Below are 123014 nucleotides of genomic sequence, written 5' to 3'. Positions count from 1 at the left end.
AGACGAGCTCAGGGGAAAGGGTGGGGCAGTACCAGCTAGACAATGTTTTATAGTGCTGAGGCGATGCCACGGAAGTTTGGTCCAAACTCAATGAAAACAGCTAGAAGGTGAATGGACCCCACAAACCATGACGTCACGGGACCACTTACGCTGTCCTTTCATCTCTGTGATGGTCCCTTGCAAATTCAGGAGGCTATATCACAGTAAATCTTTGTCAATGTGCGTTTAACCTGGACACAAGTGGTACAGCAGTCTCCTTGAACTATTAACTATACAAATAATGTGTAATTAATCAACATGCCATAGCGATCTACTGTTTCAGGTTAAGCTGAATGTACTGTAATGGAGCCCTGGTGTCTGTAAAAGGTGAACACAAGACTTAAATCATCTCAGCTATTGTAGCGGAGCACCTGCAGATTTCATCTGATTTCATGTGAGGCCTGAGCGATTGTCGCCCGTCAGTTGAAAACGGCTCTCAGCGCCGCAGCCATTTTGGCGAAGAAGAGCGTCAATGTTTTTCCGTTTTGATAGACGTGCGTTATGTAAGACGCGCTCGCCTAGACAGGACAGTTTGGTGCCTGTGTAGTTGGATCAGTTTAACTGAAGCAGTGAACAGCGGGCCAGCAGAGAGGCCATCAGGCGTGACTCACTCACAGCGATGAACATGTCGATGGTCGGGGATTCCTGGGCACTCTCTGCTCAAATACAGCCAAGTTGCTGAAGATCAAGAACATTACATCACTGCCCAAGGCCCTACAGATCCATTATTCACCAGCAGGTCTTTCCCAGTTCTTGCAATGATGAAACGTTTTAAGGTGAACGGCAACAGCGTAATAATTTGCCTGACGAGCAAAATCTACACGTATGTGCTGTTTATATACTATTTATCACTAGTGTGATGCTTTAAACTTCATACTGAACATTGGCTGCTGAATATCTGGTTACACACTTTGCTGAAGAAAACCAAGTTTAAAGCAAAGTAGCCACGTTTTATTGAATTACTTTTTAAAAACTATGAAAAATTAGGGAGATACGTAACAAATGATATCACACAATGTTAAACGGTTCTGATGAGGCATGTTATAGACTTATTATAAATACACACACACACACACACACACACACATATATATATATATATATATATATATATTGTTATATATTACCGCTTAATATGCAATTAGGTGTTTATGATATTTAGTAATAGACATTATTTTATGGTGATGTAAAAACCGTTCCTATTTTTAAAGGGCATTTCCCCAGAAACTGAAATCTTATGCTGCTGTTCATGTTTACAAGATGTGTAATGTGAGATTTTATACCTCGCAAAATGAGCTGTTTTGTATATCGCTCTCAGGCACGCAGATCTCAGGTGACAGTTTTATTGCCGTTGCCATCTTCCTGTCCTCCAGGCTTCACTTTGCCTCCACAGAGCGACGAGCTCTTACGGGAAACTGCGGATCAGAAATCCTGAATGGGGACGATGGCCTTTATTTTTTCTCGAATGACATATCACAGAATGCTGCTGTGATTGACGGGAGATGCCTGGGAATGTGCTGCCACATCTTAAACGGCATGATTTACGCAGATTGTACTTTGCACTTGCAAAACACAGAAAGTGACTATTTCAGGCTTTATCAATCCATCCATCCATCCATCCATCCATCCATCCATCTTCTAACTGCCTATCTTGCATAGGGCCGCAGATAACGTGGAGCTTATCCCAGGGAACACAAAACAGAGTTTATAACAGAGTCAAATCTGTTCAAACAACTATGTCCAGCTTTGTTTATTTTATTTGTTATCTCGATAAGAATGGGCACATTCTGCATTCATGGAAAACACTCTTGGAGAGTGTTGCCACGGACACATATGGGGTTTGGGAACCATCCATAGACACCCGGAGTGTCCCTGAGGATCTACAGCAGGGGGGTCAAACTCAGTGCCAAGAGGAGCTGATGCACTTGGATTCTCAATCTATCCCATTTGCGTACATGAATGTGTCCAGCAAACAGTTAATTATCTGTGACATTGCACACGTTCAGTAAAGTACGGTACCTAAATACAGTATTGTTAATTACCGGGTGTGTAAAAATATCTGAAGATTATTCATTGAGAAAAATGTAAAAAATAAAAAAAACCGGGGTTGCAGCTAATTGAGTGATTAACTTGGGTGGATGATACCTAAGAATCACTGCAATGGGCTACAGCCTTTAACAGGTGGCAAATATTTGACTGTTCTTTATGTTTGTGATTAATTATGAGAATACACTTATTCTTCTGGTCTACAATATTCATCACGACTCATTAAATAAATAAGCTTCTGCCAACTTAATGGCCGTAAGCTGCTCAATAAATAGATAAAAAAAAATATTCTATTGAGCTCAGGCGCCATGAGATCTCTGATTTACTATGCATGAATATATTACACGACAGTGGAAGGATATTCATGGATTTGTAAGTCATACCGAAGGTGAAACCAATTTTTAGGTTTCCAAAAAAGGGACTGGCTTATCTGATGCTAATGTAGCCCGTGAGCTCCGTTGAATTGCTCATTATCATTCTGTAATGTGCCAAGGCCGGCTGGGCTGTGCGTTGTCGCGCGCAGGAAATAGCAAGGCCAGACAAAAGCTTTTATTTATAACCAAAGGCAAGCGAAAAAAGCCAAACAAAAAAGCTTTCAGTGTTGCCAACTAAACAATAACCCAGAGCCTCCCAGACCAGGTGCATGGAAGCCAATCCTTCCGATGTTTAAAATCTACATTTAATTCCTGGTTAACAAGAGAAACATCAGGCCAGTTGACTTGGTGGCCAAAAAAATCACTTCAGTTAATCCATTAATAGATGTAGCTGAGATTAAATAAGCAAACAAACAAACAAACAAACGAATGAATAAAATGTATGTATAAACTTTTCAAAACACATTCCAGTGTTCACTGCGTCTATAGTATGCTGTCGTGCCAAAGTGGTAGTGAAAAACATGGACATAAATCCTATGTAGACCTCAGGCCTACAAGCAGACACAAAAATACCTGCATAACATAGGTGGCATCAAAAGCTGCAGGTATGAAAATACACCTCTGTGGGAAGGAGCAGTGAAGACAGGATGCAGTCAGGAATTCAGAGCCGTGGTGCACCCCATCGAGACCAGCACTTCTTCTCAAGCATGAAGGATCCCTCACTCTGAAGGCTATGGGGAACCTTGTCCTACCACACAAAAGCATGACGTCTTTATCTCTCACTGAACAGGCCAGCTGGATGAGTCAATTAGATGAGCATAGTGACCTTAAGAGAGTAAGTAGGGTTTTAATTGTGGGACAGTGATTCAGGTATATATCATGCTCTAATTAAAATACCATCTGAAACCCACAGAGCCCCCCAGCCTGACACCATAACAGTCCACAGCTACTCGCTGTCTTATAGCTGTCCTTCTCCATAGCATTGTAATTTTCCATTTAAGTGTTGACTAATTCTTCTCACCTGCGGTACATTAGCCTAACAAGCCCACACTTGGTTATGTCAGCTATGAGGCACCAGATGGGTGTGACATAACTAGTGTCTTGTTTTTCATAGCTCAAATTCTTTCAGCACAATGTCAACATGGCTGCCACGTTCCTGTAACACTTTAACTGCCAGGCTAGCATAGGAAAGTGGGAACCGATGAATGTTTTACTTCAGTACACCAACAATGGATTTAGTCCGCTTATTTGGTGATTACAGATCATTTAGCTAGATGTTTTGGATTCAGTAGGTCTTGTTTGCCAAATGTGTCAAAAGCATTTACATACGTGACAGAAACAGTTTGAAAATTTAACAGAAAGAGCCTCACACTCGGCGGGGCATTTCGCTGGGGCTGCCTGACGTTCCCTATTTTTAGCCATCGTGTTAAGATGTGTGTCATGCGGTCACAGTGGTACACTGGAACTTATAAAATGCTACAGACCTTCTAAAAACAAAATCAGTCACATTTGGCCGGATTTTTTCCACAATGCTGTTTTCTTGGCCTCAGGAGGCTGCTTGGTGAGTGTTAACTCACAGACAGCCTGTAACTCTTCATGACCAATGGCGTTCTTCCTCATAGTCATCTCCAGCATGGAGAGAGGCACTGCATTCTGTCCTCTACTGGTGCGGAGTCTTCCTGTAGTCAGGTGATGAAACAGCAGCTTCCATCCAGGGATGTCGGAGAGGCATGGATGCCCTGGCAAATTCAGGGGACCCAGCACTTGACAGAGGCCTAGAATATGAAAATAAAATCAGACGGAACCCAAGGTGACATTTTGTCAGGGGGTGTCTCGATGCACTCCTGCTCCTACGTTGTCATATATGCATACTTCTCTCTGCACCCTCTTTCCCCTTCTCCATCCTTTCTCCATCATGTGTACTATCTCAAGAAGCACAGGGCACTGGGAAGGGTTCCCCGAGACGGGATGTCAGCCCACTGCGGAGCACACGTGCAACTTAAAGATGCCATCCCAAATAAAGCACATGAACTGAGTTGTGGGAGAAAACCGTGATGAAACTTCTGTGACTTTTCTGAGTTTTGATGGAACAACAGTATCAACTACAGAGTGATAGTGATTGAGGAGCATCCAGATGTAGATGTTCTTTCTTTCAAGATGTTCCAGAGCTGAGTGCTTTGCAAAGGAGATGGGATCGTATGCAGATCTGTTAACCTGGTACAAAAACTGAAATGGATCCAGGATGAGAGGGATGTTAAGTGGTGTAGGACGTCACCAGTCTTTTCCAGAATATTCCAAAATGTGCAGTTTTTCCCTGAAGATTTGCACTTCGCACTAATGAACCTGCTAAATGCTTTCATACCAGCCACAGTGCTATCCTGGTCCTTTAATAATGGATTTCGGTTTTACTCACATGATTTCAAGCAGACGATGCTGTTTTATTCATATGATTCCAAACAAATATTTAAAATGCTTTAAGTCTGTCTTTAATATTTTAAAGGCTCTAAATATTGCACAAGACTTTCATTCATAATTGTAATAGAGCACAAAGATGCTGGAGGCTGACATGGTTGAGGGCACGGATGGTTAAGGGGTCAGGAAAGGCTTTGCTTCACACAAAGAGGGCAAATCCAGCCAGTCTTGAAGCCAGTCCTGTTCACTCGGCTCGGAAGCAGCTATGATCCCGGCCAGATTCGGATTAAAAATCAGGCCGGGACATTTGGGGTCCCCCGTGATAAATTTGGCTGAGCAGGAGGTGGGCCTTCTACGGGGTTGGGGGGGGGGGGGGTTCACACAATGAATTTTGCTGGCCCAGAAACCCGTCAGCCCACCGGAAAAATTCCAATTGGCCATTCCAGGCCAGTTCCCAGTTCTCATACAAGATAAATGATCAGGAAAAGCCTGGGCAAGCCTCATGCCCATGATCACAAGATGAGCTGAAATTTGCTCGTGTGTAAGATTTTTAATTCTGTGCCTGTAGGTGTAGACCTGCACATTTTATTCATAAAAATATGAATTTTTAAGTCACAATTAAACATGTAAACTCTCATCAGAAACTTCCTCTTCCAACCAGCTTTATTAGTTGGATGTATACAAGACATTTAGTACAATCATAAGGATATTACTTGTTAGATATGAGGTTCTATGCTGGGTTATCATATTTCTTTCTTCAGGGCATACAAAACCCACAGTATAATTGTATGTATCATGGACTGTCTGGGAGATGGTACTGGCTTCCTGTAGTTCACACCAGGCCCTGTTTGAGATTCTAGCTCTGCAGAGTTGTACAGGTCTTGCACATACGATACCTGGATCCCATAAGACATGTTCATATTAGCACCCCCACTCACCCCCACCAGTCACACCCCCCTGCCGTCCTTATCACTCCCCCCAGCCAGAACAGCTGTCCTCGTCACACCCCAATCAGCTTGCGACTCTGCTACATGACAGTAACCCCCAACGATGGCATTTATGAAACATACAGGTGTTAAAGGCACCAAGCTCAAACGGACATGCAGAGCGGCGATCCTGCGAAGGTTAGGATTCGGGCGAGATTCAGCGTGCTTCCTGACTCTCCCATGCGGCAGCAACAATGCAGCTTTCGGTCACAGTGCACAAACTAGAAATAAAATTCAGGAGGAGATGCTATTTAACAGGAAAACAAGCAACATTAATGCACGTCTCATTTAACACATATGGTGAAGAGCATTTTTAAAAGGCGGTTGCCGAAATGCATCACTGGAGAGCTAATGCTAACGGTAGCCATCAACTGTGAAGATGCTGTGCGCTGTTTTACTCATTTGGCCCTGAGTGACGGAATTTTTCCTGAGAGAGGGCCATTTGTATCATTTAATTAACATTTTGGTTAAACTGGGATACGAAAAGACAGAATGTTCACTTGTGGATCTGAGAGAGTCTGCAGCTGAACTAATAATGAATTTCATTCATTCATTCATTCATTCATTCATTCATTCATTCTTGTGTTTGTTTATTAAAAACAATAACGAAAATAATGATTGCCTTAGATGGAAGCTGTTACTAGTTATGCCGTGATGTTGTGCTGTCCTTCACGTGTGTGAAGTTTGAAACTAAGCTGACCCGGATATAAATGAGCTTTTCTACAATTTCTTACATCAAATGCAGTTTTCAAATAGGCTTTTTTTTTTTAAATAATAAACATCAACAACAGGTATTTTCCAGGGGTGATGAAAATAATGTGTGAGGCCCCTTCTGATCAGTGTGTTGTGGTAAATGGACTGCATTTATATAGCATTTACAGGATGCAGAGTTTTAATTTCAGTATGAAAGTAAGGAAACTGATTTTGACTGAAATGGTCACATTTTACAGACAGTAGTTATCTTTATATCAGAGGCATATTTGTTACAAATGCTGTTTCAAGTGTAATTAAAATATTCCACTGTCCCACAATTACAACAATTTAATGAGCGGGATTAATTCTGAGCAGAAAGGAAACATTAACTGAATGACTGGACATTAAACCAGCACGACGTTTCCATAAGAGGAACTGACTCGGGAGTGTTGTTACCTGGGATTGCCTGGCTGTATGGTCAATCAGCCGGTACCTGAGTCAGCGTCCATCCTGACCAATGCTCCTCCTCACTCTTCTCTAACAAACAGGTTAGGAAGAGCTTACTGTCTGCTTTACTGCCTCAAAATATTTCATGATTGCTAAAATAAAACGCTAAAATTATGAAAGTAGAAAGCATTAACATCATCATAAACGCTCAGAGAAAAAAACTCAGGGTCTGTGGGGAAACATTCAAGAAGGAAATTAATGTCCTTGGCTTGGGGGGGGGCTGGCATGGTGCTGGTCAGATCCCTGTTCTAAATGATGTGGGGGAAAGTGTGCCTCTTAGTGGGAAACCAAATTAACTAGTTGGGGCCTATTTACCAAAGTGCAATGGCATCAGAAGCATGGCTCTGTGGTATTTAGGGTTCCTTTTCTTTGTAGTAGGAATCGTAGGAGCTGCAGGCAATTGCTGTTAAGTGAAGAGAGGTGTCATGGTGTTAAATATTTAATGCCCCCCCCGTGAGTGCTATCCCTGCACCAAACAACTGTAGTGCTACAATCAAACGCCGAGTCCAACAAACTGAAACAGAACCGCGACCACGGCGGGGCAGTGATCACAGAACCGCAGCGAGCCGGGCAATATCTGCATAAGACAAACCGTGATTTTTTTTTTTGACGAAAAGCCAGAGTATTTTCCTTGATTAAAGTGCCATTCCAAAGAATTTTCAAGGAATATTCTTCAGCATGCATGATCTACAGGGCAAATGTTGCATTTTAAATCCTTTTAGTCATATTTAAAAGCCTAATTAAAAGTCAGTGAACAATCTGTTTGTTTTTACATCTGCTAATGCACAGCATATTTCTGTGGAATGATTGCCTATGAGATAGGAAAACATGTGACATGGGGAAGAAAATCTCATAGGCTCTAGCTATCCTGTAAGCACTCACTGACTGTTCTCCATGGAGAAAGGCTCCAGGACTTGGACCTATAGCTAATACTTACCATGACCAGCTAGACCCACACATGACACAGTCCATAAGGGGCATTGTGGCCCTGCCCAGGGCAAAATCAGATAGCTAATTCTTCTAGCTAGCTAATGATAATTGCTTTTATAACTAGATTTCATGCTAGAAGAAGGTGACTATAAGTCATCTTTAACTTCACGAAAAAAATCACGTATGTATAAATAACTTCTGCGTGCTGTAGATTACACGCAAATCCATTTTGTAGAACCTGGAGATTAGGCGAGGGGAACGAGGGTAACAGTTTCCACTCAAACTACTCACCAAACAACTATGCCTCACTCACAGTAATGTAATCAACAAAAAAACTACCTACTAAATACTATAGTTATGAATAAAAAAAAATGCCGTACATCTGTCATAAAGTTCAAATGTTTCATTCTCAGACTAGAACCTCTGGACTTTCTGTACAAGTGAGCAGATACCCTCATTTTTATAATGACATCAAGAGCTATATTAATACATTACTGGGTCTTGCACTAAAAGTCATTCACTGAACTGACAGGACACCATCTAAATTAGCAGATGTAAATGCAGACTTTAATTGGTTCAGCATGGAGTTATGGGGTGCTGGAGAGGAGGAAGAAGGTACATGAGAGATTAATTGCTAGGCGGTCCAGCAGATAGCATAATCAGGCCACAGTTCCTGGGTTCCCTATTCGAATTTTAAGGACAGGATTATTTACCAGCCTATGTCTTTGACTAAATATCTGTTGATGCAGAAACAGACTGATGCCTTTTGATCAATTCCATCACATATCTGCACAATAATTCCCTGAGCAACTCAAAGAAGCATAAACTCAGAAGATAACCACTTATGGATCCTCGATAACACTATTACATCCGTTTCGATTAAGACCGTAATTTAATAATTTGCGGGGTGAAATGTAATTGGATGCAAAAACTGAAGTGTTGTAAAGTGTAAACAAAATGTTAGGCAGGGTATTTAGCCGGGAACTGAATATGTGTGTCACTGCTGAAGAGACTGGGACTGAATAGAGCTTTACAATAGAATAACAGGATGACAGGTAAAACTGGGAAAAGACTGGAAAAACTGGGAATCAGATGGGGAAACAGAGAGAAAGGACTGGGAAAAGATGGGAGAATTGGGAAGCAGATGGGGTGACAGAGGGAGGACTGGGAAAAGATGGGAGAATTGGGAAGCAGATGGGGTGACAGAGGGAGGACTGGGAAAACATGGGAGAATTGGGAAGCAGATGGGGTGACAGAGGGAGGACTGGGAAAAGATTGGATATTTGGGAATCAGATGTAGTAACACAAAGGAAAGACTGGGAAAAGATGGGAGAAATGGGAAGCAGATGGGGAAACTCAGAGGAAGGATTGGGAAAAGATAGAAGAAATGGGAAGAATATGAGGTAACAGAGGGAGGATTGGGAAACGATGGGAGAAATGGGAAGCATATAGAGTTACACAGAGGAAGGACTGGGAAAAGATGGGACAAGTAGGAAGCAGATGGGGTAACACAGAGGAAAAATTGGGAAAAGATGGGAGAACTGGAAAGTGCACATGCAAAACAGACAGGGTAACAGATAGATATGACTGGTGAAAAACTGTGCCTGTCATGAAAGGTTGGGAAGGCAGTTTCCTCAGGGATGGGGGGTCACGCTTCCTTTTTTATGTGAGTCTCTGGTCAGTTGCCTGCATTAGGTGACCTCTTCTGCTGAAGTCAGCTGCAAAAATCTCCTTTTCTGCTCCATCGTCTATAATTTGCCCTCACTTTCAGCACTACACTGAGCAGACTGGCTCTTGGAAAAAAATCTTTTCTTGGCCTCTCCTTCAACGTCTTTCCTAAGCTGCTCTATCAGCTGTGTGTCTAACAGGGCAACAGTTTCATGGTGTGTATGAGTGTGTGTATGACTAGGGTGTTCTCTAGATATGAGACCATATGAAGACACACACACGCAGATTTGCATATTTTGTAATAATATCTTTGTCGAGACTCTCCATCCATTTATATGGGCAAAACTCTAATCCCAACATGACGACCTTAACCCCTACCCGGCCATAACCTTAACCATACTGTAAGTAACCAGACAAAATACAATATTTTTTTGCCATTTTTAGTTTTTATATTGCAGTCACAGATTTTTATAAAATTGAGTTTCCCCTTGTGGGGGGCAGAAAATGGTCCCCACAACACCAAAATTACAGTATTTATCACATTGTGGGGACATTTGGTCTTGACAATGCAATATATAACTAAACCTCCCCCCCCAAACACACACACACACACACACAAGTTGGTCTACCTATCTAAATGGGAACCATCCATTAATTTCTATGGGAAAAACTCTAATCCAATCACGATAACCTTAACCATAAGCAAGCAACCAAAATATAAAACATTTCTCACTTTTACTTTTTTGATTGCATTCACAGATTTTTTTAAATAAAATTTAGGTTATCTAAATGGGGACCTGAATAAGTGTCCCCAAAAGTAAGGAAGGTTTAGGTTTTACCGCACTTTGGAGACATTTTGGTGCCCAAATGTGATCTATGCAAACCCACAAACCCACGGGTCTGGTTTCAGTCAAGATCTCCACAGCCTTGGTCTCAGTCAGGGTCTCCACAGGCTTGGTCTCAGTCAGGATCTCCAAAGGCTTGGTCTCAGCCAAGGTTTCAACAGACTGAGACCAGGCCTCTGGTGATCCTGACTGACACCAGGCCTTTGGAGAACCTGGGAAACACCAAACAGACTTGTGGAGATCCATACTCAGACCAGGCCTGTGGAGATTCGGACTGAGACCAGACCTGTTGAAATTATGACTGAAACCAGGCTTGTGGAGATTCTGACTGAGACTAAGCCTGAGGGGTTCTTGACTCAGATCATTCTCCACTAGCTGACAACTTTAACCAATAGTAGGAGTATCTAAATCTGTGGATGACATGAACGTGACTCAGAAAATGTTTATCCTGCTAGTTAGAAAATACACTCTGGATACTTTGAAGATGATGAATAACTCCTGACAATCATCTAATCCAGCTACATGTGTTGCACAAAATATATGACAATCGCTCACTGAGAAGCATGCTTGGATCCAAAAGCCTCACTGTAGCATTTTTACATTGTTATATTCTGTTAAAAGTTCAGTTGGTTATACATATATTCATCACAAATGCTGTATCAGAGAAAAACAGTTTCTTCTGATCGATTTTATGCATTTATCCTCTAAGTGCTTATCCAGTAGAAGTGTGTGGAAGTGGGAGTCTATCCCATGCAGAAAATGATGTGAGAGAGGGGACACCAGTCCATTGCAAGCCATACATCATAGACAGCCTGTGGTAGCCATGCTGGGGAACCTGAGTTTCCCTGAAAGAGAGGTGTATAGCCCCCTCAAGCACAAACAAGCAAAACAGGCATGATTTTCCTGCCCATCTCCTGAGGGAAGCCGTACTTAAGGACACCCGGGCAGCCCAAGGCTTGAGGCTGGGTCCACTTCCAGGTGACATGTGACTCCTCTCCGGGGGCGTGGCCTGTCCTCAGCATTCCTACACAGAGAGCAGACTGTTGCCCTTCGCAAAGCCAAATAAAGAGTGCTCTGTGCCTTCTCACTTTCCTTCGCCGTGTCCGTAAGCGAAACTCAGAAGTGCCGTGGTGTGTGACGCACGCTCCCGCTATTAACACCGATGGCAAAAGGAGCAGAAGGACCCCAGGGGCGGTCAGGGCCATCGAGAAACGATCAGACCCGGCAGTGTAGGCTGCTGCTGTGGTTTTATTGCTAATGAGGCAGCTTTCCAATGTATGGGCCCTGAGGTTTTCAAGGTCCTGCAGGGTTAGTGCACCATTGGTGCAGGAATAAAACTTGCATGCCTTCTTAAGTTAACATGATTTGCGAAAATTGGGGTTATGACTTTACAACTAAAATGCTGAAGAACGTTTCCCATCGACTTCACCGTCTTCTCAAAGAAATGTATAGTATCTTTTGCAGCAAATGAAAGAAAAAATACGGCTCCAAAATAAAGCACCAGTTCTTGTGATGCTTATGACCAAGCCTGCTATAACTAAACCAAAAATATTCCTCTGTTCAGCAATTAGCTGAAAATTAGAACAAGTCCTGAAATGGAAATGTTTATTATACCGTCGGCCCAAGTTCCTGCCAAGCTTTGCATTACTCGGTGTTGAAGCACAAAGACAATAATTATTTTCTTCACTAAATCCACTATTACAGCATATCTTACGTTTACACACTTGCTTGTAATTAAACACCTCAATGAACAGATTAAGTGTTCCCCTTTGAAAATTGCATTACTGTTCGCATAATTGAATGCCAAATTTAATTACCCTTCCCGACTAAATGCTGGGTGATTCCAGCCTGCTTGCAAGACTACAAGGTCAGTCAGTTGGAGACAACAGACTTACATGACTTCTGAACTCTGAACAATCACCTTTGTTGGTGCAGACTGCTGTTGCTCTGCTCATAACTTCTTCCCTTCTTTTGCACAATGTAAAGTCCTTCATTACTCTGTATTGTGTGAAACTTTTGAAATAGTTTGTTCTGTCATAGTAAAACACCAAATATTGCATAGTGTATAAAGACTGAGTGCGCGGGACGAGGAAGAAGCAGAGTACTGGGCAGTACAGGAAACACTCAGCACCACAGACACACTGAGCTTATTGTAATATGAAAACATCAGAGGTTCTTTAGTACAGAAACACTGAATATACTGCAGTATAGAAACAGAAATCATTCTATATATAGTACAATGTAGATAGGAAACACTAAGCATTGAGTAATACAGAAACATTGACCCAGCAGTGATATGGAACCACTGAGCTTTATGTAGTATAGAGACACACCTGGCGTGTGACGAATTTCCGTAATATGCTGCGGCTTTAAAGCATATCTCATTGTAGAGAAATATTGACTACATTAAAAAATACTAAACACTAAGTTTTGTTTTATACAGATAAAGTGAGTACACTGTAGTTAAAAAGCATTAAGTAAAATAGAAAGATTCAGTCTTCCTTGATATGGAACCACTAAACTCGATGTAGTACAGAGACATTCTGGGGACACATCATGTCTCTGCCTCACTGGCCAAATGGATAAGGAATGGCCCTCTTAAACCAAGGATTGTGGGTTCAAGTCCCATCTGGGGTGTTTCGTCTCATGGAAGTACTGCCCACCTTCTGCTCATAGAATTTTGTCATTATATAGTGCAGAAATATTGATTACCTTAAAAAAAATAAGGTAGTAGTTCAAATCAACTGAGTCTCCCGCAGTCTGAAAGAACTAAGTATTGTTTTGTACAGATAAACTGAGTATACTCTAGTTAGGAAGCGTTAAGTAATAGAGAAACATTGAGTCTTCCTTGATATGGAACCACTACACTCTATGTAGTACAGGGACATTCCGGAGACCCCATGTGTCTCTGCCCCAGTGGCCTAATGGATAAGGCATTGGCCTCCTAAGCCAAGGATTGTGGGTTCTAGTCCCATCTGGGGTGTTTAGTCTCATGGAAGTACTGCCCGCCTTCTGCTCATAGAATTTTGTCATTATATAGTGCAGAAATATTGATTACCTTAAAAAAAATAAGGTAGTAGTTCAAATCAACTCAGTGTCCTGCAGTCTGAAAGAACTAAGTATTGTTTTGTACAGATAAACTGAGTATACTGTATTTAGGAAGCATTATGTAGTAGAGAAACATTGAGTCTTCCTTGATATGGAACCACTAAACTCTATCTAGTACAGAGACATTCCGGAGATCCGTTGTGTCTCTTCCTCAGTGGCCTAATGGATAAGGCATTGGCCTCCTAAGCCAAGGGTTGTGGGTTCAAGTCCCATCTGGGGTGCTTCGTGGCCTAATGGATAAGGCATTGGCCTCCTAAGCCAAGGATTGTGGGTTCAAGTCCCATCTGGGGTGTTTCGTCTCATGGAAGTATTGCCTGCCTTGTGCTTATAGAATATTGTCATTATATAGTGCAGAAATATTGATTACCTTATAAAAAATAAGGTAGTAGATCAAATCAACTGATTCTCCTGCAGTCTGAAAGCAATAAGTATTGTTTTGTACAGATAAACTGAGTATACTCTAGTTAAGAAGCGTTAAGTAATAGAGAAACATTGAGTCTTCCTTGATATGGAACCACTACACTCTATGTAGTACAGGGACATTCCGGAAACTCGTTGTGTCTCTGCCCCAGTGGCCTAATGGATAAGGCATTGGCCTCCTAAGCCAAGGATTGTGGGTTCAAGTCCCATCTGGGGTGTTTCGTCTCATGGAAGTACTGCCAGCCTTCTGCTCATAGAATTTTGTCATTATATAGTGCAGAAATATTGATTACCTTAAAAAAAATAAGGTAGTAGTTCAAATCAACTCAGTGTCCTGCAGTCTGAAAGAACTAAGTATTGTTTTGTACAGATAAACTGAGTATACTGTAGTTAGGAAGCATTATGTAGTAGAGAAACATTGAGTCTTCCTTGATATGGAACCACTAAACTCTATCTAGTACAGAGACATTCCGGAGGTCCGTTGTGTCTCTTCCTCAGTGGCCTAATGGATAAGGCATTGGCCTCCTAAGCCAAGGGTTGTGGGTTCAAGTCCCATCTGGGGTGTTTTGTGTAATACATGTCCTAGTTGCCTTGTCGTCAAAGAAATTCTCCTGATTAGTCCAGAAATATTGATTACCATATAAAAAATACAGTGGTAGATCAAATCTACTGAGTCTCCTGCAGTCTTAAAGCAATAAGTATTGTTTTGTACAGATAAACAGAGTATACTCTAGTTAGGAAGCGTTAAGTAATAGAGAAACATTGAGTCTTCCTTGATATGGAACCATTACACTCTATGTAGTACAGGGACATTCCGGACGCTCCTTGTGTCTCTGCCCCAGTGGCCTAATGGATAAGGCATTGGCCTCCTAAGCCAAGGGTTGTGGGTTCAAGTCCCATCTGGGGTGTTTCGTCTCATGGAAGTAGTGCCCGCCTTCTGCTCATAGAATTTTGTCATTATATAGTGCAGAAATACTGATTACCTTATAAAAAATAAGGTAGTAGATCAAATCAACTGAGTCTCCTGCAGTCTGAAAGCAATAAGTATTGTTTTGTACAGATAAACTGAGTATACTCTAGTTAGGAAGCGTTAAGTAATAGAGAAACATTGAGTCTTCCTTGATATAGAACCACTACACTCTATGTAGTACAGGGACATTCCGGAAGCTCCTTGTGTCTCTGCCCCAGTGGCCTAATGGATAAGGCATTGGCCTCCTAAGCCAAGGGTTGTGGGTTCAAGTCCCATCTGGGGTGTTTCATCTCATGGAAGTAGTGCCCGCCTTCTGCTCATAGAATTTTGTCATTATATAGTGCAGAAATACTGATTACCTTATTAACAATAAGGTAGTAGATCAAATCAACTGAGTCTCCTGCAGTCTGAAAGCAATAAGTATTGTTTTGTACAGATAAACAGAGTATACTCTAGTTAGGAAGCGTTAAGTAATAGAGAAACATTGAGTCTTCCTTGATATGGAACCACTACACTCTATGTAGTACAGGGACATTCCGGAAACTCCTTGTGTCTCTGCCCCCGTGGCCTAATGGATAAGGCATTGGCCTCCCAAGCCAAGGATTGTGGGTTCTAGTCCCATCTGGGGTGTTTCGTCTCATGGAAGTACTGCCCGCCTTCTGCTCATAGAATTTTGTCATTATATAGTGCAGAAATATTGATTACCTTAAAAAAAATAAGGTAGTAGTTCAAATCAACTCAGTGTCCTGCAGTCTGAAAGAACTAAGTATTGTTTTGTACAGATAAACTGAGTATACTGTATTTAGGAAGCATTATGTAGTAGAGAAACATTGAGTCTTCCTTGATATGGAACCACTAAACTCTATCTAGTACAGAGACATTCCGGAGATCCGTTGTGTCTCTTCCTCAGTGGCCTAATGGATAAGGCATTGGCCTCCTAAGCCAAGGGTTGTGGGTTCAAGTCCCATCTGGGGTGTTTCGTGTAATACATATCCTGCTTCCCTTGTCGTCAAAGAAATTCTCCCGATTAGTTCAGAAATATTGATTACCATATAAAAAATAAAGTAGTAGATCAAATCAACTGAGTCTCCTGCAGTCTGAAAGCAATAAGTATTGTTTTGTACAGATAAACAGAGTATACTCTAGTTAGGAAGCGTTAAGTAATAGAGAAACATTGAGTCTTCCTTGATATGGAACCACTACACTCTATGTAGTACAGGGACATTCCGGAGACCCCATGTGTCTCTGCCCCAGTGGCCTAATGGATAAGGCATTGGCCTCCTAAGCCAAGGATTGTGGGTTCAAGTCCCATCTGGGGTGTTTCGTCTCATGGAAGTACTGCCCGCCTTCTGCTCATAGAATTTTGTCATTATATAGTGCAGAAATATTGATTACCTTAAAAAAAATAAGGTAGTAGTTCAAATCAACTCAGTGTCCTGCAGTCTGAAAGAACGAAGTATTGTTTTGTACAGATAAACTGAGTATACTGTATTTAGGAAGCATTATGTAGTAGAGAAACATTGAGTCTTCCTTGATAGGGAACCACTAAACTCTATCTAGTACAGAGACATTCCGGAGATCCGTTGTGTCTCTTCCTCAGTGGCCTAATGGATAAGGCATTGGCCTCCTAAGCCAAGGGTTGTGGGTTCAAGTCCCATCTGGAGTGTTTTGTGTAATACATGTCCTGCATGCCTTGTCGTCAAAGAAATTCTCCAGATTAGTCCAAAAATATTGATTGCCATATAAAAAATAAAGTAGTAGATCAAATCAACTGAGTCTCCTGCAGTCTGAAAGCAATAAGTATTGTTTTGTACAGATAAACAGAGTATACTCTAGTTAGGAAGCGTTAAGTAATAGAGAAACATTGAGTCTTCCTTGATATGGAACCACTACACTCTATGTAGTACAGGGACATTCCAGAAGCTCCTTGTGTCTCTGCCCCAGTGGCCTAATGGATAAGGCATTGGCCTCTTAAGCCAAGGATTGTGGGTTCAAGTCCCATCTGGGGTGTTTCGTCTCATGGAAGTACTGCCCGCCTTCTGCTCATAGAATTTTGTCATTATATAGTGCAGAAATATTGATTACCTTAAAAAAAATAAGGTAGTAGTTCAAATCAACTCAGTGTCCTGCAGTCTGAAAGAACGAAGTATTGTTTTGTACAGAGAAACTGAGTATACTGTATTTAGGAAGCATTATGTAGTAGAGAAACATTGAGTCTTCCTTGATATGGAACCACTAAACTCTATCTAGTACAGAGACATTCCGGAGATCCGTTGTGTCTCTTCCTCAGTGGCCTAATGGATAAGGCATTGGCCTCCTAAGCCAAGGGTTGTGGGTTCAAGTCCCATCTGGAGTGTTTTGTGTAATACATGTCCTGCATGCCTTGTCGTCAAAGAAATTCTCCAGATTAGTCCAAAAATATTGATTGCCATATAAAAAATAAAGTAGTAGATCAAATCAACTGAGTCTCCTGCAGTCTGAAAGCAATAAGTATTGTTTTGTACAGATAAACAGAGTATACTCTAGTTAGGAAGCGTTAAGTAATAGAGAAACATTGAGTCTTCCTTGATATGGAACCACTACACTCTATGTAGTACAGGGACATTCCGGAAGCTCCGTGTGTCTCTGCCCCAGTGGCCTAATGGATAAGGCATTGGCCTCTTAAGCCAAGGATTGTGGGTTCAAGTCCCATCTGGGGTGTTTCGTCTCATGGAAGTACTGCCCGCCTTCTGCTCATAGAATTTTGTCATTATATAGTGCAGAAATATTGATTACCTTAAAAAAAATAAGGTAGTAGTTCAAATCAACTCAGTGTCCTGCAGTCTGAAAGAACGAAGTATTGTTTTGTACAGATAAACTGAGTATACTGTATTTAGGAAGCATTATGTAGTAGAGAAACATTGAGTCTTCCTTGATATGGAACCACTAAACTCTATCTAGTACAGAGACATTCCGGAGATCCGTTGTGTCTCTTCCTCAGTGGCCTAATGGATAAGGCATTGGCCTCCTAAGCCAAGGGTTGTGGGTTCAAGTCCCATCTGGAGTGTTTTGTGTAATACATGTCCTGCATGCCTTGTCGTCAAAGAAATTCTCCAGATTAGTCCAAAAATATTGATTGCCATATAAAAAATAAAGTAGTAGATCAAATCAACTGAGTCTCCTGCAGTCTGAAAGCAATAAGTATTGTTTTGTACAGATAAACAGAGTATACTCTAGTTAGGAAGCGTTAAGTAATAGAGAAACATTGAGTCTTCCTTGATATGGAACCACTACACTCTATGTAGTACAGGGACATTCCGGAAGCTCCTTGTGTCTCTGCCCCAGTGGCCTAATGGATAAGGCATTGGCCTCTTAAGCCAAGGGTTGTGGGTTCAAGTCCCATCTGGGGTGTTTCGTCTCATGGAAGTAGTGCCCGCCTTCTGCTCATAGAATTTTGTCATTATATAGTGTAGAAATACTGATTACCTTATAAAAAATAAGGTAGTAGATCAAATCAACTGAGTCTCCTGCAGTCTGAAAGCAATAAGTATTGTTTTGTACAGATAAACTGAGTATACTCTAGTTAGGAAGCGTTAAGTAATAGAGAAACATTGAGTCTTCCTTGATATGGAACCACTACACTCTATGTAGTACAGGGACATTCCGGAAACTCCTTGTGTCTCTGCCCCAGTGGCCTAATGGATAAGGCATTGGCCTCCTAAGCCAAGGATTGTGGGTTCAAGTCCCATCTGGGGTGTTTCGTCTCATGGAAGTGCTGCCCGCCTTCTGCTCATAGAATTTTGTCATTATATAGTGCAGAAATATTGATTACCTTAAAAAAAATAAGGTAGTAGTTCAAATCAACTGAGTCTCCTGCAGTCTGAAAGAACTAAGTATTGTTTTGTACAGATAAACTGAGTATACTCTAGTTAGGAAGCGTTAAGTAATAGAGAAACATTGAGTCTTCCTTGATATGGAACCACTACACTCTATGTAGTACAGGGACATTCCGGAGACCCCATGTGTCTCTGCCCCAGTGGCCTAATGGATAAGGCATTGGCCTCCTAAGCCAAGGATTGTGGGTTCTAGTCCCATCTTGGGTGTTTAGTCTCATGGAAGTACTGCCCGCCTTCTGCTCATAGAATTTTGTCATTATATAGTGCAGAAATATTGATTACCTTAAAAAAAATAAGGTAGTAGTTCAAATCAACTCAGTGTCCTGCAGTCTGAAAGAACTAAGTATTGTTTTGTACAGATAAACTGAGTATACTGTATTTAGGAAGCATTATGTAGTAGAGAAACATTGAGTCTTCCTTGATATGGAACCACTAAACTCTATCTAGTACAGAGACATTCCGGAGATCCATTGTGTCTCTTCCTCAGTGGCCTAATGGATAAGGCATTGGCCTCCTAAGCCAAGGGTTGTGGGTTCAAGTCCCATCTGGGGTGTTTCGTGTAATACATATCCTGCTTCCCTTGTCGTCAAAGAAATTCTCCCGATTAGTTCAGAAATATTGATTACCATATAAAAAATAAAGTAGTAGATCAAATCAACTGAGTCTCCTGCAGTCTGAAAGCAATAAGTATTGTTTTGTACAGATAAACAGAGTATACTCTAGTTAGGAAGCGTTAAGTAATAGAGAAACATTGAGTCTTCCTTGATATGGAACCACTACACTCTATGTAGTACAGGGACATTCCGGAGACCCCATGTGTCTCTGCCCCAGTGGCCTAATGGATAAGGCATTGGCCTCCTAAGCCAAGGATTGTGGGTTCAAGTCCCATCTGGGGTGTTTCGTCTCATGGAAGTACTGCCCGCCTTCTGCTCATAGAATTTTGTCATTATATAGTGCAGAAATATTGATTACCTTAAAAAAAATAAGGTAGTAGTTCAAATCAACTCAGTGTCCTGCAGTCTGAAAGAACGAAGTATTGTTTTGTACAGATAAACTGAGTATACTGTATTTAGGAAGCATTATGTAGTAGAGAAACATTGAGTCTTCCTTGATAGGGAACCACTAAACTCTATCTAGTACAGAGACATTCCGGAGATCCGTTGTGTCTCTTCCTCAGTGGCCTAATGGATAAGGCATTGGCCTCCTAAGCCAAGGGTTGTGGGTTCAAGTCCCATCTGGAGTGTTTTGTGTAATACATGTCCTGCATGCCTTGTCGTCAAAGAAATTCTCCAGATTAGTCCAAAAATATTGATTGCCATATAAAAAATAAAGTAGTAGATCAAATCAACTGAGTCTCCTGCAGTCTGAAAGCAATAAGTATTGTTTTGTACAGATAAACAGAGTATACTCTAGTTAGGAAGCGTTAAGTAATAGAGAAACATTGAGTCTTCCTTGATATGGAACCACTACACTCTATGTAGTACAGGGACATTCCAGAAGCTCCTTGTGTCTCTGCCCCAGTGGCCTAATGGATAAGGCATTGGCCTCTTAAGCCAAGGATTGTGGGTTCAAGTCCCATCTGGGGTGTTTCGTCTCATGGAAGTACTGCCCGCCTTCTGCTCATAGAATTTTGTCATTATATAGTGCAGAAATATTGATTACCTTAAAAAAAATAAGGTAGTAGTTCAAATCAACTCAGTGTCCTGCAGTCTGAAAGAACGAAGTATTGTTTTGTACAGATAAACTGAGTATACTGTATTTAGGAAGCATTATGTAGTAGAGAAACATTGAGTCTTCCTTGATATGGAACCACTAAACTCTATCTAGTACAGAGACATTCCGGAGATCCGTTGTGTCTCTTCCTCAGTGGCCTAATGGATAAGGCATTGGCCTCCTAAGCCAAGGGTTGTGGGTTCAAGTCCCATCTGGAGTGTTTTGTGTAATACATGTCCTGCATGCCTTGTCGTCAAAGAAATTCTCCAGATTAGTCCAAAAATATTGATTGCCATATAAAAAATAAAGTAGTAGATCAAATCAACTGAGTCTCCTGCAGTCTGAAAGCAATAAGTATTGTTTTGTACAGATAAACAGAGTATACTCTAGTTAGGAAGCGTTAAGTAATAGAGAAACATTGAGTCTTCCTTGATATGGAACCACTACACTCTATGTAGTACAGGGACATTCCGGAAGCTCCTTGTGTCTCTGCCCCAGTGGCCTAATGGATAAGGCATTGGCCTCTTAAGCCAAGGGTTGTGGGTTCAAGTCCCATCTGGGGTGTTTCGTCTCATGGAAGTAGTGCCCGCCTTCTGCTCATAGAATTTTGTCATTATATAGTGTAGAAATACTGATTACCTTATAAAAAATAAGGTAGTAGATCAAATCAACTGAGTCTCCTGCAGTCTGAAAGCAATAAGTATTGTTTTGTACAGATAAACTGAGTATACTCTAGTTAGGAAGCGTTAAGTAATAGAGAAACATTGAGTCTTCCTTGATATGGAACCACTACACTCTATGTAGTACAGGGACATTCCGGAAACTCCTTGTGTCTCTGCCCCAGTGGCCTAATGGATAAGGCATTGGCCTCCTAAGCCAAGGATTGTGGGTTCAAGTCCCATCTGGGGTGTTTCGTCTCATGGAAGTGCTGCCCGCCTTCTGCTCATAGAATTTTGTCATTATATAGTGCAGAAATATTGATTACCTTAAAAAAAATAAGGTAGTAGTTCAAATCAACTGAGTCTCCTGCAGTCTGAAAGAACTAAGTATTGTTTTGTACAGATAAACAGAGTATACTCTAGTTAGGAAGCGTTAAGTAATAGAGAAACATTGAGTCTTCCTTGATATGGAACCACTACACTCTATGTAGTACAGGGACATTCCGGAGACCCCATGTGTCTCTGCCCCAGTGGCCTAATGGATAAGGCATTGGCCTCCTAAGCCAAGGATTGTGGGTTCTAGTCCCATCTTGGGTGTTTAGTCTCATGGAAGTACTGCCCGCCTTCTGCTCATAGAATTTTGTCATTATATAGTGCAGAAATATTGATTACCTTAAAAAAAATAAGGTAGTAGTTCAAATCAACTCAGTGTCCTGCAGTCTGAAAGAACGAAGTATTGTTTTGTACAGATAAACTGAGTATACTGTATTTAGGAAGCATTATGTAGTAGAGAAACATTGAGTCTTCCTTGATATGGAACCACTAAACTCTATCTAGTACAGAGACATTCCGGAGATCCGTTGTGTCTCTTCCTCAGTGGCCTAATGGATAAGGCATTGGCCTCCTAAGCCAAGGGTTGTGGGTTCAAGTCCCATCTGGAGTGTTTTGTGTAATACATGTCCTGCTTGCCTTGTCGTCAAAGAAATTCTCCAGATTAGTCCAAAAATATTGATTGCCATATAAAAAATAAAGTAGTAGATCAAATCAACTGAGTCTCCTGCAGTCTGAAAGCAATAAGTATTGTTTTGTACAGATAAACAGAGTATACTCTAGTTAGGAAGCGTTAAGTAATAGAGAAACATTGAGTCTTCCTTGATATGGAACCACTACACTCTATGTAGTACAGGGACATTCCGGAAGCTCCTTGTGTCTCTGCCCCAGTGGCCTAATGGATAAGGCATTGGCCTCCTAAGCCAAGGGTTGTGGGTTCAAGTCCCATCTGGGGTGTTTCGTCTCATGGAAGTAGTGCCCGCCTTCTGCTCATTGAATTTTGTCATTATATAGTGCAGAAATACTGATTACCTTATAAAAAATGAGGTAGTAGATCAAATCAACTGAGTCTCCTGCAGTCTGAAAGCAATAAGTATTGTTTTGTACAGATAAACTGAGTATACTCTAGTTAGGAAGCGTTAAGTAATAGAGAAACATTGAGTCTTCCTTGATATGGAACCACTACACTCTATGTAGTACAGGGACATTCCGGAAACTCCTTGTGTCTCTGCCCCAGTGGTCTAATGGATAAGGCATTGGCCTCCTAAGCCAAGGATTGTGGGTTCAAGTCCCATCTGGGGTGTTTCGTCTCATGGAAGTACTGCCCGCCTTCTGCTCATAGAATTTTGTCATTATATAGTGCAGAAATATTGATTACCTTAAAAAAAATAAGGTAGTAGATCAAATCAACTGAGTCTCCTGCAGTCTGAAAGCAATAAGTATTGTTTTGTACAGATAAACTGAGTATACTCTAGTTAGGAAGCGTTAAGTAATAGAGAAACATTGAGTCTTCCTTGATATGGAAGCACTACACTCTATGTAGTACAGGGACATTCCGGAGACCCCATGTGTTTCTGCCCCAGTGGCCTAATGGATAAGGCATTGGCCTCCCAAGCCAAGGATTGTGGGTTCTAGTCCCATCTGGGGTGTTTCGTCTCATGGAAGTACTGCCTGCCTTCTGCTCATAGAATTTTGTCATTATATAGTGCAGAAATATTGATTACCTTAAAAAAAATAAGGTAGTAGTTCAAATCAACTCAGTGTCCTGCAGTCTGAAAGAACGAAGTATTGTTTTGTACAGATAAACTGAGTATACTGTATTTAGGAAGCATTATGTAGTAGAGAAACATTGAGTCTTCCTTGATATGGAACCACTAAACTCTATCTAGTACAGAGACATTCCGGAGATCCGTTGTGTCTCTTCCTCAGTGGCCTAATGGATAAGGCATTGGCCTCCTAAGCCAAGGGTTGTGGGTTCAAGTCCCATCTGGAGTGTTTTGTGTAATACATGTCCTGCTTGCCTTGTCGTCAAAGAAATTCTCCAGATTAGTCCAAAAATATTGATTGCCATATAAAAAATAAAGTAGTAGATCAAATCAACTGAGTCTCCTGCAGTCTGAAAGCAATAAGTATTGTTTTGTACAGATAAACAGAGTATACTCTAGTTAGGAAGCGTTAAGTAATAGAGAAACATTGAGTCTTCCTTGATATGGAACCACTACACTCTATGTAGTACAGGGACATTCCGGAAGCTCCTTATGTCTCTGCCCCAGTGGCCTAATGGATAAGGCATTGGCCTCCTAAGCCAAGGGTTGTGGGTTCAAGTCCCATCTGGGGTGTTTCGTCTCATGGAAGTAGTGCCCGCCTTCTGCTCATAGAATTTTGTCATTATATAGTGCAGAAATACTGATTACCTTATTAAAAATAAGGTAGTAGATCAAATCAACTGAGTCTCCTGCAGTCTGAAAGCAATAAGTATTGTTTTGTACAGAAAAACTGAGTATACTGTAGTTAGGAAGCATTATGTAGTAGAGAAACATTGAGTCTTCCTTGATATGGAACCACTAAACTCTATCTAGTACAGAGACATTCCGGAGATCCATTGTGTCTCTTCCTCAGTGGCCTAATGGATAAGGCATTGGCCTCCTAAGCCAAGGGTTGTGGGTTCAAGTCCCATCTGGAGTGTTTTGTGTAATACATGTCCTGCTTGCCTTGTCGTCAAAGAAATTCTCCAGATTAGTCCAAAAATATTGATTGCCATATAAAAAATAAAGTAGTAGATCAAATCAACTGAGTCTCCTGCAGTCTGAAAGCAATAAGTATTGTTTTGTACAGATAAACTGAGTATACTCTAGTTAGGAAGCGTTAAGTAATAGAGAAACATTGAATCTTCCTTGATATGGAACCACTACACTCTATGTAGTACAGGGACATTCCGGAGACCCCTTGAGTTTCTGCCCCAGTGGCCTAATGGATAAGGCATTGGCCTCCTAAGCCAAGGGTTGTGGGTTCAAGTCCTATCTGGGGTGTTTCTTCTCATGGAAGTAGTGTACAGAACTTAGTGTACAGAACCCCATGTGTCTCTGCCCGCCTTCTGCTCATAGAATTTTGTCATTATATAGTGCAGAAATATTGATTACCTTAAAAAAAATAAGGTAGTAGATCAAATCAACTGAGTCTCCTGCAGTTTGAAAGCAATAAGTATTGTTTTGTACAGATAAACTGAGTATACTCTAGTTAGGAAGCTTTAAGTAATAGAGAAACATTGAGTCTTCCTTGATATGGAAGCACTACACTCTATGTAGTACAGGGACATTCCGGAGACCCCATGTGTCTCTGCCCCAGTGGCCTAATGGATAAGGCATTGGCCTCCTAAGCCAAGGGTTGTGGGTTCAAGTCCCATCTGGGGTGTTTCGTCTCATGGAAGTAGTGCCCGCCTTCTGCTCATAGAATTTTGTCATTATATAGTGCAGAAATACTGATTACCTTATAAAAAATAAGGTAGTAGATCAAATCAACTGAGTCTCCTGCAGTCTGAAAGCAATAAGTATTGTTTTGTACAGATAAACTGAGTATACTCTAGTTAGGAAGCGTTAAGTAATAGAGAAACATTGAGTCTTCCTTGATATGGAACCACTACACTCTATGTAGTACAGGGACATTCCGGAAACTCGTTGTGTCTCTGCCCCAGTGGCCTAATGGATAAGGCATTGGCCTCCTAAGCCAAGGATTGTGGGTTCAAGTCCCATCTTGGGTGTTTCGTATCATGGAAGTACTGCCCGCCTTCAACTCATAGAATTTTGTCATTATATAGTGCAGAAATACTGATTACCTTATAAAAAATAAGGTAGTAGTTCAAATCAACTGAGTCTCCTGCAGTCTGAAAGCAATAAGTATTGTTTTGTACAGATAAACAGAGTATACTCTAGTTAGGAAGCGTTAAGTAATAGAGAAACATTGAGTCTTCCTTGATATGGAACCACTACACTCTATGTAGTACAGGGACATTCCGGAGACCCCATGTGTCTCTGCCCCAGTGGCCTAATGGATAAGGCATTGGCCTCCTAAGCCAAGGATTGTGGGTTCTAGTCCCATCTTGGGTGTTTAGTCTCATGGAAGTACTGCCCGCCTTCTGCTCATAGAATTTTGTCATTATATAGTGCAGAAATATTGATTACCTTAAAAAAAATAAGGTAGTAGTTCAAATCAACTCAGTGTCCTGCAGTCTGAAAGAACGAAGTATTGTTTTGTACAGATAAACTGAGTATACTGTATTTAGGAAGCATTATGTAGTAGAGAAACATTGAGTCTTCCTTGATATGGAACCACTAAACTCTATCTAGTACAGAGACATTCCGGAGATCCGTTGTGTCTCTTCCTCAGTGGCCTAATGGATAAGGCATTGGCCTCCTAAGCCAAGGGTTGTGGGTTCAAGTCCCATCTGGAGTGTTTTGTGTAATACATGTCCTGCTTGCCTTGTCGTCAAAGAAATTCTCCAGATTAGTCCAAAAATATTGATTGCCATATAAAAAATAAAGTAGTAGATCAAATCAACTGAGTCTCCTGCAGTCTGAAAGCAATAAGTATTGTTTTGTACAGATAAACAGAGTATACTCTAGTTAGGAAGCGTTAAGTAATAGAGAAACATTGAGTCTTCCTTGATATGGAACCACTACACTCTATGTAGTACAGGGACATTCCGGAAGCTCCTTGTGTCTCTGCCCCAGTGGCCTAATGGATAAGGCATTGGCCTCCTAAGCCAAGGGTTGTGGGTTCAAGTCCCATCTGGGGTGTTTCGTCTCATGGAAGTAGTGCCCGCCTTCTGCTCATTGAATTTTGTCATTATATAGTGCAGAAATACTGATTACCTTATAAAAAATGAGGTAGTAGATCAAATCAACTGAGTCTCCTGCAGTCTGAAAGCAATAAGTATTGTTTTGTACAGATAAACTGAGTATACTCTAGTTAGGAAGCGTTAAGTAATAGAGAAACATTGAGTCTTCCTTGATATGGAACCACTACACTCTATGTAGTACAGGGACATTCCGGAAACTCCTTGTGTCTCTGCCCCAGTGGTCTAATGGATAAGGCATTGGCCTCCTAAGCCAAGGATTGTGGGTTCAAGTCCCATCTGGGGTGTTTCGTCTCATGGAAGTACTGCCCGCCTTCTGCTCATAGAATTTTGTCATTATATAGTGCAGAAATATTGATTACCTTAAAAAAAATAAGGTAGTAGATCAAATCAACTGAGTCTCCTGCAGTCTGAAAGCAATAAGTATTGTTTTGTACAGATAAACTGAGTATACTCTAGTTAGGAAGCGTTAAGTAATAGAGAAACATTGAGTCTTCCTTGATATGGAAGCACTACACTCTATGTAGTACAGGGACATTCCGGAGACCCCATGTGTTTCTGCCCCAGTGGCCTAATGGATAAGGCATTGGCCTCCCAAGCCAAGGATTGTGGGTTCTAGTCCCATCTGGGGTGTTTCGTCTCATGGAAGTACTGCCTGCCTTCTGCTCATAGAATTTTGTCATTATATAGTGCAGAAATATTGATTACCTTAAAAAAAATAAGGTAGTAGTTCAAATCAACTCAGTGTCCTGCAGTCTGAAAGAACGAAGTATTGTTTTGTACAGATAAACTGAGTATACTGTATTTAGGAAGCATTATGTAGTAGAGAAACATTGAGTCTTCCTTGATATGGAACCACTAAACTCTATCTAGTACAGAGACATTCCGGAGATCCGTTGTGTCTCTTCCTCAGTGGCCTAATGGATAAGGCATTGGCCTCCTAAGCCAAGGGTTGTGGGTTCAAGTCCCATCTGGAGTGTTTTGTGTAATACATGTCCTGCTTGCCTTGTCGTCAAAGAAATTCTCCAGATTAGTCCAAAAATATTGATTGCCATATAAAAAATAAAGTAGTAGATCAAATCAACTGAGTCTCCTGCAGTCTGAAAGCAATAAGTATTGTTTTGTACAGATAAACAGAGTATACTCTAGTTAGGAAGCGTTAAGTAATAGAGAAACATTGAGTCTTCCTTGATATGGAACCACTACACTCTATGTAGTACAGGGACATTCCGGAAGCTCCTTATGTCTCTGCCCCAGTGGCCTAATGGATAAGGCATTGGCCTCCTAAGCCAAGGGTTGTGGGTTCAAGTCCCATCTGGGGTGTTTCGTCTCATGGAAGTAGTGCCCGCCTTCTGCTCATAGAATTTTGTCATTATATAGTGCAGAAATACTGATTACCTTATTAAAAATAAGGTAGTAGATCAAATCAACTGAGTCTCCTGCAGTCTGAAAGCAATAAGTATTGTTTTGTACAGAAAAACTGAGTATACTGTAGTTAGGAAGCATTATGTAGTAGAGAAACATTGAGTCTTCCTTGATATGGAACCACTAAACTCTATCTAGTACAGAGACATTCCGGAGATCCATTGTGTCTCTTCCTCAGTGGCCTAATGGATAAGGCATTGGCCTCCTAAGCCAAGGGTTGTGGGTTCAAGTCCCATCTGGAGTGTTTTGTGTAATACATGTCCTGCTTGCCTTGTCGTCAAAGAAATTCTCCAGATTAGTCCAAAAATATTGATTGCCATATAAAAAATAAAGTAGTAGATCAAATCAACTGAGTCTCCTGCAGTCTGAAAGCAATAAGTATTGTTTTGTACAGATAAACTGAGTATACTCTAGTTAGGAAGCGTTAAGTAATAGAGAAACATTGAATCTTCCTTGATATGGAACCACTACACTCTATGTAGTACAGGGACATTCCGGAGACCCCTTGAGTTTCTGCCCCAGTGGCCTAATGGATAAGGCATTGGCCTCCTAAGCCAAGGGTTGTGGGTTCAAGTCCTATCTGGGGTGTTTCTTCTCATGGAAGTAGTGTACAGAACTTAGTGTACAGAACCCCATGTGTCTCTGCCCGCCTTCTGCTCATAGAATTTTGTCATTATATAGTGCAGAAATATTGATTACCTTAAAAAAAATAAGGTAGTAGATCAAATCAACTGAGTCTCCTGCAGTTTGAAAGCAATAAGTATTGTTTTGTACAGATAAACTGAGTATACTCTAGTTAGGAAGCTTTAAGTAATAGAGAAACATTGAGTCTTCCTTGATATGGAAGCACTACACTCTATGTAGTACAGGGACATTCCGGAGACCCCATGTGTCTCTGCCCCAGTGGCCTAATGGATAAGGCATTGGCCTCCTAAGCCAAGGGTTGTGGGTTCAAGTCCCATCTGGGGTGTTTCGTCTCATGGAAGTAGTGCCCGCCTTCTGCTCATAGAATTTTGTCATTATATAGTGCAGAAATACTGATTACCTTATAAAAAATAAGGTAGTAGATCAAATCAACTGAGTCTCCTGCAGTCTGAAAGCAATAAGTATTGTTTTGTACAGATAAACTGAGTATACTCTAGTTAGGAAGCGTTAAGTAATAGAGAAACATTGAGTCTTCCTTGATATGGAACCACTACACTCTATGTAGTACAGGGACATTCCGGAAACTCGTTGTGTCTCTGCCCCAGTGGCCTAATGGATAAGGCATTGGCCTCCTAAGCCAAGGATTGTGGGTTCAAGTCCCATCTTGGGTGTTTCGTATCATGGAAGTACTGCCCGCCTTCAACTCATAGAATTTTGTCATTATATAGTGCAGAAATACTGATTACCTTATAAAAAATAAGGTAGTAGTTCAAATCAACTGAGTCTCCTGCAGTCTGAAAGCAATAAGTATTGTTTTGTACAGATAAACAGAGTATACTCTAGTTAGGAAGCGTTAAGTAATAGAGAAACATTGAGTCTTCCTTGATATGGAACCACTACACTCTATGTAGTACAGGGACATTCCGGAAGCTCCTTGTGTCTCTGCCCCAGTGGCCTAATGGATAAGGCATTGGCCTCCTAAGCCAAGGGTTGTGGGTTCAAGTCCCATCTGGGGTGTTTAGTCTCATGGAAGTAGTGCCCGCCTTCTGCTCATAGAATTTTGTCATTATATAGTGTAGAAATACTGATTACCTTATAAAAAATAAGGTAGTAGATCAAATCAACTGAGTCTCCTGCAGTCTGAAAGCAATAAGTATTGTTTTGTACAGATAAACTGAGTATACTCTAGTTAGGAAGCGTTAAGTAATAGAGAAACATTGAGTCTTCCTTGATATGGAACCACTACACTCTATGTAGTACAGGGACATTCCGGAGACCCCATGTGTCTCTGCCCCAGTGGCCTAATGGATAAGGCATTGGCCTCCTAAGCCAAGGATTGTGGGTTCTAGTCCCATCTGGGGTGTTTAGTCTCATGGAAGTACTGCCCGCCTTCTGCTCATAGAATTTTGTCATTATATAGTGCAGAAATATTGATTACCTTAAAAAAAATAAGGTAGTAGTTCAAATCAACTCAGTGTCCTGCAGTCTGAAAGAACGAAGTATTGTTTTGTACAGATAAACTGAGTATACTGTATTTAGGAAGCATTATGTAGTAGAGAAACATTGAGTCTTCCTTGATATGGAACCACTAAACTCTATCTAGTACAGAGACATTCCGGAGATCCGTTGTGTCTCTTCCTCAGTGGCCTAATGGATAAGGCATTGGCCTCCTAAGCCAAGGGTTGTGGATTCAAGTCCCATCTGGAGTGTTTCCTGCAGTCTGAAAGCAATAAGTATTGTTTTGTACAGATAAACAGAGTATACTCTAGTTAGGAAGCGTTAAGTAATAGAGAAACATTGAGTCTTCCTTGATATGGAACCACTACACTCTATGTAGTACAGGGACATTCCGGAAACTCCTTGTGTCTCTGCCCCAGTGGCCTAATGGATAAGGCATTGGCCTCCTAAGCCAAGGATTGTGGGTTCAAGTCCCATCTTGGGTGTTTCGTATCATGGAAGTACTGCCCGCCTTCAGCTTATAGAATTTTGTCATTATATAGTGCAGAAATACTGATTACCTTATAAAAAATAAGGTAGTAGTTCAAATCAACTGAGTCTCCTGCAGTCTGAAAGCAATAAGTATTGTTTTGTACAGATAAACAGAGTATACTCTAGTTAGGAAGCGTTAAGTAATAGAGAAACATTGAGTCTTCCTTGATATGGAACCACTACACTCTATGTAGTACAGGGACATTCCGGAAGCTCCTTGTGTCTCTGCCCCAGTGGCCTAATGGATAAGGCATTGGCCTCCTAAGCCAAGGGTTGTGGGTTCAAGTCCCATCTGGGGTGTTTAGTCTCATGGAAGTAGTGCCCGCCTTCTGCTCATAGAATTTTGTCATTATATAGTGTAGAAATACTGATTACCTTATAAAAAATAAGGTAGTAGATCAAATCAACTGAGTCTCCTGCAGTCTGAAAGCAATAAGTATTGTTTTGTACAGATAAACTGAGTATACTCTAGTTAGGAAGCTTTAAGTAATAGAGAAACATTGAGTCTTCCTTGATATGGAAGCACTACACTCTATGTAGTACAGGGACATTCCGGAGACCCCATGTGTTTCTGCCCCAGTGGCCTAATGGATAAGGCATTGGCCTCCCAAGCCAAGGATTGTGGGTTCTAGTCCCATCTGGGGTGTTTCGTCTCATGGAAGTACTGCCCGCCTTCTGCTCATAGAATTTTGTCATTATATAGTGCAGAAATATTGATTACCTTAAAAAAAATAAGGTAGTAGTTCAAATCAACTCAGTGTCCTGCAGTCTGAAAGAACGAAGTATTGTTTTGTACAGATAAACTGAGTATACTGTATTTAGGAAGCATTATGTAGTAGAGAAACATTGAGTCTTCCTTGATATGGAACCACTAAACTCTATCTAGTACAGAGACATTCCGGAGATCCGTTGTGTCTCTTCCTCAGTGGCCTAATGGATAAGGCATTGGCCTCCTAAGCCAAGGGTTGTGGGTTCAAGTCCCATCTGGAGTGTTTTGTGTAATACATGTCCTGCTTGCCTTGTCGTCAAAGAAATTCTCCAGATTAGTCCAAAAATATTGATTGCCATATAAAAAATAAAGTAGTAGATCAAATCAACTGAGTCTCCTGCAGTCTGAAAGCAATAAGTATTGTTTTGTACAGATAAACAGAGTATACTCTAGTTAGGAAGCGTTAAGTAATAGAGAAACATTGAGTCTTCCTTGATATGGAACCACTACACTCTATGTAGTACAGGGACATTCCGGAAGCTCCTTATGTCTCTGCCCCAGTGGCCTAATGGATAAGGCATTGGCCTCCTAAGCCAAGGGTTGTGGGTTCAAGTCCCATCTGGGGTGTTTCGTCTCATGGAAGTAGTGCCCGCCTTCTGCTCATAGAATTTTGTCATTATATAGTGCAGAAATACTGATTACCTTATTAAAAATAAGGTAGTAGATCAAATCAACTGAGTCTCCTGCAGTCTGAAAGCAATAAGTATTGTTTTGTACAGAAAAACTGAGTATACTGTAGTTAGGAAGCATTATGTAGTAGAGAAACATTGAGTCTTCCTTGATATGGAACCACTAAACTCTATCTAGTACAGAGACATTCCGGAGATCCATTGTGTCTCTTCCTCAGTGGCCTAATGGATAAGGCATTGGCCTCCTAAGCCAAGGGTTGTGGGTTCAAGTCCCATCTGGGGTGTTTCGTCTCATGGAAGTAGTGCCCGCCTTCTGCTCATAGACTTTTGTCATTATATAGTGCAGAAATACTGATTACCTTATAAAAAATAAGGTAGTAGATCAAATCAACTGAGTCTCCTGCAGTCTGAAAGCAATAAGTATTGTTTTGTACAGATAAACTGAGTATACTCTAGTTAGGAAGCGTTAAGTAATAGAGAAACATTGAGTCTTCCTTGATATGGAACCACTACACTCTATGTAGTACAGGGACATTCCGGAAACTCCTTGTGTCTCTGCCCCAGTGGCCTAATGGATAAGGCATTGGCCTCCTAAGCCAAGGATTGTGGGTTCAAGTCCCATCTTGGGTGTTTCGTATCATGGAAGTACTGCCCGCCTTCAGCTTATAGAATTTTGTCATTATATAGTGCAGAAATACTGATTACCTTATAAAAAATAAGGTAGTAGTTCAAATCAACTGAGTCTCCTGCAGTCTGAAAGCAATAAGTATTGTTTTGTACAGATAAACAGAGTATACTCTAGTTAGGAAGCGTTAAGTAATAGAGAAACATTGAGTCTTCCTTGATATGGAACCACTACACTCTATGTAGTACAGGGACATTCCGGAAGCTCCTTGTGTCTCTGCCCCAGTGGCCTAATGGATAAGGCATTGGCCTCCTAAGCCAAGGGTTGTGGGTTCAAGTCCCATCTGGGGTGTTTAGTCTCATGGAAGTAGTGCCCGCCTTCTGCTCATAGAATTTTGTCATTATATAGTGTAGAAATACTGATTACCTTATAAAAAATAAGGTAGTAGATCAAATCAACTGAGTCTCCTGCAGTCTGAAAGCAATAAGTATTGTTTTGTACAGATAAACTGAGTATACTCTAGTTAGGAAGCTTTAAGTAATAGAGAAACATTGAGTCTTCCTTGATATGGAAGCACTACACTCTATGTAGTACAGGGACATTCCGGAGACCCCATGTGTTTCTGCCCCAGTGGCCTAATGGATAAGGCATTGGCCTCCCAAGCCAAGGATTGTGGGTTCTAGTCCCATCTGGGGTGTTTCGTCTCATGGAAGTACTGCCCGCCTTCTGCTCATAGAATTTTGTCATTATATAGTGCAGAAATATTGATTACCTTAAAAAAAATAAGGTAGTAGTTCAAATCAACTCAGTGTCCTGCAGTCTGAAAGAACGAAGTATTGTTTTGTACAGATAAACTGAGTATACTGTATTTAGGAAGCATTATGTAGTAGAGAAACATTGAGTCTTCCTTGATATGGAACCACTAAACTCTATCTAGTACAGAGACATTCCGGAGATCCGTTGTGTCTCTTCCTCAGTGGCCTAATGGATAAGGCATTGGCCTCCTAAGCCAAGGGTTGTGGGTTCAAGTCCCATCTGGAGTGTTTTGTGTAATACATGTCCTGCTTGCCTTGTCGTCAAAGAAATTCTCCAGATTAGTCCAAAAATATTGATTGCCATATAAAAAATAAAGTAGTAGATCAAATCAACTGAGTCTCCTGCAGTCTGAAAGCAATAAGTATTGTTTTGTACAGATAAACAGAGTATACTCTAGTTAGGAAGCGTTAAGTAATAGAGAAACATTGAGTCTTCCTTGATATGGAACCACTACACTCTATGTAGTACAGGGACATTCCGGAAGCTCCTTATGTCTCTGCCCCAGTGGCCTAATGGATAAGGCATTGGCCTCCTAAGCCAAGGGTTGTGGGTTCAAGTCCCATCTGGGGTGTTTCGTCTCATGGAAGTAGTGCCCGCCTTCTGCTCATAGAATTTTGTCATTATATAGTGCAGAAATACTGATTACCTTATTAAAAATAAGGTAGTAGATCAAATCAACTGAGTCTCCTGCAGTCTGAAAGCAATAAGTATTGTTTTGTACAGAAAAACTGAGTATACTGTAGTTAGGAAGCATTATGTAGTAGAGAAACATTGAGTCTTCCTTGATATGGAACCACTAAACTCTATCTAGTACAGAGACATTCCGGAGATCCATTGTGTCTCTTCCTCAGTGGCCTAATGGATAAGGCATTGGCCTCCTAAGCCAAGGGTTGTGGGTTCAAGTCCCATCTGGAGTGTTTTGTGTAATACATGTCCTGCTTGCCTTGTCGTCAAAGAAATTCTCCAGATTAGTCCAAAAATATTGATTGCCATATAAAAAATAAAGTAGTAGATCAAATCAACTGAGTCTCCTGCAGTCTGAAAGCAATAAGTATTGTTTTGTACAGATAAACTGAGTATACTCTAGTTAGGAAGCGTTAAGTAATAGAGAAACATTGAATCTTCCTTGATATGGAACCACTACACTCTATGTAGTACAGGGACATTCCGGAGACCCCTTGAGTTTCTGCCCCAGTGGCCTAATGGATAAGGCATTGGCCTCCTAAGCCAAGGGTTGTGGGTTCAAGTCCTATCTGGGGTGTTTCTTCTCATGGAAGTAGTGTACAGAACTTAGTGTACAGAACCCCATGTGTCTCTGCCCGCCTTCTGCTCATAGAATTTTGTCATTATATAGTGCAGAAATATTGATTACCTTAAAAAAAATAAGGTAGTAGATCAAATCAACTGAGTCTCCTGCAGTTTGAAAGCAATAAGTATTGTTTTGTACAGATAAACTGAGTATACTCTAGTTAGGAAGCTTTAAGTAATAGAGAAACATTGAGTCTTCCTTGATATGGAAGCACTACACTCTATGTAGTACAGGGACATTCCGGAGACCCCATGTGTCTCTGCCCCAGTGGCCTAATGGATAAGGCATTGGCCTCCTAAGCCAAGGGTTGTGGGTTCAAGTCCCATCTGGGGTGTTTCGTCTCATGGAAGTAGTGCCCGCCTTCTGCTCATAGAATTTTGTCATTATATAGTGCAGAAATACTGATTACCTTATAAAAAATAAGGTAGTAGATCAAATCAACTGAGTCTCCTGCAGTCTGAAAGCAATAAGTATTGTTTTGTACAGATAAACTGAGTATACTCTAGTTAGGAAGCGTTAAGTAATAGAGAAACATTGAGTCTTCCTTGATATGGAACCACTACACTCTATGTAGTACAGGGACATTCCGGAAACTCCTTGTGTCTCTGCCCCAGTGGCCTAATGGATAAGGCATTGGCCTCCTAAGCCAAGGATTGTGGGTTCAAGTCCCATCTTGGGTGTTTCGTATCATGGAAGTACTGCCCGCCTTCAGCTCATAGAATTTTGTCATTATATAGTGCAGAAATACTGATTACCTTATAAAAAATAAGGTAGTAGTTCAAATCAACTGAGTCTCCTGCAGTCTGAAAGCAATAAGTATTGTTTTGTACAGATAAACAGAGTATACTCTAGTTAGGAAGCGTTAAGTAATAGAGAAACATTGAGTCTTCCTTGATATGGAACCACTACACTCTATGTAGTACAGGGACATTCCGGAAGCTCCTTGTGTCTCTGCCCCAGTGGCCTAATGGATAAGGCATTGGCCTCCTAAGCCAAGGGTTGTGGGTTCAAGTCCCATCTGGGGTGTTTAGTCTCATGGAAGTAGTGCCCGCCTTCTGCTCATAGAATTTTGTCATTATATAGTGTAGAAATACTGATTACCTTATAAAAAATAAGGTAGTAGATCAAATCAACTGAGTCTCCTGCAGTCTGAAAGCAATAAGTATTGTTTTGTACAGATAAACTGAGTATACTCTAGTTAGGAAGCGTTAAGTAATAGAGAAACATTGAGTCTTCCTTGATATGGAACCACTACACTCTATGTAGTACAGGGACATTCCGGAGACCCCATGTGTCTCTGCCCCAGTGGCCTAATGGCTAAGGCATTGGCCTCCTAAGCCAAGGATTGTGGGTTCTAGTCCCATCTGGGGTGTTTAGTCTCATGGAAGTACTGCCCGCCTTCTGCTCATAGAATTTTGTCATTATATAGTGCAGAAATATTGATTACCTTAAAAAAAATAAGGTAGTAGTTCAAATCAACTCAGTGTCCTGCAGTCTGAAAGAACGAAGTATTGTTTTGTACAGATAAACTGAGTATACTGTATTTAGGAAGCATTATGTAGTAGAGAAACATTGAGTCTTCCTTGATATGGAACCACTAAACTCTATCTAGTACAGAGACATTCCGGAGATCCGTTGTGTCTCTTCCTCAGTGGCCTAATGGATAAGGCATTGGCCTCCTAAGCCAAGGGTTGTGGATTCAAGTCCCATCTGGAGTGTTTTGTGTAATACATGTCCTGCTTGCCTTGTCGTCAAAGAAATTCTCCAGATTAGTCCAAAAATATTGATTGCCATATAAAAAATAAAGTAGTAGATCAAATCAACTGAGTCTCCTGCAGTCTGAAAGCAATAAGTATTGTTTTGTACAGATAAACAGAGTATACTCTAGTTAGGAAGCGTTAAGTAATAGAGAAACATTGAGTCTTCCTTGATATGGAACCACTACACTCTATGTAGTACAGGGACATTCCTTAAGCTCCTTGTGTCTCTGCCCCAGTGGCCTAATGGATAAGGCATTGGCCTCCTAAGCCAAGGGTTGTGGGTTCAAGTCCCATCTGGGGTGTTTCGTCTCATGGAAGTAGTGCCCGCCTTCTGCTCATTGAATTTTGTCATTATATAGTGCAGAAATACTGATTACCTTATAAAAAATAAGGTAGTAGATCAAATCAACTGAGTCTCCTGCAGTCTGAAAGCAATAAGTATTGTTTTGTACAGATAAACTGAGTATACTCTAGTTAGGAAGCGTTAAGTAATAGAGAAACATTGAGTCTTCCTTGATATGGAACCACTACACTCTATGTAGTACAGGGACATTCCGGAAACTCCTTGTGTCTCTGCCCCAGTGGCCTAATGGATAAGGCATTGGCCTCCTAAGCCAAGGATTGTGGGTTCAAGTCCCATCTGGGGTGTTTCGTCTCATGGAAGTACTGCCCGCCTTCTGCTCATAGAATTTTGTCATTATATAGTGCAGAAATATTGATTACCTTAAAAAAAATAAGGTAGTAGATCAAATCAACTGAGTCTCCTGCAGTCTGAAAGCAATAAGTATTGTTTTGTACAGATAAACTGAGTATACTCTAGTTAGGAAGCTTTAAGTAATAGAGAAACATTGAGTCTTCCTTGATATGGAAGCACTACACTCTATGTAGTACAGGGACATTCCGGAGACCCCATGTGTTTCTGCCCCAGTGGCCTAATGGATAAGGCATTGGCCTCCCAAGCCAAGGATTGTGGGTTCTAGTCCCATCTGGGGTGTTTCGTCTCATGGAAGTACTGCCCGCCTTCTGCTCATAGAATTTTGTCATTATATAGTGCAGAAATATTGATTACCTTAAAAAAAATAAGGTAGTAGTTCAAATCAACTCAGTGTCCTGCAGTCTGAAAGAACGAAGTATTGTTTTGTACAGATAAACTGAGTATACTGTATTTAGGAAGCATTATGTAGTAGAGAAACATTGAGTCTTCCTTGATATGGAACCACTAAACTCTATCTAGTACAGAGACATTCCGGAGATCCGTTGTGTCTCTTCCTCAGTGGCCTAATGGATAAGGCATTGGCCTCCTAAGCCAAGGGTTGTGGGTTCAAGTCCCATCTGGAGTGTTTTGTGTAATACATGTACTACTTGCCTTGTCGTCAAAGAAATTCTCCAGATTAGTCCAAAAATATTGATTGCCCTATAAAAAATAAAGTAGTAGATCAAATCAATGAGTCTCCTGCAGTCTGAAAGCAATAAGTATTGTTTTGTACAGATAAACAGAGTATACTCTAGTTAGGAAGCGTTAAGTAATAGAGAAACATTGAGTCTTCCTTGATATGGAACCACTACACTCTATGTAGTACAGGGACATTCCTGAAGCTCCTTATGTCTCTGCCCCAGTGGCCTAATGGATAAGGCATTGGCCTCCTAAGCCAAGGGTTGTGGGTTCAAGTCCCATCTGGGGTGTTTCGTCTCATGGAAGTAGTGCCCGCCTTCTGCTCATAGAATTTTGTCATTATATAGTGCAGAAATACTGATTACCTTATTAAAAATAAGGTAGTAGATCAAATCAACTGAGTCTCCTGCAGTCTGAAAGCAATAAGTATTGTTTTGTACAGAAAAACTGAGTATACTGTAGTTAGGAAGCATTATGTAGTAGAGAAACATTGAGTCTTCCTTGATATGGAACCACTAAACTCTATCTAGTACAGAGACATTCCGGAGATCCATTGTGTCTCTTCCTCAGTGGCCTAATGGATAAGGCATTGGCCTCCTAAGCCAAGGGTTGTGGGTTCAAGTCCCATCTGGAGTGTTTTGTGTAATACATGTCCTGCTTGCCTTGTCGTCAAAGAAATTCTCCAGATTAGTCCAAAAATATTGATTGCCATATAAAAAATAAAGTAGTAGATCAAATCAACTGAGTCTCCTGCAGTCTGAAAGCAATAAGTATTGTTTTGTACAGATAAACTGAGAATACTCTAGTTAGGAAGCGTTAAGTAATAGAGAAACATTGAATCTTCCTTGATATGGAACCACTACACTCTATGTAGTACAGGGACATTCCGGAGACCCCTTGAGTTTCTGCCCCAGTGGCCTAATGGATAAGGCATTGGCCTCCTAAGCCAAGGGTTGTGGGTTCAAGTCCTATCTGGGGTGTTTCTTCTCATGGAAGTAGTGTACAGAACTTAGTGTACAGAACCCCATGTGTCTCTGCCCGCCTTCTGCTCATAGAATTTTGTCATTATATAGTGCAGAAATATTGATTACCTTAAAAAAAAATAAGGTAGTAGATCAAATCAACTGAGTCTCCTGCAGTCTGAAAGCAATAAGTATTGTTTTGTACAGATAAACTGAGTATACTCTAGTTAGGAAGCTTTAAGTAATAGAGAAACATTGAGTCTTCCTTGATATGGAAGCACTACACTCTATGTAGTACAGGGACATTCCGGAGACCCCATGTGTCTCTGCCCCAGTGGCCTAATGGATAAGGCATTGGCCTCCTAAGCCAAGGGTTGTGGGTTCAAGTCCCATCTGGGGTGTTTCGTCTCATGGAAGTAGTGCCCGCCTTCTGCTCATAGACTTTTGTCATTATATAGTGCAGAAATACTGATTACCTTATAAAAAATAAGGTAGTAGATCAAATCAACTGAGTCTCCTGCAGTCTGAAAGCAATAAGTATTGTTTTGTACAGATAAACTGAGTATACTCTAGTTAGGAAGCGTTAAGTAATAGAGAAACATTGAGTCTTCCTTGATATGGAACCACTACACTCTATGTAGTACAGGGACATTCCGGAAACTCCTTGTGTCTCTGCCCCAGTGGCCTAATGGATAAGGCATTGGCCTCCTAAGCCAAGGATTGTGGGTTCAAGTCCCATCTTGGGTGTTTCGTATCATGGAAGTACTGCCCGCCTTCAGCTTATAGAATTTTGTCATTATATAGTGCAGAAATACTGATTACCTTATAAAAAATAAGGTAGTAGTTCAAATCAACTGAGTCTCCTGCAGTCTGAAAGCAATAAGTATTGTTTTGTACAGATAAACTGAGTATACTCTAGTTAGGAAGCGTTAAGTAATAGAGAAACATTGAGTCTTCCTTGATATGGAACCACTACACTCTATGTAGTACAGGGACATTCCGGAAGCTCCTTGTGTCTCTGCCCCAGTGGCCTAATGGATAAGGCATTGGCCTCCTAAGCCAAGGGTTGTGGGTTCAAGTCCCATCTGGGGTGTTTAGTCTCATGGAAGTAGTGCCCGCCTTCTGCTCATAGAATTTTGTCATTATATAGTGTAGAAATACTGATTACCTTATAAAAAATAAGGTAGTAGATCAAATCAACTGAGTCTCCTGCAGTCTGAAAGCAATAAGTATTGTTTTGTACAGATAAACTGAGTATACTCTAGTTAGGAAGCTTTAAGTAATAGAGAAACATTGAGTCTTCCTTGATATGGAAGCACTACACTCTATGTAGTACAGGGACATTCCGGAGACCCCATGTGTTTCTGCCCCAGTGGCCTAATGGATAAGGCATTGGCCTCCTAAGCCAAGGGTTGTGGGTTCAAGTCCCATCTGGAGTGTTTTGTGTAATACATGTCCTGCTTGCCTTGTCGTCAAAGAAATTCTCCAGATTAGTCCAAAAATATTGATTGCCATATAAAAAATAAAGTAGTAGATCAAATCAACTGAGTCTCCTGCAGTCTGAAAGCAATAAGTATTGTTTTGTACAGATAAACTGAGAATACTCTAGTTAGGAAGCGTTAAGTAATAGAGAAACATTGAATCTTCCTTGATATGGAACCACTACACTCTATGTAGTACAGGGACATTCCGGAGACCCCTTGAGTTTCTGCCCCAGTGGCCTAATGGATAAGGCATTGGCCTCCTAAGCCAAGGGTTGTGGGTTCAAGTCCTATCTGGGGTGTTTCTTCTCATGGAAGTAGTGTACAGAACTTAGTGTACAGAACCCCATGTGTCTCTGCCCGCCTTCTGCTCATAGAATTTTGTCATTATATAGTGCAGAAATATTGATTACCTTAAAAAAAAATAAGGTAGTAGATCAAATCAACTGAGTCTCCTGCAGTCTGAAAGCAATAAGTATTGTTTTGTACAGATAAACTGAGTATACTCTAGTTAGGAAGCTTTAAGTAATAGAGAAACATTGAGTCTTCCTTGATATGGAAGCACTACACTCTATGTAGTACAGGGACATTCCGGAGACCCCATGTGTCTCTGCCCCAGTGGCCTAATGGATAAGGCATTGGCCTCCTAAGCCAAGGGTTGTGGGTTCAAGTCCCATCTGGGGTGTTTCGTCTCATGGAAGTAGTGCCCGCCTTCTGCTCATAGACTTTTGTCATTATATAGTGCAGAAATACTGATTACCTTATAAAAAATAAGGTAGTAGATCAAATCAACTGAGTCTCCTGCAGTCTGAAAGCAATAAGTATTGTTTTGTACAGATAAACTGAGTATACTCTAGTTAGGAAGCGTTAAGTAATAGAGAAACATTGAGTCTTCCTTGATATGGAACCACTACACTCTATGTAGTACAGGGACATTCCGGAAACTCCTTGTGTCTCTGCCCCAGTGGCCTAATGGATAAGGCATTGGCCTCCTAAGCCAAGGATTGTGGGTTCAAGTCCCATCTTGGGTGTTTCGTATCATGGAAGTACTGCCCGCCTTCAGCTTATAGAATTTTGTCATTATATAGTGCAGAAATACTGATTACCTTATAAAAAATAAGGTAGTAGTTCAAATCAACTGAGTCTCCTGCAGTCTGAAAGCAATAAGTATTGTTTTGTACAGATAAACAGAGTATACTCTAGTTAGGAAGCGTTAAGTAATAGAGAAACATTGAGTCTTCCTTGATATGGAACCACTACACTCTATGTAGTACAGGGACATTCCGGAAGCTCCTTGTGTCTCTGCCCCAGTGGCCTAATGGATAAGGCATTGGCCTCCTAAGCCAAGGGTTGTGGGTTCAAGTCCCATCTGGGGTGTTTAGTCTCATGGAAGTAGTGCCCGCCTTCTGCTCATAGAATTTTGTCATTATATAGTGTAGAAATACTGATTACCTTATAAAAAATAAGGTAGTAGATCAAATCAACTGAGTCTCCTGCAGTCTGAAAGCAATAAGTATTGTTTTGTACAGATAAACTGAGTATACTCTAGTTAGGAAGCTTTAAGTAATAGAGAAACATTGAGTCTTCCTTGATATGGAAGCACTACACTCTATGTAGTACAGGGACATTCCGGAGACCCCATGTGTTTCTGCCCCAGTGGCCTAATGGATAAGGCATTGGCCTCCCAAGCCAAGGATTGTGGGTTCTAGTCCCATCTGGGGTGTTTCGTCTCATGGAAGTACTGCCCGCCTTCTGCTCATAGAATTTTGTCATTATATAGTGCAGAAATATTGATTACCTTAAAAAAAATAAGGTAGTAGTTCAAATCAACTCAGTGTCCTGCAGTCTGAAAGAACGAAGTATTGTTTTGTACAGATAAACTGAGTATACTGTATTTAGGAAGCATTATGTAGTAGAGAAACATTGAGTCTTCCTTGATATGGAACCACTAAACTCTATCTAGTACAGAGACATTCCGGAGATCCGTTGTGTCTCTTCCTCAGTGGCCTAATGGATAAGGCATTGGCCTCCTAAGCCAAGGGTTGTGGGTTCAAGTCCCATCTGGAGTGTTTTGTGTAATACATGTCCTGCTTGCCTTGTCGTCAAAGAAATTCTCCAGATTAGTCCAAAAATATTGATTGCCATATAAAAAATAAAGTAGTAGATCAAATCAACTGAGTCTCCTGCAGTCTGAAAGCAATAAGTATTGTTTTGTACAGATAAACAGAGTATACTCTAGTTAGGAAGCGTTAAGTAATAGAGAAACATTGAGTCTTCCTTGATATGGAACCACTACACTCTATGTAGTACAGGGACATTCCGGAAGCTCCTTATGTCTCTGCCCCAGTGGCCTAATGGATAAGGCATTGGCCTCCTAAGCCAAGGGTTGTGGGTTCAAGTCCCATCTGGGGTGTTTCGTCTCATGGAAGTAGTGCCCGCCTTCTGCTCATAGAATTTTGTCATTATATAGTGCAGAAATACTGATTACCTTATTAAAAATAAGGTAGTAGATCAAATCAACTGAGTCTCCTGCAGTCTGAAAGCAATAAGTATTGTTTTGTACAGAAAAACTGAGTATACTGTAGTTAGGAAGCATTATGTAGTAGAGAAACATTGAGTCTTCCTTGATATGGAACCACTAAACTCTATCTAGTACAGAGACATTCCGGAGATCCATTGTGTCTCTTCCTCAGTGGCCTAATGGATAAGGCATTGGCCTCCTAAGCCAAGGGTTGTGGGTTCAAGTCCCATCTGGAGTGTTTTGTGTAATACATGTCCTGCTTGCCTTGTCGTCAAAGAAATTCTCCAGATTAGTCCAAAAATATTGATTGCCATATAAAAAATAAAGTAGTAGATCAAATCAACTGAGTCTCCTGCAGTCTGAAAGCAATAAGTATTGTTTTGTACAGATAAACTGAGTATACTCTAGTTAGGAAGCGTTAAGTAATAGAGAAACATTGAATCTTCCTTGATATGGAACCACTACACTCTATGTAGTACAGGGACATTCCGGAGACCCCTTGAGTTTCTGCCCCAGTGGCCTAATGGATAAGGCATTGGCCTCCTAAGCCAAGGGTTGTGGGTTCAAGTCCTATCTGGGGTGTTTCTTCTCATGGAAGTAGTGTACAGAACTTAGTGTACAGAACCCCATGTGTCTCTGCCCGCCTTCTGCTCATAGAATTTTGTCATTATATAGTGCAGAAATATTGATTACCTTAAAAAAAATAAGGTAGTAGATCAAATCAACTGAGTCTCCTGCAGTTTGAAAGCAATAAGTATTGTTTTGTACAGATAAACTGAGTATACTCTAGTTAGGAAGCTTTAAGTAATAGAGAAACATTGAGTCTTCCTTGATATGGAAGCACTACACTCTATGTAGTACAGGGACATTCCGGAGACCCCATGTGTCTCTGCCCCAGTGGCCTAATGGATAAGGCATTGGCCTCCTAAGCCAAGGGTTGTGGGTTCAAGTCCCATCTGGGGTGTTTCGTCTCATGGAAGTAGTGCCCGCCTTCTGCTCATAGAATTTTGTCATTATATAGTGCAGAAATACTGATTACCTTATAAAAAATAAGGTAGTAGATCAAATCAACTGAGTCTCCTGCAGTCTGAAAGCAATAAGTATTGTTTTGTACAGATAAACTGAGTATACTCTAGTTAGGAAGCGTTAAGTAATAGAGAAACATTGAGTCTTCCTTGATATGGAACCACTACACTCTATGTAGTACAGGGACATTCCGGAAACTCCTTGTGTCTCTGCCCCAGTGGCCTAATGGATAAGGCATTGGCCTCCTAAGCCAAGGATTGTGGGTTCAAGTCCCATCTTGGGTGTTTCGTATCATGGAAGTACTGCCCGCCTTCAGCTCATAGAATTTTGTCATTATATAGTGCAGAAATACTGATTACCTTATAAAAAATAAGGTAGTAGTTCAAATCAACTGAGTCTCCTGCAGTCTGAAAGCAATAAGTATTGTTTTGTACAGATAAACAGAGTATACTCTAGTTAGGAAGCGTTAAGTAATAGAGAAACATTGAGTCTTCCTTGATATGGAACCACTACACTCTATGTAGTACAGGGACATTCCGGAAGCTCCTTGTGTCTCTGCCCCAGTGGCCTAATGGATAAGGCATTGGCCTCCTAAGCCAAGGGTTGTGGGTTCAAGTCCCATCTGGGGTGTTTAGTCTCATGGAAGTAGTGCCCGCCTTCTGCTCATAGAATTTTGTCATTATATAGTGTAGAAATACTGATTACCTTATAAAAAATAAGGTAGTAGATCAAATCAACTGAGTCTCCTGCAGTCTGAAAGCAATAAGTATTGTTTTGTACAGATAAACTGAGTATACTCTAGTTAGGAAGCGTTAAGTAATAGAGAAACATTGAGTCTTCCTTGATATGGAACCACTACACTCTATGTAGTACAGGGACATTCCGGAGACCCCATGTGTCTCTGCCCCAGTGGCCTAATGGCTAAGGCATTGGCCTCCTAAGCCAAGGATTGTGGGTTCTAGTCCCATCTGGGGTGTTTAGTCTCATGGAAGTACTGCCCGCCTTCTGCTCATAGAATTTTGTCATTATATAGTGCAGAAATATTGATTACCTTAAAAAAAATAAGGTAGTAGTTCAAATCAACTCAGTGTCCTGCAGTCTGAAAGAACGAAGTATTGTTTTGTACAGATAAACTGAGTATACTGTATTTAGGAAGCATTATGTAGTAGAGAAACATTGAGTCTTCCTTGATATGGAACCACTAAACTCTATCTAGTACAGAGACATTCCGGAGATCCGTTGTGTCTCTTCCTCAGTGGCCTAATGGATAAGGCATTGGCCTCCTAAGCCAAGGGTTGTGGATTCAAGTCCCATCTGGAGTGTTTTGTGTAATACATGTCCTGCTTGCCTTGTCGTCAAAGAAATTCTCCAGATTAGTCCAAAAATATTGATTGCCATATAAAAAATAAAGTAGTAGATCAAATCAACTGAGTCTCCTCCAGTCTGAAAGCAATAAGTATTGTTTTGTACAGATAAACAGAGTATACTCTAGTTAGGAAGCGTTAAGTAATAGAGAAACATTGAGTCTTCCTTGATATGGAACCACTACACTCTATGTAGTACAGGGACATTCCGGAAGCTCCTTGTGTCTCTGCCCCAGTGGCCTAATGGATAAGGCATTGGCCTCCTAAGCCAAGGGTTGTGGGTTCAAGTCCCATCTGGGGTGTTTCGTCTCATGGAAGTAGTGCCCGCCTTCTGCTCATTGAATTTTGTCATTATATAGTGCAGAAATACTGATTACCTTATAAAAAATAAGGTAGTAGATCAAATCAACTGAGTCTCCTGCAGTCTGAAAGCAATAAGTATTGTTTTGTACAGATAAACTGAGTATACTCTTGTTAGGAAGCGTTAAGTAATAGAGAAACATTGAGTCTTCCTTGATATGGAACCACTACACTCTATGTAGTACAGGGACATTCCGGAAACTCCTTGTGTCTCTGCCCCAGTGGCCTAATGGATAAGGCATTGGCCTCCTAAGCCAAGGATTGTGGGTTCAAGTCCCATCTTGGGTGTTTCGTATCATGGAAGTACTGCCCGCCTTCAGCTCATAGAATTTTGTCATTATATAGTGCAGAAATACTGATTACCTTATAAAAAATAAGGTAGTAGTTCAAATCAACTGAGTCTCCTGCAGTCTGAAAGCAATAAGTATTGTTTTGTACAGATAAACAGAGTATACTCTAGTTAGGAAGCGTTAAGTAATAGAGAAACATTGAGTCTTCCTTGATATGGAACCACTACACTCTATGTAGTACAGGGACATTCCGGAAGCTCCTTGTGTCTCTGCCCCAGTGGCCTAATGGATAAGGCATTGGCCTCCTAAGCCAAGGGTTGTGGGTTCAAGTCCCATCTGGGGTGTTTAGTCTCATGGAAGTAGTGCCCGCCTTCTGCTCATAGAATTTTGTCATTATATAGTGTAGAAATACTGATTACCTTATAAAAAATAAGGTAGTAGATCAAATCAACTGAGTCTCCTGCAGTCTGAAAGCAATAAGTATTGTTTTGTACAGATAAACTGAGTATACTCTAGTTAGGAAGCGTTAAGTAATAGAGAAACATTGAGTCTTCCTTGATATGGAACCACTACACTCTATGTAGTACAGGGACATTCCGGAGACCCCATGTGTCTCTGCCCCAGTGGCCTAATGGATAAGGCATTGGCCTCCTAAGCCAAGGATTGTGGGTTCTAGTCCCATCTGGGGTGTTTAGTCTCATGGAAGTACTGCCCGCCTTCTGCTCATAGAATTTTGTCATTATATAGTGCAGAAATATTGATTACCTTAAAAAAAATAAGGTAGTAGTTCAAATCAACTCAGTGTCCTGCAGTCTGAAAGAACGAAGTATTGTTTTGTACAGATAAACTGAGTATACTGTATTTAGGAAGCATTATGTAGTAGAGAAACATTGAGTCTTCCTTGATATGGAACCACTAAACTCTATCTAGTACAGAGACATTCCGGAGATCCGTTGTGTCTCTTCCTCAGTGGCCTAATGGATAAGGCATTGGCCTCCTAAGCCAAGGGTTGTGGATTCAAGTCCCATCTGGGGTGTTTTGTGTAATACATGTCCTGCTTGCCTTGTCGTCAAAGAAATTCTCCAGATTAGTCCAAAAATATTGATTGCCATATAAAAAATAAAGTAGTAGATCAAATCAACTGAGTCTCCTGCAGTCTGAAAGCAATAAGTATTGTTTTGTACAGATAAACAGAGTATACTCTAGTTAGGAAGCGTTAAGTAATAGAGAAACATTGAGTCTTCCTTGATATGGAACCACTACACTCTATGTAGTACAGGGACATTCCGGAAGCTCCTTGTGTCTCTGCCCCAGTGGCCTAATGGATAAGGCATTGGCCTCCTAAGCCAAGGGTTGTGGGTTCAAGTCCCATCTGGGGTGTTTCGTCTCATGGAAGTAGTGCCCGCCTTCTGCTCATTGAATTTTGTCATTATATAGTGCAGAAATACTGATTACCTTATAAAAAATAAGGTAGTAGATCAAATCAACTGAGTCTCCTGCAGTCTGAAAGCAATAAGTATTGTTTTGTACAGATAAACTGAGTATACTCTAGTTAGGAAGCGTTAAGTAATAGAGAAACATTGAGTCTTCCTTGATATGGAACCACTACACTCTATGTAGTACAGGGACATTCCGGAAACTCCTTGTGTCTCTGCCCCAGTGGCCTAATGGATAAGGCATTGGCCTCCTAAGCCAAGGATTGTGGGTTCAAGTCCCATCTGGGGTGTTTCGTCTCATGGAAGTACTGCCCGCCTTCTGCTCATAGAATTTTGTCATTATATAGTGCAGAAATATTGATTACCTTAAAAAAAATAAGGTAGTAGATCAAATCAACTGAGTCTCCTGCAGTCTGAAAGCAATAAGTATTGTTTTGTACAGATAAACTGAGTATACTCTAGTTAGGAAGCTTTAAGTAATAGAGAAACATTGAGTCTTCCTTGATATGGAAGCACTACACTCTATGTAGTACAGGGACATTCCGGAGACCCCATGTGTTTCTGCCCCAGTGGCCTAATGGATAAGGCATTGGCCTCCCAAGCCAAGGATTGTGGGTTCTAGTCCCATCTGGGGTGTTTCGTCTCATGGAAGTACTGCCCGCCTTCTGCTCATAGAATTTTGTCATTATATAGTGCAGAAATATTGATTACCTTAAAAAAAATAAGGTAGTAGTTCAAATCAACTCAGTGTCCTGCAGTCTGAAAGAACGAAGTATTGTTTTGTACAGATAAACTGAGTATACTGTATTTAGGAAGCATTATGTAGTAGAGAAACATTGAGTCTTCCTTGATATGGAACCACTAAACTCTATCTAGTACAGAGACATTCCGGAGATCCGTTGTGTCTCTTCCTCAGTGGCCTAATGGATAAGGCATTGGCCTCCTAAGCCAAGGGTTGTGGGTTCAAGTCCCATCTGGAGTGTTTTGTGTAATACATGTACTACTTGCCTTGTCGTCAAAGAAATTCTCCAGATTAGTCCAAAAATATTGATTGCCATATAAAAAATAAAGTAGTAGATCAAATCAATGAGTCTCCTGCAGTCTGAAAGCAATAAGTATTGTTTTGTACAGATAAACAGAGTATACTCTAGTTAGGAAGCGTTAAGTAATAGAGAAACATTGAGTCTTCCTTGATATGGAACCACTACACTCTATGTAGTACAGGGACATTCCGGAAGCTCCTTATGTCTCTGCCCCAGTGGCCTAATGGATAAGGCATTGGCCTCCTAAGCCAAGGGTTGTGGGTTCAAGTCCCATCTGGGGTGTTTCGTCTCATGGAAGTAGTGCCCGCCTTCTGCTCATAGAATTTTGTCATTATATAGTGCAGAAATACTGATTACCTTATTAAAAATAAGGTAGTAGATCAAATCAACTGAGTCTCCTGCAGTCTGAAAGCAATAAGTATTGTTTTGTACAGAAAAACTGAGTATACTGTAGTTAGGAAGCATTATGTAGTAGAGAAACATTGAGTCTTCCTTGATATGGAACCACTAAACTCTATCTAGTACAGAGACATTCCGGAGATCCATTGTGTCTCTTCCTCAGTGGCCTAATGGATAAGGCATTGGCCTCCTAAGCCAAGGGTTGTGGGTTCAAGTCCCATCTGGAGTGTTTTGTGTAATACATGTCCTGCTTGCCTTGTCGTCAAAGAAATTCTCCAGATTAGTCCAAAAATATTGATTGCCATATAAAAAATAAAGTAGTAGATCAAATCAACTGAGTCTCCTGCAGTCTGAAAGCAATAAGTATTGTTTTGTACAGATAAACTGAGTATACTCTAGTTAGGAAGCGTTAAGTAATAGAGAAACATTGAATCTTCCTTGATATGGAACCACTACACTCTATGTAGTACAGGGACATTCCGGAGACCCCTTGAGTTTCTGCCCCAGTGGCCTAATGGATAAGGCATTGGCCTCCTAAGCCAAGGGTTGTGGGTTCAAGTCCTATCTGGGGTGTTTCTTCTCATGGAAGTAGTGTACAGAACTTAGTGTACAGAACCCCATGTGTCTCTGCCCGCCTTCTGCTCATAGAATTTTGTCATTATATAGTGCAGAAATATTGATTACCTTAAAAAAAAATAAGGTAGTAGATCAAATCAACTGAGTCTCCTGCAGTCTGAAAGCAATAAGTATTGTTTTGTACAGATAAACTGAGTATACTCTAGTTAGGAAGCTTTAAGTAATAGAGAAACATTGAGTCTTCCTTGATATGGAAGCACTACACTCTATGTAGTACAGGGACATTCCGGAGACCCCATGTGTCTCTGCCCCAGTGGCCTAATGGATAAGGCATTGGCCTCCTAAGCCAAGGGTTGTGGGTTCAAGTCCCATCTGGGGTGTTTCGTCTCATGGAAGTAGTGCCCGCCTTCTGCTCATAGACTTTTGTCATTATATAGTGCAGAAATACTGATTACCTTATAAAAAATAAGGTAGTAGATCAAATCAACTGAGTCTCCTGCAGTCTGAAAGCAATAAGTATTGTTTTGTACAGATAAACTGAGTATACTCTAGTTAGGAAGCGTTAAGTAATAGAGAAACATTGAGTCTTCCTTGATATGGAACCACTACACTCTATGTAGTACAGGGACATTCCGGAAACTCCTTGTGTCTCTGCCCCAGTGGCCTAATGGATAAGGCATTGGCCTCCTAAGCCAAGGATTGTGGGTTCAAGTCCCATCTTGGGTGTTTCGTATCATGGAAGTACTGCCCGCCTTCAGCTCATAGAATTTTGTCATTATATAGTGCAGAAATACTGATTACCTTATAAAAAATAAGGTAGTAGTTCAAATCAACTGAGTCTCCTGCAGTCTGAAAGCAATAAGTATTGTTTTGTACAGATAAACAGAGTATACTCTAGTTAGGAAGCGTTAAGTAATAGAGAAACATTGAGTCTTCCTTGATATGGAACCACTACACTCTATGTAGTACAGGGACATTCCGGAAGCTCCTTGCGTCTCTGCCCCAGTGGCCTAATGGATAAGGCATTGGCCTCCTAAGCCAAGGGTTGTGGGTTCAAGTCCCATCTGGGGTGTTTAGTCTCATGGAAGTAGTGCCCGCCTTCTGCTCATAGAATTTTGTCATTATATAGTGTAGAAATACTGATTACCTTATAAAAAATAAGGTAGTAGATCAAATCAACTGAGTCTCCTGCAGTCTGAAAGCAATAAGTATTGTTTTGTACAGATAAACTGAGTATACTCTAGTTAGGAAGCGTTAAGTAATAGAGAAACATTGAGTCTTCCTTGATATGGAAGCACTACACTCTATGTAGTACAGGGACATTCCGGAAGCTCCTTGTGTCTCTGCTCCAGTGGCCTAATGGATAAGGCATTGGCCTCCTAAGCCAAGGATTGTGGGTTCAAGTCCCATCTGGGGTGTTTCGTCTCATGGAAGTACTGCCAGCCTTCTGCTCATAGAATTTTGTCATTATATAGTGCAGAAATATTGATTACCTTAAAAAAAATAAGGTAGTAGTTCAAATCAACTGAGTCTCCTGCAGTCTGAAAGAACTAAGTATTATTTTGTACAGATAAACTGAGTATACTCTAGTTAGGAAGCGTTAAGTAATAGAGAAACATTGAGTCTTCCTTGATATGGAACCACTACACTCTATGTAGTACAGGGACATTCCGGAGACCCCATGTGTCTCTGCCTCAGTGGCCTAATGGATAAGGCATTGGCCTCCTAAGCCAAGGATTGTGGGTTCTAGTCCCATCTGGGGTGTTTCGTATCATGGAAGTACTGCCCGCCTTCTGCTCATAGAATTTTGTCATTATATAGTGCAGAAATATTGATTACCTTAAAAAAAATAAGGCAGTAGTTCAAATCAACTCAGTGTCCTGCAGTCTGAAAGAACGAAGTATTGTTTTGTACAGATAAACTGAGTATACTGTATTTAGGAAGCATTATGTAGTAGAGAAACATTGAGTCTTCCTTGATATGGAACCACTAAACTCTATCTAGTACAGAGACATTCCGGAGATCCGTTGTGTCTCTTCCTCAGTGGCCTAATGGATAAGGCATTGGCCTCCTAAGCCAAGGGTTGTGGGTTCAAGTCCCATCTGGAGTGTTTTGTGTAATACATGTCCTGCTTGCCTTGTCGTCAAAGAAATTCTCCAGATTAGTCCAAAAATATTGATTGCCATATAAAAAATAAAGTAGTAGATCAAATCAACTGAGTCTCCTGCAGTCTGAAAGCAATAAGTATTGTTTTGTACAGATAAACAGAGTATACTCTAGTTAGGAAGCGTTAAGTAATAGAGAAACATTGAGTCTTCCTTGATATGGAACCACTACACTCTATGTAGTACAGGGACATTCCGGAAGCTCCTTGTGTCTCTGCCCGAGTGGCCTAATGGATAAGGCATTGGCCTCCTAAGCCAAGGGTTGTGGGTTCAAGTCCCATCTGGGGTGTTTCGTCTCATGGAAGTAGTGCCCGCCTTCTGCTCATAGAATTTTGTCATTATATAGTGTAGAAATACTGATTACCTTATAAAAAATAAGGTAGTAGATCAAATCAACTGAGTCTCCTGCAGTCTGAAAGCAATAAGTATTGTTTTGTACAGATAAACTGAGTATACTCTAGTTAGGAAGCGTTAAGTAATAGAGAAACATTGAGTCTTCCTTGATATGGAACCACTACACTCTATGTAGTACAGGGACATTCCGGAAACTCCTTGTGTCTCTGCCCCAGTGGCCTAATGGATAAGGCATTGGCCTCCTAAGCCAAGGATTGTGGGTTCAAGTCCCATCTGGGGTGTTTCGTCTCATGGAAGTGCTGCCCGCCTTCTGCTCATAGAATTTTGTCATTATATAGTGCAGAAATATTGATTACCTTAAAAAAAATAAGGTAGTAGTTCAAATCAACTGAGTCTCCTGCAGTCTGAAAGAACTAAGTATTGTTTTGTACAGATAAACTGAGTATACTCTAGTTAGGAAGCGTTAAGTAATAGAGAAACATTGAGTCTTCCTTGATATGGAACCACTACACTCTATGTAGTACAGGGACATTCCGGAGACCCCATGTGTCTCTGCCCCAGTGGCCTAATGGATAAGGCATTGGCCTCCTAAGCCAAGGATTGTGGGTTCTAGTCCCATCTTGGGTGTTTAGTCTCATGGAAGTACTGCCCGCCTTCTGCTCATAGAATTTTGTCATTATATAGTGCAGAAATATTGATTACCTTAAAAAAAATAAGGTAGTAGTTCAAATCAACTCAGTGTCCTGCAGTCTGAAAGAACGAAGTATTGTTTTGTACAGATAAACTGAGTATACTGTATTTAGGAAGCATTATGTAGTAGAGAAACATTGAGTCTTCCTTGATATGGAACCACTAAACTCTATCTAGTACAGAGACATTCCGGAGATCCGTTGTGTCTCTTCCTCAGTGGCCTAATGGATAAGGCATTGGCCTCCTAAGCCAAGGGTTGTGGGTTCAAGTCCCATCTGGAGTGTTTTGTGTAATACATGTCCTGCTTGCCTTGTCGTCAAAGAAATTCTCCAGATTAGTCCAAAAATATTGATTGCCATATAAAAAATAAAGTAGTAGATCAAATCAACTGAGTCTCCTGCAGTCTGAAAGCAATAAGTATTGTTTTGTACAGATAAACAGAGTATACTCTAGTTAGGAAGCGTTAAGTAATAGAGAAACATTGAGTCTTCCTTGATATGGAACCACTACACTCTATGTAGTACAGGGACATTCCGGAAGCTCCTTGTGTCTCTGCCCCAGTGGCCTAATGGATAAGGCATTGGCCTCCTAAGCCAAGGGTTGTGGGTTCAAGTCCCATCTGGGGTGTTTCGTCTCATGGAAGTAGTGCCCGCCTTCTGCTCATAGAATTTTGTCATTATATAGTGTAGAAATACTGATTACCTTATAAAAAATAAGGTAGTAGATCAAATCAACTGAGTCTCCTGCAGTTTGAAAGCAATAAGTATTGTTTTGTACAGATAAACTGAGTATACTCTAGTTAGGAAGCTTTAAGTAATAGAGAAACATTGAGTCTTCCTTGATATGGAAGCACTACACTCTATGTAGTACAGGGACATTCCGGAGACCCCATGTGTCTCTGCCCCAGTGGCCTAATGGATAAGGCATTGGCCTCCTAAGCCAAGGGTTGTGGGTTCAAGTCCCATCTGGGGTGTTTCGTCTCATGGAAGTAGTGCCCGCCTTCTGCTCATAGAATTTTGTCATTATATAGTGCAGAAATACTGATTACCTTATAAAAAATAAGGTAGTAGATCAAATCAACTGAGTCTCCTGCAGTCTGAAAGCAATAAGTATTGTTTTGTACAGATAAACTGAGTATACTCTAGTTAGGAAGCGTTAAGTAATAGAGAAACATTGAGTCTTCCTTGATATGGAACCACTACACTCTATGTAGTACAGGGACATTCCGGAAACTCGTTGTGTCTCTGCCCCAATGGCCTAATGGATATGGCATTGGCCTCCTAAGCCAAGGATTGTGGGTTCAAGTCCCATCTTGGGTGTTTCGTATCATGGAAGTACTGCCCGCCTTCAACTCATAGAATTTTGTCATTATATAGTGCAGAAATACTGATTACCTTATAAAAAATAAGGTAGTAGTTCAAATCAACTGAGTCTCCTGCAGTCTGAAAGCAATAAGTATTGTTTTGTACAGATAAACAGAGTATACTCTAGTTAGGAAGCGTTAAGTAATAGAGAAACATTGAGTCTTCCTTGATATGGAACCACTACACTCTATGTAGTACAGGGACATTCCGGAAGCTCCTTGTGTCTCTGCCCCAGTGGCCTAATGGATAAGGCATTGGCCTCCTAAGCCAAGGGTTGTGGGTTCAAGTCCCATCTGGGGTGTTTAGTCTCATGGAAGTAGTGCCCGCCTTCTGCTCATAGAATTTTGTCATTATATAGTGTAGAAATACTGATTACCTTATAAAAAATAAGGTAGTAGATCAAATCAACTGAGTCTCCTGCAGTCTGAAAGCAATAAGTATTGTTTTGTACAGATAAACTGAGTATACTCTAGTTAGGAAGCGTTAAGTAATAGAGAAACATTGAGTCTTCCTTGATATGGAACCACTACACTCTATGTAGTACAGGGACATTCCGGAGACCCCATGTGTCTCTGCCCCAGTGGCCTAATGGATAAGGCATTGGCCTCCTAAGCCAAGGATTGTGGGTTCTAGTCCCATCTGGGGTGTTTAGTCTCATGGAAGTACTGCCCGCCTTCTGCTCATAGAATTTTGTCATTATATAGTGCAGAAATATTGATTACCTTAAAAAAAATAAGGTAGTAGTTCAAATCAACTCAGTGTCCTGCAGTCTGAAAGAACGAAGTATTGTTTTGTACAGATAAACTGAGTATACTGTATTTAGGAAGCATTATGTAGTAGAGAAACATTGAGTCTTCCTTGATATGGAACCACTAAACTCTATCTAGTACAGAGACATTCCGGAGATCCGTTGTGTCTCTTCCTCAGTGGCCTAATGGATAAGGCATTGGCCTCCTAAGCCAAGGGTTGTGGATTCAAGTCCCATCTGGAGTGTTTTGTGTAATACATGTCCTGCTTGCCTTGTCGTCAAAGAAATTCTCCAGATTAGTCCAAAAATATTGATTGCCATATAAAAAATAAAGTAGTAGATCAAATCAACTGAGTCTCCTGCAGTCTGAAAGCAATAAGTATTGTTTTGTACAGATAAACAGAGTATACTCTAGTTAGGAAGCGTTAAGTAATAGAGAAACATTGAGTCTTCCTTGATATGGAACCACTACACTCTATGTAGTACAGGGACATTCCTTAAGCTCCTTGTGTCTCTGCCCCAGTGGCCTAATGGATAAGGCATTGGCCTCCTAAGCCAAGGGTTGTGGGTTCAAGTCCCATCTGGGGTGTTTCGTCTCATGGAAGTAGTGCCCGCCTTCTGCTCATTGAATTTTGTCATTATATAGTGCAGAAATACTGATTACCTTATAAAAAATAAGGTAGTAGATCAAATCAACTGAGTCTCCTGCAGTCTGAAAGCAATAAGTATTGTTTTGTACAGATAAACTGAGTATACTCTAGTTAGGAAGCGTTAAGTAATAGAGAAACATTGAGTCTTCCTTGATATGGAACCACTACACTCTATGTAGTACAGGGACATTCCGGAAACTCCTTGTGTCTCTGCCCCAGTGGCCTAATGGATAAGGCATTGGCCTCCTAAGCCAAGGATTGTGGGTTCAAGTCCCATCTGGGGTGTTTCGTCTCATGGAAGTACTGCCCGCCTTCTGCTCATAGAATTTTGTCATTATATAGTGCAGAAATATTGATTACCTTAAAAAAAATAAGGTAGTAGATCAAATCAACTGAGTCTCCTGCAGTCTGAAAGCAATAAGTATTGTTTTGTACAGATAAACTGAGTATACTCTAGTTAGGAAGCTTTAAGTAATAGAGAAACATTGAGTCTTCCTTGATATGGAAGCACTACACTCTATGTAGTACAGGGACATTCCGGAGACCCCATGTGTTTCTGCCCCAGTGGCCTAATGGATAAGGCATTGGCCTCCCAAGCCAAGGATTGTGGGTTCTAGTCCCATCTGGGGTGTTTCGTCTCATGGAAGTACTGCCCGCCTTCTGCTCATAGAATTTTGTCATTATATAGTGCAGAAATATTGATTACCTTAAAAAAAATAAGGTAGTAGTTCAAATCAACTCAGTGTCCTGCAGTCTGAAAGAACGAAGTATTGTTTTGTACAGATAAACTGAGTATACTGTATTTAGGAAGCATTATGTAGTAGAGAAACATTGAGTCTTCCTTGATATGGAACCACTAAACTCTATCTAGTACAGAGACATTCCGGAGATCCGTTGTGTCTCTTCCTCAGTGGCCTAATGGATAAGGCATTGGCCTCCTAAGCCAAGGGTTGTGGGTTCAAGTCCCATCTGGAGTGTTTTGTGTAATACATGTACTACTTGCCTTGTCGTCAAAGAAATTCTCCAGATTAGTCCAAAAATATTGATTGCCATATAAAAAATAAAGTAGTAGATCAAATCAATGAGTCTCCTGCAGTCTGAAAGCAATAAGTATTGTTTTGTACAGATAAACAGAGTATACTCTAGTTAGGAAGCGTTAAGTAATAGAGAAACATTGAGTCTTCCTTGATATGGAACCACTACACTCTATGTAGTACAGGGACATTCCTGAAGCTCCTTATGTCTCTGCCCCAGTGGCCTAATGGATAAGGCATTGGCCTCCTAAGCCAAGGGTTGTGGGTTCAAGTCCCATCTGGGGTGTTTCGTCTCATGGAAGTAGTGCCCGCCTTCTGCTCATAGAATTTTGTCATTATATAGTGCAGAAATACTGATTACCTTATTAAAAATAAGGTAGTAGATCAAATCAACTGAGTCTCCTGCAGTCTGAAAGCAATAAGTATTGTTTTGTACAGAAAAACTGAGTATACTGTAGTTAGGAAGCATTATGTAGTAGAGAAACATTGAGTCTTCCTTGATATGGAACCACTAAACTCTATCTAGTACAGAGACATTCCGGAGATCCATTGTGTCTCTTCCTCAGTGGCCTAATGGATAAGGCATTGGCCTCCTAAGCCAAGGGTTGTGGGTTCAAGTCCCATCTGGAGTGTTTTGTGTAATACATGTCCTGCTTGCCTTGTCGTCAAAGAAATTCTCCAGATTAGTCCAAAAATATTGATTGCCATATAAAAAATAAAGTAGTAGATCAAATCAACTGAGTCTCCTGCAGTCTGAAAGCAATAAGTATTGTTTTGTACAGATAAACTGAGTATACTCTAGTTAGGAAGCGTTAAGTAATAGAGAAACATTGAATCTTCCTTGATATGGAACCACTACACTCTATGTAGTACAGGGACATTCCGGAGACCCCTTGAGTTTCTGCCCCAGTGGCCTAATGGATAAGGCATTGGCCTCCTAAGCCAAGGGTTGTGGGTTCAAGTCCTATCTGGGGTGTTTCTTCTCATGGAAGTAGTGTACAGAACTTAGTGTACAGAACCCCATGTGTCTCTGCCCGCCTTCTGCTCATAGAATTTTGTCATTATATAGTGCAGAAATATTGATTACCTTAAAAAAAAATAAGGTAGTAGATCAAATCAACTGAGTCTCCTGCAGTCTGAAAGCAATAAGTATTGTTTTGTACAGATAAACTGAGTATACTCTAGTTAGGAAGCTTTAAGTAATAGAGAAACATTGAGTCTTCCTTGATATGGAAGCACTACACTCTATGTAGTACAGGGACATTCCGGAGACCCCATGTGTCTCTGCCCCAGTGGCCTAATGGATAAGGCATTGGCCTCCTAAGCCAAGGGTTGTGGGTTCAAGTCCCATCTGGGGTGTTTCGTCTCATGGAAGTAGTGCCCGCCTTCTGCTCATAGACTTTTGTCATTATATAGTGCAGAAATACTGATTACCTTATAAAAAATAAGGTAGTAGATCAAATCAACTGAGTCTCCTGCAGTCTGAAAGCAATAAGTATTGTTTTGTACAGATAAACTGAGTATACTCTAGTTAGGAAGCGTTAAGTAATAGAGAAACATTGAGTCTTCCTTGATATGGAACCACTACACTCTATGTAGTACAGGGACATTCCGGAAACTCCTTGTGTCTCTGCCCCAGTGGCCTAATGGATAAGGCATTGGCCTCCTAAGCCAAGGATTGTGGGTTCAAGTCCCATCTTGGGTGTTTCGTATCATGGAAGTACTGCCCGCCTTCAGCTCATAGAATTTTGTCATTATATAGTGCAGAAATACTGATTACCTTATAAAAAATAAGGTAGTAGTTCAAATCAACTGAGTCTCCTGCAGTCTGAAAGCAATAAGTATTGTTTTGTACAGATAAACAGAGTATACTCTAGTTAGGAAGCGTTAAGTAATAGAGAAACATTGAGTCTTCCTTGATATGGAACCACTACACTCTATGTAGTACAGGGACATTCCGGAAGCTCCTTGTGTCTCTGCCCCAGTGGCCTAATGGATAAGGCATTGGCCTCCTAAGCCAAGGGTTGTGGGTTCAAGTCCCATCTGGGGTGTTTAGTCTCATGGAAGTAGTGCCCGCCTTCTGCTCATAGAATTTTGTCATTATATAGTGTAGAAATACTGATTACCTTATAAAAAATAAGGTAGTAGATCAAATCAACTGAGTCTCCTGCAGTCTGAAAGCAATAAGTATTGTTTTGTACAGATAAACTGAGTATACTCTAGTTAGGAAGCTTTAAGTAATAGAGAAACATTGAGTCTTCCTTGATATGGAAGCACTACACTCTATGTAGTACAGGGACATTCCGGAGACCCCATGTGTTTCTGCCCCAGTGGCCTAATGGATAAGGCATTGGCCTCCCAAGCCAAGGATTGTGGGTTCTAGTCCCATCTGGGGTGTTTCGTCTCATGGAAGTACTGCCCGCCTTCTGCTCATAGAATTTTGTCATTATATAGTGCAGAAATATTGATTACCTTAAAAAAAATAAGGTAGTAGTTCAAATCAACTCAGTGTCCTGCAGTCTGAAAGAACGAAGTATTGTTTTGTACAGATAAACTGAGTATACTGTATTTAGGAAGCATTATGTAGTAGAGAAACATTGAGTCTTCCTTGATATGGAACCACTAAACTCTATCTAGTACAGAGACATTCCGGAGATCCGTTGTGTCTCTTCCTCAGTGGCCTAATGGATAAGGCATTGGCCTCCTAAGCCAAGGGTTGTGGGTTCAAGTCCCATCTGGAGTGTTTTGTGTAATACATGTCCTGCTTGCCTTGTCGTCAAAGAAATTCTCCAGATTAGTCCAAAAATATTGATTGCCATATAAAAAATAAAGTAGTAGATCAAATCAACTGAGTCTCCTGCAGTCTGAAAGCAATAAGTATTGTTTTGTACAGATAAACAGAGTATACTCTAGTTAGGAAGCGTTAAGTAATAGAGAAACATTGAGTCTTCCTTGATATGGAACCACTACACACTATGTAGTACAGGGACATTCCGGAAGCTCCTTATGTCTCTGCCCCAGTGGCCTAATGGATAAGGCATTGGCCTCCTAAGCCAAGGGTTGTGGGTTCAAGTCCCATCTGGGGTGTTTCGTCTCATGGAAGTAGTGCCCGCCTTCTGCTCATAGAATTTTGTCATTATATAGTGCAGAAATACTGATTACCTTATTAAAAATAAGGTAGTAGATCAAATCAACTGAGTCTCCTGCAGTCTGAAAGCAATAAGTATTGTTTTGTACAGAAAAACTGAGTATACTGTAGTTAGGAAGCATTATGTAGTAGAGAAACATTGAGTCTTCCTTGATATGGAACCACTAAACTCTATCTAGTACAGAGACATTCCGGAGATCCATTGTGTCTCTTCCTCAGTGGCCTAATGGATAAGGCATTGGCCTCCTAAGCCAAGGGTTGTGGGTTCAAGTCCCATCTGGAGTGTTTTGTGTAATACATGTCCTGCTTGCCTTGTCGTCAAAGAAATTCTCCAGATTAGTCCAAAAATATTGATTGCCATATAAAAAATAAAGTAGTAGATCAAATCAACTGAGTCTCCTGCAGTCTGAAAGCAATAAGTATTGTTTTGTACAGATAAACTGAGTATACTCTAGTTAGGAAGCGTTAAGTAATAGAGAAACATTGAATCTTCCTTGATATGGAACCACTACACTCTATGTAGTACAGGGACATTCCGGAGACCCCTTGAGTTTCTGCCCCAGTGGCCTAATGGATAAGGCATTGGCCTCCTAAGCCAAGGGTTGTGGGTTCAAGTCCTATCTGGGGTGTTTCTTCTCATGGAAGTAGTGTACAGAACTTAGTGTACAGAACCCCATGTGTCTCTGCCCGCCTTCTGCTCATAGAATTTTGTCATTATATAGTGCAGAAATATTGATTACCTTAAAAAAAATAAGGTAGTAGATCAAATCAACTGAGTCTCCTGCAGTTTGAAAGCAATAAGTATTGTTTTGTACAGATAAACTGAGTATACTCTAGTTAGGAAGCTTTAAGTAATAGAGAAACATTGAGTCTTCCTTGATATGGAAGCACTACACTCTATGTAGTACAGGGACATTCCGGAGACCCCATGTGTCTCTGCCCCAGTGGCCTAATGGATAAGGCATTGGCCTCCTAAGCCAAGGGTTGTGGGTTCAAGTCCCATCTGGGGTGTTTCGTCTCATGGAAGTAGTGCCCGCCTTCTGCTCATAGAATTTTGTCATTATATAGTGCAGAAATACTGATTACCTTATAAAAAATAAGGTAGTAGATCAAATCAACTGAGTCTCCTGCAGTCTGAAAGCAATAAGTATTGTTTTGTACAGATAAACTGAGTATACTCTAGTTAGGAAGCGTTAAGTAATAGAGAAACATTGAGTCTTCCTTGATATGGAACCACTACACTCTATGTAGTACAGGGACATTCCGGAAACTCCTTGTGTCTCTGCCCCAGTGGCCTAATGGATAAGGCATTGGCCTCCTAAGCCAAGGATTGTGGGTTCAAGTCCCATCTTGGGTGTTTCGTATCATGGAAGTACTGCCCGCCTTCAGCTCATAGAATTTTGTCATTATATAGTGCAGAAATACTGATTACCTTATAAAAAATAAGGTAGTAGTTCAAATCAACTGAGTCTCCTGCAGTCTGAAAGCAATAAGTATTGTTTTGTACAGATAAACAGAGTATACTCTAGTTAGGAAGCGTTAAGTAATAGAGAAACATTGAGTCTTCCTTGATATGGAACCACTACACTCTATGTAGTACAGGGACATTCCGGAAGCTCCTTGTGTCTCTGCCCCAGTGGCCTAATGGATAAGGCATTGGCCTCCTAAGCCAAGGGTTGTGGGTTCAAGTCCCATCTGGGGTGTTTAGTCTCATGGAAGTAGTGCCCGCCTTCTGCTCATAGAATTTTGTCATTATATAGTGTAGAAATACTGATTACCTTATAAAAAATAAGGTAGTAGATCAAATCAACTGAGTCTCCTGCAGTCTGAAAGCAATAAGTATTGTTTTGTACAGATAAACTGAGTATACTCTAGTTAGGAAGCGTTAAGTAATAGAGAAACATTGAGTCTTCCTTGATATGGAACCACTACACTCTATGTAGTACAGGGACATTCCGGAAACTCGTTGTGTCTCTGCCCCAGTGGCCTAATGGATAAGGCATTGGCCTCCTAAGCCAAGGATTGTGGGTTCAAGTCCCATCTTGGGTGTTTCGTATCATGGAAGTACTGCCCGCCTTCAACTCATAGAATTTTGTCATTATATAGTGCAGAAATACTGATTACCTTATAAAAAACAAGGTAGTAGTTCAAATCAACTGAGTCTCCTGCAGTCTGAAAGCAATAAGTATTGTTTTGTACAGATAAACAGAGTATACTCTAGTTAGGAAGCGTTAAGTAATAGAGAAACATTGAGTCTTCCTTGATATGGAACCACTACACTCTATGTAGTACAGGGACATTCCGGAAGCTCCTTGTGTCTCTGCCCCAGTGGCCTAATGGATAAGGCATTGGCCTCCTAAGCCAAGGGTTGTGGGTTCAAGTCCCATCTGGGGTGTTTAGTCTCATGGAAGTAGTGCCCGCCTTCTGCTCATATAATTTTGTCATTATATAGTGTAGAAATACTGATTACCTTATAAAAAATAAGGTAGTAGATCAAATCAACTGAGTCTCCTGCAGTCTGAAAGCAATAAGTATTGTTTTGTACAGATAAACTGAGTATACTCTAGTTAGGAAGCGTTAAGTAATAGAGAAACATTGAGTCTTCCTTGATATGGAACCACTACACTCTATGTAGTACAGGGACATTCCGGAGACCCCATGTGTCTCTGCCCCAGTGTCCTAATGGATAAGGCATTGGCCTCCTAAGCCAAGGATTGTGGGTTCTAGTCCCATCTGGGGTGTTTAGTCTCATGGAAGTACTGCCCGCCTTCTGCTCATAGAATTTTGTCATTATATAGTGCAGAAATATTGATTACCTTAAAAAAAATAAGGTAGTAGTTCAAATCAACTCAGTGTCCTGCAGTCTGAAAGAACGAAGTATTGTTTTGTACAGATAAACTGAGTATACTGTATTTAGGAAGCATTATGTAGTAGAGAAACATTGAGTCTTCCTTGATATGGAACCACTAAACTCTATCTAGTACAGAGACATTCCGGAGATCCGTTGTGTCTCTTCCTCAGTGGCCTAATGGATAAGGCATTGGCCTCCTAAGCCAAGGGTTGTGGATTCAAGTCCCATCTGGAGTGTTTTGTGTAATACATGTCCTGCTTGCCTTGTCGTCAAAGAAATTCTCCAGATTAGTCCAAAAATATTGATTGCCATATAAAAAATAAAGTAGTAGATCAAATCAACTGAGTCTCCTGCAGTCTGAAAGCAATAAGTATTGTTTTGTACAGATAAACAGAGTATACTCTAGTTAGGAAGCGTTAAGTAATAGAGAAACATTGAGTCTTCCTTGATATGGAACCACTACACTCTATGTAGTACAGGGACATTCCTTAAGCTCCTTGTGTCTCTGCCCCAGTGGCCTAATGGATAAGGCATTGGCCTCCTAAGCCAAGGGTTGTGGGTTCAAGTCCCATCTGGGGTGTTTCGTCTCATGGAAGTAGTGCCCGCCTTCTGCTCATTGAATTTTGTCATTATATAGTGCAGAAATACTGATTACCTTATAAAAAATAAGGTAGTAGATCAAATCAACTGAGTCTCCTGCAGTCTGAAAGCAATAAGTATTGTTTTGTACAGATAAACTGAGTATACTCTAGTTAGGAAGCGTTAAGTAATAGAGAAACATTGAGTCTTCCTTGATATGGAACCACTACACTCTATGTAGTACAGGGACATTCCGGAAACTCCTTGTGTCTCTGCCCCAGTGGCCTAATGGATAAGGCATTGGCCTCCTAAGCCAAGGATTGTGGGTTCAAGTCCCATCTGGGGTGTTTCGTCTCATGGAAGTACTGCCCGCCTTCTGCTCATAGAATTTTGTCATTATATAGTGCAGAAATATTGATTACCTTAAAAAAAATAAGGTAGTAGATCAAATCAACTGAGTCTCCTGCAGTCTGAAAGCAATAAGTATTGTTTTGTACAGATAAACTGAGTATACTCTAGTTAGGAAGCTTTAAGTAATAGAGAAACATTGAGTCTTCCTTGATATGGAAGCACTACACTCTATGTAGTACAGGGACATTCCGGAGACCCCATGTGTTTCTGCCCCAGTGGCCTAATGGATAAGGCATTGGCCTCCCAAGCCAAGGATTGTGGGTTCTAGTCCCATCTGGGGTGTTTCGTCTCATGGAAGTACTGCCCGCCTTCTGCTCATAGAATTTTGTCATTATATAGTGCAGAAATATTGATTACCTTAAAAAAAATAAGGTAGTAGTTCAAATCAACTCAGTGTCCTGCAGTCTGAAAGAACGAAGTATTGTTTTGTACAGATAAACTGAGTATACTGTATTTAGGAAGCATTATGTAGTAGAGAAACATTGAGTCTTCCTTGATATGGAACCACTAAACTCTATCTAGTACAGAGACATTCCGGAGATCCGTTGTGTCTCTTCCTCAGTGGCCTAATGGATAAGGCATTGGCCTCCTAAGCCAAGGGTTGTGGGTTCAAGTCCCATCTGGAGTGTTTTGTGTAATACATGTACTACTTGCCTTGTCGTCAAAGAAATTCTCCAGATTAGTCCAAAAATATTGATTGCCATATAAAAAATAAAGTAGTAGATCAAATCAATGAGTCTCCTGCAGTCTGAAAGCAATAAGTATTGTTTTGTACAGATAAACAGAGTATACTCTAGTTAGGAAGCGTTAAGTAATAGAGAAACATTGAGTCTTCCTTGATATGGAACCACTACACTCTATGTAGTACAGGGACATTCCTGAAGCTCCTTATGTCTCTGCCCCAGTGGCCTAATGGATAAGGCATTGGCCTCCTAAGCCAAGGGTTGTGGGTTCAAGTCCCATCTGGGGTGTTTCGTCTCATGGAAGTAGTGCCCGCCTTCTGCTCATAGAATTTTGTCATTATATAGTGCAGAAATACTGATTACCTTATTAAAAATAAGGTAGTAGATCAAATCAACTGAGTCTCCTGCAGTCTGAAAGCAATAAGTATTGTTTTGTACAGAAAAACTGAGTATACTGTAGTTAGGAAGCATTATGTAGTAGAGAAACATTGAGTCTTCCTTGATATGGAACCACTAAACTCTATCTAGTACAGAGACATTCCGGAGGTCCATTGTGTCTCTTCCTCAGTGGCCTAATGGATAAGGCATTGGCCTCCTAAGCCAAGGGTTGTGGGTTCAAGTCCCATCTGGAGTGTTTTGTGTAATACATGTCCTGCTTGCCTTGTCGTCAAAGAAATTCTCCAGATTAGTCCAAAAATATTGATTGCCATATAAAAAATAAAGTAGTAGATCAAATCAACTGAGTCTCCTGCAGTCTGAAAGCAATAAGTATTGTTTTGTACAGATAAACTGAGTATACTCTAGTTAGGAAGCGTTAAGTAATAGAGAAACATTGAATCTTCCTTGATATGGAACCACTACACTCTATGTAGTACAGGGACATTCCGGAGACCCCTTGAGTTTCTGCCCCAGTGGCCTAATGGATAAGGCATTGGCCTCCTAAGCCAAGGGTTGTGGGTTCAAGTCCTATCTGGGGTGTTTCTTCTCATGGAAGTAGTGTACAGAACTTAGTGTACAGAACCCCATGTGTCTCTGCCCGCCTTCTGCTCATAGAATTTTGTCATTATATAGTGCAGAAATATTGATTACCTTAAAAAAAAATAAGGTAGTAGATCAAATCAACTGAGTCTCCTGCAGTCTGAAAGCAATAAGTATTGTTTTGTACAGATAAACTGAGTATACTCTAGTTAGGAAGCTTTAAGTAATAGAGAAACATTGAGTCTTCCTTGATATGGAAGCACTACACTCTATGTAGTACAGGGACATTCCGGAGACCCCATGTGTCTCTGCCCCAGTGGCCTAATGGATAAGGCATTGGCCTCCTAAGCCAAGGGTTGTGGGTTCAAGTCCCATCTGGGGTGTTTCGTCTCATGGAAGTAGTGCCCGCCTTCTGCTCATAGACTTTTGTCATTATATAGTGCAGAAATACTGATTACCTTATAAAAAATAAGGTAGTAGATCAAATCAACTGAGTCTCCTGCAGTCTGAAAGCAATAAGTATTGTTTTGTACAGATAAACTGAGTATACTCTAGTTAGGAAGCGTTAAGTAATAGAGAAACATTGAGTCTTCCTTGATATGGAACCACTACACTCTATGTAGTACAGGGACATTCCGGAAACTCCTTGTGTCTCTGCCCCAGTGGCCTAATGGATAAGGCATTGGCCTCCTAAGCCAAGGATTGTGGGTTCAAGTCCCATCTTGGGTGTTTCGTATCATGGAAGTACTGCCCGCCTTCAGCTCATAGAATTTTGTCATTATATAGTGCAGAAATACTGATTACCTTATAAAAAATAAGGTAGTAGTTCAAATCAACTGAGTCTCCTGCAGTCTGAAAGCAATAAGTATTGTTTTGTACAGATAAACAGAGTATACTCTAGTTAGGAAGCGTTAAGTAATAGAGAAACATTGAGTCTTCCTTGATATGGAACCACTACACTCTATGTAGTACAGGGACATTCCGGAAGCTCCTTGTGTCTCTGCCCCAGTGGCCTAATGGATAAGGCATTGGCCTCCTAAGCCAAGGGTTGTGGGTTCAAGTCCCATCTGGGGTGTTTAGTCTCATGGAAGTAGTGCCCGCCTTCTGCTCATAGAATTTTGTCATTATATAGTGTAGAAATACTGATTACCTTATAAAAAATAAGGTAGTAGATCAAATCAACTGAGTCTCCTGCAGTCTGAAAGCAATAAGTATTGTTTTGTACAGATAAACTGAGTATACTCTAGTTAGGAAGCTTTAAGTAATAGAGAAACATTGAGTCTTCCTTGATATGGAAGCACTACACTCTATGTAGTACAGGGACATTCCGGAGACCCCATGTGTTTCTGCCCCAGTGGCCTAATGGATAAGGCATTGGCCTCCCAAGCCAAGGATTGTGGGTTCTAGTCCCATCTGGGGTGTTTCGTCTCATGGAAGTACTGCCCGCCTTCTGCTCATAGAATTTTGTCATTATATAGTGCAGAAATATTGATTACCTTAAAAAAAATAAGGTAGTAGTTCAAATCAACTCAGTGTCCTGCAGTCTGAAAGAACGAAGTATTGTTTTGTACAGATAAACTGAGTATACTGTATTTAGGAAGCATTATGTAGTAGAGAAACATTGAGTCTTCCTTGATATGGAACCACTAAACTCTATCTAGTACAGAGACATTCCGGAGATCCGTTGTGTCTCTTCCTCAGTGGCCTAATGGATAAGGCATTGGCCTCCTAAGCCAAGGGTTGTGGGTTCAAGTCCCATCTGGAGTGTTTTGTGTAATACATGTCCTGCTTGCCTTGTCGTCAAAGAAATTCTCCAGATTAGTCCAAAAATATTGATTGCCATATAAAAAATAAAGTAGTAGATCAAATCAACTGAGTCTCCTGCAGTCTGAAAGCAATAAGTATTGTTTTGTACAGATAAACAGAGTATACTCTAGTTAGGAAGCGTTAAGTAATAGAGAAACATTGAGTCTTCCTTGATATGGAACCACTACACTCTATGTAGTACAGGGACATTCCGGAAGCTCCTTATGTCTCTGCCCCAGTGGCCTAATGGATAAGGCATTGGCCTCCTAAGCCAAGGGTTGTGGGTTCAAGTCCCATCTGGGGTGTTTCGTCTCATGGAAGTAGTGCCCGCCTTCTGCTCATAGAATTTTGTCATTATATAGTGCAGAAATACTGATTACCTTATTAAAAATAAGGTAGTAGATCAAATCAACTGAGTCTCCTGCAGTCTGAAAGCAATAAGTATTGTTTTGTACAGAAAAACTGAGTATACTGTAGTTAGGAAGCATTATGTAGTAGAGAAACATTGAGTCTTCCTTGATATGGAACCACTAAACTCTATCTAGTACAGAGACATTCCGGAGATCCATTGTGTCTCTTCCTCAGTGGCCTAATGGATAAGGCATTGGCCTCCTAAGCCAAGGGTTGTGGGTTCAAGTCCCATCTGGAGTGTTTTGTGTAATACATGTCCTGCTTGCCTTGTCGTCAAAGAAATTCTCCAGATTAGTCCAAAAATATTGATTGCCATATAAAAAATAAAGTAGTAGATCAAATCAACTGAGTCTCCTGCAGTCTGAAAGCAATAAGTATTGTTTTGTACAGATAAACTGAGTATACTCTAGTTAGGAAGCGTTAAGTAATAGAGAAACATTGAATCTTCCTTGATATGGAACCACTACACTCTATGTAGTACAGGGACATTCCGGAGACCCCTTGAGTTTCTGCCCCAGTGGCCTAATGGATAAGGCATTGGCCTCCTAAGCCAAGGGTTGTGGGTTCAAGTCCTATCTGGGGTGTTTCTTCTCATGGAAGTAGTGTACAGAACTTAGTGTACAGAACCCCATGTGTCTCTGCCCGCCTTCTGCTCATAGAATTTTGTCATTATATAGTGCAGAAATATTGATTACCTTAAAAAAAATAAGGTAGTAGATCAAATCAACTGAGTCTCCTGCAGTTTGAAAGCAATAAGTATTGTTTTGTACAGATAAACTGAGTATACTCTAGTTAGGAAGCTTTAAGTAATAGAGAAACATTGAGTCTTCCTTGATATGGAAGCACTACACTCTATGTAGTACAGGGACATTCCGGAGACCCCATGTGTCTCTGCCCCAGTGGCCTAATGGATAAGGCATTGGCCTCCTAAGCCAAGGGTTGTGGGTTCAAGTCCCATCTGGGGTGTTTCGTCTCATGGAAGTAGTGCCCGCCTTCTGCTCATAGAATTTTGTCATTATATAGTGCAGAAATACTGATTACCTTATAAAAAATAAGGTAGTAGATCAAATCAACTGAGTCTCCTGCAGTCTGAAAGCAATAAGTATTGTTTTGTACAGATAAACTGAGTATACTCTAGTTAGGAAGCGTTAAGTAATAGAGAAACATTGAGTCTTCCTTGATATGGAACCACTACACTCTATGTAGTACAGGGACATTCCGGAAACTCCTTGTGTCTCTGCCCCAGTGGCCTAATGGATAAGGCATTGGCCTCCTAAGCCAAGGATTGTGGGTTCAAGTCCCATCTTGGGTGTTTCGTATCATGGAAGTACTGCCCGCCTTCAGCTCATAGAATTTTGTCATTATATAGTGCAGAAATACTGATTACCTTATAAAAAATAAGGTAGTAGTTCAAATCAACTGAGTCTCCTGCAGTCTGAAAGCAATAAGTATTGTTTTGTACAGATAAACAGAGTATACTCTAGTTAGGAAGCGTTAAGTAATAGAGAAACATTGAGTCTTCCTTGATATGGAACCACTACACTCTATGTAGTACAGGGACATTCCGGAAGCTCCTTGTGTCTCTGCCCCAGTGGCCTAATGGATAAGGCATTGGCCTCCTAAGCCAAGGGTTGTGGGTTCAAGTCCCATCTGGGGTGTTTAGTCTCATGGAAGTAGTGCCCGCCTTCTGCTCATAGAATTTTGTCATTATATAGTGTAGAAATACTGATTACCTTATAAAAAATAAGGTAGTAGATCAAATCAACTGAGTCTCCTGCAGTCTGAAAGCAATAAGTATTGTTTTGTACAGATAAACTGAGTATACTCTAGTTAGGAAGCGTTAAGTAATAGAGAAACATTGAGTCTTCCTTGATATGGAACCACTACACTCTATGTAGTACAGGGACATTCCGGAGACCCCATGTGTCTCTGCCCCAGTGGCCTAATGGATAAGGCATTGGCCTCCTAAGCCAAGGATTGTGGGTTCTAGTCCCATCTGGGGTGTTTAGTCTCATGGAAGTACTGCCCGCCTTCTGCTCATAGAATTTTGTCATTATATAGTGCAGAAATATTGATTACCTTAAAAAAAATAAGGTAGTAGTTCAAATCAACTCAGTGTCCTGCAGTCTGAAAGAACGAAGTATTGTTTTGTACAGATAAACTGAGTATACTGTATTTAGGAAGCATTATGTAGTAGAGAAACATTGAGTCTTCCTTGATATGGAACCACTAAACTCTATCTAGTACAGAGACATTCCGGAGATCCGTTGTGTCTCTTCCTCAGTGGCCTAATGGATAAGGCATTGGCCTCCTAAGCCAAGGGTTGTGGATTCAAGTCCCATCTGGAGTGTTTTGTGTAATACATGTCCTGCTTGCCTTGTCGTCAAAGAAATTCTCCAGATTAGTCCAAAAATATTGATTGCCATATAAAAAATAAAGTAGTAGATCAAATCAACTGAGTCTCCTCCAGTCTGAAAGCAATAAGTATTGTTTTGTACAGATAAACAGAGTATACTCTAGTTAGGAAGCGTTAAGTAATAGAGAAACATTGAGTCTTCCTTGATATGGAACCACTACACTCTATGTAGTACAGGGACATTCCGGAAGCTCCTTGTGTCTCTGCCCCAGTGGCCTAATGGATAAGGCATTGGCCTCCTAAGCCAAGGGTTGTGGGTTCAAGTCCCATCTGGGGTGTTTCGTCTCATGGAAGTAGTGCCCGCCTTCTGCTCATTGAATTTTGTCATTATATAGTGCAGAAATACTGATTACCTTATAAAAAATAAGGTAGTAGATCAAATCAACTGAGTCTCCTGCAGTCTGAAAGCAATAAGTATTGTTTTGTACAGATAAACTGAGTATACTCTAGTTAGGAAGCGTTAAGTAATAGAGAAACATTGAGTCTTCCTTGATATGGAACCACTACACTCTATGTAGTACAGGGACATTCCGGAAACTCCTTGTGTCTCTGCCCCAGTGGCCTAATGGATAAGGCATTGGCCTCCTAAGCCAAGGATTGTGGGTTCAAGTCCCATCTGGGGTGTTTCGTCTCATGGAAGTACTGCCCGCCTTCTGCTCATAGAATTTTGTCATTATATAGTGCAGAAATATTGATTACCTTAAAAAAAATAAGGTAGTAGATCAAATCAACTGAGTCTCCTGCAGTCTGAAAGCAATAAGTATTGTTTTGTACAGATAAACTGAGTATACTCTAGTTAGGAAGCTTTAAGTAATAGAGAAACATTGAGTCTTCCTTGATATGGAAGCACTACACTCTATGTAGTACAGGGACATTCCGGAGACCCCATGTGTTTCTGCCCCAGTGGCCTAATGGATAAGGCATTGGCCTCCCAAGCCAAGGATTGTGGGTTCTAGTCCCATCTGGGGTGTTTCGTCTCATGGAAGTAGTGCCCGCCTTCTGCTCATAGAATTTTGTCATTATATAGTGCAGAAATACTGATTACCTTATAAAAAATAAGGTAGTAGATCAAATCAACTGAGTCTCCTGCAGTCTGAAAGCAATAAGTATTGTTTTGTACAGATAAACTGAGTATACTCTTGTTAGGAAGCGTTAAGTAATAGAGAAACATTGAGTCTTCCTTGATATGGAACCACTACACTCTATGTAGTACAGGGACATTCCGGAAACTCCTTGTGTCTCTGCCCCAGTGGCCTAATGGATAAGGCATTGGCCTCCTAAGCCAAGGATTGTGGGTTCAAGTCCCATCTTGGGTGTTTCGTATCATGGAAGTACTGCCCGCCTTCAGCTCATAGAATTTTGTCATTATATAGTGCAGAAATACTGATTACCTTATAAAAAATAAGGTAGTAGTTCAAATCAACTGAGTCTCCTGCAGTCTGAAAGCAATAAGTATTGTTTTGTACAGATAAACAGAGTATACTCTAGTTAGGAAGCGTTAAGTAATAGAGAAACATTGAGTCTTCCTTGATATGGAACCACTACACTCTATGTAGTACAGGGACATTCCGGAAGCTCCTTGTGTCTCTGCCCCAGTGGCCTAATGGATAAGGCATTGGCCTCCTAAGCCAAGGGTTGTGGGTTCAAGTCCCATCTGGGGTGTTTAGTCTCATGGAAGTAGTGCCCGCCTTCTGCTCATAGAATTTTGTCATTATATAGTGCAGAAATATTGATTACCTTAAAAAAAATAAGGCAGTAGTTCAAATCAACTCAGTGTCCTGCAGTCTGAAAGAACGAAGTATTGTTTTGTACAGATAAACTGAGTATACTGTATTTAGGAAGCATTATGTAGTAGAGAAACATTGAGTCTTCCTTGATATGGAACCACTAAACTCTATCTAGTACAGAGACATTCCGGAGATCCGTTGTGTCTCTTCCTCAGTGGCCTAATGGATAAGGCATTGGCCTCCTAAGCCAAGGGTTGTGGGTTCAAGTCCCATCTGGAGTGTTTTGTGTAATACATGTCCTGCTTGCCTTGTCGTCAAAGAAATTCTCCAGATTAGTCCAAAAATATTGATTGCCATATAAAAAATAAAGTAGTAGATCAAATCAGCTGAGTCTCCTGCAGTCTGAAAGCAATAAGTATTGTTTTGTACAGATAAACAGAGTATACTCTAGTTAGGAAGCGTTAAGTAATAGAGAAACATTGAGTCTTCCTTGATATGGAACCACTACACTCTATGTAGTACAGGGACATTCCGGAAGCTCCTTGTGTCTCTGCCCGAGTGGCCTAATGGATAAGGCATTGGCCTCCTAAGCCAAGGGTTGTGGGTTCAAGTCCCATCTGGGGTGTTTCGTCTCATGGAAGTAGTGCCCGCCTTCTGCTCATAGAATTTTGTCATTATATAGTGTAGAAATACTGATTACCTTATAAAAAATAAGGTAGTAGATCAAATCAACTGAGTCTCCTGCAGTCTGAAAGCAATAAGTATTGTTTTGTACAGATAAACTGAGTATACTCTAGTTAGGAAGCGTTAAGTAATAGAGAAACATTGAGTCTTCCTTGATATGGAACCACTACACTCTATGTAGTACAGGGACATTCCGGAAACTCCTTGTGTCTCTGCCCCAGTGGCCTAATGGATAAGGCATTGGCCTCCTAAGCCAAGGATTGTGGGTTCAAGTCCCATCTGGGGTGTTTCGTCTCATGGAAGTGCTGCCCGCCTTCTGCTCATAGAATTTTGTCATTATATAGTGCAGAAATATTGATTACCTTAAAAAAAATAAGGTAGTAGTTCAAATCAACTGAGTCTCCTGCAGTCTGAAAGAACTAAGTATTGTTTTGTACAGATAAACTGAGTATACTCTAGTTAGGAAGCGTTAAGTAATAGAGAAACATTGAGTCTTCCTTGATATGGAACCACTACACTCTATGTAGTACAGGGACATTCCGGAGACCCCATGTGTCTCTGCCCCAGTGGCCTAATGGATAAGGCATTGGCCTCCTAAGCCAAGGATTGTGGGTTCTAGTCCCATCTTGGGTGTTTAGTCTCATGGAAGTACTGCCCGCCTTCTGCTCATAGAATTTTGTCATTATATAGTGCAGAAATATTGATTACCTTAAAAAAAATAAGGTAGTAGTTCAAATCAACTCAGTGTCCTGCAGTCTGAAAGAACGAAGTATTGTTTTGTACAGATAAACTGAGTATACTGTATTTAGGAAGCATTATGTAGTAGAGAAACATTGAGTCTTCCTTGATATGGAACCACTAAACTCTATCTAGTACAGAGACATTCCGGAGATCCGTTGTGTCTCTTCCTCAGTGGCCTAATGGATAAGGCATTGGCCTCCTAAGCCAAGGGTTGTGGGTTCAAGTCCCATCTGGAGTGTTTTGTGTAATACATGTCCTGCTTGCCTTGTCGTCAAAGAAATTCTCCAGATTAGTCCAAAAATATTGATTGCCATATAAAAAATAAAGTAGTAGATCAAATCAACTGAGTCTCCTGCAGTCTGAAAGCAATAAGTATTGTTTTGTACAGATAAACAGAGTATACTCTAGTTAGGAAGCGTTAAGTAATAGAGAAACATTGAGTCTTCCTTGATATGGAACCACTACACTCTATGTAGTACAGGGACATTCCGGAAGCTCCTTGTGTCTCTGCCCCAGTGGCCTAATGGATAAGGCATTGGCCTCCTAAGCCAAGGGTTGTGGGTTCAAGTCCCATCTGGGGTGTTTCGTCTCATGGAAGTAGTGCCCGCCTTCTGCTCATTGAATTTTGTCATTATATAGTGCAGAAATACTGATTACCTTATAAAAAATGAGGTAGTAGATCAAATCAACTGAGTCTCCTGCAGTCTGAAAGCAATAAGTATTGTTTTGTACAGATAAACTGAGTATACTCTAGTTAGGAAGCGTTAAGTAATAGAGAAACATTGAGTCTTCCTTGATATGGAACCACTACACTCTATGTAGTACAGGGACATTCCGGAAACTCCTTGTGTCTCTGCCCCAGTGGTCTAATGGATAAGGCATTGGCCTCCTAAGCCAAGGATTGTGGGTTCAAGTCCCATCTGGGGTGTTTCGTCTCATGGAAGTACTGCCCGCCTTCTGCTCATAGAATTTTGTCATTATATAGTGCAGAAATATTGATTACCTTAAAAAAAATAAGGTAGTAGATCAAATCAACTGAGTCTCCTGCAGTCTGAAAGCAATAAGTATTGTTTTGTACAGATAAACTGAGTATACTCTAGTTAGGAAGCGTTAAGTAATAGAGAAACATTGAGTCTTCCTTGATATGGAAGCACTACACTCTATGTAGTACAGGGACATTCCGGAGACCCCATGTGTTTCTGCCCCAGTGGCCTAATGGATAAGGCATTGGCCTCCCAAGCCAAGGATTGTGGGTTCTAGTCCCATCTGGGGTGTTTCGTCTCATGGAAGTACTGCCCGCCTTCTGCTCATAGAATTTTGTCATTATATAGTGCAGAAATATTGATTACCTTAAAAAAAATAAGGTAGTAGTTCAAATCAACTCAGTGTCCTGCAGTCTGAAAGAACGAAGTATTGTTTTGTACAGATAAACTGAGTATACTGTATTTAGGAAGCATTATGTAGTAGAGAAACATTGAGTCTTCCTTGATATGGAACCACTAAACTCTATCTAGTACAGAGACATTCCGGAGATCCGTTGTGTCTCTTCCTCAGTGGCCTAATGGATAAGGCATTGGCCTCCTAAGCCAAGGGTTGTGGGTTCAAGTCCCATCTGGAGTGTTTTGTGTAATACATGTCCTGCTTGCCTTGTCGTCAAAGAAATTCTCCAGATTAGTCCAAAAATATTGATTGCCATATAAAAAATAAAGTAGTAGATCAAATCAACTGAGTCTCCTGCAGTCTGAAAGCAATAAGTATTGTTTTGTACAGATAAACAGAGTATACTCTAGTTAGGAAGCGTTAAGTAATAGAGAAACATTGAGTCTTCCTTGATATGGAACCACTACACTCTATGTAGTACAGGGACATTCCGGAGACCCCATGTGTCTCTGCCTCAGTGGCCTAATGGATAAGGCATTGGCCTCCTAAGCCAAGGATTGTGGGTTCTAGTCCCATCTGGGGTGTTTCGTATCATGGAAGTACTGCCCGCCTTCTGCTCATAGATTTTTGTCATTATATAGTGCAGAAATATTGATTACCTTAAAAAAAATAAGGCAGTAGTTCAAATCAACTCAGTGTCCTGCAGTCTGAAAGAACGAAGTATTGTTTTGTACAGATAAACTGAGTATACTGTATTTAGGAAGCATTATGTAGTAGAGAAACATTGAGTCTTCCTTGATATGGAACCACTAAACTCTATCTAGTACAGAGACATTCCGGAGATCCGTTGTGTCTCTTCCTCAGTGGCCTAATGGATAAGGCATTGGCCTCCTAAGCCAAGGGTTGTGGGTTCAAGTCCCATCTGGAGTGTTTTGTGTAATACATGTCCTGCTTGCCTTGTCGTCAAAGAAATTCTCCAGATTAGTCCAAAAATATTGATTGCCATATAAAAAATAAAGTAGTAGATCAAATCAACTGAGTCTCCTGCAGTCTGAAAGCAATAAGTATTGTTTTGTACAGATAAACAGAGTATACTCTAGTTAGGAAGCGTTAAGTAATAGAGAAACATTGAGTCTTCCTTGATATGGAACCACTACACTCTATGTAGTACAGGGACATTCCGGAAGCTCCTTGTGTCTCTGCCCGAGTGGCCTAATGGATAAGGCATTGGCCTCCTAAGCCAAGGGTTGTGGGTTCAAGTCCCATCTGGGGTGTTTCGTCTCATGGAAGTAGTGCCCGCCTTCTGCTCATAGAATTTTGTCATTATATAGTGTAGAAATACTGATTACCTTATAAAAAATAAGGTAGTAGATCAAATCAACTGAGTCTCCTGCAGTCTGAAAGCAATAAGTATTGTTTTGTACAGATAAACTGAGTATACTCTAGTTAGGAAGCGTTAAGTAATAGAGAAACATTGAGTCTTCCTTGATATGGAACCACTACACTCTATGTAGTACAGGGACATTCCGGAAACTCCTTGTGTCTCTGCCCCAGTGGCCTAATGGATAAGGCATTGGCCTCCTAAGCCAAGGATTGTGGGTTCAAGTCCCATCTGGGGTGTTTCGTCTCATGGAAGTGCTGCCCGCCTTCTGCTCATAGAATTTTGTCATTATATAGTGCAGAAATATTGATTACCTTAAAAAAAATAAGGTAGTAGTTCAAATCAACTGAGTCTCCTGCAGTCTGAAAGAACTAAGTATTGTTTTGTACAGATAAACTGAGTATACTCTAGTTAGGAAGCGTTAAGTAATAGAGAAACATTGAGTCTTCCTTGATATGGAACCACTACACTCTATGTAGTACAGGGACATTCCGGAGACCCCATGTGTCTCTGCCCCAGTGGCCTAATGGATAAGGCATTGGCCTCCTAAGCCAAGGATTGTGGGTTCTAGTCCCATCTTGGGTGTTTAGTCTCATGGAAGTACTGCCCGCCTTCTGCTCATAGAATTTTGTCATTATATAGTGCAGAAATATTGATTACCTTAAAAAAAATAAGGTAGTAGTTCAAATCAACTCAGTGTCCTGCAGTCTGAAAGAACGAAGTATTGTTTTGTACAGATAAACTGAGTATACTGTATTTAGGAAGCATTATGTAGTAGAGAAACATTGAGTCTTCCTTGATATGGAACCACTAAACTCTATCTAGTACAGAGACATTCCGGAGATCCGTTGTGTCTCTTCCTCAGTGGCCTAATGGATAAGGCATTGGCCTCCTAAGCCAAGGGTTGTGGGTTCAAGTCCCATCTGGAGTGTTTTGTGTAATACATGTCCTGCTTGCCTTGTCGTCAAAGAAATTCTCCAGATTAGTCCAAAAATATTGATTGCCATATAAAAAATAAAGTAGTAGATCAAATCAACTGAGTCTCCTGCAGTCTGAAAGCAATAAGTATTGTTTTGTACAGATAAACAGAGTATACTCTAGTTAGGAAGCGTTAAGTAATAGAGAAACATTGAGTCTTCCTTGATATGGAACCACTACACTCTATGTAGTACAGGGACATTCCGGAAGCTCCTTGTGTCTCTGCCCCAGTGGCCTAATGGATAAGGCATTGGCCTCCTAAGCCAAGGGTTGTGGGTTCAAGTCCCATCTGGGGTGTTTCGTCTCATGGAAGTAGTGCCCGCCTTCTGCTCATTGAATTTTGTCATTATATAGTGCAGAAATACTGATTACCTTATAAAAAATGAGGTAGTAGATCAAATCAACTGAGTCTCCTGCAGTCTGAAAGCAATAAGTATTGTTTTGTACAGATAAACTGAGTATACTCTAGTTAGGAAGCGTTAAGTAATAGAGAAACATTGAGTCTTCCTTGATATGGAACCACTACACTCTATGTAGTACAGGGACATTCCGGAAACTCCTTGTGTCTCTGCCCCAGTGGTCTAATGGATAAGGCATTGGCCTCCTAAGCCAAGGATTGTGGGTTCAAGTCCCATCTGGGGTGTTTCGTCTCATGGAAGTACTGCCCGCCTTCTGCTCATAGAATTTTGTCATTATATAGTGCAGAAATATTGATTACCTTAAAAAAAATAAGGTAGTAGATCAAATCAACTGAGTCTCCTGCAGTCTGAAAGCAATAAGTATTGTTTTGTACAGATAAACTGAGTATACTCTAGTTAGGAAGCGTTAAGTAATAGAGAAACATTGAGTCTTCCTTGATATGGAAGCACTACACTCTATGTAGTACAGGGACATTCCGGAGACCCCATGTGTTTCTGCCCCAGTGGCCTAATGGATAAGGCATTGGCCTCCCAAGCCAAGGATTGTGGGTTCTAGTCCCATCTGGGGTGTTTCGTCTCATGGAAGTACTGCCCGCCTTCTGCTCATAGAATTTTGTCATTATATAGTGCAGAAATATTGATTACCTTAAAAAAAATAAGGTAGTAGTTCAAATCAACTCAGTGTCCTGCAGTCTGAAAGAACGAAGTATTGTTTTGTACAGATAAACTGAGTATACTGTATTTAGGAAGCATTATGTAGTAGAGAAACATTGAGTCTTCCTTGATATGGAACCACTAAACTCTATCTAGTACAGAGACATTCCGGAGATCCGTTGTGTCTCTTCCTCAGTGGCCTAATGGATAAGGCATTGGCCTCCTAAGCCAAGGGTTGTGGGTTCAAGTCCCATCTGGAGTGTTTTGTGTAATACATGTCCTGCTTGCCTTGTCGTCAAAGAAATTCTCCAGATTAGTCCAAAAATATTGATTGCCATATAAAAAATAAAGTAGTAGATCAAATCAACTGAGTCTCCTGCAGTCTGAAAGCAATAAGTATTGTTTTGTACAGATAAACAGAGTATACTCTAGTTAGGAAGCGTTAAGTAATAGAGAAAAATTGAGTCTTCCTTGATATGGAACCACTACACTCTATGTAGTACAGGGACATTCCGGAAGCTCCTTATGTCTCTGCCCCAGTGGCCTAATGGATAAGGCATTGGCCTCCTAAGCCAAGGGTTGTGGGTTCAAGTCCCATCTGGGGTGTTTCGTCTCATGGAAGTAGTGCCCGCCTTCTGCTCATAGAATTTTGTCATTATATAGTGCAGAAATACTGATTACCTTATTAAAAATAAGGTAGTAGATCAAATCAACTGAGTCTCCTGCAGTCTGAAAGCAATAAGTATTGTTTTGTACAGAAAAACTGAGTATACTGTAGTTAGGAAGCATTATGTAGTAGAGAAACATTGAGTCTTCCTTGATATGGAACCACTAAACTCTATCTAGTACAGAGACATTCCGGAGATCCATTGTGTCTCTTCCTCAGTGGCCTAATGGATAAGGCATTGGCCTCCTAAGCCAAGGGTTGTGGGTTCAAGTCCCATCTGGAGTGTTTTGTGTAATACATGTCCTGCTTGCCTTGTCGTCAAAGAAATTCTCCAGATTAGTCCAAAAATATTGATTGCCATATAAAAAATAAAGTAGTAGATCAAATCAACTGAGTCTCCTGCAGTCTGAAAGCAATAAGTATTGTTTTGTACAGATAAACTGAGTATACTCTAGTTAGGAAGCGTTAAGTAATAGAGAAACATTGAATCTTCCTTGATATGGAACCACTACACTCTATGTAGTACAGGGACATTCCGGAGACCCCTTCAGTTTCTGCCCCAGTGGCCTAATGGATAAGGCATTGGCCTCCTAAGCCAAGGGTTGTGGGTTCAAGTTCTATCTGGGGTGTTTCTTCTCATGGAAGTAGTGTACAGAACTTAGTGTATAGAACCCCATGTGTCTCTGCCCGCCTTCTGCTCATAGAATTTTGTCATTATATAGTGCAGAAATATTGATTACCTTAAAAAAAATAAGGTAGTAGATCAAATCAACTGAGTCTCCTGCAGTTTGAAAGCAATAAGTATTGTTTTGTACAGATAAACTGAGTATACTCTAGTTAGGAAGCTTTAAGTAATAGAGAAACATTGAGTCTTCCTTGATATGGAAGCACTACACTCTATGTAGTACAGGGACATTCCGGAGACCCCATGTGTCTCTGCCCCAGTGGCCTAATGGATAAGGCATTGGCCTCCTAAGCCAAGGGTTGTGGGTTCAAGTCCCATCTGGGGTGTTTCGTCTCATGGAAGTAGTGCCCGCCTTCTGCTCATAGAATTTTGTCATTATATAGTGCAGAAATACTGATTACCTTATAAAAAATAAGGTAGTAGATCAAATCAACTGAGTCTCCTGCAGTCTGAAAGCAATAAGTATTGTTTTGTACAGATAAACTGAGTATACTCTAGTTAGGAAGCGTTAAGTAATAAAGAAACATTGAGTCTTCCTTGATATGGAAGCACTACACTCTATGTAGTACAGGGACATTCCGGAGACCCCATGTGTCTCTGCCCCAGTGGCCTAATGGATAAGGCATTGGCCTCCTAAGCCAAGGGTTGTGGGTTCAAGTCCCATCTGGGGTGTTTCGTCTCATGGAAGTAGTGCCCGCCTTCTGCTCATAGAATTTTGTCATTATATAGTGCAGAAATACTGATTACCTTATAAAAAATAAGGTAGTAGATCAAATCAACTGAGTCTCCTGCAGTCTGAAAGCAATAAGTATTGTTTTGTACAGATAAACTGAGTATACTCTAGTTAGGAAGCGTTAAGTAATAGAGAAACATTGAGTCTTCCTTGATATGGAACCACTACACTCTATGTAGTACAGGGACATTCCGGAAACTCCTTGTGTCTCTGCCCCAGTGGCCTAATGGATAAGGCATTGGCCTCCTAAGCCAAGGATTGTGGGTTCAAGTCCCATCTTGGGTGTTTCGTATCATGGAAGTACTGCCCGCCTTCAGCTCATAGAATTTTGTCATTATATAGTGCAGAAATACTGATTACCTTATAAAAAATAAGGTAGTAGTTCAAATCAACTGAGTCTCCTGCAGTCTGAAAGCAATAAGTATTGTTTTGTACAGATAAACAGAGTATACTCTAGTTAGGAAGCGTTAAGTAATAGAGAAACATTGAGTCTTCCTTGATATGGAACCACTACACTCTATGTAGTACAGGGACATTCCGGAAGCTCCTTGTGTCTCTGCCCCAGTGGCCTAATGGATAAGGCATTGGCCTCCTAAGCCAAGGGTTGTGGGTTCAAGTCCCATCTGGGGTGTTTAGTCTCATGGAAGTAGTGCCCGCCTTCTGCTCATAGAATTTTGTCATTATATAGTGTAGAAATACTGATTACCTTATAAAAAATAAGGTAGTAGATCAAATCAACTGAGTCTCCTGCAGTCTGAAAGCAATAAGTATTGTTTTGTACAGATAAACTGAGTATACTCTAGTTAGGAAGCGTTAAGTAATAGAGAAACATTGAGTCTTCCTTGATATGGAACCACTACACTCTATGTAGTACAGGGACATTCCGGAGACCCCATGTGTCTCTGCCCCAGTGGCCTAATGGATAAGGCATTGGCCTCCTAAGCCAAGGATTGTGGGTTCTAGTCCCATCTGGGGTGTTTAGTCTCATGGAAGTACTGCCCGCCTTCTGCTCATAGAATTTTGTCATTATATAGTGCAGAAATATTGATTACCTTAAAAAAAATAAGGTAGTAGTTCAAATCAACTCAGTGTCCTGCAGTCTGAAAGAACGAAGTATTGTTTTGTACAGATAAACTGAGTATACTGTATTTAGGAAGCATTATGTAGTAGAGAAACATTGAGTCTTCCTTGATATGGAACCACTAAACTCTATCTAGTACAGAGACATTCCGGAGATCCGTTGTGTCTCTTCCTCAGTGGCCTAATGGATAAGGCATTGGCCTCCTAAGCCAAGGGTTGTGGATTCAAGTCCCATCTGGAGTGTTTTGTGTAATACATGTCCTGCTTGCCTTGTCGTCAAAGAAATTCTCCAGATTAGTCCAAAAATATTGATTGCCATATAAAAAATAAAGTAGTAGATCAAATCAACTGAGTCTCCTGCAGTCTGAAAGCAATAAGTATTGTTTTGTACAGATAAACAGAGTATACTCTAGTTAGGAAGCGTTAAGTAATAGAGAAACATTGAGTCTTCCTTGATATGGAACCACTACACTCTATGTAGTACAGGGACATTCCGGAAGCTCCTTGTGTCTCTGCCCCAGTGGCCTAATGGATAAGGCATTGGCCTCCTAAGCCAAGGGTTGTGGGTTCAAGTCCCATCTGGGGTGTTTCGTCTCATGGAAGTAGTGCCCGCCTTCTGCTCATTGAATTTTGTCATTATATAGTGCAGAAATACTGATTACCTTATAAAAAATAAGGTAGTAGATCAAATCAACTGAGTCTCCTGCAGTCTGAAAGCAATAAGTATTGTTTTGTACAGATAAACTGAGTATACTCTAGTTAGGAAGCGTTAAGTAATAGAGAAACATTGAGTCTTCCTTGATATGGAACCACTACACTCTATGTAGTACAGGGACATTCCGGAAACTCCTTGTGTCTCTGCCCCAGTGGCCTAATGGATAAGGCATTGGCCTCCTAAGCCAAGGATTGTGGGTTCAAGTCCCATCTGGGGTGTTTCGTCTCATGGAAGTACTGCCCGCCTTCTGCTCATAGAATTTTGTCATTATATAGTGCAGAAATATTGATTACCTTAAAAAAAATAAGGTAGTAGATCAAATCAACTGAGTCTCCTGCAGTCTGAAAGCAATAAGTATTGTTTTGTACAGATAAACTGAGTATACTCTAGTTAGGAAGCTTTAAGTAATAGAGAAACATTGAGTCTTCCTTGATATGGAAGCACTACACTCTATGTAGTACAGGGACATTCCGGAGACCCCATGTGTTTCTGCCCCAGTGGCCTAATGGATAAGGCATTGGCCTCCCAAGCCAAGGATTGTGGGTTCTAGTCCCATCTGGGGTGTTTCGTCTCATGGAAGTACTGCCCGCCTTCTGCTCATAGAATTTTGTCATTATATAGTGCAGAAATATTGATTACCTTAAAAAAAACAAGGTAGTAGTTCAAATCAACTCAGTGTCCTGCAGTCTGAAAGAACGAAGTATTGTTTTGTACAGATAAACTGAGTATACTGTATTTAGGAAGCATTATGTAGTAGAGAAACATTGAGTCTTCCTTGATATGGAACCACTAAACTCTATCTAGTACAGAGACATTCCGGAGATCCGTTGTGTCTCTTCCTCAGTGGCCTAATGGATAAGGCATTGGCCTCCTAAGCCAAGGGTTGTGGGTTCAAGTCCCATCTGGAGTGTTTTGTGTAATACATGTACTACTTGCCTTGTCGTCAAAGAAATTCTCCAGATTAGTCCAAAAATATTGATTGCCATATAAAAAATAAAGTAGTAGATCAAATCAATGAGTCTCCTGCAGTCTGAAAGCAATAAGTATTGTTTTGTACAGATAAACAGAGTATACTCTAGTTAGGAAGCGTTAAGTAATAGAGAAACATTGAGTCTTCCTTGATATGGAACCACTACACTCTATGTAGTACAGGGACATTCCGGAAGCTCCTTATGTCTCTGCCCCAGTGGCCTAATGGATAAGGCATTGGCCTCCTAAGCCAAGGGTTGTGGGTTCAAGTCCCATCTGGGGTGTTTCGTCTCATGGAAGTAGTGCCCGCCTTCTGCTCATAGAATTTTGTCATTATATAGTGCAGAAATACTGATTACCTTATTAAAAATAAGGTAGTAGATCAAATCAACTGAGTCTCCTGCAGTCTGAAAGCAATAAGTATTGTTTTGTACAGAAAAACTGAGTATACTGTAGTTAGGAAGCATTATGTAGTAGAGAAACATTGAGTCTTCCTTGATATGGAACCACTAAACTCTATCTAGTACAGAGACATTCCGGAGATCCATTGTGTCTCTTCCTCAGTGGCCTAATGGATAAGGCATTGGCCTCCTAAGCCAAGGGTTGTGGGTTCAAGTCCCATCTGGAGTGTTTTGTGTAATACATGTCCTGCTTGCCTTGTCGTCAAAGAAATTCTCCAGATTAGTCCAAAAATATTGATTGCCATATAAAAAATAAAGTAGTAGATCAAATCAACTGAGTCTCCTGCAGTCTGAAAGCAATAAGTATTGTTTTGTACAGATAAACTGAGTATACTCTAGTTAGGAAGCGTTAAGTAATAGAGAAACATTGAATCTTCCTTGATATGGAACCACTACACTCTATGTAGTACAGGGACATTCCGGAGACCCCTTGAGTTTCTGCCCCAGTGGCCTAATGGATAAGGCATTGGCCTCCTAAGCCAAGGGTTGTGGGTTCAAGTCCTATCTGGGGTGTTTCTTCTCATGGAAGTAGTGTACAGAACTTAGTGTACAGAACCCCATGTGTCTCTGCCCGCCTTCTGCTCATAGAATTTTGTCATTATATAGTGCAGAAATATTGATTACCTTAAAAAAAAATAAGGTAGTAGATCAAATCAACTGAGTCTCCTGCAGTCTGAAAGCAATAAGTATTGTTTTGTACAGATAAACTGAGTATACTCTAGTTAGGAAGCTTTAAGTAATAGAGAAACATTGAGTCTTCCTTGATATGGAAGCACTACACTCTATGTAGTACAGGGACATTCCGGAGACCCCATGTGTCTCTGCCCCAGTGGCCTAATGGATAAGGCATTGGCCTCCTAAGCCAAGGGTTGTGGGTTCAAGTCCCATCTGGGGTGTTTCGTCTCATGGAAGTAGTGCCCGCCTTCTGCTCATAGACTTTTGTCATTATATAGTGCAGAAATACTGATTACCTTATAAAAAATAAGGTAGTAGATCAAATCAACTGAGTCTCCTGCAGTCTGAAAGCAATAAGTATTGTTTTGTACAGATAAACTGAGTATACTCTAGTTAGGAAGCGTTAAGTAATAGAGAAACATTGAGTCTTCCTTGATATGGAACCACTACACTCTATGTAGTACAGGGACATTCCGGAAGCTCCTTGTGTCTCTGCCCCAGTGGCCTAATGGATAAGGCATTGGCCTCCTAAGCCAAGGGTTGTGGGTTCAAGTCCCATCTGGGGTGTTTAGTCTCATGGAAGTAGTGCCCGCCTTCTGCTCATAGAATTTTGTCATTATATAGTGTAGAAATACTGATTACCTTATAAAAAATAAGGTAGTAGATCAAATCAACTGAGTCTCCTGCAGTCTGAAAGCAATAAGTATTGTTTTGTACAGATAAACTGAGTATACTCTAGTTAGGAAGCTTTAAGTAATAGAGAAACATTGAGTCTTCCTTGATATGGAAGCACTACACTCTATGTAGTACAGGGACATTCCGGAGACCCCATGTGTTTCTGCCCCAGTGGCCTAATGGATAAGGCATTGGCCTCCCAAGCCAAGGATTGTGGGTTCTAGTCCCATCTGGGGTGTTTCGTCTCATGGAAGTACTGCCCGCCTTCTGCTCATAGAATTTTGTCATTATATAGTGCAGAAATATTGATTACCTTAAAAAAAATAAGGTAGTAGTTCAAATCAACTCAGTGTCCTGCAGTCTGAAAGAACGAAGTATTGTTTTGTACAGATAAACTGAGTATACTGTATTTAGGAAGCATTATGTAGTAGAGAAACATTGAGTCTTCCTTGATATGGAACCACTAAACTCTATCTAGTACAGAGACATTCCGGAGATCCGTTGTGTCTCTTCCTCAGTGGCCTAATGGATAAGGCATTGGCCTCCTAAGCCAAGGGTTGTGGGTTCAAGTCCCATCTGGAGTGTTTTGTGTAATACATGTCCTGCTTGCCTTGTCGTCAAAGAAATTCTCCAGATTAGTCCAAAAATATTGATTGCCATATAAAAAATAAAGTAGTAGATCAAATCAACTGAGTCTCCTGCAGTCTGAAAGCAATAAGTATTGTTTTGTACAGATAAACAGAGTATACTCTAGTTAGGAAGCGTTAAGTAATAGAGAAACATTGAGTCTTCCTTGATATGGAACCACTACACTCTATGTAGTACAGGGACATTCCGGAAGCTCCTTATGTCTCTGCCCCAGTGGCCTAATGGATAAGGCATTGGCCTCCTAAGCCAAGGGTTGTGGGTTCAAGTCCCATCTGGGGTGTTTCGTCTCATGGAAGTAGTGCCCGCCTTCTGCTCATAGAATTTTGTCATTATATAGTGCAGAAATACTGATTACCTTATTAAAAATAAGGTAGTAGATCAAATCAACTGAGTCTCCTGCAGTCTGAAAGCAATAAGTATTGTTTTGTACAGAAAAACTGAGTATACTGTAGTTAGGAAGCATTATGTAGTAGAGAAACATTGAGTCTTCCTTGATATGGAACCACTAAACTCTATCTAGTACAGAGACATTCCGGAGATCCATTGTGTCTCTTCCTCAGTGGCCTAATGGATAAGGCATTGGCCTCCTAAGCCAAGGGATGTGGGTTCAAGTCCCATCTGGAGTGTTTTGTGTAATACATGTCCTGCTTGCCTTGTCGTCAAAGAAATTCTCCAGATTAGTCCAAAAATATTGATTGCCATATAAAAAATAAAGTAGTAGATCAAATCAACTGAGTCTCCTGCAGTCTGAAAGCAATAAGTATTGTTTTGTACAGATAAACTGAGTATACTCTAGTTAGGAAGCGTTAAGTAATAGAGAAACATTGAATCTTCCTTGATATGGAACCACTACACTCTATGTAGTACAGGGACATTCCGGAGACCCCTTGAGTTTCTGCCCCAGTGGCCTAATGGATAAGGCATTGGCCTCCTAAGCCAAGGGTTGTGGGTTCAAGTCCTATCTGGGGTGTTTCTTCTCATGGAAGTAGTGTACAGAACTTAGTGTACAGAACCCCATGTGTCTCTGCCCGCCTTCTGCTCATAGAATTTTGTCATTATATAGTGCAGAAATATTGATTACCTTAAAAAAAATAAGGTAGTAGATCAAATCAACTGAGTCTCCTGCAGTTTGAAAGCAATAAGTATTGTTTTGTACAGATAAACTGAGTATACTCTAGTTAGGAAGCTTTAAGTAATAGAGAAACATTGAGTCTTCCTTGATATGGAAGCACTACACTCTATGTAGTACAGGGACATTCCGGAAACTCCTTGTGTCTCTGCCCCAGTGGCCTAATGGATAAGGCATTGGCCTCCTAAGCCAAGGATTGTGGGTTCAAGTCCCATCTTGGGTGTTTCGTATCATGGACGTACTGCCCGCCTTCAGCTCATAGAATTTTGTCATTATATAGTGCAGAAATACTGATTACCTTATAAAAAATAAGGTAGTAGTTCAAATCAACTGAGTCTCCTGCAGTCTGAAAGCAATAAGTATTGTTTTGTACAGATAAACAGAGTATACTCTAGTTAGGAAGCGTTAAGTAATAGAGAAACATTGAGTCTTCCTTGATATGGAACCACTACACTCTATGTAGTACAGGGACATTCCGGAAGCTCCTTGTGTCTCTGCCCCAGTGGCCTAATGGATAAGGCATTGGCCTCCTAAGCCAAGGGTTGTGGGTTCAAGTCCCATCTGGGGTGTTTAGTCTCATGGAAGTAGTGCCCGCCTTCTGCTCATAGAATTTTGTCATTATATAGTGTAGAAATACTGATTACCTTATAAAAAATAAGGTAGTAGATCAAATCAACTGAGTCTCCTGCAGTCTGAAAGCAATAAGTATTGTTTTGTACAGATAAACTGAGTATACTCTAGTTAGGAAGCGTTAAGTAATAGAGAAACATTGAGTCTTCCTTGATATGGAACCACTACACTCTATGTAGTACAGGGACATTCCGGAGACCCCATGTGTCTCTGCCCCAGTGGCCTAATGGATAAGGCATTGGCCTCCTAAGCCAAGGATTGTGGGTTCTAGTCCCATCTGGGGTGTTTAGTCTCATGGAAGTACTGCCCGCCTTCTGCTCATAGAATTTTGTCATTATATAGTGCAGAAATATTGATTACCTTAAAAAAAATAAGGTAGTAGTTCAAATCAACTCAGTGTCCTGCAGTCTGAAAGAACGAAGTATTGTTTTGTACAGATAAACTGAGTATACTGTATTTAGGAAGCATTATGTAGTAGAGAAACATTGAGTCTTCCTTGATATGGAACCACTAAACTCTATCTAGTACAGAGACATTCCGGAGATCCGTTGTGTCTCTTCCTCAGTGGCCTAATGGATAAGGCATTGGCCTCCTAAGCCAAGGGTTGTGGATTCAAGTCCCATCTGGAGTGTTTTGTGTAATACATGTCCTGCTTGCCTTGTCGTCAAAGAAATTCTCCAGATTAGTCCAAAAATATTGATTGCCATATAAAAAATAAAGTAGTAGATCAAATCAACTGAGTCTCCTGCAGTCTGAAAGCAATAAGTATTGTTTTGTACAGATAAACAGAGTATACTCTAGTTAGGAAGCGTTAAGTAATAGAGAAACATTGAGTCTTCCTTGATATGGAACCACTACACTCTATGTAGTACAGGGACATTCCGGAAGCTCCTTGTGTCTCTGCCCCAGTGGCCTAATGGATAAGGCATTGGCCTCCTAAGCCAAGGGTTGTGGGTTCAAGTCCCATCTGGGGTGTTTCGTCTCATGGAAGTAGTGCCCGCCTTCTGCTCATTGAATTTTGTCATTATATAGTGCAGAAATACTGATTACCTTATAAAAAATAAGGTAGTAGATCAAATCAACTGAGTCTCCTGCAGTCTGAAAGCAATAAGTATTGTTTTGTACAGATAAACTGAGTATACTCTAGTTAGGAAGCGTTAAGTAATAGAGAAACATTGAGTCTTCCTTGATATGGAACCACTACACTCTATGTAGTACAGGGACATTCCGGAAACTCCTTGTGTCTCTGCCCCAGTGGCCTAATGGATAAGGCATTGGCCTCCTAAGCCAAGGATTGTGGGTTCAAGTCCCATCTGGGGTGTTTCGTCTCATGGAAGTACTGCCCGCCTTCTGCTCATAGAATTTTGTCATTATATAGTGCAGAAATATTGATTACCTTGAAAAAATAAGGTAGTAGATCAAATCAACTGAGTCTCCTGCAGTCTGAAAGCAATAAGTATTGTTTTGTACAGATAAACTGAGTATACTCTAGTTAGGAAGCTTTAAGTAATAGAGAAACATTGAGTCTTCCTTGATATGGAAGCACTACACTCTATGTAGTACAGGGACATTCCGGAGACCCCATGTGTTTCTGCCCCAGTGGCCTAATGGATAAGGCATTGGCCTCCCAAGCCAAGGATTGTGGGTTCTAGTCCCATCTGGGGTGTTTCGTCTCATGGAAGTACTGCCCGCCTTCTGCTCATAGAATTTTGTCATTATATAGTGCAGAAATATTGATTACCTTAAAAAAAATAAGGTAGTAGTTCAAATCAACTCAGTGTCCTGCAGTCTGAAAGAACGAAGTATTGTTTTGTACAGATAAACTGAGTATACTGTATTTAGGAAGCATTATGTAGTAGAGAAACATTGAGTCTTCCTTGATATGGAACCACTAAACTCTATCTAGTACAGAGACATTCCGGAGATCCGTTGTGTCTCTTCCTCAGTGGCCTAATGGATAAGGCATTGGCCTCCTAAGCCAAGGGTTGTGGGTTCAAGTCCCATCTGGAGTGTTTTGTGTAATACATGTACTACTTGCCTTGTCGTCAAAGAAATTCTCCAGATTAGTCCAAAAATATTGATTGCCATATAAAAAATAAAGTAGTAGATCAAATCAATGAGTCTCCTGCAGTCTGAAAGCAATAAGTATTGTTTTGTACAGATAAACAGAGTATACTCTAGTTAGGAAGCGTTAAGTAATAGAGAAACATTGAGTCTTCCTTGATATGGAACCACTACACTCTATGTAGTACAGGGACATTCCGGAAGCTCCTTATGTCTCTGCCCCAGTGGCCTAATGGATAAGGCATTGGCCTCCTAAGCCAAGGGTTGTGGGTTCAAGTCCCATCTGGGGTGTTTCGTCTCATGGAAGTAGTGCCCGCCTTCTGCTCATAGAATTTTGTCATTATATAGTGCAGAAATACTGATTACCTTATTAAAAATAAGGTAGTAGATCAAATCAACTGAGTCTCCTGCAGTCTGAAAGCAATAAGTATTGTTTTGTACAGAAAAACTGAGTATACTGTAGTTAGGAAGCATTATGTAGTAGAGAAACATTGAGTCTTCCTTGATATGGAACCACTAAACTCTATCTAGTACAGAGACATTCCGGAGATCCATTGTGTCTCTTCCTCAGTGGCCTAATGGATAAGGCATTGGCCTCCTAAGCCAAGGGTTGTGGGTTCAAGTCCCATCTGGAGTGTTTTGTGTAATACATGTCCTGCTTGCCTTGTCGTCAAAGAAATTCTCCAGATTAGTCCAAAAATATTGATTGCCATATAAAAAATAAAGTAGTAGATCAAATCAACTGAGTCTCCTGCAGTCTGAAAGCAATAAGTATTGTTTTGTACAGATAAACTGAGTATACTCTAGTTAGGAAGCGTTAAGTAATAGAGAAACATTGAATCTTCCTTGATATGGAACCACTACACTCTATGTAGTACAGGGACATTCCGGAGACCCCTTGAGTTTCTGCCCCAGTGGCCTAATGGATAAGGCATTGGCCTCCTAAGCCAAGGGTTGTGGGTTCAAGTCCTATCTGGGGTGTTTCTTCTCATGGAAGTAGTGTACAGAACTTAGTGTACAGAACCCCATGTGTCTCTGCCCGCCTTCTGCTCATAGAATTTTGTCATTATATAGTGCAGAAATATTGATTACCTTAAAAAAAAATAAGGTAGTAGATCAAATCAACTGAGTCTCCTGCAGTCTGAAAGCAATAAGTATTGTTTTGTACAGATAAACTGAGTATACTCTAGTTAGGAAGCTTTAAGTAATAGAGAAACATTGAGTCTTCCTTGATATGGAAGCACTACACTCTATGTAGTACAGGGACATTCCGGAGACCCCATGTGTCTCTGCCCCAGTGGCCTAATGGATAAGGCATTGGCCTCCTAAGCCAAGGGTTGTGGGTTCAAGTCCCATCTGGGGTGTTTCGTCTCATGGAAGTAGTGCCCGCCTTCTGCTCATAGACTTTTGTCATTATATAGTGCAGAAATACTGATTACCTTATAAAAAATAAGGTAGTAGATCAAATCAACTGAGTCTCCTGCAGTCTGAAAGCAATAAGTATTGTTTTGTACAGATAAACTGAGTATACTCTAGTTAGGAAGCGTTAAGTAATAGAGAAACATTGAGTCTTCCTTGATATGGAACCACTACACTCTATGTAGTACAGGGACATTCCGGAAACTCCTTGTGTCTCTGCCCCAGTGGCCTAATGGATAAGGCATTGGCCTCCTAAGCCAAGGATTGTGGGTTCAAGTCCCATCTTGGGTGTTTCGTATCATGGAAGTACTGCCCGCCTTCAGCTCATAGAATTTTGTCATTATATAGTGCAGAAATACTGATTACCTTATAAAAAATAAGGTAGTAGTTCAAATCAACTGAGTCTCCTGCAGTCTGAAAGCAATAAGTATTGTTTTGTACAGATAAACAGAGTATACTCTAGTTAGGAAGCGTTAAGTAATAGAGAAACATTGAGTCTTCCTTGATATGGAACCACTACACTCTATGTAGTACAGGGACATTCCGGAAGCTCCTTGTGTCTCTGCCCCAGTGGCCTAATGGATAAGGCATTGGCCTCCTAAGCCAAGGGTTGTGGGTTCAAGTCCCATCTGGGGTGTTTAGTCTCATGGAAGTAGTGCCCGCCTTCTGCTCATAGAATTTTGTCATTATATAGTGTAGAAATACTGATTACCTTATAAAAAATAAGGTAGTAGATCAAATCAACTGAGTCTCCTGCAGTCTGAAAGCAATAAGTATTGTTTTGTACAGATAAACTGAGTATACTCTAGTTAGGAAGCGTTAAGTAATAGAGAAACATTGAGTCTTCCTTGATATGGAAGCACTACACTCTATGTAGTACAGGGACATTCCGGAAGCTCCTTGTGTCTCTGCCCCAGTGGCCTAATGGATAAGGCATTGGCCTCCTAAGCCAAGGATTGTGGGTTCAAGTCCCATCTGGGGTGTTTCGTCTCATGGAAGTACTGCCAGCCTTCTGCTCATAGAATTTTGTCATTATATAGTGCAGAAATATTGATTACCTTAAAAAAAATAAGGTAGTAGTTCAAATCAACTGAGTCTCCTGCAGTCTGAAAGAACTAAGTATTATTTTGTACAGATAAACTGAGTATACTCTAGTTAGGAAGCGTTAAGTAATAGAGAAACATTGAGTCTTCCTTGATATGGAACCACTACACTCTATGTAGTACAGGGACATTCCGGAGACCCCATGTGTCTCTGCCCCAGTGGCCTAATGGATAAGGCATTGGCCTCCTAAGCCAAGGATTGTGGGTTCTAGTCCCATCTGGGGTGTTTCGTATCATGGAAGTACTGCCCGCCTTCTGCTCATAGAATTTTGTCATTATATAGTGCAGAAATATTGATTACCTTAAAAAAAATAAGGCAGTAGTTCAAATCAACTCAGTGTCCTGCAGTCTGAAAGAACGAAGTATTGTTTTGTACAGATAAACTGAGTATACTGTATTTAGGAAGCATTATGTAGTAGAGAAACATTGAGTCTTCCTTGATATGGAACCACTAAACTCTATCTAGTACAGAGACATTCCGGAGATCCGTTGTGTCTCTTCCTCAGTGGCCTAATGGATAAGGCATTGGCCTCCTAAGCCAAGGGTTGTGGGTTCAAGTCCCATCTGGAGTGTTTTGTGTAATACATGTCCTGCTTGCCTTGTCGTCAAAGAAATTCTCCAGATTAGTCCAAAAATATTGATTGCCATATAAAAAATAAAGTAGTAGATCAAATCAACTGAGTCTCCTGCAGTCTGAAAGCAATAAGTATTGTTTTGTACAGATAAACAGAGTATACTCTAGTTAGGAAGCGTTAAGTAATAGAGAAACATTGAGTCTTCCTTGATATGGAACCACTACACTCTATGTAGTACAGGGACATTCCGGAAGCTCCTTGTGTCTCTGCCCGAGTGGCCTAATGGATAAGGCATTGGCCTCCTAAGCCAAGGGTTGTGGGTTCAAGTCCCATCTGGGGTGTTTCGTCTCATGGAAGTAGTGCCCGCCTTCTGCTCATAGAATTTTGTCATTATATAGTGCAGAAATACTGATTACCTTATAAAAAATAAGGTAGTAGATCAAATCAACTGAGTCTCCTGCAGTCTGAAAGCAATAAGTATTGTTTTGTACAGATAAACTGAGTATACTCTAGTTAGGAAGCGTTAAGTAATAGAGAAACATTGAGTCTTCCTTGATATGGAACCACTACACTCTATGTAGTACAGGGACATTCCGGAAACTCCTTGTGTCTCTGCCCCAGTGTGCTAATGGATAAGGCATTGGCCTCCTAAGCCAAGGATTGTGGGTTCAAGTCCCATCTGGGGTGTTTCGTCTCATGGAAGTACTGCCCGCCTTCTGCTCATAGAATTTTGTCATTATATAGTGCAGAAATATTGATTGCCTTAAAAAAAATAAGGTAGTAGTTCAAATAAACTGAGTCTCCTGCAGTCTGAAAGAACTAAGTATTGTTTTGTACAGATAAACTGAGTATACTCTAGTTAGGAAGCGTTAAGTAATAGAGAAACATTGAGTCTTCCTTGATATGGAACCACTACACTCTATGTAGTACAGGGACATTCTGGAAACTCCTTGTGTCTCTGCCCCAGTGGCCTAATTGATAAGGCATTGGCCTCCTAAGCCAAGGATTGTGGGTTCAAGTCCCAGCTGGGGTGTTTAGTCTCATGGAAGTACTGCCCGCCTTCTGCTCATAGAATTTTGTCATTATATAGTGCAGAAATATTGATTACCTTAAAAAAAATAAGGTAGTAGTTCAAATCAACTCAGTGTCCTGCAGTCTGAAAGAACGAAGTATTGTTTTGTACAGATAAACTGAGTATACTGTATTTAGGAAGCATTATGTAGTAGAGAAACATTGAGTCTTCCTTGATATGGAACCACTAAACTCTATCTAGTACAGAGACATTCCGGAGATCCGTTGTGTCTCTTCCTCAGTGGCCTAATGGATAAGGCATTGGCCTCCTAAGCCAAGGGTTGTGGGTTCAAGTCCCATCAGGGGTGCTTTGTGTAATGCATGTCCTGCTTGCCTTGTCGTCAAAGAAATTCTCCTGATTAGTCCAGAAATATTGATTACCATATAAGAAATAAAGTAGTAGATCAAATCAACTGAGTCTCCTGCAGTCTGAAAGCAATAAGTATTGTTTTGTACAGATAAACTGAGTATACTCTAGTTAGGAAGTGTTAAGTAATAGAGAAACATTGAGTCTTCCTTGATATGGAAGCACTACACTCTATGTAGTACAGGGACATTCCGGAAGCTCCTTGTGTCTCTGCCCCAGTGGCCTAATGGATAAGGCATTGGCCTCCTAAGCCAAGGATTGTGGGTTCAAGTCCCATCTGGGGTGTTTCGTCTCATGGAAGTACTGCCAGCCTTCTGCTCATAGAATTTTGTCATTATATAGTGCAGAAATATTGATTACCTTAAAAAAAATAAGGTAGTAGTTCAAATCAACTGAGTCTCCTGCAGTCTGAAAGAACTAAGTATTATTTTGTACAGATAAACTGAGTATACTCTAGTTAGGAAGCGTTAAGTAATAGAGAAACATTGAGTCTTCCTTGATATGGAACCACTACACTCTATGTAGTACAGGGACATTCCGGAGACCCCATGTGTCTCTGCCCCAGTGGCCTAATGGATAAGGCATTGGCCTCCTAAGCCAAGGATTGTGGGTTCTAGTCCCATCTGGGGTGTTTAGTCTCATGGAAGTACTGCCCGCCTTCTGCTCATAGAATTTTGTCATTATATAGTGCAGAAATATTGATTACCTTAAAAAAAATAAGGCAGTAGTTCAAATCAACTCAGTGTCCTGCAGTCTGAAAGAACGAAGTATTGTTTTGTACAGATAAACTGAGTATACTGTATTTAGGAAGCATTATGTAGTAGAGAAACATTGAGTCTTCCTTGATATGGAACCACTAAACTCTATCTAGTACAGAGACATTCCGGAGATCCGTTGTGTCTCTTCCTCAGTGGCCTAATGGATAAGGCATTGGCCTCCTAAGCCAAGGGTTGTGGGTTCAAGTCCCATCTGGAGTGTTTTGTGTAATACATGTCCTGCTTGCCTTGTCGTCAAAGAAATTCTCCAGATTAGTCCAAAAATATTGATTGCCATATAAAAAATAAAGTAATAGATCAAATCAACTGAGTCTCCTGCAGTCTGAAAGCAATAAGTATTGTTTTGTACAGATAAACAGAGTATACTCTAGTTAGGAAGCGTTAAGTAATAGAGAAACATTGAGTCTTCCTTGATATGGAACCACTACACTCTATGTAGTACAGGGACATTCCGGAAGCTCCTTGTGTCTCTGCCCCAGTGGCCTAATGGATAAGGCATTGGCCTCCTAAGCCAAGGGTTGTGGGTTCAAGTCCCATCTGGGGTGTTTCGTCTCATGGAAGTAGTGCCCGCCTTCTGCTCATAGAATTTTGTCATTATATAGTGCAGAAATACTGATTACCTTATAAAAAATAAGGTAGTAGATCAAATCAACTGAGTCTCCTGCAGTCTGAAAGCAATAAGTATTGTTTTGTACAGATAAACTGAGTATACTCTAGTTAGGAAGCGTTAAGTAATAGAGAAACATTGAGTCTTCCTTGATATGGAACCACTACACTCTATGTAGTACAGGGACATTCCGGAAACTCCTTGTGTCTCTGCCCCAGTGTGCTAATGGATAAGGCATTGGCCTCCTAAGCCAAGGATTGTGGGTTCAAGTCCCATCTGGGGTGTTTCGTCTCATGGAAGTACTGCCCGCCTTCTGCTCATAGAATTTTGTCATTATATAGTGCAGAAATATTGATTGCCTTAAAAAAAATAAGGTAGTAGTTCAAATAAACTGAGTCTCCTGCAGTCTGAAAGAACTAAGTATTGTTTTGTACAGATAAACTGAGTATACTCTAGTTAGGAAGCGTTAAGTAATAGAGAAACATTGAGTCTTCCTTGATATGGAACCACTACACTCTATGTAGTACAGGGACATTCCGGAAACTCCTTGTGTCTCTGCCCCAGTGGCCTAATTGATAAGGCATTGGCCTCCTAAGCCAAGGATTGTGGGTTCAAGTCCCAGCTGGGGTGTTTAGTCTCATGGAAGTACTGCCCGCCTTCTGCTCATAGAATTTTGTCATTATATAGTGCAGAAATATTGATTACCTTAAAAAAAATAAGGTAGTAGTTCAAATCAACTCAGTGTCCTGCAGTCTGAAAGAACGAAGTATTGTTTTGTACAGATAAACTGAGTATACTGTATTTAGGAAGCATTATGTAGTAGAGAAACATTGAGTCTTCCTTGATATGGAACCACTAAACTCTATCTAGTACAGAGACATTCCGGAGATCCGTTGTGTCTCTTCCTCAGTGGCCTAATGGATAAGGCATTGGCCTCCTAAGCCAAGGGTTGTGGGTTCAAGTCCCGTCTGGAGTGTTTTGTGTAATACATGTCCTGCTTGCCTTGTCGTCAAAGAAATTCTCCAGATTAGTCCAAAAATATTGATTGCCATATAAAAAATAAAGTAGTAGATCAAATCAACTGAGTCTCCTGAAGTCTGAAAGCAATAAGTATTGTTTTGTACAGATAAACAGAGTATACTCTAGTTAGGAAGCGTTAAGTAATAGAGAAACATTGAGTCTTCCTTGATATGGAACCACTACACTCTATGTAGTACAGGGACATTCCGGAAACTCCTTGTGTCTCTGCCCCAGTGTGCTAATGGATAAGGCATTGGCCTCCTAAGCCAAGGATTGTGGGTTCAAGTCCCATCTGGGGTGTTTCGTCTCATGGAAGTACTGCCCGCCTTCTGCTCATAGAATTTTGTCATTATATAGTGCAGAAATATTGATTGCCTTAAAAAAAATAAGGTAGTAGTTCAAATAAACTGAGTCTCCTGCAGTCTGAAAGAACTAAGTATTGTTTTGTACAGATAAACTGAGTATACTCTAGTTAGGAAGCGTTAAGTAATAGAGAAACATTGAGTCTTCCTTGATATGGAACCACTACACTCTATGTAGTACAGGGACATTCCGGAAACTCCTTGTGTCTCTGCCCCAGTGGCCTAATTGATAAGGCATTGGCCTCCTAAGCCAAGGATTGTGGGTTCAAGTCCCAGCTGGGGTGTTTAGTCTCATGGAAGTACTGCCCGCCTTCTGCTCATAGAATTTTGTCATTATATAGTGCAGAAATATTGATTACCTTAAAAAAAATAAGGTAGTAGTTCAAATCAACTCAGTGTCCTGCAGTCTGAAAGAACGAAGTATTGTTTTGTACAGATAAACTGAGTATACTGTATTTAGGAAGCATTATGTAGTAGAGAAACATTGAGTCTTCCTTGATATGGAACCACTAAACTCTATCTAGTACAGAGACATTCCGGAGATCCGTTGTGTCTCTTCCTCAGTGGCCTAATGGATAAGGCATTGGCCTCCTAAGCCAAGGGTTGTGGGTTCAAGTCCCGTCTGGAGTGTTTTGTGTAATACATGTCCTGCTTGCCTTGTCGTCAAAGAAATTCTCCAGATTAGTCCAAAAATATTGATTGCCATATAAAAAATAAAGTAGTAGATCAAATCAACTGAGTCTCCTGAAGTCTGAAAGCAATAAGTATTGTTTTGTACAGATAAACAGAGTATACTCTAGTTAGGAAACGTTAAGTAATAGAGAAACATTGAGTCTTCCTTGATATGGAACCACTACACTCTATGTAGTACAGGGACATTCCGGAAGCTCCTTGTGTCTCTGCCCCAGTGGCCTAATGGATAAGGCATTGGCCTCCTAAGCCAAGGGTTGTGGGTTCAAGTCCCATCTGGGGTGTTTCGTCTCATGGAAGTAGTGCCCGCCTTCTGCTCATAGAATTTTGTCATTATATAGTGTAGAAATACTGATTACCTTATAAAAAATAAGGTAGTAGATCAAATCAACTGAGTCTCCTGCAGTCTGAAAGCAATAAGTATTGTTTTGTACAGATAAACTGAGTATACTCTAGTTAGGAAGCGTTAAGTAATAGAGAAACATTGAGTCTTCCTTGATATGGAACCACTACACTCTATGTAGTACAGGGACATTCCGGAAACTCCTTGTGTCTCTGCCCCAGTGGCCTAATGGATAAGGCATTGGCCTCCTAAGCCAAGGATTGTGGGTTCAAGTCCCATCTGGGGTGTTTCGTCTCATGGAAGTGCTGCCCGCCTTCTGCTCATAGAATTTTGTCATTATATAGTGCAGAAATATTGATTACCTTAAAAAAAATAAGGTAGTAGTTCAAATCAACTGAGTCTCCTGCAGTCTGAAAGAACTAAGTATTGTTTTGTACAGATAAACAGAGTATACTCTAGTTAGGAAGCGTTAAGTAATAGAGAAACATTGAGTCTTCCTTGATATGGAACCACTACACTCTATGTAGTACAGGGACATTCCGGAAACTCGTTGTGTCTCTGCCCCAGTGGCCTAATGGATAAGGCATTGACCTCCTAAGCCAAGGGTTGTGGGTTCAAGTCCCATCTGGGGTGCTTCGTGTAATGCATGTCCTGCTTGCCTTGTCGTCAAAGAAATTCTCCTGATTAGTCCAGAAATATTGATTACCATATAAAAAATAAAGTAGTAGATCAAATCAACTGAGTCTCCTGTAGTCTGAAAGCAATAAGTATTGTTTTGTACAGATAAACAGAGTATACCCTAGTTAGGAAGCGTTAAGTAATAGAGAAACAATGAATCTTCCTTGATATGGAACCACTACACTCTATGTAGTACAGGGACATTCCGGAGACCCCTTGTGTCTCTGCCCCAGTGGCCTAATGGATAAGGCATTGGCCTCCTAAGCCAAGGATTGTGGGTTCAAGTCCCATCTGGGGTGTTTCGTCTCATGGAAGTACTGCCCGCCTTCAGCTCATAGAATTTTGTCATTATATAGTGCAGAAATATTGATTACCTTATAAAAAAATAAGGTAGTAGTTCAAATCAACTGAGTCTCCTGCAGTCTGAAAGCAATAAGTATTGTTTTGTACAGATAAACAGAGTATACTCTAGTTAGGAAGCGTTAAGTAATAGAGAAACATTGAGTCTTCCTTGATATGGAACCACTACACTCTATGTAGTACAGGGACATTCCGGAAGCTCCTTGTGTCTCTGCCCCAGTGGCCTAATGGATAAGGCATTGGCCTCCTAAGCCAAGGGTTGTGGGTTCAAGTCCCATCTTGGGTGTTTCGTCTCATGGAAGTAGTGCCCGCCTTCTGCTCATAGAATTTTGTCATTATATAGTGCAGAAATACTGATTACCTTATAAAAAATAAGGTAGTAGATCAAATCAACTGAGTCTCCTGCAGTCTGAAAGCAATAAGTATTGTTTTGTACAGATAAACTGAGTATACTCTAGTTAGGAAGCGTTAAGTAATAGAGAAACATTGAGTCTTCCTTGATATGGAACCACTACACTCTATGTAGTACAGGGACATTCCGGAGACCCCTTGTGTCTCTTCCCCTGTGACCTAATGGCTAAGGCATTGGCCTCCTCAGCCATGGATTGTGGGTTCAAGTCCCATCTGGGGTGTTTCGTCTCATGGAAGTACTGCCTGCCTTGTGCTTATAGAATATTGTCATTATATAGTGCATAAATATTGATTACCTTATAAAAAATAAGGTAGTAGATCAAATCAACTGAGTCTCCTGCAGTCTGAAAGCAATAAGTATTGTTTTGTACAGATAAACAGAGTATACTCTAGTTAGGAAGCGTTAAGTAATAGAGAAACATTGATTCTTCCTTGATATGGAACCACTACACTCTATGTAGTACCGAGACATTCCGGAGATCTTCCGGAGTTTTGTGTAATGAATTTGCTTAATGCTCTGCAGTTTTAAAACACGTATCATTGTAGAGTACAGGAATATGGATTACAGTAATGCAGGGCTCACCCACGGGCACCAGAAAGCCCCCAAGGACCACATGACTCGCCCGCGGACATGTCCTAAAAACAGCACAAGTCACCAGCAGCGTCCACAATTTAATTTTATCTTGTTGCTCTCATTCTTTAATCACATTTGCATTTATATTGATTTGAAAATGACAATATCTAAAAGAAAGTATATAAAACATGTGTATTATACATGAAGTTCAGATAAGTTTAGACCGTTTCAAACTGGTAGCCCTTCATTTGGCTCAGTAACTGTAAAGTAGCTCTCAGTTTCAAATAGGTTGGTGACCTAACCCTAACCCTATCACTGCGCTGTATAAATACTAAGCATTCTGTAGTTTGAGGAAAACGAAGTAGTGTAACAAGACTAAGCTTTAGGAAGTGCAGAGACATCAAGCAGTTGCAGTCTGTCACAGCCCTGGCTGCCTTACAGCTCAGGCATTGGTGCTCAAACCCAGGCAGGCAGTGTTCAAGTTCCGTCTGCTGTAGTTTATTTAATGAATTTCAAGTCAAGTCAAGTCAAGTAGGTTTTATTGTCATTTCAACCATACACACAGTATATAGATAAATGAGATAACGTTCCTCCAGGACCATGGTGCAACACAGAGTAGGACAAAGACAGAGCAACATCATAAGTCCAGACAGGACAGCATAACAGTGCAGATTGACAAGACAAGACAACATACAGTGCAAATTAACGGTGGTATCAGTCTGGATACAGTATTTAAGTTACTGTATGGTAGCAGCGAAGGTTATATGTGCAAAAATGCTGTGCAAAAATGCCACAGATTTCTTTGCTGCCATACCATTAAACTAGTAAGGGCCTAATTATATTTATTAGTTGTGTGTATTTAGGGCTGTGCCTAAACTTCGTCAGATGGTTGATCTCCCAGAGGCAGGTTGTACATTCCTGTTATAAAGAATTTCATTGTACATGTACTATGACAATAAAGCAGAGAATGAAATTTCAGGTCAAAGTAAAAATCCAGACTGTGATTTTGTTTCAACCAGCCAGTTGTGTATAAAGCATCACAGTCGCAGCGTATGCAACTGGTCGGTTAAAGAAAATCACAGTCTGAGTTTTTATTTTCTGGACAAGAAATTTCCACTTGTGTCATAAAGATATTCCATATTGTAGTATGGAAACACCAGTCATTCATTACTACAATTATGCTGACATTTCTGCAGTAAGAGACACATGCAGTAGGCCTGACATTGCCATCCAGTTTGAATTTCTCACACACCATTTATAGTGCTCTAGTCTTATGTTTAAAGAAGTCCAGTGCTCTTTAAACTAGTTTCATAGATTCTCCATTTTTCCCATAATAATTATTAGCTTTTTTTTTCCTGCAGAGTGCTTCATGCCCAGCATTACTGCTCAAGTTTGCAAGTGGACTGACTCTTTTTAATTAATACCCCCCTATACAATCTCAAGGCATTCTCCATGGAGTTATGCTTCTCTGACACAGATTCGCTACCCTCAGATTTTGCTGCTCAGGTGGAAGCTGCCAGCAGCCCCTTTCCTAGACATGCAGTTTGGGGAATCAGAAGAACTGAAGGACCGTGGCCATAACTCCTTTGAGACCTCTGCTACTTCTGAGCCACAGGTTGTGTGGGTCGTGTTACTCAGGTTGTGTGGGTCGTGTCACTCAGGTTGTGTGGGTCGTGTTACTCAGGTTGTGTGGGTCACGTTACTCAGGTTGTGTGGGTCGTGTTACTCAGGTTGTGTGGGTCGTGTTACTCAGGTTGTGTGGGTCGTGTTACTCAGGTTGTGTGGGTCGTGTTACTCAGGTTGTGTGGGTCGCCTTTGGCGTCACGATGGCCCCACTGTTACCAAGAAACCTCAAGAAACTCTGTTGGACAAGCTGCTGGCCGCCACCCTGACAGAGGAGCAGAACACACCAAAATACAACATAGTATCTTGGCATTCTTCACAGCCCGTATAAGTCTAATATAAATCTCCAGTGTCTTTGTCGGTTATCAGAAGCCTCAGTATCTAAAGATACTAGCAAGTACCTTGGTGTCAAGGGTCTGGATTGGAGACAAGAGAAGATCAGGGAGGGGACTGCATGTAACATTTTTCCTTTTGCCTGTTTCATGGAAGTTCAGTTTTCCTGTTAAAACCTGCAGAATACTAAAAATAGTAGCAATATCTGCTACCTTTGTATAAAAGTGAGCGTTGGCTGTACAATGTATAACGGAATGTGTCGGCTTTGCATTTAAGCAAAGCTGAAGGGGACTATGGAGGTGGAAAAATGGGGAAAACACCAGTGAGAAGGGAATGACACATAAAAAATTTGAAACATACCTTGGCGAGTTAATGTCAAGGCAGAACCATAGCCTAATTGGATTGGCAGTGTAAACAACCGGCTCAAGATTGCTGCCATTTGCACAGAGGGTTAGAACTCAGTAGAACACAGACGGCTGTGAGCTTTTTGGGTAAATATTTAGCAACACAATGCCAAAAAGTGACAGAAGAGCTCACAAATATTACTTGCTAATTTCCTGCTTAAGCCTAGCAAAAACTACACATGAGTTAAAGTAGAGCACATGGGTAAACTACTGTCACGTCATCATGTCTGGGAGTGACGATACAACACGCAAGTGAACATGGTACTGTTATGGCATCATGTCTGCGGGTGATGGTACGACACGTGGGCAAACACGCTACTGCTACAGCATCATGTCTACAAATGACGGTATAGCGTGTGGGTGGGCTTGGGGCTGATACTTCTGTCTCGGAGAGATGATACAGCATGTGGGCAAACACACTACAGTTACTGCGTCATGTCTTGGAGCAACGATACAACGCGTGGGTAAACACAGTACGGTTACTGCGTCATGGCCATGTGGCCGACCGAACATGGTGTACCACTTCCCAAAAATAAGTATTACAGTGCCTTATAGGATTGCAGGACATACATGATCTCTCAGCTAAATAGAGTTAATAGTGGGGAAAGCAGTTATTAAATTATAGACTATTAGCAGCCATGTCATTTTCAGCTAGAATAACTTGAAATTTTGTTTATGTTGTATTATTTATGTATTCAAAGTGTTGACTCCTGGACTGACTATAAAGGCAGGTGAGATATAAGAACATTAAAGTTTGACAGCATCAGCGTCATCAAAGATCTATTCTTAGCCTAGGTTGGGCTCATGATTAAACCCAGAACAGAACTTGACAGTGCCCCTTGAGAGAAGAGCAGAGGCTTCAGGGCATCAGAGACCTGCCTGGCGTTGCCTGTCATTCCCACCCTGCACTGCGAGGGTCGGCTTTGGGCCACCAAGCCATCGGCGATGTCATACAGAGGCATTGATTGCTTTGGCACAGATGGGAGCAGGACAGCTTCTTTGGAAGAGGGGGTCTGATGGGGAATGAGGGGCTTCTTCACATAACCATAGAAATTACTGCTCAGGGGTAAGAAGAAAGTGTGATTAAAGGCAAAGAAAGTGACAGATTAGGGTTTATAGACATTAAAACCAGAGTCTGGTTTTATTTTGTATTTGTATGATTTTGTTTGCCTTTAAACTTTAAACTTTAAAGAAGAAACAGCAAATACAAGGAAAAAAAACGTAAAAAGGAAAACCAAACTAAAACTAGAAAATGGACACGTCTCAGAGCCTAAGATTACTTCTTCAGTTTAAGTTCTACTTTACCAGCCTTTCCCTATCTCATACTTGGGTTCTTGTACTGAAACTGAACCCCCCCTCACAGTCAGGGTTATAAGCTCAGTGCCTACAGATAAGCATGTCCCTACCGAAAACGCTAATGTAAGTAGAGCGGGCCGACTTTTCGTGGTACCGCTGTTAACGATTCTAATCGGCTTGCGTGATTATCGGCCGAGCTCTGTAACTACTTATACGCATGAGAAAAGAGCAGCATGAGTACCGCTATTTCAGCAGTGGATTCATTACACATGTTAGGGCCAGCAGCAGAGGCTGCTTCTCTTAGCAGGGGCCAGCTTTGCCCCCCCTAATTTTAGCTAAATTATTCCCCAGACTTAATTGCCCCTCTACAGTCTACATGTGGAGCTGGGGGGAACCTGAGGCTAGGGTTCCCTTTGCCCAAGAACCCAACTTCTCTAGTTTTAATGTTCTATTATGGACATCAGATAATATGTGGGATTAGTGATTGATAAATACCTGCCAGTGTCCAACTAGGGTGATTAGGGATTGATAAAGACCCGTCAGTGTCCAAGCAGAATGATTAGGGATTGATAAACACCTGCCAGTCTCCAACCAGAGTGATTAGGGATTGATAAAGACCTGCAAGTGTCCAACCTGAGTGATTAGGGATTGATAAAGACCTGCAAGTGTCCAACCTGAGTGATTATGGATTGATAAAGACCTGCCAGTGTCCAACCTGAGTGATTAGGGATTGATAAAGACCTGCTAGTGTCCAAGCAGAATGATAGGGATTGATAACGACCTGCCACTGTCCAACCTGAGTGATTAAGGATTGATAACAACTTGCCAGTTTCCAACCAGTGCAATTAGGGATTGATATAATCAGGATGACCAGGTCTTGATAAAGACATGCCATTAGCTAGACAGCGTGTTCAGTAATTGAAGAAATATGTCATATTATATGAATGATTAGGGATTGTTTTTGTGTATTTTCATGGCTCATATGAAGAGTGAGAGTGGATGCAAATGAATCTTCAGGAAGTCCTTTGTAGTACACATAGGAAGAATTTGGGGAAACTGGTAAAAGCTTAAAATACTGAACACCAAAAAGATGTTCTTACATTCGAAATAGCCTTCCATCCATCAATATAATCATGCCTGAGGAATTATGGGGCATGACAGGTACCTCGTACAGAAGATATCCGTAGAGAAGTATTAATTACTCACGACGTGGTCGAGTCTCTAGTGAATATAATAATGCATCTCATCCAAACTATATGCTGCCTTTATGGGCTTTCATGGACTCTGGTGCTTACAGATTGGGAACCATCAAGCACAAAATCCAATCCACCGACATTACCCAGCATTCTCTCTGTCAACCAAGAGCATTCAGTAGTTGTGTGTCACCTGTTCATTGCAGAACCTCTGACCCTCACCTCTCAGAGCTGTCAGAAAAGCTGCCATTTAGAGTCCACAACATCCAGTTATGGAATGTAACTGGGTCAGTTTTATCTTCTCCTGTGCACATTTAGCAAGAGATGAATATGGGTCTGAAAAAAGTGTGCGATGCATTTCCCAGGCTTCACCGACTCTGTTTGTGATGCAATAGTAAGTTGGCTTATCTCCTGAGAGCAAAGCCCTCTCAGGATTATTCCAGTTGGTTTGAGCATTAGGATCTCACTCGCACTTGTGTTTGTCTCTGTGTTTCCTGCTCTGTCTTCCGCATATCTGGCACCCTCTGGTCCCAAAGAGCTGTGTTCCTCCGTTACTGTTTCACTCCTGTCATTATATCTCACTTCTCTAAGCCAAATGATGATGTTCCTGGGCTGTCTCAACAGGGAACTTCTGTAGCTCCTGGCCACAAGGAACTGTGACCTTTATCCAAAATAAGCATGGGGGGGGGGGGGGGGCACAGAAAGGCTTCTAGGTTAAACTTCACACTTCATTTCATACGAAACTACACTGCTGCCACAAAATACTGGAGAATTAACAAGTTGTTTCATTAGCTATTTGTTAGTTATTGGGGGGGATTATATATGCAGTCCTTGCCCGCTACCTGCCTGTCCGTCTACCCAGCGATCGTCACACTGGCAGAGCATGTCAGAGAGAAGCATGTTGGTTATCGAACCAATTATTCAATGCACAAATATAGAGATACAAGAAAAAAATATATATATTAATGCATTTAATTCAATTAACATACAAAAACAATTCCATCTGCTCACCTTTTGCTGTACTACCTCTATCTGTTTTCCCTGCTATTCCATGTAACTTCCTAATAGGGTCAGTGCATGTAGTGAACTAATCAGCAAAGTTTATCGCTATAAGCCAGTGCCACCAAGTAGTTCTTGGTCAGGGTAGAAGTACATACTCTGGTATGTACATACTCTCTTTTTAGGGACTAAATATATGGACTACAATGGCATTGAGTTCCTGCAGTGGGAATGCAAGACAAGTTCCTGGTTCCTGGTCTTATTCACATGGTGAAGGTAATTTTGAACCAATCATTGCTTTTTATGCTTTAGTTCAGCAGGAGATGCCTGATCTGTGGACCCCTTGAGTCACACACATTTTTGCTGAATCTCACTCCTAGACATGAATCATTGATAAGGTCACCAGGTTCACTCTGCACTGCGGCCAGGCTCGGAGGGTTCGAAACCACAAGGGAAAGAGTGACACCCAGCCATGTTCAGATCTCTCAGCCGTTGTGTCCCCATGGCCAGCTGCTCTGGTAGCTCCTAAGTACAACAGATCACATTAAAACGTTTCCGTGATGATATGAGTCGCACGTTCAGTTTGGTGTCAAAAGTTCACCGACTTTGGGCTCAACTCCCAGGTTATGAGACCTAAGCCAAACGGACCATTTCCTCAGAATCAATATGCTTCAAATTCATTACTCTCTGGAACACTGTCTGCTCCCTGGGAAACTAATGTCAGTTGTCCTGTACAGGAAGGGTTTGACAAGAAAATAATTCTAGTGTTTCACACACAGTGTGAGTTAACATAAGGGTGACAGGGCTGGACTGAAAGGCCTCTCCTCTTATGTTTTTGCTGTTGGAATACAACTGTTAGATCATAAATACATGTGATCTCCTGTCTTTGGTAAATTTTCATGAAGTTTGAATGATTTTTGGTTGGGTTTACTGTTCATTCTTACTGTGTACTTAGGACAAAAAGCAAATTTAAAATGGACATTGTGTGGTTGGCTTTAGTCTCTACCCTGGCTCTATGGATGGAGATTGCTTGTGCTCCCTCCCTGTGTTGCTGTAAGGTTTCATCCAGGTACTCAGGTTTCCCCCCACAATCCAAAAAACATGCTGAGGTAAAATGTTGTTACCATATTGTCCATAAATGTGACTGTGTGTGTGACTGGTATGTGTGTGTGTGTGTGTGTGTGTGTGCCCTGTGATGGGTTGATGCCCGGTCCTGGGCTATTCCCTGCCTTGCACCTCTAGACTCTGGATCCCTATGACCTGCATAGGACCAGCAGGTAAGGAAATGGATGGATGGATGGATGGATGGATCATTTACTATGGCAGATGGACCTCTGAATGACAGAGATTTTTCAGGATGACTGACATGTTCAGCATGGTGATAGAAGGCATCATTGAACAGATTTGTAGTAATAATACTGAACACTGAAAATAGTATAAACAGCTTACATGTGATGTGACTTAATTCAAATTTATTTAAAACAGTTTAATATTTGTAGTGGGACACTGGTAGATGGAACGAGGCGTACAACATACACTGGTAGTACACACACCCCAAATTAATGACCCTTCCCCCTCCCCAAATGCTGAAGTCCTTGGGATGTCATCCTACATGCATCTCTAAAGCCAACATGCTGGAGTTCTGGAGAACACGCTTCAGAAGGTCAGAAGACCCCTCCCTTATTCCCAATGAACTGTATGACTCTGTGCTGTGAATCACCTCCCTCTTCACAAAACAGGCATCAAATCAAGTCCATTCGATTTACACATAACTAAAAAGCAAGATGGATGCTCCTTTTGTTGTTTGGATAATAACAGGACAAAGCTTTTTACAGGCTCCACTCTCCCTCCATTCCCATATCTGATTATCATTTGTCTCTGACATTCACTTCATTGGAACATTCACAGCATTTGGATCTGTCAATTCCATCGGTAAACATCAACTGTACTGACTATAAATACTGGCAAAAAAAATCACAAATATGATAGGAATGAGGGTTTGGCTGTTTGCCAAGAAGCAGTTTCGGGGGAGTGAAAATCTAGGTCGCGGGAAGGAGGGTTCAATACCTTTAGAAAGACAGAAATCCCCCCCCCCCCTGTTATTCAGCCACAGGTCAGGAATCTGCCAGTGTCCCTCAGTGATGCTCACTGTGACAGAAATACCACATCACAGTTCTCTTCACTGTGGGTGGCATGTAACTGACTTTACCTGCTCATCGTTCTAAGAAAAGATTAAGTGAAAATATTTAATCTGCACCCACATCTAGTCTAAAGCCATCTGTGGGGTGGAAGGCATGGATTCTTGGCACATAACGCCGATGCCACCCATCCACTAATCTTCCAACTACTGGTCAGACTTGTAGGGGAGCCTGGGATCCATCCCAGGCAGCACAAGGCTAGGGTATACCCTAGATGGAATGTCTGTTCACTGCAGGCACACACACACACACAAAGGTGCAGTATGGGCAATTTTCAGACACCAGTCAGGAGGAAACTGAAGTACTTGGAGATCACCCACACAAAACACAAGAGAAGCCTCCACAGTTACACAGAGGAGGAGCGATTCGAACCATGAACCCTGAAGGAGCACACCGACCTCAAACAGTGGATCTGGAGAAAATGTGCCTCGATTGACAGCTGACAGCAATTATATGGTAACCAGCGGAAACAAAGGAACAGAGATCCATCCGTCTTCCAACTGGTTACCCTCTATAGGGTCACAGGGGTGGAACAGATTTTTACAGTAAATAGTTTATCATCCAGCTAAAAAGCAGAAGCTTTGCTCATTAAATACGGCAAGTTGTGTTAAAATCAGACCTCTGACAACCCGGAGATCTCATGTTGAACCAAAGTGAAAATCACTGGAGGAACGATAAAAAAGTATGATTTATTTAGATTGTAAGACAGCGGAAACTCTGAAACTGCAGAGACACCTGGAGCATGCAGTGCTCAAAAAGCCGTTTTCACCCACACATGGCGGGTCTCCCCTTTCACTGCTCAATGGCCATACAGTGACAGCTGCGTGTTGCGACATTCATGCCAGCTAAGTGGCTTCACCTTTGCTTATTTCCAGTTCCTTACTTACGGCCCCATCAATTAGCCTTGTCAATGGCGTTTACGATCCAGCGCTTCTGCCTGCATAAGGCTATCGAAATAATCCACTTAAATAGTCCCATAAACAAGAATCATTTATTCGAAAAACATTATGCTCTTACAGAACCGGAATAAAAAGAGCACCGTGAGTTGTGTTTAGTTAAAAGTCATTTACAAAGCAAAAAAGCACTTAATTCCAGAATAGGCATCCATTATAAAAGGCAAGTGTTGGAATGAACTAGAAAAGGAATTCACTCAAGTCATCCTGACTAATAGGTTTCTTCTGTAAATGTTGGTTATCGTTCTTTATTCAAAATTATTTTATCCAGCTGTAGTTTATCTTTCTGCTGAATTAAAAATAGTCTTTGAAGCTCTAAAATTAATCCTCTAGACTGAAATCTCTTTACTGGGAGTCACTCTCTGTCAAGTCTTTGTATTTCCTAAAACTTAGCTATGGCTTTAGTTTACTGCAGTTTCTGCTGTTAATTTTGTCAGTTATTTTCTTCAAACCAGCAGTGAGAAAACGTGCTTGACTAGGGAAAGTGTGCCATATTTTATTCAATGTAAACAGTAGTGCAAGACATCGCGTTGTTTTCTGGTAGTTTTACATTAGCTGCTCCTCCACCAACAATGCAATCCTTGTATTTTCTGATGTAACCCATCCACCTACTATGGACGGTATGTTTCCGTATCTAAGATGCTGTGGCTCAGTCTTTATTTCATCTACCTTCATCAGCGGATGGAGCATCAACATCTCCGGTGTTTAAGCCAAAAACAAACTAACAGTGATCATATGTTATGCATTTTCGTCGTATTCCAGCATCTTCTCAAAAACGATCCACCAGTGTATCACTGACAGTCCCTGAACTGTGTCCCCTCAATCTGTAGAAGCAAACTTTGGAAGCCTATGGAGACTTCCAGCTCGCAGTTATTCACGAGAAGATGCGGTTCGAGGACTCAGAGAAGGCATTCCTTTCTTAAGATTACCTTTCACTGGAGGGATTGGGCCACTTACATGATCTCCTAATCGAGATACGACAGCAAAAACATACAAGCAATTATAATACAGGATGAAACACTTAAATGTGAAAGCCTGAAATATCCCTGTAGACAATTAACGTCTTAAGCCCTGTGCTTAATTAAGAGCTGAACGGGAAAAAAATCACACAGGAGTGGGTTGCTCATGTTGACTCATCAACATTGTCATCAAGACGAAGGCCTGTTTTCTGCCGATTGACGTCGTGTCCCCTGTGATCGGCGCTTGAAGCCTCTGACAGATAAGCCGAGCCCCACGGCAGTACCAGGTCTTGGAGCTTGTCACTGGATCTGAGGGCTCTGGAGAAGCTCAGCCAGACCACCGGTATCAGGAGAGCCAGCTTTTGGACATGCTTGGGCCTCTGAGGTTTTCTCCTTAACATGCCGGGGGGGTTGGGTGGGGGGGTGGTGCCACTGTCATGATCCAATGCACGTTTCCATGACGACCTGGAACTCAACAAAGCGGCATAAAGACTCGGCAAAGGTCCACACGCCTCGCATGCTCCACCAACAGAATGTCAGCTGGCGCTAATTTTACCATAAAACTTTAAATCTGCCATGCATTTTAAGAAGAGAGATGAATTGAAGTGTTATTTTTATTTAAAATAAAACATAGTGCTGAAAGAAAAACAACAACAATTAAAAATAAACAGCCACTGCTGGCAAACGGTTAATTCTTATGTCTCACCAGGTGATCCCAGTCATGAACTCCTTGGAAAGAGTTAACTATGTTTCCTGTTCATTACGGTCAAAGTCCACAGACGTTAAACCTGCTGAAATTTCTGCATTTCAGGTCTGAAATATGTGCAAGAAAGTGTGGTGACAGATGCTTAAAATCTAGGCCTCCAACACACTGCAGATTGGAAGAGAAAGCCTGTTAGATCGATCTGCTTTAGACCGTGCGGAGGTGCCCCTTTACCACCAAGACCTTAACAGTAGATAATGTATGAATGGTTCAGGAAAGTCTATGCATTGTGCTCCTTCTTTGACATTGAATAACCAATAGCTGAAATGAAGAAGACAGATAAACCGGTACTTGCCCTCAGAAAGCTACTGTAGAAGACAATCTGAATAGAAACCGAACTCTAGAGAAGGCAGGTCTGTGTTTGAAGGTGGCTGGGAAGTGAATTGCAAACAAATGAAAATGGAATGCAAATATAAAACAGTAGAGACTGAGCCTGGATATTACAGGTTATTTCTGCTGAAATGGCCCCCACCTGCTGAAGAAGAGAAACGGGGAGGTGTTGAACTATCAGAGGAGCTGTCTGAGATCAAAGCCCCTCCGGTAATGCGAGTTTGTGCCTGAGGGGTGGGCAGTTAGCAAGTCAGGAGTTTGTTGTCGGATTTAAGATGTTCAAAAGATAGTTCTCGAGAGACACTGGATACCAAAGTTCTTGTGGTAGAACTACAGAGCCCGTGTCCAACTGGAGATGAGGTGCTGAAATGGTTATGCTCGACATGCTCCCTCTAGGGATGTTCTTACTCACAGGCATGAAAAGTGCAGGCCAGTTTTACAGAACAGATTGAAGATACAACTATATTTCACTGTTAAATTAGAATCGAAGACTTGCCCACTGTGCTGTGCTAGTTCAATAGCATCTGAGACAATTTCCTTTCTAGGTTTGTTGGGCAAAAACACCTGACTGCATATGAGCCGCCTGCCTACACATGCATTTCTGGGTTATTAGAACACTGTCTGTCTCATTTTTCTGGTTCACCTGAGTATAAGAAGTCATTCACTGGCAGAGCGGGTGAATTATTGTTCCTCACTGGTGGACCTGGAGCATTGAAGATCATCATTGGTGGACCTAGGGCATTGCCGGTTCATTATTGGTGGACCTAGGGCATTGCCGGTTCATCATTGGTGGACCTGGGGCATAACTGATTCTTTATTGGTGGAGCTGGTTCAGTATTTGATCATCATTGCTGGAGCACTGGTGTTTTCCCACTGATTCAATTTCACTACTTGGTTGATGACATAACATGGAGCCTGCTCCATGCAGATCCAATCTCATGGCTTCAGAGACTCTGAATTAGAAGAATTGTGTTACAGAGACTTCCAGCCTCACCTTTTCATTAACAGGAGAACATGTACAAGGTCTCACACGATTTCTCACACACAGTACCATGAGGGCAATTAGGCCCCATGCTCAGAGACTCTACTCTGGCAGAAGGGCTTTGATTAGCTCAGCGTCTGCAGGGTTTGAAGGGCCCTGAGCAATTGCTCAAGCCGCAAGGGAGTACAGCGTGCAGGACAGCAGGCTATCGAGCGCTCAAACAGCTACCCGCCCAGCGTCATCTCACCTAGACACCTCCTCTCTCATGCAGGCAGCCTGGTGGTGGCCATTTTAATTATTCATTTTGTTACCAGGTGACCTTACCCACAGTGAGACACTCTGGGCTGAAAGGAAGATATCGCTCAGCCGAGACCATACAAGGACATGCAATGAGTCACCAGAAAGGATGGAGTCAATACTATTTCCTACAAGAAATAAAATATCAAGTAGCCAAGAACAAAATACAATGCAAACAGACATGTTTGTAATATGCTGCATTGTGAATAGAGAATACAGGGCATAGATATAGTCACTAAGTTAGCCTTCCTCTGGTGTTGGGGTCGGCACCGACCCTTTTGTAAGGTTAAAATGCATAAAGCACCACATAGATTTGTTTACTGCATCAAGGAAATCTATTTTAAAAAAATACATAAAAAAATGTCCACTAGGCAAGACATGTGAGGCAAGATAAGACCAATTCAGTTTATTTATTTTATTCACTTGAGGCTTATTTTACCATTATTTTTTATTGAAAATGAGAGGTATGCTGTCATAGGAAAGGTCCAGAAAGCCACACCAAAAATACTAAAACAAATATTTTCATGGATAAGGAAGCCTAACAAGGTAACCAAGAGGTAAGAAACAAATTGGATGATAAATAATTGTTTTGAGGGTATTTAATGGCTGGTTTAAAAAACGGATCGGCACGACCCGTCTAACATAAGAGTTGTGTACGGAAAGCTAACACAGGACGAAGGTTAACCACATGATCGTAGTGCTGAAATTAATCTGGTTTTGCAGTTAGGGAGCTACATAATGACTAAGGAGAGAGCTTCATTCACGCGAGCAAAGCAGTGAGTCTTGGGTGTGCGCTCTGTCGTGGATGGATTCAACAATGCTAACATGGCCTGGCCAAAGGACTGCCGTTTAGATAAGAATGATAGAAGTAATCGCTTTATGTTTGCTGTATTGATGTGGCTAATTTCTTTTTAGGATTTTTGGCAAAGTGAATTGAATCAATGAATGCATGAGCCTGAATTTCCATCTGCAGCGCCCCCTGCCTGGAGGACTGTGCAGTCCATACTGCATGCGCCGTTACTGAAAATGCATAGACGTAAGCTGCAAACATGCTAGCAGAGCGGGATACTGGTCTGTTCTCCTATAACTCTGATCTGTTAACTGATTAAACACATACTGAGGCATTAACCACTATGTAATTTCCTGTACTGATCTCACTTCTGCCACACCTACTAATAACCATGCTTGTGACGCCCTAGCAACTGCATAAGCTTGTATTTAGTGTACTGTGATAATGACAGTTCTGAATGGGTTCTCCAGCTGGTTTCCAGATACTGAGAATGCACTGCTGAGCTGCATCACTTGTGATCTGGGCCATTCCTTTGGTGGTCTGCCTCCTTCCTGGGAGACGTGGAAGTCTGAAATGTGTCAACCATTTTAATTTCAGGTTTACGTAAGTGGTTTGCATTTCAAACTGCTGCCATTGCTGGCAGAGTTACAGTAATTTCCTCCCCAGGTGCGTCTTCTTGAGTCCCTGTTTCCCAAACTTTCTTGTACTCGACATTAAGGGACCCCCACACAGCCGCCTGCCTGTCAATAATGTCATTAACCGGGACCCATAGATGAGAAATCAGGGGACATAAATGTCTCTGTGTCCATGTCTGCTGAAGCGGGGTAATAGATTTCTTTAAGCATACAAAGATGAGAAATCAGATGACATAAATGAGAAAGAAACAGCGATTTATCTTCACGGCCTGTTGTAAATTAGCCGTGAATCATTTTTCATTCTATTTCTGGAGATAGATATTTATTGATCGATGCTGAGATGAAATAAAAGAAACTGGGCCTCTGTAAAGGGAGGAGTGACTCTTGTTCTCCAAGCGGGGTCCGGTAATTTGATTTCAAATGGCCTCTACTCAATCTAGTTACCGTGGCTGGGGCTGTCCTCGCTGATTCACTGCACCTAGGGGATGTGCTTTGAAAGATAAGTACGTGCACCCAGCAAGTGTGCCGTGGACGGGCACCTCCCGCAAAGCGCTCGCCGACTTCACACTTCCGCTCCGGTGGAATTTTTAGGGCAGATTTGCAAAGGGTCTTTCAACAAGCGGGAAACATGCAAGCACCCAGCTGAGTCGCTATAGGTCATGATGCTGTGACGTTAAGAGGTGCAGCGTAGCAAAAGGAAAGGTGGCAGACTTCAAGCATCCACACTGATTACAGTAAATGTCCTCACTGGCAATAGCAAAGGCTCTTTCATCCTTCTCTTTTATGAATGAGAGTGCCCTAGCATGGCCCCAGAGTGTTCATAGATTGCTCAACACCAGATCCAATGGTTCTGTTGAAGCAATCATTAAGTGTTTCTACATCAACCCAATATTAATTAAAGTGCAACACAAGAGCGTGGTCCTTCTGTACCAGAGGTGGTGACCTAGATCTGGGCATGAAAGGCAATAAACATGCTGACCAACCAAAGCTGGCTTGCTGCTGCTTTGACTGAAGGGGTCTCCATGCTCACTGATTCACATGCATCCCTGGAGATGCTTTCCACAGCATTTTAAGTGAATCACCAAGAGTTCGATTCACTTGATCCAAAGATCACCGCACATGTTTGGCATGTGGTTGTCAAGCGCCTGATGTGACTAACAGGTTTGTTGTTGCCCTGTTGAGGGTTTAGGGCAAACGCTAATATCAGAGTAGCAGTGCTGTGTGACTGTGATTCCCTTTCACCATTTCTCCTGTATTCTCTTTTCCTCCCACTTTGTCAGGAAGTGCTTGACAGTTGATGTGTTCTCCTCTGATTCATGTCCCTGTGAGTGGCCCCCCTCTTTTGTTTTGTGCTCGAGAAAACTTTGGCACCACGCAAAAGCTGCGCACTAATTGGGGGAGCCACGCGATGCCCCCCCCCCCCCCCCCGCGCCCCCCCCCCGCCGGGCACCAACGCGTCATCAGGAAGACGGCGGGTCAGGGAGGCTACTTTTGCAGCAGCCGGTGGAGAAACTTGGCTGATTTTAACGGTCTGAACCGAGCAGCTCCCATTTATTCTGCCACTTGGGGGGCTCACACTCACAATTAGTGATCGGATGCTTGTGTAATGCCTGCTGTAAGGCATGAGTGTTTTAGGCAAATGACCAAAGCTAAATGAATGTTGCGGATGAATGTAAATGAAGTTAACAGACATAAGCTGATCCGGTCTCTGTGTTGGGCTTGTGGTGATTCAGCAGCCAGGTGGGGTCTTGGACATGAAACACGAATTAAGAATAGTGTAATTCCAGACTAACATTACCACATACAAAGATTATTTCAGACCAGTTTAAAAAACACTCAAAAACGTTTTCTATGAAGAATCTATGACCTCATTCATAACACATTATAATGCATTCATAAAGCAGTATAAGCATGGCTATACAATTTATAAAAAGGCATGCCACACTATAGCCATGTTTATTATGCATTATGGCTGCCTTATGAAGTTCTCACCTATAATGACCTGTAGATACTTTTATAATGCAGTACAAAGCATCATTAATGCTTACATTGACCATTATAATGCCTTTTGAAGGTATCTGTACTGTATTATAGGTGAGAGTAAAGTATTACCAAAAAAAAAAGAATGTAAACATAATCCCAAATCATCACGGATCATGTGAGCACAGACTGGGAACATCACAGAAAAGCTACATGACAGCAAGCAAGGACACTGACAACGGACCAGGACCAGCACAAACATTCATCAATTCAGGCCTCCATCATTAGAGAAGAGAATCAAAACAGACTAACGTGCTGACAGTGGTTCACTCAGGCACGGCAGAAACAGCTGGATGTGGATTAAAGTCAGGACCCCTCCTGGACCACATCTCCTGCTGTCCACTGCAGCAAAGCAGGCCACAGATTCTCTTGTTACAGTACAGGGAAAAATCCATCATCTGGTCTCTAGTGCACTCATGTGCTACCAGTAGGCTGTGAGGCTCAACGCAGATTTTCCTTAAATACTGAGGGGAGTTCTGATTCAGCTGGCTAATCATCACAGATAACACATTTGCAAGCACAAAATTGTCTCAACTGAGCAAATATAAATTTTAAGTAATTATGTCAAAATGTGTTACGCGGGATGAATTATTCTTTACATCTGTTACACCTAATCTAAGTCTGTTGTAGCAGGATGAGCATCGACTGTTGCATCAGTCAATCAAATTTTATTCGATGCAGCAGTTTGTCATTATCCATTGTACAACATAAATGTTTTCAGGAGGAACAAAAATATATAGGGCAAAATATAAATTATTTCCTGACCACTCGCAAAAAATAAAAACGCTCTGGGTAAATGAAAGTCGTACATGTAGAGTTCACAGATCAGATACACTGCGGTAAATTACATCTGACAGTCCCATTGTGGCTGAGGGTGGTGCAGGGTTAGTAATTACAGTGGGATAATGCAGGTCGCTTATATGGCAGCAGTAGCACATTGGGCTGGAGTGCCTGAACATTTCTGTTGATATTACTGCAAGTGAGATGTCCATAGATGGTGTGTGGGCTAAATAAGAATGGCCGCAAAAGGGGAGATTAAGTAAAAAAACAAAGATTAATTGAATTAATTTAACAATAATTTGTGGCACCATACAAATCTAAACACACTTTGGAAAATTAAGGTAGGTACCCCCCCCCCCAAACAGGGACAAGAACAACACCCTCCAAAAGCCTTTTTTTTCCTTTTAAGGTGTATTACACTTTAAGGAACAGGTTACAAAGGAAGCAGTCTGCTTCCACTGTGTCTTCGCCTCTTATTTGCTCTGGTCTGTTTCTGTACTTGTGTTGTTCGTTTGTTTTATTACTGCATTTCATAGGATTAAAACAATTCGAAGTGAGAAGCAAGAGGGGTAGTAAGTTTTCTTCTTAAACAACACCTGTATGCAACGGAGATTATTATTTAAAGCAAAAACCATTAAAGATGTCTTTGAGTAGTATCCCTCTTAATCTTCTTGTAAGCATTCTATGCATAAATACCGGTGAAGTAGCAAGATAGAGACACTAAAGGCGCAGAGGTATAATGAAATTTGAGGCTGCATAGTACTGTGACTGAAACCTGGCGTGCTCAGCGACAAATCACAGTGAGGCAGAGCTAATGGGAGGATCAAATACGGTGTTAGGGTGACAGTGAGGGCTGCTTTTTGACAAACAGCTCTGTAGTCAACATTTGTCCTCTGCTCAGTGCCCTTAACTATTACCGAACAGCTAAAAGATTGAATGTGAAAGATGAAGTATGTCGATCTTCACTGTGTGCGCAACAGCTATAAACAAGCTGCTACAATATCCCATCAAACGGGGATTTCTAATGCGCTAAATGTAAGCTCAAAATAGAAAGGAATGTGGTGAAAAAGGAGCGTCTTTTTAGCAGACCTTTGTTTCCATGACAGGAGTTGTAACAATCATTTTGGCAGATGCTGCCAAACTTATCAATCGGCGGACTGCTGCTCTATAGCTAACCGCAGAATGCCAGGAACAGGAGTGTACCTGTTCACAAAGGCTTCGGCGCTTTGGTAGGATCTGCAGCATAAAACATGATTCTTAAATCTGAAAATACTGAGACGGCCCCACAATCTGAGGAGACAAGATTAACAGTGAAATGGCTGAAGCGAGACTGACACGTAAAGACATTTCTCTGCTGGAGGATGACAGACAGTTGATGTACAATCTTTCCTAAGAATGGAAATGCTGAGATAGCCCATAGTTAGAAAGAAAATTGGAATTCAGATTAGGTTCATTTTGCAGAAGGTTGATTACCATAATCTTGCCAGATTTGGAATCTATTTGAATTTATATATCTATGGTTTATCAGTTTTAGGATGAATCCCTTTAGTTGGTTTTGGACTAATAAAAAAGTGGATAATTTAAATGTATAATTAGTGAAGTTAATTCACTCCATATACAGTTTGTAATATGTCTTGCGGCAACATCAGCAGTGGGTACAACACTGAGCTGTTTATTGTTACTGCCTAGAGACATACGTTGAATGTAATCTCTGCCCAGGAAATTAATGAACTCAGCACAATTATGTGTTAAGTAACATATCCAGTGAGTTTCGCTGGCTGTCAGTTTGGCGGTTTTATATATAAGAAATCAAAACCAATTTCAGTCATTTGAGAAGTTCAGCTGTAAAAATATTTTAGAAATGTTACTTGGTGGTCTTTGTGAGAGTTATGAAACACCTTACAATGTGCCTTTTTTTTGCGTTCTAACGGGGTGGAAGCCAACGCCCTACTGTGATCATTACAGTTGTTTACTCATCTCCTATAAACAAGTACCCAGCAAGGCTGGAGCCTGTACCAGGGCATCACATCCTGCATCCGCATCCCAGGGTGCATACAGGCTAATTTACCTAAACCACATGCATTTGCAGCACTAGAAGGATCCAGGGTACTTGGGGGGTACGAGTAAAGGGAGATCATGGTATCTGCAGACGCACGAAGCCCGGGCAGGGATCCATGGGTCTGTGACGCGACATCCTGACTTACTGTGTCACTATGCATTCTGTTCCTACTATATTGGCAGTCAGCTATGATTGATGAGACATCATTCGAAGACGCTGGGGTCATATCTATAAAACTTGTCACAAGAGTGCAATTTGAAAAATAAGAATATGGTCAGACAGAGCAATGGTATTCTGGTGGACAGGCACATTATGAAACAATGAAAGTTAAGATGTACTTATACTGTTGAGCTTAGTGAAGGACTATTTCGTTCCAGAACCTTGTGAAAGTAGGGTTAGCAGCATCACTTTCAGTCTGCAGATAAACATTAAATACTCCCATTAATATAATCACTGCCCGGTTCCACCCAGCTGGCCCTGTTTATCTCTAACGAGGTAATCGTCCAATTGTACCAGCTGGCTTTCATAAACTGTGATGTCTGTAAGATCTGGAGTGGTATTGGTGAGATGAGACCGTCCAAACGCAGCCCCGTGCCACGCCTGTCCTTCCTGGGAACTCAGACATGCCGCACGAGGTGCAGGAGGCTTCCCCTCAGAAAACCAGTCGGTAAAAGTTACAATATACAGTAAGGGCTCCTCTCAGCCGCCAGGGACTCTGGGCTGACAGTCTGCTACGTATTTCATCACTTCTCCACATGGTTGTGACAGCGGTGTGTTATTGACTGGGACTTTTTTCTTATTTGACACCTAGATCCAAAGTTTTTGTGTTTTTGTTTTCCCAACACAATGTATTGAAAATTTACATTTACCATTAGTGTGGTGTAATTAACTGCGGCCTTGCCTTGGGTTATTTTACCTCCCAACGATGAACGTCATTATCAACGCTGTTCATCACTGTCCTCAGATTTTCAGAGCAATGCGCGTTGGTGGGTGAAGAATACTAGCTTTAAGTATGAATGGAGGACGCAGCAGGAAATGTGGCTTTACGCTCCGTTCTCTGCTACTCATCAAGTGTGACAAACTGGGCTCGCTGTTGTGGTGCCGCCGGAGCTCGCGCAGGGGAGAGACCATCTGACGTGCGCCGCTCAGCCAAACAGCACTCCCAGGCAGACCCGCTGTTTCCAACTCAGTGATCCTGCCCAACAATCTCCTGCTACTTCTGCATTTCCTGGTGGCGACACCAGAAGCCCTAACAGATAAATAAGAAGAGCACATTCAGCTCTGTAGGCAAATAAAGACATAAGAAAACTCCAGGCCACCATACAAATGGATTATGTGAGAAGGGGCTTCTTGTATCTATGGCAGGATTCCCAAATCCAAAAGCTTTTTAATCAGAGATGGCATTCTGGGCCAGACCATATTGTTTTTTTTTTTTTTAAATACTGGGGCCCAGCTGGTCTCCGGTATTCTAGTTCCAGATCCGTCTGTAGTTACCTGTAGTATTTTCCCAAAAGAAGCATTTTGGACACTTATCTGCATTGGCCAGAAGCAAAAGCCTTTTTACTCTTTTTACAGGTTCTTGTTAATGAAGGTGAACACCAGAAAGAACATGAACATAACAACAAGCTCATTAACCCTGGAAGGATCATGAGACATATAGTCCAGCTGTCTTTGTTTGCCAAAGTCAAGCCCGTTGAAATTATCGGTCAATTTGTAGGAGTTAGGAAACGAGGTTTGCAACCTTTTTAAGTCACAGGAGAGGAACCCCCATTATTTTGGTTCCTTAGGAAAGATGTTCCATAAATATGAAATTCCACTAATGCAAGACATTTCTATAGTAGATGTGTAAGCAATATCTTCAAGGTTTTTGTGGAAGGTATATGTGCGATGCTGAAAGCTCGGCAGACCAGTGTGTGAACAGATCTGTTTGGCTGTGAGGAACCGAGCACAGTCAACTTCCTAATTACCTCCTTACTAAGAGCCCACACAAACAGCTCCTTTAACACATTCGCTACACCTTCCTCTACCGACAGGCCAGCATACAGTATAGCAGCTACGCGGGCTGGAGCTTTATGCCTTACTATCTGTCTTCTGTGTGGTGTTTGATTAACCATGAGCTCAATCACAAGTCTCAGGCTTCTCATCAGTTTATGCCAGACGATTCTTTCTTCATAATGACCAGACACCAGATTGTGCTCCCGCCTGGACTGGGGCTCTTTCTTGCTTTCTGGAATGTTTCTCTTTGGATTTTGGTTTTGTGATAAAGTTACTGTTGTAGCCTAAAGGCAGCGGCGACAGCCCAGTCCGACCAGCTCGCCTCCTTCTTATTTCAGAGGCTTTTTTGGGTTTTGCATTGTGACACCTGGGATTTTGACAATGAAGTGTGACAAAGCTAAAAATGAACAAAGGTTTGCATTTAACAAAACCGGCTAATCAGGATAATCTGCAATCTTCATCAGTAATTTCATGCGTCTCCAGACTACCTTCAGTCCTATAAATTTGGAAAAAATTGCAGTGCTTAAAATAAAATTAATAACGAAATAAACAAATTCACAGAGTGTTGTTCATAACGATCACTCCAGGGATTTCATTATATTTTATGTCTGATGAACATATGCTGTAAAACAATTAACAAAGGGGCAGGGGGTGAGTAATGAGATCAGTGAATGACTAAAATAAAGAATGGCGGATACAGTGAGAAAAAATGGCATCTTTGTTGAGCTTTCTTTGCATCTATGGGTAGGAAGAAAATCACAAAGAAATGCGTGGTGTCCCGGGGTTGCTATGAGCTGGTGAATATTCATAAATACCATCATGCATAATAATGCACATAACATAAAAGGTAATTAGATCACACTGGAACAGGACTCCCGCTGTAAATAAGTGTGGAGTTTGAGCTGAAGATGCAAGACGATTCCCCGATCCCCCAATCAAACCTCTTGTTGTTTCCCTGTGGTTTTGCCTGTTGTGCCTGCAAACTGCATGAAGGTATGGGGGGCAGCAGAGAGCTGGTTAAGTTTAAGCTTAACTTTGAGTTGCGCACTGGTGGCAACAAAGTAGCTCTTCCGACCACAAGAAATGTATAAGGAAAATTCTGTAAAAATAGATTACATTTTGGTGTGACTATGACGTTACTTGGGGGTCCAGTAGTTGAGTCACATTCAAATAACTTTTCACTTAAAGAAGAACAGCATGAATCTGAGATGATGCTATATATGCAGATACCATACCATGCATGCATACATACCATGGTCTCCTGCAACAGCCCTAGTTGCATTGCCTAAAAAGCCGATGTCTCTTTTTGGGGCCTTATATCCAGGGACTGACATAACTGGTATGCAAATACGCATTCACCTTTAAAAGTGATACGTGCAGCAGTCGATTGTTGTAACAGCGTGAATGTGTATGTTTTTATGTGCAGTTACGCCAACATGACAAGAAATTATTGTTCATTTTAACCTTTATATGCCACATTCACACTTCATTTGCGGTATAGAGCTTAAAATGCATGGTAATTTCTTGTCATATCGGTGCCAATGCATGTAAAATAGCTACGTATTTGCGCTGTTGCATTAATCTATTGCCACATATATCGCTTTTAAAGGTGAATGCGTACTTGCGTACCAGTTATGTCAGTCCCTGCTTATATCTTCCAGCCGCTTATTCTGGTCTGGGGGGGGGGGGGGGGGGGGGCTGGAGCCTATTCCTGGTCTCATAGGGCACAAGGCAGGGAAACACCCTAGATGGGATGCCAGTTCATCCAATGTGGCCAATTTAGATTGCTAATTAGTTGAACTGCATGCATTTTTCCAGCAGGAGAAATATAGTGGAGGAAACCTTTGTGATATGAGGAGACAATGCGAACATCACTTGGCGACAAGAACTTTATTAGGACAAGTAAACAAGAGTCAGTGGCTGATTCAATGGTGCACATTCGCGCCAGAACTGTGATGTCCCCAGTGGCCACGGATTTACTCAATATGTTATGCTTATAGAGTCCGATGATCAAATGTTGTGACACAAGCAAAATGGTGAAAACAACAGTTTTTCCGCAGGTCAGGGGCCGTCACACCCCAGGAATTTCTGAATGCTCCGTGAAAAGATTCCACTCAAGGTCATTTGCACGCCTGAAGTTTGCTGGTTGCGTTTTGAAGCCTTTATTTTAGCTCAGAGTACAGCGGCTCTCAGTGCATGCAAATCAGCGCGGTGCTAACACCCTGCTGGCCCAGTGCAGTTTTTCAGCAAGCATGGCTAGGCAGGAGAATATGCTCAACACCCGGTTACAAGTGAAAAATGCCATTGTTTCACAAGTGCACTCACCCATAAAAGTGTTTGTTCTGCAATGCTGCCAGGTGCTCTGGGCCAGCAGCTCAATACTGTCGACTGCCCACCCAGGCAGAAGGCTTTGCCAACCACCCCCATGCATACACTGCTCATTGGGGAGGAACGTCTGTTGCTAAGGGGGGCAAAATATATGGGGCATTTGCTCTGACAGAAAACGATGTTCTGCTTCCCTAAACTGTGATGCTCCAGAAAATATGCAAAAGTGACTCCAGCAGGACAGAAGGATTCCGTGGGCCTGAAACGCTAACAGGATCCAGCCTCTCCGAAAAGCAAAAAAGCAAGAGAGCGCTCATGCCCATACGGCTCGGATACACGATGAAACAATCTGTTGAACAATCTGCAGTCCATCAGCAGAGGAGCACCGGAAGCGACGGTGTGATTCGCCAGAGCTGCAGGCTTCCTGCGTGATGCTGGTGAAGCGTCACGGTCCAGCTCCCTGCAAGGGCAAACGGTGCCATTGGACACGGGCACTGCTGAGACCTCGACTCGCCGTTTCCGTTTCTGCTACATTTGGTGAACTCGTGCCGCTCAGAACCCCTCCCAGCTCTAGGCCCACAAACACACTGCGGAGAAGCACTGAAATTTATAGCAGAACCGGAGATTTCAGATATGGTAATGAACACGCCGGCGTCTCATTGGGTAACTGTGATTACTGACATTAGTCTTAACCTATCGCATTTTTTTGCCCAGTAAATTAGGATAAGAAGAGATATATATGTAGACAAGAAAGTGTCTCGTCGCGCTGCTCTGACGGTGTGTCTCAGGGAATTTTAAAAGTGTGAGTATGAGGGGGTTAATAAGCCTTACAAATATACTGCAAACACGGGTTAATGAGCTTTAGCTGATGTACAAGAAAACTGCCCTGCCCTTTTCACATGGAATTAATCACGAGGGGATTTAACAAGCTGTCGATTTTCCGCGGGAGTCGGAGTCGGAGTTCGATCCGATTTGTCTGGCAAACCGTCTGGGAAGCTTCACCATTGGAATTTCACTAGGGGCTTCACAAGCACGGAACGCCAGCACTCTGAGTCTCACCCGGGACCACCGTCACA

At 41.2% G+C, this 123014-nt stretch overlaps 172 non-coding genes across 172 annotated transcripts; all 172 read left to right on the top strand.

Moving 5' to 3' along the window:
- The first annotated feature begins 13410 nt into the window (after window positions 1-13410).
- On the top strand, window positions 13411-13483 carry trnar-ccu (transfer RNA arginine (anticodon CCU)). The gene has a single exon. It is a non-coding gene; the product is annotated as a tRNA-Arg (tRNA).
- A 273-nt stretch (window positions 13484-13756) lies between these two features.
- Window positions 13757-13829, top strand: trnar-ccu (transfer RNA arginine (anticodon CCU)). The gene has a single exon. It is a non-coding gene; the product is annotated as a tRNA-Arg (tRNA).
- A 344-nt stretch (window positions 13830-14173) lies between these two features.
- Window positions 14174-14246, top strand: trnar-ccu (transfer RNA arginine (anticodon CCU)). The gene has a single exon. It is a non-coding gene; the product is annotated as a tRNA-Arg (tRNA).
- Window positions 14247-14519: 273 nt separating this feature from the next.
- trnar-ccu (transfer RNA arginine (anticodon CCU)) lies at window positions 14520-14592 on the top strand. Its single transcript has one exon. It is a non-coding gene; the product is annotated as a tRNA-Arg (tRNA).
- A 271-nt stretch (window positions 14593-14863) lies between these two features.
- trnar-ccu (transfer RNA arginine (anticodon CCU)) lies at window positions 14864-14936 on the top strand. The gene has a single exon. It is a non-coding gene; the product is annotated as a tRNA-Arg (tRNA).
- A 273-nt stretch (window positions 14937-15209) lies between these two features.
- trnar-ccu (transfer RNA arginine (anticodon CCU)) lies at window positions 15210-15282 on the top strand. The gene has a single exon. It is a non-coding gene; the product is annotated as a tRNA-Arg (tRNA).
- A 619-nt stretch (window positions 15283-15901) lies between these two features.
- On the top strand, window positions 15902-15974 carry trnar-ccu (transfer RNA arginine (anticodon CCU)). The gene has a single exon. It is a non-coding gene; the product is annotated as a tRNA-Arg (tRNA).
- A 271-nt stretch (window positions 15975-16245) lies between these two features.
- On the top strand, window positions 16246-16318 carry trnar-ccu (transfer RNA arginine (anticodon CCU)). The gene has a single exon. It is a non-coding gene; the product is annotated as a tRNA-Arg (tRNA).
- A 2343-nt stretch (window positions 16319-18661) lies between these two features.
- On the top strand, window positions 18662-18734 carry trnar-ccu (transfer RNA arginine (anticodon CCU)). The gene has a single exon. It is a non-coding gene; the product is annotated as a tRNA-Arg (tRNA).
- A 619-nt stretch (window positions 18735-19353) lies between these two features.
- Window positions 19354-19426, top strand: trnar-ccu (transfer RNA arginine (anticodon CCU)). Its single transcript has one exon. It is a non-coding gene; the product is annotated as a tRNA-Arg (tRNA).
- Window positions 19427-19697: 271 nt separating this feature from the next.
- On the top strand, window positions 19698-19770 carry trnar-ccu (transfer RNA arginine (anticodon CCU)). Its single transcript has one exon. It is a non-coding gene; the product is annotated as a tRNA-Arg (tRNA).
- Window positions 19771-21423: 1653 nt separating this feature from the next.
- On the top strand, window positions 21424-21496 carry trnar-ccu (transfer RNA arginine (anticodon CCU)). Its single transcript has one exon. It is a non-coding gene; the product is annotated as a tRNA-Arg (tRNA).
- A 963-nt stretch (window positions 21497-22459) lies between these two features.
- On the top strand, window positions 22460-22532 carry trnar-ccu (transfer RNA arginine (anticodon CCU)). The gene has a single exon. It is a non-coding gene; the product is annotated as a tRNA-Arg (tRNA).
- Window positions 22533-22805: 273 nt separating this feature from the next.
- On the top strand, window positions 22806-22878 carry trnar-ccu (transfer RNA arginine (anticodon CCU)). Its single transcript has one exon. It is a non-coding gene; the product is annotated as a tRNA-Arg (tRNA).
- A 273-nt stretch (window positions 22879-23151) lies between these two features.
- On the top strand, window positions 23152-23224 carry trnag-ccc (transfer RNA glycine (anticodon CCC)). Its single transcript has one exon. It is a non-coding gene; the product is annotated as a tRNA-Gly (tRNA).
- A 617-nt stretch (window positions 23225-23841) lies between these two features.
- On the top strand, window positions 23842-23914 carry trnar-ccu (transfer RNA arginine (anticodon CCU)). Its single transcript has one exon. It is a non-coding gene; the product is annotated as a tRNA-Arg (tRNA).
- A 617-nt stretch (window positions 23915-24531) lies between these two features.
- trnar-ccu (transfer RNA arginine (anticodon CCU)) lies at window positions 24532-24604 on the top strand. Its single transcript has one exon. It is a non-coding gene; the product is annotated as a tRNA-Arg (tRNA).
- Window positions 24605-24913: 309 nt separating this feature from the next.
- On the top strand, window positions 24914-24986 carry trnar-ccu (transfer RNA arginine (anticodon CCU)). The gene has a single exon. It is a non-coding gene; the product is annotated as a tRNA-Arg (tRNA).
- A 273-nt stretch (window positions 24987-25259) lies between these two features.
- trnar-ccu (transfer RNA arginine (anticodon CCU)) lies at window positions 25260-25332 on the top strand. The gene has a single exon. It is a non-coding gene; the product is annotated as a tRNA-Arg (tRNA).
- A 963-nt stretch (window positions 25333-26295) lies between these two features.
- Window positions 26296-26368, top strand: trnar-ccu (transfer RNA arginine (anticodon CCU)). Its single transcript has one exon. It is a non-coding gene; the product is annotated as a tRNA-Arg (tRNA).
- Window positions 26369-26641: 273 nt separating this feature from the next.
- Window positions 26642-26714, top strand: trnar-ccu (transfer RNA arginine (anticodon CCU)). Its single transcript has one exon. It is a non-coding gene; the product is annotated as a tRNA-Arg (tRNA).
- A 273-nt stretch (window positions 26715-26987) lies between these two features.
- Window positions 26988-27060, top strand: trnag-ccc (transfer RNA glycine (anticodon CCC)). Its single transcript has one exon. It is a non-coding gene; the product is annotated as a tRNA-Gly (tRNA).
- A 617-nt stretch (window positions 27061-27677) lies between these two features.
- trnar-ccu (transfer RNA arginine (anticodon CCU)) lies at window positions 27678-27750 on the top strand. The gene has a single exon. It is a non-coding gene; the product is annotated as a tRNA-Arg (tRNA).
- A 617-nt stretch (window positions 27751-28367) lies between these two features.
- trnar-ccu (transfer RNA arginine (anticodon CCU)) lies at window positions 28368-28440 on the top strand. The gene has a single exon. It is a non-coding gene; the product is annotated as a tRNA-Arg (tRNA).
- A 309-nt stretch (window positions 28441-28749) lies between these two features.
- trnar-ccu (transfer RNA arginine (anticodon CCU)) lies at window positions 28750-28822 on the top strand. Its single transcript has one exon. It is a non-coding gene; the product is annotated as a tRNA-Arg (tRNA).
- A 273-nt stretch (window positions 28823-29095) lies between these two features.
- On the top strand, window positions 29096-29168 carry trnar-ccu (transfer RNA arginine (anticodon CCU)). Its single transcript has one exon. It is a non-coding gene; the product is annotated as a tRNA-Arg (tRNA).
- Window positions 29169-29441: 273 nt separating this feature from the next.
- On the top strand, window positions 29442-29514 carry trnar-ccu (transfer RNA arginine (anticodon CCU)). Its single transcript has one exon. It is a non-coding gene; the product is annotated as a tRNA-Arg (tRNA).
- A 273-nt stretch (window positions 29515-29787) lies between these two features.
- trnar-ccu (transfer RNA arginine (anticodon CCU)) lies at window positions 29788-29860 on the top strand. Its single transcript has one exon. It is a non-coding gene; the product is annotated as a tRNA-Arg (tRNA).
- Window positions 29861-30367: 507 nt separating this feature from the next.
- Window positions 30368-30440, top strand: trnar-ccu (transfer RNA arginine (anticodon CCU)). The gene has a single exon. It is a non-coding gene; the product is annotated as a tRNA-Arg (tRNA).
- A 273-nt stretch (window positions 30441-30713) lies between these two features.
- trnar-ccu (transfer RNA arginine (anticodon CCU)) lies at window positions 30714-30786 on the top strand. The gene has a single exon. It is a non-coding gene; the product is annotated as a tRNA-Arg (tRNA).
- Window positions 30787-31059: 273 nt separating this feature from the next.
- On the top strand, window positions 31060-31132 carry trnag-ccc (transfer RNA glycine (anticodon CCC)). The gene has a single exon. It is a non-coding gene; the product is annotated as a tRNA-Gly (tRNA).
- A 617-nt stretch (window positions 31133-31749) lies between these two features.
- Window positions 31750-31822, top strand: trnar-ccu (transfer RNA arginine (anticodon CCU)). The gene has a single exon. It is a non-coding gene; the product is annotated as a tRNA-Arg (tRNA).
- A 273-nt stretch (window positions 31823-32095) lies between these two features.
- Window positions 32096-32168, top strand: trnar-ccu (transfer RNA arginine (anticodon CCU)). The gene has a single exon. It is a non-coding gene; the product is annotated as a tRNA-Arg (tRNA).
- A 273-nt stretch (window positions 32169-32441) lies between these two features.
- On the top strand, window positions 32442-32514 carry trnar-ccu (transfer RNA arginine (anticodon CCU)). Its single transcript has one exon. It is a non-coding gene; the product is annotated as a tRNA-Arg (tRNA).
- A 273-nt stretch (window positions 32515-32787) lies between these two features.
- On the top strand, window positions 32788-32860 carry trnar-ccu (transfer RNA arginine (anticodon CCU)). Its single transcript has one exon. It is a non-coding gene; the product is annotated as a tRNA-Arg (tRNA).
- Window positions 32861-33133: 273 nt separating this feature from the next.
- Window positions 33134-33206, top strand: trnag-ccc (transfer RNA glycine (anticodon CCC)). The gene has a single exon. It is a non-coding gene; the product is annotated as a tRNA-Gly (tRNA).
- A 617-nt stretch (window positions 33207-33823) lies between these two features.
- trnar-ccu (transfer RNA arginine (anticodon CCU)) lies at window positions 33824-33896 on the top strand. The gene has a single exon. It is a non-coding gene; the product is annotated as a tRNA-Arg (tRNA).
- Window positions 33897-34513: 617 nt separating this feature from the next.
- trnar-ccu (transfer RNA arginine (anticodon CCU)) lies at window positions 34514-34586 on the top strand. Its single transcript has one exon. It is a non-coding gene; the product is annotated as a tRNA-Arg (tRNA).
- A 309-nt stretch (window positions 34587-34895) lies between these two features.
- Window positions 34896-34968, top strand: trnar-ccu (transfer RNA arginine (anticodon CCU)). Its single transcript has one exon. It is a non-coding gene; the product is annotated as a tRNA-Arg (tRNA).
- Window positions 34969-35241: 273 nt separating this feature from the next.
- trnar-ccu (transfer RNA arginine (anticodon CCU)) lies at window positions 35242-35314 on the top strand. Its single transcript has one exon. It is a non-coding gene; the product is annotated as a tRNA-Arg (tRNA).
- Window positions 35315-35587: 273 nt separating this feature from the next.
- On the top strand, window positions 35588-35660 carry trnar-ccu (transfer RNA arginine (anticodon CCU)). Its single transcript has one exon. It is a non-coding gene; the product is annotated as a tRNA-Arg (tRNA).
- Window positions 35661-35933: 273 nt separating this feature from the next.
- On the top strand, window positions 35934-36006 carry trnar-ccu (transfer RNA arginine (anticodon CCU)). Its single transcript has one exon. It is a non-coding gene; the product is annotated as a tRNA-Arg (tRNA).
- Window positions 36007-36623: 617 nt separating this feature from the next.
- Window positions 36624-36696, top strand: trnar-ccu (transfer RNA arginine (anticodon CCU)). The gene has a single exon. It is a non-coding gene; the product is annotated as a tRNA-Arg (tRNA).
- A 273-nt stretch (window positions 36697-36969) lies between these two features.
- trnar-ccu (transfer RNA arginine (anticodon CCU)) lies at window positions 36970-37042 on the top strand. The gene has a single exon. It is a non-coding gene; the product is annotated as a tRNA-Arg (tRNA).
- Window positions 37043-37315: 273 nt separating this feature from the next.
- On the top strand, window positions 37316-37388 carry trnag-ccc (transfer RNA glycine (anticodon CCC)). The gene has a single exon. It is a non-coding gene; the product is annotated as a tRNA-Gly (tRNA).
- A 616-nt stretch (window positions 37389-38004) lies between these two features.
- On the top strand, window positions 38005-38077 carry trnar-ccu (transfer RNA arginine (anticodon CCU)). The gene has a single exon. It is a non-coding gene; the product is annotated as a tRNA-Arg (tRNA).
- Window positions 38078-38694: 617 nt separating this feature from the next.
- trnar-ccu (transfer RNA arginine (anticodon CCU)) lies at window positions 38695-38767 on the top strand. Its single transcript has one exon. It is a non-coding gene; the product is annotated as a tRNA-Arg (tRNA).
- Window positions 38768-39077: 310 nt separating this feature from the next.
- On the top strand, window positions 39078-39150 carry trnar-ccu (transfer RNA arginine (anticodon CCU)). Its single transcript has one exon. It is a non-coding gene; the product is annotated as a tRNA-Arg (tRNA).
- Window positions 39151-39423: 273 nt separating this feature from the next.
- Window positions 39424-39496, top strand: trnar-ccu (transfer RNA arginine (anticodon CCU)). The gene has a single exon. It is a non-coding gene; the product is annotated as a tRNA-Arg (tRNA).
- A 273-nt stretch (window positions 39497-39769) lies between these two features.
- On the top strand, window positions 39770-39842 carry trnar-ccu (transfer RNA arginine (anticodon CCU)). The gene has a single exon. It is a non-coding gene; the product is annotated as a tRNA-Arg (tRNA).
- Window positions 39843-40115: 273 nt separating this feature from the next.
- trnar-ccu (transfer RNA arginine (anticodon CCU)) lies at window positions 40116-40188 on the top strand. The gene has a single exon. It is a non-coding gene; the product is annotated as a tRNA-Arg (tRNA).
- Window positions 40189-40459: 271 nt separating this feature from the next.
- trnar-ccu (transfer RNA arginine (anticodon CCU)) lies at window positions 40460-40532 on the top strand. The gene has a single exon. It is a non-coding gene; the product is annotated as a tRNA-Arg (tRNA).
- Window positions 40533-40842: 310 nt separating this feature from the next.
- Window positions 40843-40915, top strand: trnar-ccu (transfer RNA arginine (anticodon CCU)). The gene has a single exon. It is a non-coding gene; the product is annotated as a tRNA-Arg (tRNA).
- A 273-nt stretch (window positions 40916-41188) lies between these two features.
- Window positions 41189-41261, top strand: trnar-ccu (transfer RNA arginine (anticodon CCU)). The gene has a single exon. It is a non-coding gene; the product is annotated as a tRNA-Arg (tRNA).
- A 273-nt stretch (window positions 41262-41534) lies between these two features.
- Window positions 41535-41607, top strand: trnar-ccu (transfer RNA arginine (anticodon CCU)). Its single transcript has one exon. It is a non-coding gene; the product is annotated as a tRNA-Arg (tRNA).
- Window positions 41608-41880: 273 nt separating this feature from the next.
- On the top strand, window positions 41881-41953 carry trnag-ccc (transfer RNA glycine (anticodon CCC)). The gene has a single exon. It is a non-coding gene; the product is annotated as a tRNA-Gly (tRNA).
- Window positions 41954-42570: 617 nt separating this feature from the next.
- trnar-ccu (transfer RNA arginine (anticodon CCU)) lies at window positions 42571-42643 on the top strand. The gene has a single exon. It is a non-coding gene; the product is annotated as a tRNA-Arg (tRNA).
- A 617-nt stretch (window positions 42644-43260) lies between these two features.
- trnar-ccu (transfer RNA arginine (anticodon CCU)) lies at window positions 43261-43333 on the top strand. The gene has a single exon. It is a non-coding gene; the product is annotated as a tRNA-Arg (tRNA).
- A 309-nt stretch (window positions 43334-43642) lies between these two features.
- On the top strand, window positions 43643-43715 carry trnar-ccu (transfer RNA arginine (anticodon CCU)). The gene has a single exon. It is a non-coding gene; the product is annotated as a tRNA-Arg (tRNA).
- Window positions 43716-43988: 273 nt separating this feature from the next.
- On the top strand, window positions 43989-44061 carry trnar-ccu (transfer RNA arginine (anticodon CCU)). The gene has a single exon. It is a non-coding gene; the product is annotated as a tRNA-Arg (tRNA).
- A 273-nt stretch (window positions 44062-44334) lies between these two features.
- trnar-ccu (transfer RNA arginine (anticodon CCU)) lies at window positions 44335-44407 on the top strand. Its single transcript has one exon. It is a non-coding gene; the product is annotated as a tRNA-Arg (tRNA).
- A 273-nt stretch (window positions 44408-44680) lies between these two features.
- trnar-ccu (transfer RNA arginine (anticodon CCU)) lies at window positions 44681-44753 on the top strand. The gene has a single exon. It is a non-coding gene; the product is annotated as a tRNA-Arg (tRNA).
- Window positions 44754-45370: 617 nt separating this feature from the next.
- On the top strand, window positions 45371-45443 carry trnar-ccu (transfer RNA arginine (anticodon CCU)). Its single transcript has one exon. It is a non-coding gene; the product is annotated as a tRNA-Arg (tRNA).
- A 273-nt stretch (window positions 45444-45716) lies between these two features.
- trnar-ccu (transfer RNA arginine (anticodon CCU)) lies at window positions 45717-45789 on the top strand. The gene has a single exon. It is a non-coding gene; the product is annotated as a tRNA-Arg (tRNA).
- A 273-nt stretch (window positions 45790-46062) lies between these two features.
- Window positions 46063-46135, top strand: trnar-ccu (transfer RNA arginine (anticodon CCU)). The gene has a single exon. It is a non-coding gene; the product is annotated as a tRNA-Arg (tRNA).
- A 273-nt stretch (window positions 46136-46408) lies between these two features.
- On the top strand, window positions 46409-46481 carry trnar-ccu (transfer RNA arginine (anticodon CCU)). The gene has a single exon. It is a non-coding gene; the product is annotated as a tRNA-Arg (tRNA).
- Window positions 46482-47098: 617 nt separating this feature from the next.
- Window positions 47099-47171, top strand: trnar-ccu (transfer RNA arginine (anticodon CCU)). Its single transcript has one exon. It is a non-coding gene; the product is annotated as a tRNA-Arg (tRNA).
- A 273-nt stretch (window positions 47172-47444) lies between these two features.
- trnar-ccu (transfer RNA arginine (anticodon CCU)) lies at window positions 47445-47517 on the top strand. The gene has a single exon. It is a non-coding gene; the product is annotated as a tRNA-Arg (tRNA).
- A 273-nt stretch (window positions 47518-47790) lies between these two features.
- On the top strand, window positions 47791-47863 carry trnag-ccc (transfer RNA glycine (anticodon CCC)). Its single transcript has one exon. It is a non-coding gene; the product is annotated as a tRNA-Gly (tRNA).
- A 616-nt stretch (window positions 47864-48479) lies between these two features.
- trnar-ccu (transfer RNA arginine (anticodon CCU)) lies at window positions 48480-48552 on the top strand. The gene has a single exon. It is a non-coding gene; the product is annotated as a tRNA-Arg (tRNA).
- Window positions 48553-49169: 617 nt separating this feature from the next.
- On the top strand, window positions 49170-49242 carry trnar-ccu (transfer RNA arginine (anticodon CCU)). Its single transcript has one exon. It is a non-coding gene; the product is annotated as a tRNA-Arg (tRNA).
- A 310-nt stretch (window positions 49243-49552) lies between these two features.
- trnar-ccu (transfer RNA arginine (anticodon CCU)) lies at window positions 49553-49625 on the top strand. The gene has a single exon. It is a non-coding gene; the product is annotated as a tRNA-Arg (tRNA).
- A 273-nt stretch (window positions 49626-49898) lies between these two features.
- Window positions 49899-49971, top strand: trnar-ccu (transfer RNA arginine (anticodon CCU)). Its single transcript has one exon. It is a non-coding gene; the product is annotated as a tRNA-Arg (tRNA).
- A 273-nt stretch (window positions 49972-50244) lies between these two features.
- trnar-ccu (transfer RNA arginine (anticodon CCU)) lies at window positions 50245-50317 on the top strand. Its single transcript has one exon. It is a non-coding gene; the product is annotated as a tRNA-Arg (tRNA).
- A 273-nt stretch (window positions 50318-50590) lies between these two features.
- trnar-ccu (transfer RNA arginine (anticodon CCU)) lies at window positions 50591-50663 on the top strand. Its single transcript has one exon. It is a non-coding gene; the product is annotated as a tRNA-Arg (tRNA).
- A 273-nt stretch (window positions 50664-50936) lies between these two features.
- On the top strand, window positions 50937-51009 carry trnar-ccu (transfer RNA arginine (anticodon CCU)). The gene has a single exon. It is a non-coding gene; the product is annotated as a tRNA-Arg (tRNA).
- A 617-nt stretch (window positions 51010-51626) lies between these two features.
- trnar-ccu (transfer RNA arginine (anticodon CCU)) lies at window positions 51627-51699 on the top strand. The gene has a single exon. It is a non-coding gene; the product is annotated as a tRNA-Arg (tRNA).
- A 273-nt stretch (window positions 51700-51972) lies between these two features.
- Window positions 51973-52045, top strand: trnar-ccu (transfer RNA arginine (anticodon CCU)). Its single transcript has one exon. It is a non-coding gene; the product is annotated as a tRNA-Arg (tRNA).
- A 963-nt stretch (window positions 52046-53008) lies between these two features.
- Window positions 53009-53081, top strand: trnar-ccu (transfer RNA arginine (anticodon CCU)). Its single transcript has one exon. It is a non-coding gene; the product is annotated as a tRNA-Arg (tRNA).
- A 273-nt stretch (window positions 53082-53354) lies between these two features.
- Window positions 53355-53427, top strand: trnar-ccu (transfer RNA arginine (anticodon CCU)). Its single transcript has one exon. It is a non-coding gene; the product is annotated as a tRNA-Arg (tRNA).
- A 273-nt stretch (window positions 53428-53700) lies between these two features.
- On the top strand, window positions 53701-53775 carry trnar-ccu (transfer RNA arginine (anticodon CCU)). The gene has a single exon. It is a non-coding gene; the product is annotated as a tRNA-Arg (tRNA).
- A 271-nt stretch (window positions 53776-54046) lies between these two features.
- trnar-ccu (transfer RNA arginine (anticodon CCU)) lies at window positions 54047-54119 on the top strand. Its single transcript has one exon. It is a non-coding gene; the product is annotated as a tRNA-Arg (tRNA).
- A 273-nt stretch (window positions 54120-54392) lies between these two features.
- On the top strand, window positions 54393-54465 carry trnar-ccu (transfer RNA arginine (anticodon CCU)). Its single transcript has one exon. It is a non-coding gene; the product is annotated as a tRNA-Arg (tRNA).
- Window positions 54466-55082: 617 nt separating this feature from the next.
- On the top strand, window positions 55083-55155 carry trnar-ccu (transfer RNA arginine (anticodon CCU)). Its single transcript has one exon. It is a non-coding gene; the product is annotated as a tRNA-Arg (tRNA).
- Window positions 55156-55428: 273 nt separating this feature from the next.
- trnar-ccu (transfer RNA arginine (anticodon CCU)) lies at window positions 55429-55501 on the top strand. The gene has a single exon. It is a non-coding gene; the product is annotated as a tRNA-Arg (tRNA).
- A 273-nt stretch (window positions 55502-55774) lies between these two features.
- On the top strand, window positions 55775-55847 carry trnag-ccc (transfer RNA glycine (anticodon CCC)). Its single transcript has one exon. It is a non-coding gene; the product is annotated as a tRNA-Gly (tRNA).
- A 616-nt stretch (window positions 55848-56463) lies between these two features.
- On the top strand, window positions 56464-56536 carry trnar-ccu (transfer RNA arginine (anticodon CCU)). The gene has a single exon. It is a non-coding gene; the product is annotated as a tRNA-Arg (tRNA).
- Window positions 56537-57153: 617 nt separating this feature from the next.
- On the top strand, window positions 57154-57226 carry trnar-ccu (transfer RNA arginine (anticodon CCU)). The gene has a single exon. It is a non-coding gene; the product is annotated as a tRNA-Arg (tRNA).
- A 310-nt stretch (window positions 57227-57536) lies between these two features.
- trnar-ccu (transfer RNA arginine (anticodon CCU)) lies at window positions 57537-57609 on the top strand. Its single transcript has one exon. It is a non-coding gene; the product is annotated as a tRNA-Arg (tRNA).
- A 273-nt stretch (window positions 57610-57882) lies between these two features.
- Window positions 57883-57955, top strand: trnar-ccu (transfer RNA arginine (anticodon CCU)). The gene has a single exon. It is a non-coding gene; the product is annotated as a tRNA-Arg (tRNA).
- Window positions 57956-58228: 273 nt separating this feature from the next.
- trnar-ccu (transfer RNA arginine (anticodon CCU)) lies at window positions 58229-58301 on the top strand. Its single transcript has one exon. It is a non-coding gene; the product is annotated as a tRNA-Arg (tRNA).
- Window positions 58302-58574: 273 nt separating this feature from the next.
- Window positions 58575-58647, top strand: trnag-ccc (transfer RNA glycine (anticodon CCC)). Its single transcript has one exon. It is a non-coding gene; the product is annotated as a tRNA-Gly (tRNA).
- Window positions 58648-59264: 617 nt separating this feature from the next.
- Window positions 59265-59337, top strand: trnar-ccu (transfer RNA arginine (anticodon CCU)). Its single transcript has one exon. It is a non-coding gene; the product is annotated as a tRNA-Arg (tRNA).
- Window positions 59338-59954: 617 nt separating this feature from the next.
- Window positions 59955-60027, top strand: trnar-ccu (transfer RNA arginine (anticodon CCU)). The gene has a single exon. It is a non-coding gene; the product is annotated as a tRNA-Arg (tRNA).
- A 309-nt stretch (window positions 60028-60336) lies between these two features.
- Window positions 60337-60409, top strand: trnar-ccu (transfer RNA arginine (anticodon CCU)). Its single transcript has one exon. It is a non-coding gene; the product is annotated as a tRNA-Arg (tRNA).
- A 273-nt stretch (window positions 60410-60682) lies between these two features.
- On the top strand, window positions 60683-60755 carry trnar-ccu (transfer RNA arginine (anticodon CCU)). The gene has a single exon. It is a non-coding gene; the product is annotated as a tRNA-Arg (tRNA).
- A 273-nt stretch (window positions 60756-61028) lies between these two features.
- trnar-ccu (transfer RNA arginine (anticodon CCU)) lies at window positions 61029-61101 on the top strand. The gene has a single exon. It is a non-coding gene; the product is annotated as a tRNA-Arg (tRNA).
- Window positions 61102-61374: 273 nt separating this feature from the next.
- On the top strand, window positions 61375-61447 carry trnar-ccu (transfer RNA arginine (anticodon CCU)). Its single transcript has one exon. It is a non-coding gene; the product is annotated as a tRNA-Arg (tRNA).
- Window positions 61448-61720: 273 nt separating this feature from the next.
- trnar-ccu (transfer RNA arginine (anticodon CCU)) lies at window positions 61721-61793 on the top strand. Its single transcript has one exon. It is a non-coding gene; the product is annotated as a tRNA-Arg (tRNA).
- A 963-nt stretch (window positions 61794-62756) lies between these two features.
- On the top strand, window positions 62757-62829 carry trnar-ccu (transfer RNA arginine (anticodon CCU)). The gene has a single exon. It is a non-coding gene; the product is annotated as a tRNA-Arg (tRNA).
- A 273-nt stretch (window positions 62830-63102) lies between these two features.
- Window positions 63103-63175, top strand: trnar-ccu (transfer RNA arginine (anticodon CCU)). Its single transcript has one exon. It is a non-coding gene; the product is annotated as a tRNA-Arg (tRNA).
- Window positions 63176-63448: 273 nt separating this feature from the next.
- On the top strand, window positions 63449-63521 carry trnag-ccc (transfer RNA glycine (anticodon CCC)). Its single transcript has one exon. It is a non-coding gene; the product is annotated as a tRNA-Gly (tRNA).
- A 616-nt stretch (window positions 63522-64137) lies between these two features.
- trnar-ccu (transfer RNA arginine (anticodon CCU)) lies at window positions 64138-64210 on the top strand. The gene has a single exon. It is a non-coding gene; the product is annotated as a tRNA-Arg (tRNA).
- A 617-nt stretch (window positions 64211-64827) lies between these two features.
- trnar-ccu (transfer RNA arginine (anticodon CCU)) lies at window positions 64828-64900 on the top strand. Its single transcript has one exon. It is a non-coding gene; the product is annotated as a tRNA-Arg (tRNA).
- Window positions 64901-65210: 310 nt separating this feature from the next.
- On the top strand, window positions 65211-65283 carry trnar-ccu (transfer RNA arginine (anticodon CCU)). Its single transcript has one exon. It is a non-coding gene; the product is annotated as a tRNA-Arg (tRNA).
- Window positions 65284-65556: 273 nt separating this feature from the next.
- Window positions 65557-65629, top strand: trnar-ccu (transfer RNA arginine (anticodon CCU)). Its single transcript has one exon. It is a non-coding gene; the product is annotated as a tRNA-Arg (tRNA).
- Window positions 65630-65902: 273 nt separating this feature from the next.
- trnar-ccu (transfer RNA arginine (anticodon CCU)) lies at window positions 65903-65975 on the top strand. Its single transcript has one exon. It is a non-coding gene; the product is annotated as a tRNA-Arg (tRNA).
- A 273-nt stretch (window positions 65976-66248) lies between these two features.
- On the top strand, window positions 66249-66321 carry trnag-ccc (transfer RNA glycine (anticodon CCC)). Its single transcript has one exon. It is a non-coding gene; the product is annotated as a tRNA-Gly (tRNA).
- A 617-nt stretch (window positions 66322-66938) lies between these two features.
- trnar-ccu (transfer RNA arginine (anticodon CCU)) lies at window positions 66939-67011 on the top strand. Its single transcript has one exon. It is a non-coding gene; the product is annotated as a tRNA-Arg (tRNA).
- Window positions 67012-67628: 617 nt separating this feature from the next.
- Window positions 67629-67701, top strand: trnar-ccu (transfer RNA arginine (anticodon CCU)). Its single transcript has one exon. It is a non-coding gene; the product is annotated as a tRNA-Arg (tRNA).
- Window positions 67702-68010: 309 nt separating this feature from the next.
- Window positions 68011-68083, top strand: trnar-ccu (transfer RNA arginine (anticodon CCU)). Its single transcript has one exon. It is a non-coding gene; the product is annotated as a tRNA-Arg (tRNA).
- A 273-nt stretch (window positions 68084-68356) lies between these two features.
- On the top strand, window positions 68357-68429 carry trnar-ccu (transfer RNA arginine (anticodon CCU)). Its single transcript has one exon. It is a non-coding gene; the product is annotated as a tRNA-Arg (tRNA).
- Window positions 68430-68702: 273 nt separating this feature from the next.
- Window positions 68703-68775, top strand: trnar-ccu (transfer RNA arginine (anticodon CCU)). Its single transcript has one exon. It is a non-coding gene; the product is annotated as a tRNA-Arg (tRNA).
- Window positions 68776-69048: 273 nt separating this feature from the next.
- On the top strand, window positions 69049-69121 carry trnar-ccu (transfer RNA arginine (anticodon CCU)). The gene has a single exon. It is a non-coding gene; the product is annotated as a tRNA-Arg (tRNA).
- A 617-nt stretch (window positions 69122-69738) lies between these two features.
- Window positions 69739-69811, top strand: trnar-ccu (transfer RNA arginine (anticodon CCU)). Its single transcript has one exon. It is a non-coding gene; the product is annotated as a tRNA-Arg (tRNA).
- Window positions 69812-70084: 273 nt separating this feature from the next.
- On the top strand, window positions 70085-70157 carry trnar-ccu (transfer RNA arginine (anticodon CCU)). Its single transcript has one exon. It is a non-coding gene; the product is annotated as a tRNA-Arg (tRNA).
- A 273-nt stretch (window positions 70158-70430) lies between these two features.
- trnag-ccc (transfer RNA glycine (anticodon CCC)) lies at window positions 70431-70503 on the top strand. The gene has a single exon. It is a non-coding gene; the product is annotated as a tRNA-Gly (tRNA).
- A 273-nt stretch (window positions 70504-70776) lies between these two features.
- On the top strand, window positions 70777-70849 carry trnar-ccu (transfer RNA arginine (anticodon CCU)). Its single transcript has one exon. It is a non-coding gene; the product is annotated as a tRNA-Arg (tRNA).
- A 273-nt stretch (window positions 70850-71122) lies between these two features.
- Window positions 71123-71195, top strand: trnar-ccu (transfer RNA arginine (anticodon CCU)). The gene has a single exon. It is a non-coding gene; the product is annotated as a tRNA-Arg (tRNA).
- A 617-nt stretch (window positions 71196-71812) lies between these two features.
- Window positions 71813-71885, top strand: trnar-ccu (transfer RNA arginine (anticodon CCU)). The gene has a single exon. It is a non-coding gene; the product is annotated as a tRNA-Arg (tRNA).
- A 273-nt stretch (window positions 71886-72158) lies between these two features.
- Window positions 72159-72231, top strand: trnar-ccu (transfer RNA arginine (anticodon CCU)). The gene has a single exon. It is a non-coding gene; the product is annotated as a tRNA-Arg (tRNA).
- A 963-nt stretch (window positions 72232-73194) lies between these two features.
- On the top strand, window positions 73195-73267 carry trnar-ccu (transfer RNA arginine (anticodon CCU)). Its single transcript has one exon. It is a non-coding gene; the product is annotated as a tRNA-Arg (tRNA).
- A 273-nt stretch (window positions 73268-73540) lies between these two features.
- Window positions 73541-73613, top strand: trnar-ccu (transfer RNA arginine (anticodon CCU)). Its single transcript has one exon. It is a non-coding gene; the product is annotated as a tRNA-Arg (tRNA).
- A 273-nt stretch (window positions 73614-73886) lies between these two features.
- On the top strand, window positions 73887-73959 carry trnag-ccc (transfer RNA glycine (anticodon CCC)). The gene has a single exon. It is a non-coding gene; the product is annotated as a tRNA-Gly (tRNA).
- Window positions 73960-74576: 617 nt separating this feature from the next.
- Window positions 74577-74649, top strand: trnar-ccu (transfer RNA arginine (anticodon CCU)). The gene has a single exon. It is a non-coding gene; the product is annotated as a tRNA-Arg (tRNA).
- Window positions 74650-75266: 617 nt separating this feature from the next.
- On the top strand, window positions 75267-75339 carry trnar-ccu (transfer RNA arginine (anticodon CCU)). The gene has a single exon. It is a non-coding gene; the product is annotated as a tRNA-Arg (tRNA).
- A 273-nt stretch (window positions 75340-75612) lies between these two features.
- On the top strand, window positions 75613-75685 carry trnar-ccu (transfer RNA arginine (anticodon CCU)). The gene has a single exon. It is a non-coding gene; the product is annotated as a tRNA-Arg (tRNA).
- A 963-nt stretch (window positions 75686-76648) lies between these two features.
- Window positions 76649-76721, top strand: trnar-ccu (transfer RNA arginine (anticodon CCU)). The gene has a single exon. It is a non-coding gene; the product is annotated as a tRNA-Arg (tRNA).
- A 273-nt stretch (window positions 76722-76994) lies between these two features.
- On the top strand, window positions 76995-77067 carry trnar-ccu (transfer RNA arginine (anticodon CCU)). The gene has a single exon. It is a non-coding gene; the product is annotated as a tRNA-Arg (tRNA).
- Window positions 77068-77340: 273 nt separating this feature from the next.
- Window positions 77341-77413, top strand: trnag-ccc (transfer RNA glycine (anticodon CCC)). The gene has a single exon. It is a non-coding gene; the product is annotated as a tRNA-Gly (tRNA).
- Window positions 77414-78030: 617 nt separating this feature from the next.
- Window positions 78031-78103, top strand: trnar-ccu (transfer RNA arginine (anticodon CCU)). The gene has a single exon. It is a non-coding gene; the product is annotated as a tRNA-Arg (tRNA).
- Window positions 78104-78720: 617 nt separating this feature from the next.
- trnar-ccu (transfer RNA arginine (anticodon CCU)) lies at window positions 78721-78793 on the top strand. The gene has a single exon. It is a non-coding gene; the product is annotated as a tRNA-Arg (tRNA).
- A 309-nt stretch (window positions 78794-79102) lies between these two features.
- trnar-ccu (transfer RNA arginine (anticodon CCU)) lies at window positions 79103-79175 on the top strand. The gene has a single exon. It is a non-coding gene; the product is annotated as a tRNA-Arg (tRNA).
- Window positions 79176-79448: 273 nt separating this feature from the next.
- trnar-ccu (transfer RNA arginine (anticodon CCU)) lies at window positions 79449-79521 on the top strand. The gene has a single exon. It is a non-coding gene; the product is annotated as a tRNA-Arg (tRNA).
- Window positions 79522-79794: 273 nt separating this feature from the next.
- Window positions 79795-79867, top strand: trnar-ccu (transfer RNA arginine (anticodon CCU)). Its single transcript has one exon. It is a non-coding gene; the product is annotated as a tRNA-Arg (tRNA).
- A 273-nt stretch (window positions 79868-80140) lies between these two features.
- On the top strand, window positions 80141-80213 carry trnar-ccu (transfer RNA arginine (anticodon CCU)). The gene has a single exon. It is a non-coding gene; the product is annotated as a tRNA-Arg (tRNA).
- Window positions 80214-80486: 273 nt separating this feature from the next.
- trnar-ccu (transfer RNA arginine (anticodon CCU)) lies at window positions 80487-80559 on the top strand. Its single transcript has one exon. It is a non-coding gene; the product is annotated as a tRNA-Arg (tRNA).
- Window positions 80560-81176: 617 nt separating this feature from the next.
- trnar-ccu (transfer RNA arginine (anticodon CCU)) lies at window positions 81177-81249 on the top strand. The gene has a single exon. It is a non-coding gene; the product is annotated as a tRNA-Arg (tRNA).
- A 273-nt stretch (window positions 81250-81522) lies between these two features.
- trnar-ccu (transfer RNA arginine (anticodon CCU)) lies at window positions 81523-81595 on the top strand. The gene has a single exon. It is a non-coding gene; the product is annotated as a tRNA-Arg (tRNA).
- A 273-nt stretch (window positions 81596-81868) lies between these two features.
- On the top strand, window positions 81869-81941 carry trnag-ccc (transfer RNA glycine (anticodon CCC)). Its single transcript has one exon. It is a non-coding gene; the product is annotated as a tRNA-Gly (tRNA).
- A 616-nt stretch (window positions 81942-82557) lies between these two features.
- On the top strand, window positions 82558-82630 carry trnar-ccu (transfer RNA arginine (anticodon CCU)). Its single transcript has one exon. It is a non-coding gene; the product is annotated as a tRNA-Arg (tRNA).
- Window positions 82631-83247: 617 nt separating this feature from the next.
- On the top strand, window positions 83248-83320 carry trnar-ccu (transfer RNA arginine (anticodon CCU)). Its single transcript has one exon. It is a non-coding gene; the product is annotated as a tRNA-Arg (tRNA).
- Window positions 83321-83630: 310 nt separating this feature from the next.
- On the top strand, window positions 83631-83703 carry trnar-ccu (transfer RNA arginine (anticodon CCU)). Its single transcript has one exon. It is a non-coding gene; the product is annotated as a tRNA-Arg (tRNA).
- A 273-nt stretch (window positions 83704-83976) lies between these two features.
- On the top strand, window positions 83977-84049 carry trnar-ccu (transfer RNA arginine (anticodon CCU)). Its single transcript has one exon. It is a non-coding gene; the product is annotated as a tRNA-Arg (tRNA).
- Window positions 84050-84322: 273 nt separating this feature from the next.
- Window positions 84323-84395, top strand: trnag-ccc (transfer RNA glycine (anticodon CCC)). The gene has a single exon. It is a non-coding gene; the product is annotated as a tRNA-Gly (tRNA).
- A 617-nt stretch (window positions 84396-85012) lies between these two features.
- On the top strand, window positions 85013-85085 carry trnar-ccu (transfer RNA arginine (anticodon CCU)). The gene has a single exon. It is a non-coding gene; the product is annotated as a tRNA-Arg (tRNA).
- Window positions 85086-85702: 617 nt separating this feature from the next.
- On the top strand, window positions 85703-85775 carry trnar-ccu (transfer RNA arginine (anticodon CCU)). The gene has a single exon. It is a non-coding gene; the product is annotated as a tRNA-Arg (tRNA).
- A 309-nt stretch (window positions 85776-86084) lies between these two features.
- trnar-ccu (transfer RNA arginine (anticodon CCU)) lies at window positions 86085-86157 on the top strand. Its single transcript has one exon. It is a non-coding gene; the product is annotated as a tRNA-Arg (tRNA).
- A 273-nt stretch (window positions 86158-86430) lies between these two features.
- On the top strand, window positions 86431-86503 carry trnar-ccu (transfer RNA arginine (anticodon CCU)). Its single transcript has one exon. It is a non-coding gene; the product is annotated as a tRNA-Arg (tRNA).
- A 273-nt stretch (window positions 86504-86776) lies between these two features.
- trnar-ccu (transfer RNA arginine (anticodon CCU)) lies at window positions 86777-86849 on the top strand. Its single transcript has one exon. It is a non-coding gene; the product is annotated as a tRNA-Arg (tRNA).
- Window positions 86850-87466: 617 nt separating this feature from the next.
- trnar-ccu (transfer RNA arginine (anticodon CCU)) lies at window positions 87467-87539 on the top strand. The gene has a single exon. It is a non-coding gene; the product is annotated as a tRNA-Arg (tRNA).
- Window positions 87540-87812: 273 nt separating this feature from the next.
- trnar-ccu (transfer RNA arginine (anticodon CCU)) lies at window positions 87813-87885 on the top strand. The gene has a single exon. It is a non-coding gene; the product is annotated as a tRNA-Arg (tRNA).
- Window positions 87886-88157: 272 nt separating this feature from the next.
- trnag-ccc (transfer RNA glycine (anticodon CCC)) lies at window positions 88158-88230 on the top strand. Its single transcript has one exon. It is a non-coding gene; the product is annotated as a tRNA-Gly (tRNA).
- A 616-nt stretch (window positions 88231-88846) lies between these two features.
- On the top strand, window positions 88847-88919 carry trnar-ccu (transfer RNA arginine (anticodon CCU)). Its single transcript has one exon. It is a non-coding gene; the product is annotated as a tRNA-Arg (tRNA).
- Window positions 88920-89536: 617 nt separating this feature from the next.
- On the top strand, window positions 89537-89609 carry trnar-ccu (transfer RNA arginine (anticodon CCU)). The gene has a single exon. It is a non-coding gene; the product is annotated as a tRNA-Arg (tRNA).
- A 310-nt stretch (window positions 89610-89919) lies between these two features.
- On the top strand, window positions 89920-89992 carry trnar-ccu (transfer RNA arginine (anticodon CCU)). Its single transcript has one exon. It is a non-coding gene; the product is annotated as a tRNA-Arg (tRNA).
- Window positions 89993-90265: 273 nt separating this feature from the next.
- On the top strand, window positions 90266-90338 carry trnar-ccu (transfer RNA arginine (anticodon CCU)). Its single transcript has one exon. It is a non-coding gene; the product is annotated as a tRNA-Arg (tRNA).
- A 273-nt stretch (window positions 90339-90611) lies between these two features.
- trnar-ccu (transfer RNA arginine (anticodon CCU)) lies at window positions 90612-90684 on the top strand. Its single transcript has one exon. It is a non-coding gene; the product is annotated as a tRNA-Arg (tRNA).
- A 273-nt stretch (window positions 90685-90957) lies between these two features.
- trnar-ccu (transfer RNA arginine (anticodon CCU)) lies at window positions 90958-91030 on the top strand. Its single transcript has one exon. It is a non-coding gene; the product is annotated as a tRNA-Arg (tRNA).
- A 273-nt stretch (window positions 91031-91303) lies between these two features.
- trnar-ccu (transfer RNA arginine (anticodon CCU)) lies at window positions 91304-91376 on the top strand. The gene has a single exon. It is a non-coding gene; the product is annotated as a tRNA-Arg (tRNA).
- Window positions 91377-91993: 617 nt separating this feature from the next.
- Window positions 91994-92066, top strand: trnar-ccu (transfer RNA arginine (anticodon CCU)). Its single transcript has one exon. It is a non-coding gene; the product is annotated as a tRNA-Arg (tRNA).
- Window positions 92067-92685: 619 nt separating this feature from the next.
- Window positions 92686-92758, top strand: trnar-ccu (transfer RNA arginine (anticodon CCU)). Its single transcript has one exon. It is a non-coding gene; the product is annotated as a tRNA-Arg (tRNA).
- A 617-nt stretch (window positions 92759-93375) lies between these two features.
- On the top strand, window positions 93376-93448 carry trnar-ccu (transfer RNA arginine (anticodon CCU)). Its single transcript has one exon. It is a non-coding gene; the product is annotated as a tRNA-Arg (tRNA).
- A 273-nt stretch (window positions 93449-93721) lies between these two features.
- On the top strand, window positions 93722-93794 carry trnar-ccu (transfer RNA arginine (anticodon CCU)). Its single transcript has one exon. It is a non-coding gene; the product is annotated as a tRNA-Arg (tRNA).
- A 617-nt stretch (window positions 93795-94411) lies between these two features.
- Window positions 94412-94484, top strand: trnar-ccu (transfer RNA arginine (anticodon CCU)). Its single transcript has one exon. It is a non-coding gene; the product is annotated as a tRNA-Arg (tRNA).
- A 619-nt stretch (window positions 94485-95103) lies between these two features.
- Window positions 95104-95176, top strand: trnar-ccu (transfer RNA arginine (anticodon CCU)). Its single transcript has one exon. It is a non-coding gene; the product is annotated as a tRNA-Arg (tRNA).
- A 963-nt stretch (window positions 95177-96139) lies between these two features.
- trnar-ccu (transfer RNA arginine (anticodon CCU)) lies at window positions 96140-96212 on the top strand. The gene has a single exon. It is a non-coding gene; the product is annotated as a tRNA-Arg (tRNA).
- A 617-nt stretch (window positions 96213-96829) lies between these two features.
- Window positions 96830-96902, top strand: trnar-ccu (transfer RNA arginine (anticodon CCU)). The gene has a single exon. It is a non-coding gene; the product is annotated as a tRNA-Arg (tRNA).
- Window positions 96903-97175: 273 nt separating this feature from the next.
- trnar-ccu (transfer RNA arginine (anticodon CCU)) lies at window positions 97176-97248 on the top strand. The gene has a single exon. It is a non-coding gene; the product is annotated as a tRNA-Arg (tRNA).
- Window positions 97249-97521: 273 nt separating this feature from the next.
- On the top strand, window positions 97522-97594 carry trnar-ccu (transfer RNA arginine (anticodon CCU)). The gene has a single exon. It is a non-coding gene; the product is annotated as a tRNA-Arg (tRNA).
- A 271-nt stretch (window positions 97595-97865) lies between these two features.
- Window positions 97866-97938, top strand: trnar-ccu (transfer RNA arginine (anticodon CCU)). Its single transcript has one exon. It is a non-coding gene; the product is annotated as a tRNA-Arg (tRNA).
- A 274-nt stretch (window positions 97939-98212) lies between these two features.
- trnar-ccu (transfer RNA arginine (anticodon CCU)) lies at window positions 98213-98285 on the top strand. Its single transcript has one exon. It is a non-coding gene; the product is annotated as a tRNA-Arg (tRNA).
- Window positions 98286-123014: the final 24729 nt, after the last annotated feature.

This window comes from Brienomyrus brachyistius, chromosome 16, assembly GCF_023856365.1.
Source record: "Brienomyrus brachyistius isolate T26 chromosome 16, BBRACH_0.4, whole genome shotgun sequence".
Taxonomy (NCBI): domain Eukaryota; kingdom Metazoa; phylum Chordata; class Actinopteri; order Osteoglossiformes; family Mormyridae; genus Brienomyrus; species Brienomyrus brachyistius.
Note: the sequence above shows the minus strand (reverse complement) of the source record. Positions and strands in the feature narration are given on the sequence as shown.